A 143213-nucleotide genomic window follows, 5' to 3' on the forward strand; every position below is an offset into this window, starting at 1 on the left:
ATCTTGTTGCCAATGTCTTTGTCACCCATGCTTTAATTATTTTTTTATTTAAATTTTTTAATTAAAAAATTTTAATGAGGTATAGTTGCTTTACACTGTTGTGTTAGTTTCTGCTGTACAGTGAAGTGAATCAGCCATATGTATACGCATATCCCCTCCTTGTTGAGCCTCCCTCCCACCCTCTTACCCCCACCATTTCACCCCTCTAGGTCATCACACAGCACTGAGCTGAGCTCCCTGTCTATACAGCAGGTTCCCACCAGCTATCTGTTTACATAAGGCAGTGCCCACATGTCAATCCCAATCTCCCAATTCATCCGACCTCCCTCCTTGTTCCACATGTCTGTTGTCTATGTCTGTGTTTATATTCCTGCTGTGCAGATAGTTTCATCAGTACCATATTTCTAGTTTCCACATATGTATATTAATATACAATATTTGTTTTTCTCTTTCTGACTTACTTTGCTCTATGTGACAGGCTCTAGGTCCATCCACAACAATCCTATTTAACTTTCAGTCTCGTTACCTTTGTTCAGGTAGAGACACTAGTTCTGGTACCACAACCTCAATTTTGAGAATTCAGAGAGATCTAGCAACACCTCCAAGGAGGGAGCTTTAGCTCTGGGATGTCTTTGCAACATATACTCTTCCACCTGCTGCCCTTGGCCACCTGAGTTCCCTGACACACCAACCTTCAACCTGCCAGGAACACCTAAGCAACGTGGGCATTCCTGCTCTTCCTGGTATTGATGAAAATTCAATTAACTCTCAAGTTAAGAAGGAAAAAAGAGAATTTTATTTGATCCACACTGCTGCTAAGTCGCGTCAGTCATGTCCGACTCTGTGTGACCCCATAGACGGCAGCCCACCAGGCTCCCCTGTCCCTGGGATTCTCCAGGCAAGAACACTGGAGTGGGTTGCCATTTCCTTCTCCAATGCATGAAAGTGAAAAGTGAAAGTGAAGTCGCTCAGTCGTGTCCAACTCCTAGCGACCCCATGGACTGCAGGGCACCAGGCTCCTCCGTCCGTGGGGTTCTTCAGGCAAGAGTACTGGAGTGGGGTGCCATTGCCTTCTCCCACACCGAAGACTATATATATAAACGGTGAGGACTATTCTGCCCCTTAGAAGTCAAGGCACAGTCATATACATTTTGAGACAAAGGATCGTCTGTCAAAATGACATGCTAATATTTTACATCAAGTTTACCAAGGAAACATAGTCCAGGTAAACTCATACCAAGCAAGCAGCAGGTCACCATGACCCGCTGTGGAGCTGGAAAAGAACTGTGTTCTTTCAAGAAGTTATGTTGCTAGTGTCAGAAGAAAGGAAAAAAAATAATGGATCTTTACAGTGGAGCAGCCCTTCCCTCCTTGGAGAAGGTGTGGTCAATGTGTAAGGCAGAGACACCCTGTACTTTAGGGAGGTAGGGAGGAGCCCCAAACAAACACGTGGAGAGAACTGTATGTTTAATTTTCTTGTTCTGCCTTAAAGATAAATTTTATTTCATCACAGGCAATGTTCTCAAAAACATCCACATTTTCCCCAGAGTCATCAAGCCCTTGCCTGTTCCCCTTCATCCTGGGCCCTCTGCCTGCTGCAGAGACCTTGTGATCAGCACCCTTCCCATCACAACTTCTCAGAGCTTCTTGGCTCCTCATAACTTCTCTTAGATGTTTTAATTTGATGTAGTTTTTTTTTATTCCTAACATCAAATAATTGGAAGCAATTTCAATGCCTCCCTTTTTGTAAATTGGACTATAGTTGCTTTGCATTGTTGTGTTAGTTTCTGCTATACAACAATCAGCTCTTTGTATATACACATCCCCTCCTTCTTAGACCTCCCTCTTCCCCCCACCCCCTGGACGACCTCTCTAAGTCGTCACAGAGCACTGAGCTGAGCTCCCTGTGTCATACAGCAACTTCCCACTAGCTGTCTGCTTTGCTTCCCAGGGGGTGTCACTGGTAAATAACTGTACTGCCAAGGCAGGAGACAGAAGAGATGCTGGTTCGATCCCTAGGTTGGGAAGATCCCCTGGAGAAGGGCATGGCAAGCCACTCCAGCATTCTTGCCTGGAGAATCCCATGGAGAGAGGAGCCTGGCGGGCTACACAAATAGCTGGACACGACTGAGTGACTTAGCATGCACGCACAGTGTGTATATGCCAACGCTACTCTCCAAATTCATCCCATCCGCCTTTTCCTCCTGGTGCCCACATGTCTGTTCTCTACACCAACATCTCTATTTCTGCCCTGCAAGTAGGTAATCTGATGTGTTTTCATAAGAAATGACCCCAGTAGTAGTTTTGAAGTTGGCTTTGTAAAGCAGGGATGAACTGCTCTAGATGGTCAAAGCCAGGGACAATATGCCAGGTTGCTTGGTGATCTGACCCAGCGGCTACATCCCTGTGAATTTAACTCCAACACACACCTGACACATTCCCACTTCTTTCTGGAAGACATCCTGCTGCTCCAATTTGTGGCAGTACTTTCTCCTCTGAGCTTCTACAAAACAGTTATGCGTGAGCAAAGGGGGAGTCAGTTCAGTTCAGTTGCTCAGTCGGGTCCGACTCTTTGCAACCCCAGGGACTGCAGCACACCAGGCTTCCCTGTCCATCACCAACTCCCAGAGCTTGCTCAAACTCATATCCATGAAGTCAGAGATGCCATCTAACCATCTCATCCTCTGTCATCTCCTTCTCCTCCTGCCTTCTCTCTTTCCCAGCATCAGGGTCTTTTCCAATGAATCAGTTCTTCACATCAGGTGGCCCAAGGATTGGAGCTTCAGTTTCAGCATCAGTCCTTCCAATGAATATTCAGAACTGATTTCCTTTATGATTGACTGGTTGGATCTCCTTGCAGTCCAAGAGATTCTCAAGAGTCTTCTCCAACACCACAGTTCAAAAGCATCAATTTTTCAGCACTCATCTTTCTTTATAGTCCAACTCTCTCATCCAAACATGACTACTGGAAAAACCATAGCTTTGACTAGATGGACCTTTGTCAGCAAAGTGATGTCTCTGCTTTTTAATATGCTGTCTAGGTTGATCATAGCTTTTCTTCCAAGGAGCAAGCACCCTTTAAAGGGGAAGTAAAGTGTCCCCAACTCAGCACCCTTTCAGCACCTCCCTTGGATAATGACTTACATTAGAGCCTCTGCTCGATAAATGCTTTTAAAACATTTTTTCTAAAACATAAAGTCTTTATTGAATTTGTTACAATGCTTCTTTTGTTTTATGTTTTGTTTTTTTGGCCGCAGGGCATGTGGGATCTCAGCTTCCTGACCGGTGCTGATCAAACCCGTGCCCCCTTCATTGGGAGGCAATATGTTTTTATTATTTATTTACTTTTTGGCTGATCTGGTTCTTTGTGGCTACATGAGGGCTTTCTCTAGTTCTGGTTCGAGGGCCCTAGAGCATGTAGGCTTCAGTAGTCATGGTACACGGGCTTAGTTGCTCTGTGGGATGTGGGATCTTCCTGGATCAGGGATCAAACCCGTGTCCCCTGCATTGTCAGGTGGATTCTTATCCACTGCATCACCAGGGAAGTTCTGGAAGGTGAAGTCTTAATGCGTGACCACCAGGGATAAATGCTTTTAAATGAACTTAAGGGCTTCCCAGGTGGCTCAGTGGTAAAGAATCTGCCTGCCAATGCAGGAGACACAAGAGATGCAGATTTGATCCCTAGGTCAGGAAGATCCTCTGGAGAAGGAAATGACAACCTACTCCAGTAGTCTATGTGGCAGGATCGGGGAACATGACTCCTAAAAGTGGTCCCTTATTTAGATGATTCCCGAAAGTGGTCTAGCCATTCACCCAGAATCTGACTCGGCCTCTTAGAAACATGGATTTCCCCCAGTAAAATAGCCTCGGTTTCCTTTGAGAAAACAGGCCACTTTTGAGTGGTTAAAATGTTCTTGAAAACATTTTCACATGATTGCACTGGATGATCTGTGTTAGCATTAAAGCTAAAAATACACCCACTGTCTTTTTCTCTACTTGCAATTTTGACATCCTTTATATTGACACACTCAAGGGGGTGGCATCTGACGGCTAGATCTTCTATTTGGATTAAACACTTTAGAAGTGTTTTTTTTTTTAAGTTATGAGACACCCTTAGAGTGAACAAAAGCCTTACCTTATCAAAGTGTCCAAGTGCTGTTAGAAATTGATCACCACTCAGGATGAACCCCCTGAGTAGAGAGAGGCAGGCCGATGGACAGAGCCCGGCCCTGTCTTGAGCTGAATGTGTACCTGGAGTGAGTGGTTTGGCTCGGTCGGCCTTAAAAGAGCCACATTGTAGAAGACAGGTGTCTTCAAATTCACCAAAGACTGCCATTCGCTCTGCAAAGTGGTTGTAATATTTTGTCTAAAGATTTAAGCTATTTGCCAGTCTGATGAGCGTGAAATGGTATTTCATTGTTTTACTTTCTAGGTCAGTGTTTCCTGACAAATTTGAGCATCTTTTCATGTGTTTGTTTATTAGACGCTTGAGTTTCTTCTGTGATTTTCTTGCTCATCAACTTTGCACACTTTATTATTATTTTTTTTTTTTGAGAGGTCTTTTGCTTATTTTTATTCAGACCATCTGATAGTAAAACCATCAAAATGCCAAAGAAAAGATGCTCTATAAACTTCTTAAACAGTGGGTGTCAGAGAGACAATTAGGAAACAAAAAGAACTTAACACAGATATAACCCCAGTTTTATCTACAAAGTAGCCCCCCAAATCACAAGAAAGATTCATATAAAATGGAGTAAGCCAGGTAAATACCATACTTATATTTGGCTTTTTTTTTTTTTTTTTTTTTGAGTCAGATCCCTCATTTTCTTTTTTTTTTCTTTTTTGGTATACATGTGTTCCCCATCCTGAACCCTCCTCCCTCCTCCCTCCCCATACCATCCCTATTGGTCGTCCCAGTGCACTAGCCCCAAGCATCCAGTATCGTGTATCGAACCTGGACTGGCAACTCGTTTCTTACATGATATTTTACATGTTTCAATGTCATTCTCCCAAATCTTCACACCCTCTCCCTCTCCCACAGAGTCCATAAAACTGTTCTATACATCAGTGTCTCTTTCGCTGTCTCGTACACCGGGTTATTGTTACCATCTTCCTAAATTCCATATATATGCGTTAGTATACTGTATTTATGTTTTTCCTTCTGGCTTACTTCACTCTGTATAATAGGCTCCAGTTTCATCCACCTCATTAGAACTGATTCAAATGTATTCTTTTTAATGGCTGAGTAATACTCCATTGTGTATATGTACCACTGCTTTCTTATCCATTCATCTGCTGATGGACATCTAGGTTGCTTCCATGTCCTGGCTATTATAAACAGTGCTGCGATGAACATTGGGGTACACGTGTCTCTTTCCCTTCTGGTTTCCTCAGTGTGTATGCCCAGCAGTGGGATTGCTGGATCATAAGGCAGTTCTATTTCCAGCTTTCTAAGGAATCTCCACACCGTTCTCCATAGTGGCTGTACTAGTTTGCATTCCCACCAACAGTGTAAGAGGGTTCCCTTTTCTCCGCACCCTCTCCAGCATCTATTATTCGTAGACTTTTGGATCGCAGCCATTCTGACTGGCGTGAAATGGTACCTCATAGTGGTTTTGATTTGCATTTCTCTGATAATGAGTGATGTTGAGCATCCTTTCATGTGTTTGTTAGCCATCTGTATGTCTTCTTTGCAACGGAAAGAATAAAATACTTAGGAATATATCTACCTAAAGAAACTAAAGACCTATATATAGAAAACTATAAAACACTGGTGAAAGAAATCAAAGAGGACACTAATAGATGGAGAAATATACCATGTTCATGGATTGGAAGAATCAATATAGTGAAAATGAGTATACTACCCAAAGCAATTTATAGATTCAACGCAATCCCTATCAAGCTACCAACAGTATTCTTCACAGAGCTAGAACAAATAATTTCACAATTTGTATGGAAATACAAAAAACCTCGAATAGCCAAAGCGATCTTGAGAAAGAAGAATGGAACTGGAAGAATCAACCTACCTGACTTCAGGCTCTACTACAAAGCCACAGTTATCAAGACAGTATGGTACTGGCACAAAGACAGAAATATAGATCAATGGAATAAAATAGAAAGCCCAGAGATAAATCCACGCACATATGGACACCTTATCTTTGACAAAGGAGGCAAGAATATACAATGGATTAAAGACAATCTCTTTAACAAGTGGTGCTGGGAAAACTGGTCAACCACTTGTAAAAGAATGAAACTAGACCACTTTCTAACACCATACACAAAAATAAACTCAAAATGGATTAAAGACCTAAACGTAAGACCAGAAACTATAAAACTCCTAGAGGAGAACATAGGCAAAACACTCTCTGACACACATCACAGCAGGATCCTCTATGACCCACCTCCCAGAAAATTGGAAATAAAAGCAAAAATAAACAAATGGGACCTAATTAACCTTAAAACCTTCTGCACATCAAAGGAAACTATTAGCAAGGTGAAAAGACAGCCTTCAGAATGGGAGAAAATAATAGCAAATGAAGCAACTGACAAACAACTAATCTCAAAAATATACAAGCAACTCCTACAGCTCAACTCCAGAAAAATAAACGACCCAATCAAAAAATGGGCCAAAGAACTAAATAAACTTTGCACACTTTAAATGTTAGATTGTTCAGATTCTTTTGCTATTAGTTGGTAGAATTTCTTTACCTAGTTCATGTACTCCTTGCGGTTTAGTTGCACATATATAGGGGATTCCCAGGTGGTGCCACGGTAAAGATTCACCTGGCAATGCAGGAGACGCAAGAGACTTGGGTTTAATATATTTTCCTAGTCATAGTTCATTATCAAGCTTGTTGTTGTAGCTGTTGTTTAGTCAATAAAGTCTTGTCTGACTCTTCGACCCCATGGACTATAGCTCACCAGGCTTCCCTGTCCTTCACTGTCTCCCAGAGTTTGCTCAAACTCATGTCCATTGAGTCTGTGATGCCATCCAACCATCTCATCCTCTGTCGTCCCCTTCTCCTCCTGCCCTCAATCTTCCCCAGCATCAGGGTCTTATCCAATGAGTTGGGTCTTTGCATCAGGTGGCCAAAGTATTGGAGTTTCAGCTTCAGCATCAGTCCTTCCAATGAATATTCAGGACTGATCTTTAGGATAGAGTGGTTTGATCTCCTTGCAGTCCAAGGGACCCTCAGGGGTCTTCTCAAGCACCACAGTTCAAAAGCATCAAACTTGTATTGGCAGCTTAAAATGAACTGTAATAGCACTCCCTCTTTTCCTGTTGTTTGAAACAATTTGTATAAAATGAAGATGATCTACTTCTTGAATATTTGGTAAAATTCACCTGAAAATCTGCCTGGGATACCTGGGAAGGTGGGAAACTTTTAACTACTGACTTTATGTAAGAGGTCATAGGTTTACTCAGGCTTTTGTTTTCCTCTCGATTCAATTTTGGTGATTTTTACTTTTCTAAAGATTATCCATTTCATTGCTGTTTTCAGATTCATTGGATAAAGTTATTCATAGTATCTTTTAAATGTGTTTTTAGTTTTCACTGCAGTTAAACCCCACCTTTCATTCCTCTGAGTCATTCTTCTCCCCCTCCTCCTACTCCTCTCTCCTGCCCCTGCCTCTTCTTCTATATCTCTCTGGCTGTAGGTTTGTCTGTTTTCTTAGCTTTTTCTTTTTACAAAGAACTCACTTCTAAGTTTACTGATTTGTTGTTGTTTCTAGCTATATGTGACTATTACTGTCATAGGGAAGAACAGATCAGACTCCATATTAGATCTGTTTCTTATACTTTAACCTTTATTCTATCCTTTTTGCTACAAGTTAAGAATGTTGCCTGTAGCTTGAAACATACAGGGTGGTCCCTTCTCAAGGCTCTGACCTCAATTAAAAGTATAACATTTTCCATTCACAGAAAGATGAAAAGTTTCAGATCAGGGAATAACATTTGTCTTAGAGGTTTATTGGAATATTGTGACCAGAACTCAGGAGACCCCTGCAAGATGGACGGATTCAGACACCAAGAAGCTTGCAACAACCAACCACCCTCCCTCCCCTCCGAGTGTGAAAGATGTCTGAATTCTGACTTGAGTAAGATGGTTCTTTGGGACACTAGTCCACTACCTTCTCAGTCGGCCGGCTTTCTGAATAAAGTTGTTATTTCTTGCCTCTAACAACTCATCTCTCAATTTTTGTGCCTGCTGTGCAGTGAGCAGTACTAGCTTGGACTCAGTAACATTAAGAAATTTTGTGTTCTTGCGCTAATCATCCATTCTGGTGGGACCAGCATCTCACAATTTCTATTGCAATTTCCTAACTTGAGTCATTTATGAGAACACTGAAATTTCCTAAACATCTTTGAAGAGTTTACATTGTTGATTTGTAATTTAATTGCATTGAGGTCTGAGAATGTGCTCTGGATGATGGCAATTTAAAAAGAATGTTGATCAGGATGGGGAACACATGTACACCCGTGGCGGATGCATGTTGATGTATGGCAAAACCAGTACAATATTGTAAAGTAAAAAAATAATAATAATAAAAAAATTTTTTAAGAACTGAAAAAAAAATAAATAATAAAAAATAAATTAAATACAAAAAATAAAAAGAATGTTGAAACTTAAAGAAACCTCATTCATTATTAACCTGTTTCCGCATGGACTTGAAGGAATGCAGGTTTTCTGCTGGCCACTGCTGTGGGTAACTGGGACTTGGCCTGGCTGGGACCTATTCAGATGGGTGTAGAATTCTCCCAGACATTTCTGTCCAAGAAATAAAAGACTGGGACTCCTGCTTCCCATAGGTGGAGATGGGGCAGTTATCCCATTGGGTGGTAACCTCCTGTACTTCTGGGCTGCTCTGGGGTGAGAACTGAGTGGGCTCCTGATCAGAGAAGACTTGAGAGATGTGGGGTGAAGTGAGGGCCGTCAGCTGGAAGCTGAGACCACAGCAGGCAGCAGGCAGAGGCCAAGCTGAATTGAGCTGCACATGGCATCTGGTACAATTTGTCTTTTGATTTATTAATGTCTGCTCTGCATTAATTAGTTCCTTTCTTCTGTTTTCCTTGTGTTTATTTGTTTGTTCTTTTTCTAACCTCTTGTGTTGGAAACATGTTTTTATCATTTTAGTCTCTGCTTTTTTTCCTAACATAAGCTTTGAGGGTTAAAAAAAATTATTTTTAATTGAGATAGAGTTAATACGGACTTCCCTGGTGACTCAGATGGTAAAGAATCCACTTGCAATGGTGGATACCTGGGTTTGATCTCTGGGCTGGGAAGATTCCCCTGGAGAAGGGAATGACTACTCACTCCAGTATTCTTGCCTACAGAATTACAATATTACCTAAGTTTCAGGTATACAACATCAGTTCAGTTCAGTTCAGTCGCTCAGCTATGTCTGACTCTTTGCAACACCATGAACCACAGCATGCCAGGCCTCCCTGTCCATCACCAACTCCCAGAGTCCACCCAAACCCAAGTCCATTGAGTTGGCAATGCCATCCAACCATCTCATCCTCTGTTATCCCCTTCTCCTCCTGCTCTCAATCTTTCCCAGCATCAGGGTCTTTTTCAATGAATCAGCTCTCTGCATCAGGTGGCCAAAGTATTGGAGTTTCAGCTTCAACATCAGTCCTTCCAGTGAATACCCAGGACTTATCTCCTTTAGGATGGACTGGTTGGATCTCCTTGCAGTCCAAGAGACTCTCAAGAGTCTTCGCCAACACCACAATTCAAAAGCATCAATTCTTCGGTGCTTAGCTTTCTTCACAGTCCAACTTTCACATCCATACATGACCACTGGAAAAACCATAGCCTTGTCTAGACAGACCTTTGTTGGCAAAGTAATGACTCTGCTTTTTAATATGCTGTCTAGGTTGGTCATAACTTTCCTTCCAAGGAGTAAGCATCTTTTAATTTCATGGCTGCAATCACCATCTGCAGTGATTTTGGAGCCCAGAAAAATAAAGTAAGCCATTGTTTTCACTGTTTCCCTATCTATTTCCCATGAAGTGATGGGACTGGATGCCATGATCTTCGTTTTCTGAATGTTGAACTTTAAGCCAAATTTTTCACTCTCTTCTTTCACTTTTATCAAGAGGCTCTTTAGTTCTTCTTTACTTTCTGCCATAAGGGTGGTGTCATCTGCATATCTGAGGTTATTGATATTTCTCCTGGCAACCTTGATTCCAGCTTGTGCTTCTTCCAGCCCAGTGTTTCTCATGATGTACTCTGCATATAAGTTAAATAAGCATAGTGATTCACAATTAGTTACAAAATATTGATTCTATTCCCTGTGCTGTACAACATATCCTTGTAGCTTATTTATTTTATACGTTGTAGTTTGTGCCTCTTAATCCCCTTCCCTATCTTGTCCCTCTCCTCTTTCTTCTCCCAGCTGATAACTGCTACCAGCCTGGGAGTCTGTTTCTTTTTTGTTATATTCATAGTTTGTTTTATATTTTTAGATTTCACATATAAGTGGTATTATATAGTATTTGTCTTTCTCTCTCTGACATTTCACTAAGCGTAATAACTTGCAAGTCCATTCATGTTGGAAATGGAAAATCTTCGTTCTTTTTATGGCTAATATTCTGTTGTATATATATTGATAGATATGGACAGATAGATAGATCACCTCTTCCTTATCCATCCGTCTGTTGATGGAAGAATTTAAATATTTATCTAAAAATATTTTAGCTGCATGCCTCTTGATTTAAGAGGTAATGGTTTTAAAAAGTATTTTCTAATTTCAGTTTGGGGTTTCCCAGGTGGCACTAGTGGTAAAGAACCCACCTGTCTATACAGGAGACATAGGAGACGCAAGTTTGATCCCTGGGTCAGGAAGACCCCCTGCAGAAGGAAATGGCAACCCACTCCAGTATTCTTATTTGGAGAATCCCACAGACAGAGGAGCCTGGTGGGCTACACAGTTCCCGGGGTCACAAATGGTCAGACACAACTGAAGCAACTTAGCACATCGCACAATTTCAATTTAGTTTTTTTAAAATCATTAGTTAGAAGTATATTTATTAATTCCCCATCCCCAAGTTATTTTTTTAATGTTATGTATTTGTTTATGCAGGGGCTATTCTTCATTTTGGTGGGCAGGCTTCTCACTGCGGTGACTTCCCTTGTGGGAACTGCTCAGTGCTGTGGCTCAGGCTCAGTGGTTGTGGCACATGGGCTTAATTGCTCTGTGGCATGTGGAATCTTCCCAGATCAGGGATTGAACCCATGTCCCTGGCATTGGCAGGTGGATTCTCATCCACTGGGCCACAGGGAAGTCCCCCCAAGTTATTTTCTGTGGTTAATTTCTTAATTAGGGACAAAGAATGTGATGTGATGAAGCTAAGCTTGAAAAATTTTAAGACTTGCTCTGTGTCCCAGATTGCAGGTGAATTTTCATAGATGTTCTGTATGTGCCTGAAAATGCCTGTTCTTATTGGTCACCAGTCTGTTAGTGCCCATCTGTGTCCCTCAGGGATGTTTTGTCCAACTTCCAACTACCAGTATCTTCATCTCTGCATCTGAAGGCTTATCCAGGACTGCAGAAGGCAGAGCAGGAAGAGATGCCAGGCAAGTTGATGGCCCAGGGGAGCCATTGGACAGTGGGACTGAGAGCTGGGGCCTAGCTAGCTGCTGACACTGAGTGTCCAGTTGTCCTGTGAATACAACCTTAGGCTGGGTACCCACACTCTTGATTTACTGTTATGATTTCTCCTTACATTTTGTCTGATATTAATATATAGCTCTTGGTTAATATTAATATATATCTTATATATGGTTAATATATAGCTCTTGGTTCCTCATTATTTTTCTCTCTTTGTCTTTTTCTCTTTACCTTGTAATAAACATTTCTAAGCATAAAAGTGGAGAGAACAGTGTGACAAAGACTATACCCTTGATCAAGCTTCAAGAACCATCAATAAATCTGTTTTTATTTTCTGTTTTTTTAGATAATTAGGTTAACTCTTAGTTTTTCTATTCTAATAGAGTTTTTTTTTTTTTTAAGAACCAGCCTATTTATTTATTTATTTATTTATTCATTCAACTAATTATCTGATTTATAATGTAACAGAAATGTCTCCCTTTATGTACATTAATTTGTTCTTTTCTGTCAGGTATAAAAGTGTTTTAATTTTTATTTGAATAATTCTATCTTTCCTTTCCAACAGTTTTGAGTGGCTCTTCTGTATACATATTTTGTTTGTCATAAAAGTTTTTCTTTAAAAAAATTTATTTTAATTTGTGTCTGCCAGAATATCTGGTAAAATTAACTTTATTTGGAGTAAATTGATGCTTCGATGTTGGTTTTGTAGGCCGATCATTTGACCTTTAGATTTAGGGTTGCAGGCTCATTGCAGCTGAGAATTTTGTTGGTGTCTATCTGTCCCCCTGGGTCTCCGTCTCACTCACCATTGGTTCTGTGGCTGACTCGCCCCCTCACACCCTCCCAACTCAGGCCAGCCTTCTGTCCTTCTCTGTGGTTGGGGGTCCCCTCATCCTAGAGGACATCAACCCCAGAGCCGTCTGCAGCAGCTGTTTCTCAGCTGCTTGTCACCAGCAAGCCTGGGTTGCCCCTCCCTGGCTTTAAGTGGAGGCTGGCTCAGTTTTGACCTTCACACCTGCTTCTAATACCAGATCCCAGTGAGGCTGTGGCTCTGTACCTCCATGTCCTACTGGAGCCTCAGGAATTTCTAACCTGGCTTTGGCCACAGTTTCTCTATTCAGATCTTACGCTTGGGCAGCATGAGTTTCCTGCACCTTCCTGGCTGGATATGCCCTCTCCCTTTCAGGGGAAGAGGTAGGAGAAAAGACGAGCTTCCCCAGGACCACATGTGGGTGAGCTGAGGGTCAGGAGCAGAGGCTGGCTCTTCCATCTCTCAGAGAGCATGTCACTGGACCACGTGACTCTGAGGCACTAAAAACAGCCTTTAAAATAGTCACAGAAAATGGACTAAAAAAATTTTAGCAAACAGAATTCAGGTACACATCAAAAAGCTCATACACCATGATCAAGTCGGGTTTATTCCAGGGATGCAAGGATTCTTCCAAAGACTCAAGTCAATCAATGTGATACACCATATTAACAAATTGGCTTTTAATCTGATGCAGAAAAAGCCTTTGACAAAATTCATTACCAGTTTATGATTAAAACTCTTTAAAAAATGGGCATAGAAGGAGCATCAACATAGTAAAGGCCATTTATGATAAGCCTCAGCAAACATTATTCTCAATGGTGAAAAACTGAAAGCATTCTCCTAAGATCAGGAACTGCAAGAATTTTTTATCACTATCATTCAACATAGTTCTAATCCTAGTTAAAGCTATCAGAGAAAAAAAAAAAAAAAAGGTCCAGATTAGGAAGTAAAGCTCTACTGTTTGCAGATGACATGAACCATAGAAAGCCTAAAGATGGTATCAGAAAATTACTAGAGCTAATCAGTGAATTTGCAAAGTTGCAGGATGCAAAATGAATACACAGAAATCACTTGCATTTCTATATACTAACAATGAAAAATCAGAAAAAGAAATTAAGAATCAATCCCATTCACCATTGCAACAAAAATAATTAAATATCTGAATAAACTTACCTAAGGAGACAAAAGAATTGTACACAGGTATAAGACACTGATGAAAGAAATAAAAGATGACATAAACAGATGGAGAGATATTCCATGTTCCTGGGTAAGAAGAATCAATATTTTGAAAATGACTATACTACCAAAGACAATCTACAGATTCAACATGATTCCTATAAAATTACCAATTGCATTTTTCACAGAACTAGAACAAAAGATTTCACAGTTCATATATAAACACAAAAGATCCAGAATAGCCAAAGCAGTTTGAGAAAGAAGAATGGAGCTGGAGGAATCAACCTCTAACTTCAGATCTTCAAAAGCTACAGTCATCAAGACAGTATGGTACTGGCAAAAAAAAGAAATATAGACCAATGGAACAATATAGAAAACCAGAGATAAACCCATACACCTTTGGGTACCTTATTTTTGGCAGAATGTCATCTTGCAAAAACTTACTTAAACTATTATGAAACTGTTTAGCAAATAAACTAACCCAGGCCAATGGTTTTTGTTGTTGGAAAAGGTAAATGTGTGTGTGTGTGGAAAAGCAGTGAGGAGCTCCCCGAGTTAACCTATCAGGGGCCTACTGGAAAACTGGGCCTGAGATTTTTTTTTTTTTTTAATCTTAATGGTTAGAAGGTGGGAAGATAGTTTTCTAAAACCATAAGCGCTTTCTGTGTGCAGAAGTGAAGAATTCCCTGGGCAGCCAACCACATTACTTAGGCGAGCCTCCCCTGCATGAGTGATGTGCCTTGGGCTTGAAATTGGTCAATGGTGGGGAGCATTTGCACTTCCTCCAGCCCACGAGAGCCAGTGGCAAATCCAGTCATTCTTCAAAATTAAGGAATTTTAAAACCAACGGTAATAAACACTTGAACCACACCACTTCTTGATCATCTTTAACACATTTTACTTTTACTTATGTTCTTGAGGTTATTGATGTCGGTGGTACCTGTATGGTGGGAATACTCTGTGATGGTCTCTTCCTAACGCTGTAGTCAGTGAAGTTGTGTTGGAGCTTGAAATTGGTCAATGGTGGGAGCATTTGCACTTGGAAGCTGAACTCTCTAAGTCAGAGATATTCCCTCCCTTCCCCACCCTCAACCGTACCCACCAATAGCTAGCTAATAGCCATTCTCAGCACACCGCTTCCTAAAGCTGTAGCTTTTTAGTTTTCCAGTTGATGAACTTCACTCACCCCTCACATCTGTGTCATTTGGTTAAAATAGGAGATTAGCAATGTAGGTAACCGTTCTCTTACTGGAAAGCGAGTGTTTCACAGTCTTAGTTGAGCAAGTGGAAAAGATAGTCCTTCCAAATCAAAGCAAAACACTGTTTCAAATATAAGAGACAAAATTGGAAAAATACATGTTAAAAACAATTTGTCAATTTCTTAGAAACAAACTAAGATAAGGAAAAACCATGGCTCACAGAGAATGCAATGTTATTGTCCATTCTCTGAATCAAGTTAAGATGGAAGTAACATTTAGATCAGCTGGGAAAGAACAAAGGAAAAAAAAGTAGCTAGGGTTGCCTTTATTAACTGAAAAAAAAAATGGCAGACATTCCATATTCATACATAAAGAAGTGGCTGAATAATTTATGGCATTTACAATTCAATGATGTGGTCAATAAAACAATTGGCAAGATATCTATATTTTGTTATGTAATACTTTCATGTGATAAAGTAATGTGTCAAATATAGTTCTATATCTACTTAAAAGAAAACACTTTACATAAATCATACACACAAGTGCACACAAACAATTGTTTATTTTATGACCCACATCCCAGGAACTCCTCACCCCTCCTCTCAGTCCTGAAAAAAACCTGATAGCTGGTCACCCCACATAATACCCCGCCTCTAGGCTGTCCTGAGCTTCCCTGGTGGCTAAGACAGTAAAGAATCTGCCTGCAATGCTGGAGACTGGGGTTCAATCCCTGGGTTCGGAGGATCTCCTAGAGAAGGGCGTGGCAACCCACTGAAGTATTCTTGCCTGGATAATTCCATGGACAGAGGAGCCTGGTGGGCTACAGTCCATGGGGTCACAAAGAGTCAGACATGACTGAGAGACTAACATGACAAGGCAGGCTGTCCAAAGGAGTGAAGTGTGGAAAACATGATAACAGTTCAAGGAAGTGCCAGGCATATGTAAGACACTTGGTAAAAGGAAATTATTGTTTTCATAATAATGGAAACAGTTTGCAAACATTTTCTACTTAGGAGAAAGTGTGAAATAGTAAAATCTAGTGTATTAAACAGACTGCTGCTGCTGCTGCTAAGTTGCTTCAGTTGTGTCCGACTCTGTGTGACCCAACAGATGGCAGCCCACCAGGCTCCCCTGTCCCTGGGATTTTCCAGGCAAGAGTACTGGAGTGGGGTGCCATTGCCTTCTCCATCAAACAGACTAGCTAGGGCTTATAAACAAGCCAGTTGATCAGAAGCCCATGTTTATATGTTTCTATTTTACTTGACTCTGCAGGCCAGTGATGAGCGGAAGGGATGGCCAGGTGCCGGCAGCCTGGACCCGCACCTCCCCCACCTCCAGGGTGAGCACTGCTAGGTCTCTTTTACATGCAGCAGCTGTAGGGAGGATCAGTGCAGCGGTGACCACACTCCAGGAGGGCACACTGCCCAGCCGGCTGCAGTTTGACACCACTAGGCTGGCGGAGGGCTTGGGAGCCTGGCTGCCTGCATCCTTCTCCCCTCAGGCAGACAGGGTCTGCAGGAGGCTTAGCAACAAGCTTAGAAGGAGAAACTAGGCTATTTACCGTGATCAGACATTATGGCTGAGGCCCTGACAACCAGGAACCCACACGGGTAGTCCTTAAGGAGAGGAGCCAGTCCTTAAGGAGCAAGGTGGCCAGTCCTTAAGGAGTGGGCTCTGGAATGCAGAGCAAACCTTCAGCCAGGAAGAGCTTCGTCCTCAGCCCAGAATTTAGACCTCAGAGCAGAAGTCAAATAAAGACTAGCAAAAGGGACCAAGTCAGGCATTTACTCATCTAAAGATTTGTTTTACCTTTCAGCTGTCATATCTCCCTCTGTCTAATTCATTATTTATTCATCCATCCATCTATTTATCCATCCATCTAGCTAGCTAGCTAGCTATCCGTCTATTAATACTATCTATTATCGATCTATTTTCTATCATCTATCTACCTGTTCATCCATCTCGCTATCCATTATCCATCCATTATATATCATTCATCTATTATCTGTCTATCTCTATCTCTATCATCCATCCACATCTATATCTATCATCTATCTACCTTTCATTCATTCATTCATTTAGGAAGATGTCCTAAATGTGGTTGCTTTCTGTGAGTTGCACCCATTTACATTAATAAATAAACCTTTTTTATTAAACAAAAATGAAAGTTTTGCAGTAGATTTCAGTGGAGAACTGACCTCTGCAGGGGTCAGGGAGCTAACCAGCGCTTCCTACCTGAAGCTCCGGACCAGCAGGCACGGCTCTGCTGGAGGGCACGGTTGGGAACCACATAAATGCTTGTAGGTCAACAGGCCTTGGGCTGTTTGTGCTGAAGCTAACTCTCTCAGCGGAGCATCATGAATATTGAAATCTCCCAAGGAGACTGCTGTTCCGGGATTGATGCCATGTTCCCCTCGAGGTCTGGAACACCTACCCAGCATAAACACTACATGAGGGGAGATTCATAAACCTACATGGAAACCTACAGTTTGAGGGGTGATTGCAGATGAAAAATATTTTAAAGCTGCAATAATCAAATTTTAGTAGTAGAGATGTGAAAGTAGGTCAGTCTTGTCCAACTCTTTGTGAACTGTAGCCCTCCAGGCTCTTCCATCCATGGAGATTATTCAGGCAAGAACACTGGAGTGGGTTACTATGCCCTCCTCCAGGGAATCTTCCCCACCCAGGGATTGAACCCAGGCCTCCCTCATTGCAGGTGGATTCTTTATCACCTAAGCCACCAGCAAAGCCCAGAAATACTGGAGTGGGTAGCCTATCCCTTCTCCAGCAGATCTTTCAGACCCAGGAATTGAACTGGGGTTTCCTGCATTGCAGGCGGATTCTTTACCAACTGACCTATTAAGCCTGCATTCTAGAGATAAAGCATCATTTAAATTATGTTGCAAAACAATCAATGAAATAGTAGTTTACTTTCCCCAACAGGGGAAATGCACACAAAGTCTGGTGAGATACAGTCACAGTAAAAGTTCAGGTGCAATAAGTAGCCTGGAGGAGGGCACAGCACCCCACTCCAGTATTCCTGCCTGGAGAACCCTATGGGCAGGGGAGCCTGGCAGGCTACACTCCCTGGGGTCACAAAGAGTCAGACACAACTTAGCAACTATACACACACAGTGGCCACATAACTATGTTTTCCTGGACACTCACAATATTCAACAGGACTGATATCCACTCTCCAGGGTACACTTAGTTCATGTACCCAAAGACAACACCTTTCCCGCAGAACATGGCCACTTTCTTTCTCTGTACATTGTATAGACATCATTTGGTGTAAGATACTTTTAGATTTACATATATGCCCAACTGTATAATCTCTGACAAGTAATGCTTCTATTATGGACTTCTGAAAAAAGATCCAAGTGTCTGTTTGTATATAAGAGCACATCTTTCCTGGAAAAATTCTAAAAATCGGGGAGGTGCTGAAATCCCACGGACAGGGGAGCCTGGTGGGCTACAGTCCACAGGGCTGTAAAGAGTTGGACATGACTGAACAACTTAAACATTTCCCAGGGAGGGTGTATCCCACCAGGTAGACTATCCCTGCCTTTTCCCTTGGCAGATATCTCCAATCAATCAGGACACTGAGTGCTGCTGAGTCTGGACTTGGTATAATAGAGATGAAGGCAGTGACAGCCTTCCTGAGGGATCCAACTCAGCTTGAGGGATGAACCTTAAATTTTTTTCTCCAGATTAAAACCTTTGTCCAGATGGGAACCACTGGCTGGAGTCACTTCATCCACCCTTGCTTGCGTGGGATTTAGCAGGATGTTCAAGGCTTCTCCTGCAGACGTTGCTGGACCAGCTGATATTCTTGCTGTATGAAAGCTTGCCTCAGTCCAGGGATCAGTTGTTCCCGTCTTTTTCCTCCCTGACTTGCATCCCCGCTCGGGATTGACACCATAGCCTTGGACCACCCTCTGGGTAATGCCGACCAGTGACCCATGCACTGACTCCCACCTGGACAGGTGGGCACCCCAGGACCTGCGTCACTGAACCACACCTCCTGGAGGCCTGAACTGGAGGCATTTGCTGACAAGCTCAGTGTTGGAGAGATCTCTATACTGAGAGCTCCACATTGTAGTGCCATGAAGAATGGCAGTAATGCAATTTATCTACAAATGAAACAAAAACAGTCTTTTATAGATGGGCCTGGGAACCTAACCCCTGCATCTATGGGAAAATGCATTCTCAATGCTCAACAATAAGCCAGAGAAAGCCATGGCATGCCCTGCGTGGGACTGCCAACTCTCCGGATGTGGTGTGTCCTCGTGGACTGGAGCTCGATGCCGAGGGCAGCTGACAGTGCATGAGCTGGGAGGGAGCTGAGCTTAGAAATTCTTTCTCCAGGGCTCCAGCAGGATTTTATAAAGAGAGACTAAGATTCAAAGTCTTTAAGCAGGGATTTCTATGATTCCAAAAGGCAAAAAGCCTTTGGAAGTCCACGTCCTGTTAAGCTCAAAACTTCGTTCTGGGTTTGGGGTGACTTAAGGAGCACAGCTGGGAGACAGGCTGACACTGAATCACAGTTACCCCTCTGGTGCTCTTCAGCTCTGTTGGAAGAGGACTGTTCACTGCCTGATGGATTTTCTTAGACACTCAGTGGTCAAGGCTGGTTCTCATAGGTTGTAGACCTTGGATGATCTGGTCCCAAGTTCTAGGCCACTTTGCACAGCCTGCTGCTCCCGGCCAGCTTTCCATGCCCGGACCCCAATGTCATCCCAGAGACCTGACTGTGACATGTTTTTGACCCATCCATGTTTGATGGTGACCTTGTGGGAATTTGCAGCACATTGAAAGCAGTGAGAGACTTTATTTTATTGGGCTCCAAAATCACTGCAGATGGTGACTGCAGCCAAGAAATTAAAAGACACCTGCTCCTTGGAAGAAAAGCTATGGCAAACCTAGAGAGCATATTAAAAAGCAGAGACACCACTTTGCCAGCAAAGGTCTGTCTAATCAAAGGTATGGTTTTGCCAGTAGTCATGTATGGATGTGAGAGTTGGACCATAAAGAAGGCTGAGCACTGAAGGGTTGATGCTTTTGAACAAGGAGATCAAACCAGTCAGTCCTAAAGGAAGTTGACCCTGGATATTCATTGGAAGGACTGATGCTGAAGCTCCAATACTTTGGCCACCTGATGCAAAGAACTAACTCATTGGAAAAGACCCTGATGTTGGGAAAGATTGAAGGCAGGAGGAGAAGGGCATGACGGAGAATGAGATAGTTAATTGGCATCACTGACTCAATGGACATGAGTTTGAGCAAACTGCAGGAAATAGTGAAGGACAGGGAAGCCTGGCACGCTGCAGTCCATGGGGTCACAGACAGTGGGATGTGACTTAGTGACTGAACAACAACAACCCGTGCAGACCCCCAGCTACCTGACATTCCTGCCTTCAAGGTCCCCTGGCCCTGAGAGAGGCACTTGCTAGCTTTGCTTTTGTTTCTCCTCCGGCTTATAGGAACACAAACAGCCTCCCCGCAGGGCCACTGGGACTGTCCCAGCCATGTGGGGAGGACCAAGGCTGTCCCGGTGAGGAGATTTGAGATTTGGCCAACATACTTCTGATTTCTATCAACTCACAGCTCAATCTATCTATTTTTCAATCTCAACTGTCTGAGATATTCTTACGTGGTTTTCCAGTTTCCACATTCTGAAATGGTTCCATGGGTAGAGGCGGCTATAAGAACCTGCAGCTGATGCCTGGGGATGTCCTAGGACCCCTTTTCCTGTGCTGAGGGGCAAAAGTCTCTGCCCTTGACTTCCTATGTCATCTTGCTCTGCTGCCAGGTGTTCTTAAGCTGTTTGACCTTTGGCATCTGGAGAACAGGCTCTAGGACATTTTTCTGGGACTGCAAAGGAGGCAGTTGACTGGGGCTCATGCTTCGCTTTCCATTTCTTATCCTGTGGTTCATCAGGAGAAAACCACCCCCATCCTCATGCCCTCATGGGGCTGCACCCATGCACCACAGTCCTGCCCTGGAATGAGTGACCTCAGACACACGGCCACATGGGACAGGCAGCCGGACAGACTCAGTGCAACAGGCTGGGTGGGGGAAGGAGGGCCACCTCCAGCATGGGGATAAAGCTGCCAGGGGTGGGGGGGAATTGTGAAGGGCTGTGAGAGGGATGGGATATTGGGGCATCTAGCCCTCTGTCCACCTGGGCCTTCCTGTCACTCAGGGTGGGTTCTGAGGTGTGGCTATCAGGGTTCTCTTTCCTGAATCCCACCCAGAGGTCCCGATTCATGAGTCTGCGGTAATCTGGAGGCATGACAGCCCCTCCCCCAGGAGATTCTACTGGGCAGCCTGGTTATGGCAGGACTCATCGTATTGTGAAGCTTCCTTGATGGCTCAGTGGGTAAAGAATCTGCCTGCAAATCAGGAGACACAGGAGATGTGGGTTCAATCCCTGGGTGGGGAGGATCCCCTGGAGAAGGAAACAGCAACCCACTCCAGTATTCTTGCCTGGAGAATCCCACGGACAGAGGAGACTGTCGGGCTACAGTCCATGGTGTGGCAAAGAGTTGGACATGACTGAGTGAGGTCACTGATGACAGGAGTGTAAGTGCTGGGACAGAGGGGAGGGCTGCTTATCAATGACACAACAGGGAGAGGAGTCCTCAAGCTCACCTCCAGGGCGGACTTCATGAGGACGACACCACATTCAGGGAGACAGAAGTGCTGAAGGCACTCTGAGGAGCTGGGTAAAAGCACCAGTTCTCACCCACTGACTGCGTGTGGTACGGTGTGTCTAACAAGGCAAATTCCCAGGAATTTCTCATGCAAATTCACCTTTAGGTCCAGGTCTCTCATTACAGTATTTGAATTCATATTTGCATCACCTGGAAGCTGTTCAGACTCTGGACACCCAGACCTTTGCTGTCAGGGTCTCGGGGGCTCCCTGTTGGGGGGGATTCCAGGTTGCAGGCATTGCTACAGGACAGGCATGGAGTGAGTGCATCAGGAAAGGGGGACCTGGATACCATCCTGGGTCAGTCACCATGGTGGGGACAGGAGGAGAGTGGCTATCACTCACGTGGAGCTGGAGAGACACGCTTCTGTGTCATCTCCGATTCCTGAGATGGTGAAGCAAAGGGGAAGGAAGGTGACATCTGGTGAAATGGGTTCCGGCCCCCAGCCCTGTGGAGCCCCCAGGATCCCATGATTTGGGGCTCACAGGTGGCCACACTCAGCTACCCCACAGGAGGAGCCTTAAGAGCCGTGGCTCTCGGCTGCTCTCAGGAGGGAATCAAGTGTCCCAGATGTATTCACAAGGCTGTCAGCACCAGGCACCCCCCACCCAGGGGCACACTTGTTCCCTGCCTGTTTAAGGTGCTGCTAGAGTCACCAGTGCCCTGCAGCTGCTCAGGAGGGAGAGGTCGTGAGCTGGGAGGGGGTCAGAATCGTAGGAAACGCAGGGGTGAGGGGAGCGGGGGAGGAACCACTGGACAACGAGTTTGGCCAGGATGACTGGGCAAAGCCAGGTTCTACTGAAGTTGTGTTGATGTCAGGTGGCAGGAATGGTATCGGCCTCAGATGCATGTCCTGCTCTCCTCTGTGGACTCAGGCCCTCTAGGGAGGGAGCACAGAGTGGGCACCGCTTCTTGTGAGAGGCCTCGGGACCCACGCACATCCAGAGCCCATATCAGGCGATGGACAGGTGCAAGATGTCCAGACTGGAGACATGAAGGGCAGTGTGAGGCTGATAGGACACCAGTGCCTGACCAGGAGGAGACAGACTGGCATGGTGGGGATGAGGTTGGCTGGGAAAGGTGGGGCCAGAAAGGGTCCAGGGACACTGGACATCAGGGAGCAGGCTCCAGGCTGTTTCCCGGTCCACAGGGCCCTGCGCGTAGTATGCATGGCCTCAGTTCTAGGTCTGCATCCTCGCCTGGTGTGGTTTCCCACTGAATCCCTGCCAGGCATTGCCAGCTGACAGCCCAAATAGCGCTTCTGATCTCTCCTATGGTTAAGAGTTGAAAACTTGGTACAGTTGAAATAACAAGGTATCTGCATTGTGTCAAACACTACTGTGTAGTAATTGAGACGTAAGAAAACCAAAGCACTCCCAAGTTCTTCCACGTGAGGCATTTATCACACAAATCACAGTGCCCACATAGGGGCTCGTTTCCAATCACAAACCTGTACAAAATTCCTCAAAACCCTCCATTGACAGAGGCAGACAAAACCCCAGTGAACCAGTTATGGTAACCACGAGTTACCTTTGTTCTTAAGAGAATAGGGTTTGTACCATGCACCACAGGCTGCTTCAGTTAAATTGTCGTTAACATCAATTTTAGGACTTTTTGAGAAATAAAGAACAATTTACTCAAACTACGGGTTGTGATGCGTGCACTGACAATCCTCAGTGTCGATGACCCATCCAAGGAAAATGGTGAAAATGGTTTCAGCCTCTAGACCCTGCGTCGCCCAAGACAACCAGCTTCCCAAACTGTTGAGGGCAAGTGCCTCCTGATCTCCAGTGACTCAGCACTGTTTGGGTTATTGCACTAGAGTTACTGCTGCAACGTGTACTTCCTGGCCTGGTTGCTGGGGGTGCGGTCACAGACTCTAAGGCAAACCAACCCAGACGTCCCAACTGGTAGGTGAAAGTTGATGAATGAATACCGTAACCAGAGCACAGACGTCAGGAGACACAATTCATCTCTTGTCTGTGGAGACAACTGGTATGTTTAGAGGCCACACTTCTGAGAATGACCCAGAGAATAAACTTAGAAGTCAAGGACTTCAGAATTACTGCGACAAATATGTTATAACAGGGTAAAAGAGAGACAAAGGTGGGTGCAAAGTGGGAGCATTTCAATGAAGGATTGGAATCTGCAAAAATTGTCAAATGGGCTTTCTGGAAGAGCAAATGAATATCTGAAATGAGGGTGTTTCAGATGGCTTTGACAGAAGACTGGATATAACAGGACACAAGATTATTATGTTTAAAGATAGACTAAGAGAAAATATCCAAAATGAATCACAGAGAGGGAAAAAAACTGTGAAAATAGAACAAAGTGTGAGACAGGTAGGGAGGGCGTGATTAATATCAACATGGATGTAACTGGAGTCCTAGGGAAGAAAGAGAAGGAAAGACAGGGGAAATAGAGGGAGAAGCGGGGAGAACAGAGGAGGAGGGTAGACGGAAAAGTGATACTTAAAAAAATAATAGCCAAATATTTTCTAAATCTTATGAAAGGTAACAACCCACAGATTCAAAAATCTAATTCCAGTCAGGATGAATAATTAAGAAAAACAAACAAACATCATTGTTCAACTACCTATAATATATATTATATACTATAAATATAATATATCTAAAATATAAAATCTATAAATGTGTAAATTATTGTCATTAATAAATGATTTCAGAAAATTCACTATGGGCACATCAAACAACACTATTCTAAGCTATCAGATACTCAAAGAAGTAACCACAAGGGAAATTAGAATATACTTCACAATGAATGAAAATAAAAGCGCAATATACCAAAACTTATAGGATACAGCAAAAGCAGTGCCTAGAGGGAAATTTACAGCAGCTGTAAGAGTTAAAAAAGGATCTCAAATCAATAAACTTCCACTTTAAGAACCTAAGACTTCCACTTTAAGAACCTGGAAGAAGCACAAACAAAACCCAAACCCAGCAGAAGGAAGGAAATAATAAATATTAAAGCAAGAATAAATGCTTAGTTATTTAGGAAAAGATTCCTAAATAATATTTTAGGAAGATTATAAGATACAAAGTCAGTCTAGAGAGTCAATTCTATTTCTACATACTGCAAATAATTGGACAATGAGTTTAAAATATAACCTTTACAATAATAAAAAAGAATAAACCTAGCTAAAGATGAACTTAAAACATAGTAATACTGATGAGAGACACTATAGATGATGCACACATGGTGAGATATTCTATACTAGTGGGTTAAGTGGAGAAGGCAATGGCACCCCACTCCAGTACTCTTGCCTGGAAAATCCCATGGACCGGGGAGCCTGGTAGGCTGTAGTCCATGGGGTCGCTAAGAGTCGGACATGACTGAGCGACTTCACTTTCACTTTTCACTTTCATGCACTGGAGAAGGAAATGGCAACCCACTCCAGTGTTCTTGCCTGGAGAATCCCAGGGACGGGGGAGCCTGGTGGGCTGCTGTCTATGGGGTCGAGCAGAGTCGGACACGACTAAAGCGACTTAGCAGCAGCAGCAGCAGCAGTGGGTTAAGATCTTTAAAGGACTTCCCTGGTAGCTCAGCCGGTAAAGAATCTGCCTGCAACACAGAAGACCCTGGTTTGATTCCTGGGTTGGGAAGATCCCCTGGAGAAGGGAAAGGCTACCCACTCCAGTATTCTTGGGCTTCCCTGATGGCTCAGAAGGTAAAGAATCCACCTATAATGTGGGAAACCTGCGTTTGATCCTTGGGTTGGGAAGATTCCCTGGAGGAGGGCATAGCAACCCGCTCCAGTATTATTGCCTGGAGAATCTCCATGGACAGAGGAGCCTGGCAGGCAACAGTCAATGGTGTCACAAAGAGCTGGACACAGCTTAGTGATTAAACAATAGCAAATACACCTAAATACAATCTACAAAATAGAACATAGTCGCTGAGCAACTAAGCACAGCACACCACAGGGCATTTAATGCTCTCAAGATGTGGTCTTCTCTTGGGAGGACCTGTGGTCTTCCCAGCATTCTTGCCTAGAGAATCCCATGGACAGAGGAGCCTGGCAGGCTATAGTCTATGGGGTTACAAGAGTCAGGCGTGACTTAGTGACTAAACCACCAAGATGAGGTCTTAACAAGAAGTAATCTTTAGATGAATTCAATCCCAGTCAAAACTCCGCTAGGTTTGCTTTTTCCTCCCCCCTCCTTTTGGGATGACAATTGATAAACTGATTTTAAAATCTATGTGGAAATCCAAAGGACCCAGGATATTATCCTATTCCAGGACTTACTTTTAAACAATGTAACAAAGATGGTGCAATATTGTTGTAAGACCTATGGACAGCCCTTGGGAAGAATGGATACTCCAGAAATGCACCTCCCTCTCAGATATGGTGGTGTGATGAATTCAAAGTGCTGGTGCAATTCAGGGGAGAAAGGATGGTGTTTTCAGCAAACTGATGCTTGGAGCTATTAAACATACAGAAAAATAAACTTTGGCCTCTGCCTTTTGGCACACACAGAAGTTAATTCAAGGTGGATCACAAACTGAGAAGTGGAAACCAAAACAATGGTACTTTTAGAAGAAAGTATTAAAAATATTTTCATATTCTTGTGGTAGGTAGGTTCTTGTGGTAGATTTCTTAAAGACATACATACAAAGAACCTATAACCACAGAGGAAAATTGGATTTTGTTAAAACTAGGAACTCTAATCATCAGAAATTAAAAAAAAAAAATAATTAAGAAGCTAAATGGCAAGCTGCAGACTGGGAGAACATATTCACAATATATGTGGGCAACAGGGAACGTATATGCAGAACAGATAGACAAATTCTACAAGTCATTAAAAACAAAACAATCCAGTTTTTAAATTTCTTAAATTTATTTAATTGGAATCTAACAATCCAATTTTAAGATGGTGGTGGGGGGAAATTGAACAGACACATCACTACTCAGTAGAGAAAGGCAAATTAAAACCTTGGTGCTGCAAATGCCGAGCACACATGAGAACAGCTACCGTTAAAAAAAAAAAAAGAAAGAAAAGAAAAGAAAAATTGGAAATGCAAAGTGATGGCAAAGATGTGGACCAGCTGGAACTCTTACATGGCTGGTGGGAATAGGTTGGTATAAATTTGGAAAACTGGTTGGTAGTGTCTACTCAAGTTACCCATATTCTTGTCCCATAACCCATCAATTTCACTGCTAGATATATTCTCAAGAGAAATGAATATTTATGTCCACCAAGATACATTTACAAGAATGTTGATAGCATCCTTATTTATAACAGCCTCAAACTGGAGACAACACAAGTGTCATCAATAAGAGAGTGAAAAATAAACTGTGCGTAAAGGAATGAACCATGAGTATGTACCACAACAAGGGTGAATCTCAAAATCATCATGTGGAGTGAGAGAAGGAATACACAAAATAGTACATATGGTATTCCAATTATACAGAGATCAAGAATAAACCACTAATCTATGGTGTTTACTTCTAGAGACTGGAATTGATTGAGCAAGTGCCCAAGAAACATTTTCACAAGGTGAATATGTTCCATTTTGTAGTTGGTATTTGGGTGTATTTGTTGTTTAGTCACTCAGTTCAGTTCAGTTCAGTTGCTCAGTCGTGTTTGACTCTTTGCGACCCCATGAATCGCAGCACGCCAGACCTCCCTGTCCATTACCAACTCCCAGAGTTCACTCAGACTCACGTCCATTTAGTCAGTGATGCCATCCAGCCATCTCATCCTCTGTCGTCCCCTTCTCCTCCTGCCCCCAATCCCTCCCAGCATCAGAGTCTTTTCCAATGAGTCAACTCTTCGCATGAGGTGGCCAAAGTATTGGAGTTTCATTCCCTCCAAAGAAATCCCAGGGCTGATCTCCTTCAGAATGGACTGGTTGGATCTCCTTGCAGTCCAAGGGACTCTCAAGAGTCTTCTCCAATACCACAGTTCAAAAGCATGAATTCTTCAGCACTCAGCTTTCTTTACAGTCCAACTCTCACATCCATACGTGACCACTGGAAAAACCATAGCCTTGACTAGATGGACCTTTGTTGGCAAAGTAATGTCTCTGCTTTTGAATATGCTATCTAGGTTGGTCATAACTTTCCTTCCAAGGAGTAAGCGTCTTTTAATTTCATGGCTGCAGTCACCATCTGCAGTGATTTTGGAGCCCCCCAAAATAAAGTCTGACACTGTTTCCACTGTCTCCCCATCTATTTCCCATCAGGTGATGGGACCAGGTGCCATGATCTTCGTTTTCTGAATGTTGAGCTTTAAGCCAACTTTTTCACTCTCCTCTTTAACTTTCATTAAGAGGCTTTTGAGTTCCTCTTCACTTTCTGCCATAAGGGTGGTGTCATCTGCATATCTGAGGTTACTGATATTTCTCCTGGAAATCTTGATTCCAGCTTGTGCTTCTTCCAGCCCAGCATTTCTCATGATGTACTCTGCATAGAAGTTAAATAAGCAGGGTGACAATATACAGCCTTGACGTACTCCTTTTCCTATTTGGAACCAGTCTGTTGTTCCATGTCCAGTTCTAACTGTTGCTTCCTGACCTGCATACAGATTTCTCAAGAGGCAGGTCAGGTGGTCTGGTATTCCCATCTCTTTCAGAATTTTCCACGGTTTATTGTGATCCACACAGTCAAAGGCTTTGGCATAGTCAATAAAGCAGAAATAGATGTTTTTCTGGAACTCTCTTGCTTTTTCCATGATCCAGCGGATGTTGGCAATTTGATCTCTGGTTCCTCTGCCTTTTCTAAAACCAGCTTGAACATCTGGAAGTTCATGGTTCACATATTGCTGAAGCCTGGCTTGGAGAATTTTGAGCATTACTTTACTAGTGTGTGAGATGAGTGCAATTGTGTGGTAGTTTGAGCATTCTTTGGCATTGCCTTTCTTTGGGATTGGAATGAAAAGTGACCTTTTCCAGTCCTGTGGCCACTGCTGAGTTTTCCAAATTTGCTGGCATATTGAGTGCAGCATGTTCACAGCATCATCTTTTAGGATTTGAAATAGCTCAACTGGATTCCATCACCTCCACTAGCTTTGTTTGTAGTGATGCTTTCTAAGGTCCACTTGACTTCACATTCCAGGATATCTGGCTCTAAGTGAGTGATCACACCATCATGATTATCTGGGTCGTGAAGATCTTTTTTGTACAGTTCTTCTGTGTATTCTGTCCATCTCTTCTTAATATCTTCTGCTTCTGTTAGGTCCATACCATTTCTGTCCTTTATCTAGCCCATCTTTGCATAAAATATTCCCTTGGTATCTCTAATTTTCTTGAAGAGATCTCTAGTCTTTCCCATTCTGTTGTTTTCCTCTATTTCTTTGCACTGATCACTGAGGAAGGCTTTCTTATCTCTTCTTGCTATTCTTTGGAACTCTGCATTCAGATGCTTATATCTTTCCTTTTCTCCTTTGCTTTTCACTCTTCTTTTCACAGCTATTTGTAAGGCCTCCCCAGACAGCCATTTTGCTTTTTTGCATTTCTTTTCCATGGGGATGGTCTTGATCCCTGTCTCCTGTACAATGTCACGAACCTCCACCCATAGTTCATCAGGCACTCTATCTATCAGATCTAGGCCCTTTAATTTATTTCTCACTTCCACTGTATAATCATAAGGGATTTGATTTAGGTCATACCTGAATGGTCTAGTGGTTTTCCCTACTTTCTTCAATTTAAGTCTGAATTTGGCAATAAGGATTTCATGATCTGAGCCACAGTAAGCTCCTGGTCTTGTTTTTGTTGACTGTATAGAGCTTCTCCATCTTTGGCTGCAAAGAATATAATCAATCTGATTTCGGTGTTGACCATCTGATGATGTCCATGTATAGACTCTTCTCTTGTGTTGTTGGAAGAGGGTATTTGCTATGACCAGTGCATTCTCTTGGCAAAACAAAACTCTATTAGTCTTTGCCCTGCTTCATTCCATATTCCAAGTATCTAACTTTTTGCAACCCTATGGCCTATGGCCTGCCAGGCTCCTCTGTCCATGGGATTTCCCAGAACACTGGAGTAGGCTGCCATGCACTCCTCCAAGGGATATTCCCAACTCAGGGATCAAATCTGCATCTTTTGCACTGCAAGCAGATTCTTTAGCACTGAGCCACCTGGGAAGTCCTAAATAAGTGAATAAACATGTAAAATCCATCAAGTTTTAACATTAAAATATTTGTGTTTTACTTTAAATAAAAATATCCTTCTTACACGAAAAAAAAAAAAAGAATCTGCAACTTCTGGAGCCAACCCTGACCATTTTGGATCTGAGGTTGGTACTTTTTTGCTGTGTGACCCCAGGTAAGTTACATAACCTCTCTGTGCCTTATTTCCTCATTGTGAAATATAATAGAGTGAAGAATAATTAGAGACTCTGGTTCATGGGCTTCTCTGTAGCTCAGCTGGTAAAGAATCCACCTGCAATGCAGGAGAACCCGGTTCTATTCCTGGGTTGGGAGGATCCCCTGGAGAAGGGATCGGCTACCCAGTTCAGTATTCTTGGACTTCCCTGGTGGCTCAGTTGGTAAAAAATCTGCCTGCAGTGCGGGAGACCTGGGTTTGATTTCAGAGTTGGGAAGATCCCCTGGAGGAGAATGGCAATCCATTCCAGTATTCTTGCCTGGAGAATCCCACGTATAGAGGAGCCTGGCTGGCTAAAGTCCATGGGGTTGCAAAGAGTTGGACACGACTGAGAGACTAACCACACAGCACTGGCTCAAGGAGCTGTGGTAAGGATTAAGTGAATTAATGGCCCTCAAGTTCAAGGTGCTGGGCACCTAGTACAGTCTCCAAGGCATAGTTCTTGTTATCAGATGATGGCTAAGTTTCCTTCAAGCTCTGAAGTCGCAGAAGCTTCCCCAGCTCACTTTTTCCCACTTTGCAGCAATAATCTTTGGCTAGAGCTATCATGATATGATGTTTACAAGTTATTCTAGATCTCCTACTAAGATGTACTCCATTTACTTTTGTTATTACCCTGTAAACCTTGATGATTTCAATTTTTGCTGTAGTCGTGTTCAAGTCGTGTGCTATTAAAAAATTTCACCATGTTCACAAATGCAAAATATATCATCTGACTACCTATGGAAAATACCTAGATCTCACACTTGGTCAGTCCTTGGACAGACAGACATGCTTTTCTATGCCAGTGACCTGGGAATGAGCAAAACTGACCGTTAGTAACCTCACTCCCTTCCTGTTTTCTACAGAAACAATTACATTGGTCAATATTATTACACAGATGATTACATCATGCCTATTTTAAAATAATTCTCCTTGTGGCATAAAACAGAAACTGAATCACAGTTTGTGGTTTGGGGATTTTCACGTGTCTGCTGGGGTGACAGCTGAAACCTGCCCTACATCAGGCAGGGGCTTCTTCCCTTTATTAATTGCAAAATAAATATACTTCACTCAGGGAGGTCTGTTTTGCAGCAGAAAGGTTTCTTGGGAAGTGTTTATACCTAAGCTGTGGGTAAGTCACTGACAAAATGCATTTTAGTAAAAAAAGTTTTTAATATGAATGTAAGGAGTAAGGGTAACTAGATGTGTATCAGGGAAAATACAAGTCATGTCTCTTAGTATAGGCAGCCAACAACAATTTGTAATTTAAACTCTGATGTAAAGTGTCTGTGACAAATCAACCAGCCTACAGATACTGAAGAGTCTCCTTACAGGCAGACACCTGCTAAATGGTGGGGACCAGTGAGAAGCAGTCAGTGTCTCCATCCTCTGGGTCCAGAGACCAGTGGGGGAAGCAGAACAAATCTGTAAATTCAGATGAACTGAGTGTCAGCAAAAAGTAAGATGCCTTAATATTTTCTCCAGTTGTATTGAGAAATAATTGCTATACAATATTATATTAGTTTAAGGTAAACAAAATAATGGTCTGATATATGGATTGCAAAATGATCACCATAATAAATTTAATTAACATCAATCACCTTCTATAGTTACAGATTTTTTTCTTGTGATGAGAACATTTATGATTTATTTTCTTAGCAATTTAAAAATATACAATATAGTATTAACTCTATTCACCATAGTACATTATGAGCTTGTGTGCTCAGTCGCTCAGTCGTGTCCAATTCTTTGCAACCCCATGGACTGTAGCCTGCCAGATTCCTCTGTCCCTGGGATTTCCCACACAAGATTACTGGAGTGGGTTGCCATTTTGTCCTCCAGGAGATCTTCCAGGCCCAAGGGATTGAACCCGTGTCTCCTGTATTGACAGGTGGATTCTTTACCACTGCGTAACCTGGAAAGCCTGTACATTACATCTGCAGGAATTATCTTTTAACTGGAAGTTTTTACCTTTGCCCACCATATAGATGCTTTAATATTTAATGTCAAAATATGTCATTGTGAGGTTGGTGACAGTTCCTTTGTACATTTATCCACACATTGTTTTCTTTATAGAATATCCTACACAGCAGTTCATCATTGAAGGCAAAGAAGAATAAATTCACTGGACGAGACGAGCAGTGAAAACAATGGAGGAGGGAAATGGGCTGGTCAGGGTCTCAGGATGTGAAAAAAATGTTAGACGCATAGGAAACACCCTCTCTCCTCAGCTCCCAGGCACCTGAACTACCCAATCTTACTCAAGCATCACAATGGTACTCTTTATGCCCATTTTACTGATGAAGATGAAGGCTTTGAGAGGTTAGAAACCAACCTGGCACCGGTGATGGCCAGCGATGGGGCTGCCATCTCGCCCACCACTGTCTGCCTGCAGATGCCTGGACCTGAGCGTGCGTGCGTGGACACTCTCTCTCTCTCTCTCTCTCTCTCTCTCTCTCTCTGAGTTCTAATAAGGAAGAAGAGCATCATTCCTTGTCCTCACCTTCTGAGGTTGACAAAGGATGGTCACAGTCCCTTGGCCTGCAGCCCAGCTGTCTGATTCTGGTGACCTGACACCCTCTCATTCTAGGTCCTCTCACTGTTAATCTCCAGAGCTCCTCTACCCACTTCCTAACCCCCATATTCCATGTAACTGCCCCCAGTGCCATAGTGACCTCACTCAAGACTGTCCTATGACTTAAAAAAATAATGTTTGTATTTTTAAAGGACTATAGTTGTAGGAAAGAACAGAGAGAGAGATCTCATGTACGCCTTTACCTCCTTGCCCCGGTGGCAATACTTGCAAAACTGTAGCACAGTATCACAACCAGAAAGCTGACCTTGATACAACCCAGAGACAGAACATTCCATGCGCACAAGGATGCCTCCAGCGACCCCTTCATAATCACAACCCCTTTCATTCCACCTCACCTGCTTCTTAACCTCTGACGATCACAACGCTCTTCTCCATCTGTATAATTTTGTCATTTCAGAAATGTTGCATCAATGGAATCGCATAATATATAACCTCTTGCGGTTGGCTTTTCCATGAGAATTCTCTGGAGATCCATTTCTGTTGTTTTCTGTATCAGTAGTTCATTCTTTCTTATGGCTAAGTAGTGTTCCACAGTGTGGATGGGCCACATTTGGTTTAACTGTTGACCTGTTGAAAGCCATCTGGGTGGTCTGGAGGTTTTGACTATCACACATAAAGCTGCTGTAAACCTCTGTGGGCAGATTTTTGTGTGAATGTGAGTTTTTGTGTCTCTGAGGTTAATTTCCAGCAGTGCAATGGCTGGGCTGAAGGGTAGTTGCACGTCCAGTTTCTGAAGAAACTACCAGACCGCTTTCCAGAGTGGCTGTGCCTTTTACCTTCCCACCAACAAGGTGCTAGTGACTCAGTCTATCTGCACCCTCAAACCTGGTGATGTCCCAAATTTTTAACTTAACCATTCTTATATAGCTGTAGTGTTATCTAATTGTGATTTTAACTTGCATTTCTTTAATGGTTAGTGATGCAGAACTTCTGTTCATGCACTTATTTGCTTTCTCTTGGGGTAAAACGCCTGTTTGTGTCTTTTGCCCATTTTAAGCTGGATTGTTTGGGCTTTTTCACTGCTGAGTTTTGAGAGTGCTTTATATATTCTAGATACTAGTTCTTTGTTGGACGTGAGTTTTACATCTATTTTCTCCCTTCCATAGCTTGTTTTTTCATCTTTCTAACAGGGTCTTTTTCAGAAGTCAAGATTTTTCATATTGATGTATTAATAGTTCAACGCATTCACATTTCATTTCATGCATTATGCTTTTCGTTTTTTAAATCTCCTGGCCTGGCCCTGGATCCAAGATTTTCTCCCACTTTTTTCCTAAAAGATTTATTGTTTTACATTTAAATCTATGGTCCCTTTTGAATTTGCACTAAGGAGCTAATGACCTGAGCCACAGTCAGCTCCAGATCTTGTTTATGCTGAGTGTATAGAGCTTCTCCATCTTTGGCTGGAAGGAATGTAATCAATCAGATTTCAGTATCGATCATTTGGTGATGTTCTTGCATAGAGTCATCTCTTGCATTGTTGGAAGAGGGTAAGAGTTGGACCATAAAGAAGGCTGAGTGCTGAAGAATTGATGCTTTTGAATTGTGATGCTGGAGAAGACTCTTGAGAGTCGCTTGGAATGCAAGGAGATCAAATCCTAAAGGAAATCAACCGTAAATATTCATTGGAAGGACTGATGCTGAAGCTGAAGCTCCAGTACTTTGGCCACCTGATGTGAAGAGCTGACTCATTGGAAAAGACCCTGATGCAGGAAAAGATTGAGGGTAGGGGAGAAGGGGGTAACACAGGATGAGATGGTTGGATGGCATCACCAACTCAATGGACATGAGTTTGCGCAAGCTCCGGGAGTTGGTGAAGGACAGGGAAGCCTGATGTGCTGCAGTCCATGGGGTCACAAAGAGTTAGACATGACTTAGCAACTGAACAACAGGGCAGCTGAGACGTGTTCAGAAAATCCACAGTCCATTCAGCACCTGCTTGATGGGGCTGTTTGTCTATAAAAACAACTTACCCACTGAAAACATGACTTAGCCACTGAACAACAACAACAATTTTGAGTTAATTTTTACATAAGGCATGAGATTTAGACCCAGTTTCTTTTTCTTTCTGACTATGGATGTCCAATTGCTTCAGCATCATTTGTTGAAAAAGATCTTTCCTGAAGTGAAGTGCTTTGAACCTGCCTTAAAATCACTTGGGCATTGTTGTGTGCATCCAATTCCAGGTTTCCCTTTTGGCTTCCATTGATCTTTGTGTCTCTCCCTTTACCAGAAACAGTCTTAATTCCTGTAGCTAAAATTAGTCTTGAAATCAGGTAGAACAATTTCCCCTACTTTATTCTTCCTTCATAACAATGGTTTAAGTATTCTAATCCCTTTGCCTTTCCAAAAATTTAGACTATACTTATTTTAATCTATAAAAAAATGTTGCTGAGATTTTGATAGGAATTGCATTAAACCTGTATTTGATCCGGGAATAACTGACATCTTTACTTTGCTAAGTCTTCCAATCCATGAACATAGGCTGTCTCTCCAGGTTGCAATGGAGATGCAGACATAGAGAACATACTTGTGGACACAGGGCAGGAAGGAGAGGGTGGGACGAATTGAGAGAGTAGCATGGAAAAATATACATTTCCATGTGTTAAATAGGTAGCCAGTGGGAATTTGCTGTATGCAGGGAGCTCAAATCCAGCCCTCTGTGACAACCTAAACGGGTGTGATGGGGTGGGAAGTGCGAGGGAGGTTCAAGAGGGGCGAGACATATGTATACATAGGACTGATTCATGCTAATGTATGGCAGAAATCAACACAGTACTGTAAAGCAATTACCCTCTATTAAAAATAACTTTAATTAAAAAAAAGGAAAGAAAAAGAGGATTTTCTTTGATTATCTTCCATCATCATTTTGTAGTTTTTAGTAGTAAGTCCTATACATGTGTATGTTAGGTCTGTACCTAAGTATTTGCTTTTGTTTGAACAATTGTAAACTATTTGCTATTTTTAATATCATTGTCCATATGTTGATTGCTAGGATGGCATCTGGTCCCATCACTTCATGGGAAATAGATGGGGAAACAGTGGAAACAGGGTCAGACTTAATTTTTTTGGGCTCCAAAATCACTGCAGATGGTGGCTGCAGCCATGAAATTAAAAGATGCTTACTCTTTGGAAGGAAAGTTATGACCAACCTAGATAGCATATTCAAAAGCAGAGACATTACTTTGCCAACAAAGGTTCGTCTAGTCAAGGCTATGGTTTTTCCTGTGGTCATGTATGGATGTGAGAGTTGGACTGTGAAGAAGGCTGAGCGCCAAAGAATTGATGCTTTTGAACTGGTGTTAGAGAAGACTCTTGAGAGTCACTTGGACTGCAAGGAGATCCAACAAGTCCATTCTGAAGGAGATCAGCCCTGGGTGTTCTTTGGAAGGAATGATGCTAAAGCTGAAACTCTAGTACTTTGGCCACCTCATGGGAAGAGCTGACTCATTGGAAAAGACTCTGATGCTGGGAGGGACTGGGGGCAGGAGGAGAAGGGGACGACAGATGGCATCACTGACTCGATGGACGTGAGTCTGAGTGAACTCCGGGAGTTGGTGATGGACAGGGAGGCCTGGCATGCTGCGGTTCATGGGGTCGCAAAGAGTCAGACACGACTGAGTGACTGAACTGAACTGAACTGAGGATGTAGAAATAAATTTTATTTTTGTGCGTTTATCTTATCTCCTCAACCTTGCTTATCTCACTTAATGTTCTAAGAGCATTTCTGTTGATTTTTGGTGTTGTTTGGTGAAAGGGACAGTTTTATTTCTTCCTTTCCAATCTTTGTGCCTCATTTCCTTTTAATTTACCATAGTGGCTAGAATTTCCAGCGCTGTGTTGAATAAGAGTGGTGAAGGGAAATATCTTTACTTTATTCTTGATCTTAAAATGAAAGCAAAAGACTGTTCTATACATCAGTGTCTCTTTTGCTGTCTCTGTATACAGGGTTATTGTTACCATCTTTCTAAATTCCATATATATGTGTTAGTATACTGTATTGGTATTTTTCTTTCTGGCTGACTTCACTCTGTATAATAGGCTCCAGTTTCATCCATCTCATTAGAACTGATTCAAATGTATTCTTTTTAATGGCTGAGTAATACTCCATTGTGTATATGTACCACAGCTTTCTTATCCATTCATCTGCTGATGGACATCTAGGTTGCTTCCATGTCCTGGCTACTGGATGCTTGGGGCTGGTACACTGCGATGACCCAGAGGGATGGTACAGGGAGGGAGGAGGGAGGAGGGTTCAGGATGGGGACCACATGTATACCTGTGATGGATTCATGTTGATATATGGCAAAACCAATACAATATTGTAAAGTTAAAAAAAAAAAAAGAGAGCATTCAGTCTTTCACTGTTAGCTTAAGTTTTCTAGTAGATGGGCTTTATCAAGTGGAGGAAGTTGTTCTCTATTCCTATTTTACTGAAAGTTTTTTTTTTTTTTTAATCATGAAGCAGTGTAAAATTTTGCCAAGCAGTTTTTTTTCTCTGCATTAAATGGCATGATTGTGTGATTTTTCTTCTTTAATCTGTTAGTATGGTTCACTCCATTAAATAACTTTCAAATATTGAACCAGCCTGGCCTGCCTAGAATAACATCCACTTGAACATAGTATGTAAGGTTTAAAATGTACTGCTGAATTCTATTTGTTACCATTTTGTTAAGGATTTTTGCATCTGTATTCATGAGGGATATTGGTTTGCAGTATCCTTTTTTTCATGCTATCATTATCTGGTGCCAGGATAACACTAGCAAATTAAATGAATTGGGAAGTATTCCTTTAAACCATCTGGACCCAAAGAATTCTTTACTTGGTGTTTTAAAATTATGAATCTAATTCCTTTAATAGCTGTTGTTAGTCGCTAAGTCTTGTCCGACCCTTTTTCAGCCCCAGGGTGCAGTGTTGTTGTGTGTCCTCAGTCATTTGGTTTGTGTCTGACTCTTTGCCACCCTGTCAACTATAGCCCACCAGGTTCCCCTATCCATAGGATTTTTCAGGTAAGAATACTAGAGCGGATTGTCATTTCCTCCTCCAAGGGATCCTCTTGATCCAGGGATCCAACCTGCCTCTCCTGAATTGACGGGCAGATTCTTTACCACTGAGCCTCCAGGGAAGCTCTCTTAATAGTTATAGGGCTACTCAAATAACCTATTTTACATTCAGTGAATTGTAGCTTTTTGAGGAATTGGCCTGTTTCATCTAAGTTGTGAAAATTATGTGTTTAGAGTTATTTGTACTGTTCCCTTATTGTCCTCTGGATGTTTGCAGGGTGTGTAATGGTATCCCTGCTCCATCTTTAATATTGGTAATCTGTGTTCTCTCTCTCTCTCTTTTTCCCTTTACCAGTCTTGCTAGAGTTTTGTCGATTTCATTGATCACTTCTAAGAACCAGCTTTGTGTTTCATTGACTTTCTTTAATGTTCTTCTATTTTTAATTTGATTGATTTCTGCTTTTACGTTTACTGTTTTCTTTTGACTTATTTAGCTCTTTTTCTACATTTCTGAGGTGGGAGGTTAGATTATTGATTTGAAAAGTTTCATTTGGGTCAGAGAAAACACTCAGTATAATTTCAATTCTTTTAAATTTGTTGAGGTTTGTCTGATGGCCCAGGATAGAATCTGTCTTGGTCTATGTTCTATGAACATTTGGAAAGAATGTGTAGTCTCCTGATGTCGGGTGGGGTGTTCTATAAATATTGATTGGATTTCATAGGCCAGTGGTGTTGCTGAGAACATGGATATACTTGCTGATTTTCTATCTAATTGTTCTAGCAATTAAGGAGAGACAGAGAGAGATGCGGAATTGTCCACCTGTAACGGTGGGTTTATCTCTTCTCTTTTCAGCTCTATCAGTTCTTGCTTTACAAACTTTATAGCTCTTCTATTTGGTTCATACATACTTAGAACTGCTATGCTTTCATGCTGGATTGGCCCATTTATCATAGCAATACAATGTTCCCTCACCTTCTTAAAATAATTTAATTAATTAATTTATTTATTTTTGATTGCTTTCAGTCTTTGTTGCTGGCGGGCGCTCTCTAGTTGCGGTGAGCTGGGGCTACTCCTGCTTGCTGTAGTGGCTTCTCTTGTTTCAGAGCGTGGGCTCTAGGTTGAGGGCTTCAGTAGCTGTGGTGTGTGTTCTTAGTTGCTCTGTGAATTGTATGGAATCTCCTTGGACCAGGGATGGAACCAGTGTCCTCTGTATTTGCAGGGGATTCTTAGCCACTGAAAGTGTGAGTTGCTCAGTTGTGTCTGACTCTTTGCGACCCGTGGACTATAGCCCAACAGTCACTTCTGTCCAGGGGATTCTCTAGGCAAGAATACTGGAGTGAGTAGCCATTCCCTTCTCCAGGGGATATTCCAGACCCAGGGATTAAACTCGTGACTCCCGCATTACAGGCAGATTCTTTACCATCTGAGCCAGCAGTGAAGTCCACAGTGGCTCTTAATTTTTGTACAGCTTATTTTCTTTGTGTTGCGCTTCCCTGGTGGCTCAGCAATAAAGAATCTGCCTGCATTGCAGGATATGCAGATTTGATCCCTGTGTTGGGAAGATTCCCTGGAGTAGGGCATGATATCACATTCCAGAATTCTTGCCTAAAGAATCCCATGGATAGAGGAGCCTGGTGGGCTACAGTCCATAGGGTTGCACAGGGTCAAACATGACTAAAGCAACTTATCATACATGCACGTTTTGTCTGCATTGTTCAAATTGGGTGATTTTTATAGTTCTATTTCATTAATTCTTTCTTTTTCCCCTTTATTCTGCTGTTGAGACTGTCCACTGACTATTTCATTTTGGTTATTGCATTTTTTTGTTGTTTTACAATTTCCATTTTATTCTTCTTTACATCTTCTACTTCTCTGTTGAGAGTTTCTATTTTTCAATTTCTTTCAAGTGTGTTCCCAAATGCTCACTAAAGCATTTTTATGATGGCTGCTTTTATATCTTTGTTGGGTAATTGTAACTTTTTATTTATCTTGGTTTTGGCATCTATTGATTGGCCTTTTTTCCCATTTAAATTTTGCTTCTCTTGATTCTTGGATGATGAATGATTTTTTTATGGAAACCTAGATATTTTCAATGTAATGTTACAAGATGCTAGATATTATTTAAGCCTTCTGTTTTAGCTGACTTCTTTTGACATCACTAGGCAGGGAAGGGAAGAGGAGCACTACCTCATTCTGCCTGTGAGGGTAGAATTCTAGGTTCTCTGCTCACTCTTTGTGAGCAGAGAATCCCTCACTCAAGGGTGGGATTTCTCGTTACTGCTGGGAAGGACTGGAATCCTGACCCTCTACTGGTCACTACCCACACCTCCCTGGCTGGGACAGGTGAACTTCATTACTGCTCCCCACACGCTTTCCACGTGTGGTTTGGATCATGTTCTCATTACCACTGATTGGTGCTGCGAGGGCTCATTCCACTGTGTCTCCTCTGCCACCACTCCAGCGAGGAAGGGAAGGAAGAGAAAGGGTCCCAGACTCCCTGTCTGGCCTTCTCTGATACAGTTTTGATGGGGGATGAGGCAGGTTTGGGTGCTTCATGACAGCCTGGGGAGAGTGAAAATCTAGGCTCCCCTTTCATCTTTGCTGGTGTGGGTAGTGTGCGGAGTTTACTGCATGGATTCTGCAGGAACAGAGCGGTAGTTGTCTACAGATTTTCCATCCTGCCAGGCAGCTCTCTTTCCATCCCTGTGGCTAGAGAGAGTAGTCTTTTGTGGGACCTTTTTCATTTGTGCCAATTGCCACTTCTGGTTTGCTGGTTTCTTTAGCAGAGCGTCTGGGATCCACGCAGTGAAAAGAAACCCCGGAGACCTCAGCACCATGTGTTGCTTTGGGTCCCCAGGTCCTGGCCACCCTGCCTTGTCCACTCCACCTTCCACAGTCTCCTCAGGTCTGTTTTGTATTATGTCCAGAGCTTTTAGTTGTACTGGGGCGAGGAATAGAGAAAAGCATGTCTATTCCATTTCCCCTCTAGTCTGCCTGTGACTTTTAAAAGACTGCACTTGGACTTGTAGCTAGTTCTCTGCCATTTAGAAATAGGTTTGACGTAGTCTCAACAAATGTTGTTATAGTTGTTCAGTCGCTCAGTAGTTTCAGACTCTTCACGATCCCATAGACTGCAGCACGCCAGGCTTCCCTGTCCTTCCCTATCTCCTGGAGTTTGCTCAAATTCATGTCCATTGAGTCAGTGATGCTATCTAACCATTTCATCCTCTGCCATCCCCTTCTCCTCTTGCCTTCAATATTTCCCAGCATCGGAGACTTTTCCAATGAATCGGCTCTTTGTATCAAATGCTTAGCAGCTGTAAAAAAGTGGAAAAGGTGCTCATCAGGAGTTAGGAGAGCTGGGTTCTTGCCTCGGCATCTTGGTCTCAGGCAGGTTTCAAACCTCGTGCAGTCTCCATCCCCTTATTTTCTGCAGCAGGAAATAATTTGCTGAGATAATCTCTGACACTAATTTCCCTGCTGGAGCTTTCCCCGCTTCCTTTCCCTTAAAAAGTAGCCAAGATTTAAAAAAAAAAAATTTAGATTGATTCTCTCTTGCCTTAGGGACTTTTGAGTTGCAAGGCTCTGCCCTGAAGGTTTCCAAGTGTACAGAAGATAATCTCCCTAACCAGACTTCTGCTTTCAAAAGCCAGGGTTCAGCAAAGTGACAGTCAGGTCTTCCCAGAGGGGAAGGAATAGAGCTGAGTCTCCAGAGGGGAGAGGCAGGAGGTGGAGGAAACATTTCCCAGGCCTGGGGAGAGGAAAAGTGGTGGGCAGATCCCAGGAGAGTTCAGGTGTCTCCAGGAGGCATGAGGACTTCTGCTGGGTGGCCTGGGTGCTGAGCACAGTGGACTGGAGCTGTGGTCTTCGGAGCCGTGGAAAGTTACTCTGTGTTCCAGCAGGCCTGACTTGTCCTGCTCCTGGGGCTTGGGAATCAAATGCACACATGTTCCTGTGATGGCACCTGCGCTCTGACCCTGCAGGGCTGTTCCGAGCATCTCAGAGGGTAACACATGTTACTGTACTTTTCAAACCATTAGATGGAATGATCTGATGGCTCTGGGTGGAGGTTGTCTTGGATTGAGTACATGGAGTTGGGGAGAGCAGTTTTCCAGAAGAAAAGTGGGTGCCCCGTGGCCTGGGGGTTCCATCTACTCCCCAGCTGGCATCTTTTATGGGGGGACATGCTTCTATATCTGTGGGGGAAGGAGGCCTCCAATAGTTTTCTGATGTCTGCCTCTGAGACGTCTCTCCTAATTTTCAGCTGTGAAGGTCATCTCATTGCCAGATGCTACTTCCTCTTTCTTCATTTGTAGAAATAGCTGGTCTCCTGTATCTTTCCCACCACTCTGTGTTCCATGTTAATGAGAGAAAACAAATATTGTGCTTGCAATGGTTACCTTGCCTCTTGCTAACTTAGCTTATAAAATACTTACCTGCCTTGTTCCTTCTCTCATTCACTCACCTCCACCTTCCCTCTTACCATCTGGGCTCTTTTCTCCCTCTCTCCACCTGCACCACACTCTCAGTGGTGCCCCGCCCCTGCTATCACCTGTGGCAGGCGGGGGATGGCAGGGCCCCTCTCTGGAGCTGGGCTGATGCTCACATGTGATGGGGGGGCATCTGGATCGAGACAGATGCTGGGGAAGTTAGGCTGTTGCTGTTTAGTCGCGTCCAACTCTTTGTGACCCCATGAACTGTAGCCCACAAGGCTCCTCTGTCCATGGGATTCTCCAGGCAAGAATAGTGGAGTGGGTTGCCATTTCTTTCTCCAGGGGATCTTCCTGGCCCAGAGATGGAACCCATATCTCCTGCGTTGGCAGGTGGATTCTTTACCACTGAGCCACTGGGAACCCTGGGGGAGTCAAGACGGCTAGTAAAATAGGAATCAAACAAACCATAGACAGGAAAACAATGTTTCTTAAAAGTACACCAATTATAGAGTTCCCATTTGGTGTGTGGCTTAGCCTGTCATCCTCCCAGGCAGCCTCTGTCTGTGCGTCTGTCTGCTCATCTGCTCCCCTGTCCACCCTTTCCATCAAAGGCTAAGACTCCTATTCTCCCACTCAAGGCTCTTTCTCTCTTCCCCTTTCCACTTCCTTCTTTCCTGTCTTCCTTCTTCCCTCTCACCTCTTCTCGCTGTCTCTTTCTCTCTTTCTCCTCCTTTTTAAAAGTGGAAGCAATGGAGGTGGTGTGAACAGAAGTAGAAGGGGTCCGATGACTCTGCCAACATGAGTGGAAGGACCACAGAGGTCAAGAGGTCAGGGGCCATGACCTGAAAGCAGGTCTCCAGCCCAGCCAAGGGCAAGTCTCCCCTCGGGACGCCTCCAGTGACCAATACCTGCTATATTGTGGGCCTGGGGGTACTACAGGGCAGGGTTCCCCAGACCATCCCTGCCTCCCAAAGGCCCTACTATGTCTCCCATCCCCGCCAGTCTGAGGAAGGGGCAAGCCCCACCCTTCCTAGTGGTTGCTGAGGCACCAGATTCTGCTTTTATTTGTCTGATAACTTTACCTTCAGAGTCAGAGCTTGGGTTGTAAAGAGTAAGCAAGCAAACAAATGCTTTCCTACACCACACCTCCAAAGTCAAGCTCGGTTGAGGCTTTGGGGAAAGAAATCCCATAAGCTTTCACATTGCTGCAAAGCAGGTGTCAACATGATGAGAGGAACTAAGGAGGTGGGGGGTCAGCCTTCTGTCATAGGTTTTTTTGTTTGTTTTACTCCAGTCAATAGTGGTGGTGGTGGTGATTTAGTTGCTCAGTCATGCTCAACCTTGTAACCCCATGGACTGTAGCCCTCCAGGTTCCACTGTCCATGGGATTTCCCAGGCAAGAATACTGGAGTGGGGTGTCATTTCCTTCTCCAGTAGATCTTCCTGACCCAGGGATCAAACCCATATCTCCTGCATTGCAGGCAGATTCATTACCACTGAGCCACCAGGAAAGCCCATCTGGGCAATGGTGGGCACCAAATGGGGGAGAAGCCCCCCTGGTGGAACACTGACAGGCATGCACATTTCCACTCTGGGCACTTCATGCACACTGGGAACAACCAGCGTGGAGGATCCAGAGGGACGGGGGGTGGGAGGTATTGACTGAATAGCTCATGAGCTTGGACACTGCTCCTGGGGCTGATGATCCATAAGTGGGTGGATATTCCTGCCCACATGGGGCTTATATTCTTGAGCAGTGTGGCAGACAGGAAACACAATCAATAGTGAATTAATTAGGTGATGCACGGATTATAAGGGGGCATAGCATCAGGGATGAGATGGTTTGGAAGGGGGTGCAACTGCAGATATATACATAGTCTCCAGGGTGGGACACCTGCAGGACTGATTCTGAAAGGCCAGGGCCAGGAGAGAGACCTGAGGCCTGAGTGGCACCAGTGTGCTTCTGGCAGGGTGTCCCTTAAACTACACAATAAGAGTTCCTCTAACTTAGGCAAAGAATTATTAATTAATATTTACAAAATATGTTAATCTCACAGAGCAAGTATAAAACATACCAAATTTGGATCCCTGGGTTGGGAAGATCCCCTGGAGGAGGGCACGGAGACCCACTCCATTATGAGGAGGGCATGGCAATCCACTCCAGTGTTCTTGCCTGGAAAATCACATGGACAGAGGAGCCTGATGGGCTAGAGTCCATGGGGTTGCAAAGACTGAGTGACTAAGCACAGCACATAGATTCATCATTAATATATGTACCCAGGTTGCTTCTCCAGGGCAAGATATTCTCAGGTCCACGCCCTGAGCCATGGACCACCAGAGACCTCCTACCTCCTGATACCATGACTCAGAGCTGTCACAGATGATAATTAACCCAAGCTTCTTTGTTCTTTCCCTTTAAAAAATCCCAAAATCAAAGAGCCGGTGGAAGTGGATCTGAGGCTTGTCTCCCCATTCCTGGCTTGGTGCCCTGCATTTAAGGCTACACTTTCCTGCCTCACATTCCAGTGTCAGCAGCTTGGCTATGCTTAATGATGGAAGAGTGGACCTGATTTGGTTTTGGTCACAGTGATGGGATGCAGGCTTGTTACTGGGAGGGCAATGTGGTGACAGCCTCCCATAGTGGAAAGCCAGCAGACAGAAAGCAAAGCCATGGACAGAGCTTGGGATCAAGGGCTGAAGCCTGAAACCAGTGCACCCTGAGTCTTCCTGTTACCTAAGACACTGAAATACCCTGAGCCAGTTGGAGAGGGCATTCTGTCACTTACAGCCAAAGAAGTCCCAATAGCCACGTCACAGATCTGACCGACTTTATTCACCATTTGCTTATTCCCAAATTTGGCACAAGAAGGATAACATTAGTAAGGATTAGAATCGCTGGCTATGTGTCCATGAGCAGTGGAGCACACATTATTTCCCACGTGACTGAGATGATTGTTATCCCCATGTACAGATGTGTAAGTGGAGCTCTCCATGGCCTCTAATGGAAAAGCCAGCAAGGACCCACTTTACCACTGTCTTCCCTCTCTGGCTTCATCCTCAGGCTCCACATGTCCCCCTGGCCATTCCCAGGAGCTCGGCGAGCAGAGCCTTACACTTCCAGTACCTGACCAATCACTGGCTGAATCAGCAGGTGTAGAGCTGGGGGCAGGGGCAGTTCCAGAAGGATGTTCTAAGCACATATCCAGCAGTGAGGAGAGTGAGTCTCGGGCAGAGAATACACGCCAGGGCAGCAGGACCACACTGTCACTTGTCCTGGCTGCACAGCACGGTCCAGTGGATTCTCATGGAGAGTTCCTCCATGGTCGCGTTCTGCTGTGTCTTTCGCCCCTGTTTTGTGTTCCATTTGGCCCTGGGGCAAGTGGTGGGCTTCAGGGATGCCCACAAATCCCAGGTCTCAGAGATGGGGCACCTCCATCCCTACCTTTGGGTCTCAGTTCTCATAGACAGGCTTGTGAATCTGAAACCTCTTTCCAGAACATTGGGAGTTCATTGGCCTCCTTGCTCAGCATGTTCAAGGCACCACACAGCCTGGTGGGCCCGGCAAGTAGAGAATGAGTGGCACCTAGAGATACAACACTCAGATTTCTTAACAACAGAATAAAGGTGGTGCATGAACCATTCAAGCGAACGATGCAGACAAAAGCAGGGCCCTCTCGCCCTTGAACTCATACATTACACTGCCTTTCCCTCCATCCTTTGATTCGAGGGGCGATTTTGCCTATGGTCATGAGACCTCAGGTGTGAAGCCCCCCCTGCCTGGTGTGAAAAGCCACGCTCCCTCTCCCCATGAGAAAAGCAGGGGCTTCACCAACCCAAGGAAAAGTGGGGAGGGGTGACCCAGGTGTGCTGGAGGTGAGGAGGGATGCATTCCTACCTGTGGTCCCGACATGCAAACCACTGAATAAAAGTATTAGCTTCTGAGATTGGGAGTAAGAAATGTCTTATCACCATAGTTACCAGGAAATGGTTCCACTTACATATAATAAGGGTCTTAGCAGAAGCCAGGCCATCTGATACTCCCGTCTGGGGCCACATGAGAGGGTGTCTGAGGTTTCTCTCCTTATGCATTTACATGAACACAGCTGTGGGCCAGGTACTGGGAACACTACATCTAAAATCAAAAAAAAAAAAGTTTTTGGTTTTTTGTTAAGGTGGGAGTTGGGGCGCTGGGGAAGGACAGAGGCCTGGGCATCTTCACCTAGCACCCTTTTGTTACCCAGGCCTTAACTCTGCATCTGGCACCCAGCAATGTTGGGTGAATGAGTGAATGTGCTGCCTCAGTATGCAGGGGCCGGTGCCCCAGATACAGAGCTGTAATGGGGGGCGGGTATTGGAGCGGCCATCTCCTCTTCTCTAGTTCTCATGCTCCTACCTGGGAGAGAGGTGCCCAACAACGGGGAAAAAAAAGAGAGAGAGAGAGAAGTTCCTTTACCCTTCCACTCTCCCTCCCAAGACGAACTCTGCCGCTCTTCCTCCCGGCACAGCACTACAGTCTGTGAGGTGGTAGTCCTGACGGGGACCCCCCGCTGACAGTTGGGGGCCCAGGGTCTCTGGCCCAGCCCCCGCGAGTTTTGGAACTGGAAGACTCGGGGTCCGGGGAGGATCCTCGGCACCTGCCGGGCCAGCCGCTCAGGCAGCCAGCGGAGCCGAGACGCGAAGAACTGGGCCACCCGCGCCCCCGCAGAAGCAAAACAAGAGCACGCGCACCTGTCGGCTCCGCCCCGCCCCCGCGCGCCGGCCAATCGCTGGTAGAGGGCGGGGCCGGAGTGGGCGAGTCGTGGGCGGGGCCGGGGCCCCAGAGCTGTAGAGCTGGAGCCCGAGCCCGCGCGGCGCGTAGCAGCCGAGCCGGTGCGAGCGCAGCCTCGTGCCCGCCGCCCGTCCCCGCCGCCCGCAGCCTTGTCCCTGCCGCCGCCGCCGCCGCCGCCCCCGGGGCATGGCCTGTCTGATGGCCACTTTCTCGGTCGGCACCGCCATGGTGAGTGAGCGCATCCTTTGCCCCCGGGGCTGGGTTCTGTTCTCCGGGAGAATAAGAAACGCACAAAGACCCGCACCCTGACACCTGCCCGTGAGCCCCGGGGGGGACGCCCGACTCACCTCTCCCCGGGCCCTGGCCACCTGACGCCTCAGGATGCTGCTTGCAGCCGAGGACGCGGGGAAGGCGGATGGCCAGGGGATGGAGGAAGGGAAGGAGGAGGTCCCATAACTGGACAGATGGCCTTGACCTCGTCCGCCTCAGGGTGTCCGGCCTGGGGACCCATAGCATGGGGCGGGGCGGGGCGGCAGCCTGGGCCAGAGGGAAAGGGGGTCCCATCCGTCTGCCCGCGCGCGTGGCGGGAGCCTGAGGATCCGGCGCTTCTTGCGCTGCTCTCCGGAGCGCCGGCACTGTCTAGGGGAACAAAAGAGAGAGATGGTCGAGAGCCTGGGCTGCCCCTTCGCCCCCGGGGACAGCCTCTCCCGGACCTGCTCCGGATGGGGCGGCGGGCGGAGTTAGGGGGAGGCAGGTGAGGGGCTACCCTGGGTCACATTTCTCTACCCTGGGGAGAGACTGGGGTGGGGACAAAGGCGCTCATCTCACTCTTCCCAAGGGTGCCAGCTCCGTAGAGGGACCACCGAGTGCAGGCGAATTCTTTGCTAGACACTTACAGTAAATGCTGTTTCTATAGATGGTCAGGAGTCTCCTCTTACCCCTTTAAAACATAAACTCACACTAGAAAAAAGAAAAACAAACTAACTGTTGTCTCACCCATCCCAGGGCCTTTGGTTTCTATTCCCAGCACACAGGCAGTGCAGTGAGGTACTTCTGGACTGATTTCAGGTCATCTAAAGTACAGATAGAATAAAGTATTCCGTATTCCAAGCCATCTCGCCCTCCCCCTACCAACCCCCCCATGCATCCCTCTTCTGTCCTTTGTCTGTGTGTTTACTATCCTGCTAGTCACTTCCCATGAGCTGTAACCCCACCGTGCACAGCACGCACGGGTTTCTTCCCCACCCTTTGCCTTTATTTCATTTTTAGCATCCTGTATTTGAAGTCAGCAGGGCTCCGCAGGATTTGACCGACAGTTACCTCTTGCGTTGAGCGAAAGAAAGAAAAAAAAAACGTAGCCGGGTTTCTGCGCATGCTCTGCTCTGACAACTGCATCCTATGATTCCAAACAGGTTACTGTAGAACATACCCACCCTCGCCAGCTCATTATATAATGATTTTGTGTAAACCGAGAGAATGGGGCCGCGGACACATTGAGGAGGTTCGCAGAGCAGGAAAGAGCCAGGGGCAGGGGGATCCACAAGCCGGGTCCCATCTCTGGAAGGACTCCGCCTTTATGACCTAGCTTCTTATATATGAGAGGGATGCCCAAATGAAAAAGGCACCCCCCTCATGACGTTTGCTTTTATCTGGTTGAATGTTTGGGTAACACTTGACTATTTTTCATTTTGCACTTGTTCATTTCTTTGGGATTCCAGAATGATGCTGGGAATGGAAAATGAAGGAGATTATTGTTGTTAGTTGTGGTTAAAGAAAGTTTCAGGTCTTGGAGGTGCCTGCTAACTAACTCCTGAAGCCCTTTCAAAGCTGCAAAAGTGGCTTATTCCTGTGGGACAATAGTGAATCAGAATGTTTTAAGGTAGAGATGTTTTTGTCAAGATTTCCTGAATGTTACCTTACGGTTTGAGGCAGCACCAGAACTTAGGTGTTTCTTTCACATGAGGCTGAACTCACTTTTTTCAGAGAATGTTTTTTAATGTGAAAATCATTCTCCCTGAAAACCCTGTCCTTTTGTAAATTTAAAATTTCAACCCAAGTCATAAACAGAACCCTAGAGACATTCCCAGGGCCCTAAACTTTCCTCTAGGGTCCAGCCCAGGGCTGACTGCCAGGTGTGAGTCTAGAGAAGGTGCCTTGGAGGTGGGAAAATCACCCACCCGTGTTCGCTAGTCCCTGAGCTGGGCTGGGTGGGGTGGGCAGGGCTCCCAATGGGATTGGCATTTGCAGCTGTTGGAAGCCAGGTTTTGGAGACGATGAGGTTGGCACTCTGAGTGACCGTATCAGTGACACCTGGCCTTTGCTTAATTAAGGGCTTGACACTTGGGTTCTTTTCCCTTAGGCAGTGCTCTTGAGGGTGCTGGACCTAGTTTTCCTTCTTTGTGTGTGCTCAAGGTTCCAGTGTGTGTGTGGGGGGTCTGCCCTCCAAATGCAGGGTCCACTCGTCTAGGTGGACACTGTAGCTGGCAGCAGGGAGAGAAGTGCCGAGAGTGCATGCCAGTACCTGGAGCCTGTGACTTCCTCTTTCCTTTCCTTCCCATGATGCTGTGAAAAGATGCTGAAAAGTTTCTATCTCCAACTAGGCTTCCCTGAGTAAAGGGAGTGAACCAGTGTCACTATGGTCCGGGGTAGGGGTGGGGGGTGCTGACTGTTAGAGACCCTCCCCAGCTAAATAGGTATCTCGATGTGCAAGGAAATCAGCGGTCAAGAAAAAATTCTTACCAACAGCAAGCAGAAACAGTCCAAATGGGTCTCCTTGGCATTCAACACCTGTGAATGTACTCGCTATTATTTACCTTTTATTATGCAGCACAAATTGTGTGGAGGGAGAGGGCAAAGACAATGCTTTGGTACGATAGGGAAAGCATACAATGAAAGGGAACGAATAGGGAGGGAAGATATATTTGTTTCATTTTTAATGAGCTCCGAAGGCTAAGGACAAGCTAACTGTAACCTACATCCTCAGAGGATGTGTTTGAAGAGAGCTGGTCTATTTTGGAGTGACAGCCACTACCTCCCATCAGACAGGATTGCAGGATTTTATTAATTGGACACCCGTTGGAAAGATGACGGGTGATGGTATGCATTCCTTTGGTTGCTTTGGAAGGTGGGCTTGTACAGTTTCCCCAGTCTCTTGTGGCTTTGCCTGTGATGGACAGGGGCTAGGATGGCTTAGGGACTACTGCAATTTGCCTATAGAAAGCCAAGCAATATTCCGGCGTGGTTAGGGATGCTGCTTGTGGGAGCACCTTGCAGGAGCTGGCCCCCAGCTCAGCCTCTCCTTAGTCGTGGGGCCTCAGGCTCTGTGAAGTGGAGTGGAAAAGGGTATACCCCCTGTCGAGCTATGGAGACAGAAGGGGACTAATCTATGCAGCCTGGAGTGTAATTGGGCACATTGTCGTGCATTACTGAATGAATAGTCGCTATTGTTCATAATCGTTTACCTACCACGCAGGAGGCATAATAATTCAAAACTTTATATAGAAAGTACGGGCCTCTGGCTTCTCTCTTTCAGTTCCAAATCAGTTTACTCACCCAGCTTTGTCCCACCGGCCCGTCCATCTGTCTCCCTCCCCACTGTCCCCAGCTAGTGGAGGTCACTCACTCCCACCACCTCGCTGCCGCCAGGGCTCCGGCACCCTGCTGAGCTACTCGGCTGCTGGCTACTTCCTCCTTGACATCCCTCTGCGGCCCCGCAGAGACTTTCAGATAGAGTGCAAATCCCTTAGCAAGCTTGGCAAGCCCTCCACCGTGTGAACCCGGTGAGCCTCTCTAGTCCCATCTTGTTCCAGAAGCGCTTTCCCCCACCCCACATCAGCGCTCCAGCCCCTGAATTTCCGGTCTCCAGATGCTCCGCCCTCTCCTGCTGCCCAGCCTTCGCACCTGCTGTTCCCTCGCAGGGACCGTCCTGAAGCAGCACCTCTCCCCCACCTCCCCTTGCTAAGCCCAGCTCACAATTTCCTCAGAAGCACCGTGTGTCCCACATCCCCAGGCCCGCGCTGCACTGGGTGACCCCTGCGGGTCCCAGTAGCGTCTTCCTTCTAGTCCTGGCCCCTTCGTATTGAAATTCTTTGGGGCCCAGTCTTGGCCCTGAGCGTGTCTGGCTGGCTGATCCCCAGGGCTTTATCTGGGCTAAGAGTGAGGGGAGGGAGGGGGAGGGAGTAGATAAGTGTAGAGGGGGAAGTCAGACCCTCCTCATACTCCAGGTTGGCATGTGCTCCAGTTAGGAGGAGGGTGGAGTAATGGCTGCTCATCTCCGTGTCGTGTGGGCTTCATCAGCACTGCGAGACCCGACGTGTCCCTGGGCTTCCTCAGGATGGTCCACGTTGGCAGGAGGGGGAAGGAGGCCACGCTCTGCGGAGGGGCTGCTGGAAACTCCCCGTCCCTAACTGAACACAAAGCGATTGGCCACCCAGACTTTAGAGCCTCAGGACACGATGCAGACATCTCACCTTTCAAGGTGGGGGGTGAGGACAGACTTTGGGGACCAGACCTGGAGCTAACTGCCCTGACCATTGGTCTCTCCACTACCACATGCGTGCGTGCTTAGTCTCGTGGGACCTTTTGCGACAATGACTGTAGCCCGCTAGGCTCCTCTGTCCATGGGATTCTCCAGGCAAGAATACTGGAGTGGGTTGCGAAGCCCTCCTCCAGGGGATCTGCCTGACTCAGAGATAGAACCCCTTTTCCTTCCTCTCCTGCACTGCAGGAGGATTCTTTACCGCTGAGCCCCGCCGCTCCCCTCAAGCCCTTCCACCACCCCACCCCCCTACCCCCGCCCCGAAGGGGTTGCCATTTCCTTCTCCTCCACTACCCTACACCGGGCCAAAGCCAGGACTGGTGCTTCCAGGACTCCTGTGGAGTCAAACTGGGTTATAACCTCGGGAAAGAAGCTCCTGTTCCCGGAAGGGCAAGACAGGTGGCACAGGGATGGCATTTGGGGCTGCTCTGTGTGCTGGAGTTGAAGGTAAGCATCGCGCTGGTGGGTCAAAGTCAAGCTCGTGCAGAACTGGGGCAGGGTCTCTGTTGTTCCTTCAAGGGGGCGCATCACTGAAGGCGCTGGGCCAGCGCGGATGCGGAAGCCCTGCAGCGCCCTCCTGGGCGCAGGAGGGGCTCCTCCACAGCCCACGCTCTGAGCAGGCCCATTGTCAGGCTGACACAAACCCGACTGTGTGGGGGATGCACGAACCCACTCATGTTTGCGTTTGAAGCACTTCACGTGCTCGGTGCCAGCAGCAAAGCAAGATTAATTTTGTCAAGAGTTTTACTCTGCAGTTTAATTTTTATCCACAGAATGTTACAGTCAATGAACTAAGTTCTGATGCAGTTAAGCTTTCAGAGGTGGGAGATGCCTGGGAGGTGTGTGTGTGTATGTGTCTTTTTCTTAAACTGCAAACCAACATTTTCAAGTATCGTAAGAACCAGAAACCGCTGTGGTCACATCTCCCCATCCCCTTACTCCTGCTTTAAAGATTTGAAACCTCCACATCCTCTGATATTGTGGGGGGCCTTAAATCCCATGATGGAAATAATGTCAGCTCATTAAGGATGCAGTCACTGTACACACAAGAGGTCATTCTAATGGGGAGAGGGCTTGTTTGGGTCACTAGAGTTGCTGGGGTTTGTAAGAATGTTTATTGATGGTCCACCCTCTGGTTTTGTTTTAGATTTTTTATTAGAAACAATAACGATCAAAAAGCCATCAACTTTAAAGAAATACCCCACAAACCTATGGAAAAATAACAGTGTGATATTATTCCTGTTTAGAACAAACAGCAGTATGTCAGGGGCTACCCAGGCTTACAGCCATCAGAAGGGCCTGAATTATCAAAGATGGTCATCCAGATCAGACTAGATCAGGAGGACTGCCTTCAACAGTATGGAGGTGTGTCACTGGAGGCCTACGCTTTTGGCATGGGGGAATGTTCTCTCTTGATTCAAGAGACAGCTAGAAAAAGCACAGCACATTATTTGTCCACCCCAGGGTTCTTCTGTGTTTTGGAGGTGCCTGAAGCATATTGATTTGCTCAGCATTGCCAAGCCATTAGAAAGGATATTCCTTTCTCTGCATAAATACTTTTGGTTCTTGGGTCATCTGTTCAGTGGACTCCCAGTGGAAGCCTGAAAGGCCAATGGAGCTACATATTAGGTATCCTGGTGATGCAGTGGAAGAGGCACCTATTTTTATGGATGACTCATATTCTGGGATCCCTTCTGCCCCTCACTTGATCATAGAGTTCCTTAAAATAGTCTGTGCTTCAGTTTCCTTGTCTGTATCACAGAGAAAAAAATCAAGCTTTCTAACACTTCAGAGCTATTATGAAGATACAGTGAGAGAGGAGAGTTGTAGGGTGGTTGGAAAATTTATAAGGAAAACACAAAGACCAACTCCCAGGGGTCCAAGTGATACCATTGCTCTTGAAAAATGTGTATGAGGTTACACCAGGGAGGTACTGAAGGAGATCATCATAAAGTGTTTTCATCTGTGCATTTCTTAGCAGTCTCATGCATTTTTGTTGGGTTTTTTAACAAGTGGACTGTAAGTAGATAATTTTTTAGGGTGGCTGATGTTTCATTCTTTGAGGCAAGTGGTGTATTTATTTTGGTTTTGTGATTAGATGTTATGATTCCTAAATAAGACGGTAGATCAGTTTCATAGTTTATCTTTAGCATACTTATAGTGGTAGAAGAAGTGAAGGCTGGAGAGAGGGAACTCCTCTAGAGGAGCATCCGTCCTGTGCTGCTGAAGGCGCGGTGGAGGGTGAGGAGTGTTGATAGATGACTCTGATGGACGGTTCTGTCCTTGTGGTCCTTGTCGTGATGTAGCTTACACTCGCTGTCGACGCTTCTTTCCTGTCTCTTTAGAACGGCTCTTCAGGGATGACAGAGCCCAAGTCAGTGTGCGTCTCAGTGGACGAGGTAGTTTTCAGCAACAGGGACAGGGACACCGTGGAGAAGGAGCTGCTGAACGGACATCTGAAGAAGGAGGACAACAATCTCACAGAAGCCCAGCGCCTCTCCTCCCTGCCTCGGAGAGCGGCAGTGAACATTGAGTTCAAGGACCTCTCCTACTCTGTCCCAGAAGGCCCCTGGTGGAGGAAGAAAGGTAGGGAGCGGAACTGCTGGGAGCCTTCGGCGGTGGGAGGAGCCTTCGGCGGTGGGAGGAGCCTTCGGCGGTGGGCGGAACCTTGAAGGAATCATCAGGTGGTTTGGAAAAATCTGGGTCTGGAAGGTGGGGGACTGTCTCTTTCCACTCCGGCTCTGCTGTGGCCAATCTGTCTGATTGCTTTATGCCTGATTTTTTTCTTATCTATGATATGAACAGATTAGATTAGATGACTCAAGAGACATCTTGAGTGTTTTTATTTTTCTCTTTTTAATTGAAGTGTAGTTAATTTACAATGTTGTGCTGGTTTCAGGTGTAAAGAAAAGTGATTCAGTTTTATATATATATATATATGCATATTTTTATAGCTTCTTCTCCATTAAAGGTTATCGTAAGATATTGAATAGCATTCTCTGTGCTATACAATAGGTCCTTGTTGTTTATCCATTTCATACATGGTGGTGTCTTATCTGTTAACCCCAAACTCCTAATTTATCCCTCGCCTTCTCCCTCTGGTAACCACAAGATTGCTTTCTGTGTCTGTGAATCACACAGTAGTTCTTAATCTCTGACATGATCACAAAGTTTGACCAACTTTCCTGTGTGCTGGCTTCCAGTCTGAACACGGAGGGTTCTCTTTATTGGATGTTGTTAACGTTAGTCTTTCTAGATGGGACTTTTTTAGTTTCAGAGAAAAATGGAAACCAGGTGTTTCCTCCCATGCTTGAAGTGTTGAAAAGTAACCACTGACCTAGGGTAACCTCTCTGGAAACCAGTTGTATATGTTTATAGATCTTGAAAGGACTGACTCAGGGGGGTGTTGGTGGGCTAGCCATAAACACAGAAGAGCTGATGGAGCGGGTGAGACTTCAGAGATCTTGGGAAACGCGCACACACAGGAGTTTGCCACTGCCCTTTTGCTTGTTGTTGGGAATCGACAACTGATGATATTTTGAGTTTTCTTCACAATGGAGATACTCCTTTGCTAGCTCTGGATTTTCAGAGTGTAGAGTTGATGCCTCCCTGGGTTGGTATTTCTTTTTCAAGCCTGACTGACTTCTTCCCATGGAATTCACTCCTCATTCACCCCAGCTCTGTGTACCCAACCCACGTCCATCTTTGGAGGCAGGGGAGGGAGGTGACTGGGAGAGGACATCTTAGATGTCACCCAGAAACGATGGTCTTTAGTTTCTAATGAACCATTTAAAACAACTGGAAAATCATGAGGAATTTGGAACAAGGTGATTCAGGTACCTTCTAAATGTTTATATTGTTTAAACCTTTTAACTTAATCTAGGCTCTATCCTTCTTCCTTTAAGAAGATCCACCAAGACTCACTTTTTTTTTTTTTTAACTTTTCATCTTTCTGCCCTCTCTTGCCTTCGTTTTGTTTCCTACCACTTTGACACAAATCTGTTGAGATGGTTGGTGTGGCACCCCAGAATTCCTTGGAACCATGGTTTTAGAGCCTTGATTGACAGATCCCTGGGACTTTGGAGCCAACTTGACTGTGGGATGACTGTGTGTCTGCTACCACAACCAGGAACAGATCCCAAACAGATACTATCAACAGCTGATAGTATCTGAGTGATCTGAGACTTATATTTTCAGGGTGTGCCAGCCTGTTTCATTAACAAAGAAATTCTGTGAGAGGCTCAGGAGCCTATTTGTTTGAGCCTCTTGAAATTTCAACATAAATTTCCAGCTTTTTCCTTCTTCACTTGAACAAAGATTTTATTGAAAAAATGCACTAAGTGACTAGGAGGACATTGTGAGGTTTTGACCTGATGTGTCTCTATAGATAAATGGTGGCAAACCTGTGGGAGACACGAACAGATTTCTGTCCACGTGTTATGTGTGGCCTTAGAAATGTGATCATGATATTAGAAGTGCTTAGATGGGTATTTTTCAAATTTCAAATGGAGACAACTTGCAATGAAGAAATGCCAACATTTGAAAACGGAGGCAGAATGTTGGTTTGAAATCCAACCTGGCAGGTGTTCACTTGGGGCTCTGGCAGGTGAAGAATATCACTTCCTGGCCAGATGTGTGGCTTGCCCACACTATAGTCTCTACTTGTGAGAACTGGTCATGCTGATTGTCAACGGAAATGGCCTCTTAATTAGCAAGGGAGAGGCCACCAAGGTCCATGGCCAGTGGCCTACTAGGAAGCCTTGTCCAGGTGGCTTCCGGGTAGACACTTGCCCTGAAGTAACCTCTGTGTAGGCTCAGGATGGGGGCCTGGGTGGAGGAGTAGGGTGTGGGCCCCAGGGACCTGCCTGTGAGTCAGAGATGGTTAGGGCCAGAGTGGAAGACTGGCTGATGTGTCCGGGTTGCTGGTTTCTCAAGCAGCGAGGCCTGACTTCTCCATCTGGCTTCCTCCTTGGCCTCTGAAGCACCTGTGTTCACTTCCCCCAGCCCTGCCCTCCTTCCCTGCACTCCATCATTTCCTTGTCCCCCAGAGGCTGGGGGGTACTTGTCCACCTTCTCACCAAATATAGAGGAAGCAGCATGTGCAGGACTTGCCCTGAGCCTCAGCTTCGGGGATGGCCAGAGGCTGGACAGTGGTTTCAGACTCTGTGGCCCAGCTTGGTGCCCAGGCCACGCCTGGTGCAGGGCTTCGGAGTGCCAGGGTCCCTGTGGCCACAGGGCAGCGGTGCTCTTCTTCAGGCTTAGTGCCCATGAGGCCCTCTCTGCTGCTGCTCATCCAGCTGGCCAGTATCTCCCTTTTCTCTTGATGGCAGCTTTATATTTGGCATCACCTCTGTGTGATGTGTGATGCCAGGCATCATGCCGAGTGCAACTGACTGTTGGGGCAGGAGCTTTTGTGCTTTCTTCTCTTACCATGTTCTGTTTTTCTGTCTGTATTGTTTGTTTTTTAAAATTCAACGTTATGTGCCAAGCTCACTATAAGGATCACAGCGGGGCTGAACGCAGTGCACCGAGGAGGGGAGAGGCGTTTCTGAAAGGAAAATGAGAGTGGTGGGTTGAGAGGGTGACGTGTTTCAGGACTGCCTGGTTGTATAGTGAGTGATGGACACAGGAGCCTGAAGGCTGGGGTGATTGCTCAAAGTCAGAGCCAGCACCTCCACTCGGCCTTGGATTCCTGTCCATGCTTCTTCCCCTCACACAGACACTAGTCCACTCAAGTAAACTCCAGGAAAGCCTCCCCCGACCCCCATCCCAGAGCATGGTGCTATACACTAACTCAACAAAATGCTGTAGCAAAGTCGGTCACCGGCGTTAGAATAATATCACAAGCTCCTACACAGTTATTTTAAAGAAGATGGGAAAAAGAAGCTTCATAACCCTTAGTGGAAAGGATGTGAGTGACGCCATGTTTAAGAAGGCGATGTCAGCACTGGTTCTTTACAATTCTTGAGCTTGATGGTTGCCCCGCACTGACTGTGGCCTTTAAGAAAACATCTTGTATTTTCAATTGTAGTTACACTTGCACTATATGATTAATGATGTCTTTAGAGGAAAATGTGGATCGTGTAATAGATTCCTAGTAGAGAGCATAATTGTGAAAGGAACCATTCCCAGGAGAAAAGAGTGCCCCCCTGGGGAGGATCTCACTGACTTCTCATACAGTAATGACTTTACCTCAAGGAATTCACTCATGGAGCCGGAGTTGATGGGACAGATGACTTGGAACAATTTGGACTTTGGTATCATAACGTTAACTAGTCACGTGAACTATTGTGTTGAGGGAAGTAAGGAACATCTAGTTTAATTGTCCTCACTCACCCCAGTGTGACTTAAATTTGAAAGTAGCTTTTGCTTTGTGGAAGCTAGGCACTGCATTGTTGTTGGTAACATTTAGGACTCCATATATATATATATACATAATTTTTTTTTAATTTTTTAATTGGAGTATAATTGCTTTACAATGTTGTGTTACTTTCTGCAGTACCAGGAAGTGAATCAGCTATATGTATACATATAATCCCCTCCGTCTTGTACCTCCTCCCCACCCCCACTCATCCCAGCCCCCCAGGTTGTCCCAGAGCACTGAGCTGAGCTCCCTGTGCTAGACAGCAGCTCAGCACCCCTGTTAGGAAGAGAATCCACATCATGAAAGGCTGAGGTGGAGCAGAGGCAATTCTACACACAGACAGCACTCTCTGGCTTTCAGAGCTTGTCCATGACATGGAGTAGTGGGTACTCTTGAGTCGTCTGCCTTCCAGAGAGAAGGAAGCCGTTTCCATTTATAAAATTCAAGCAGCACTTTGGTTCAGGTGACTCAGAAGCCAATTCTGTCTTTTTAATACACTGAGTATAGGAGATTCGGAGACATATCCCAGGTCACAGGAGCAGGGGACGTGGGACACAAAAGCACGGGAGCTTTGAGACTAGGACCCGACGAGACACCCAGTAAGCCCCTGGCCCCAACATGGGCACCTGACAACAGGACCACCATGGCATGAATGTGCTTCACCCTTTTTACAAAACCACTAAGGGTTGCCTTGACTGTTACTTCTGATTTATTTTCCCTTTAATAGGCCTGCCTGGATGTCAGTCACCTCCGCCTTTCACAGGGACCCATAAAGAGGTTTTTTAATCTTGTGGAGAGGCTTGGCTGTCCTGTCCTCTCCTGAGGGAGGTGAGGCTGGTGTGCCTGACATGCTTTGCACAAACAGGTGACTTGATTCTTAGAAATGAAATACACCTCCCCAGATTACCTGTGGGTTGAGAACAAAAGTAATCCTAGCTGGGGCTTTAGAGAGTCTTCTTTCCTCTTCCTCAGCCCGGTTGGGGTCTCAACATGCTAACACTCTGATGGAATGGGACAGCACCTCCTACTCTGAAACCAGACCCTCTAGCCTCATCCTTGCCAAACGTCAGGATAGAGTTAAACATTCTGGGCAGCCCCACATCAGATTATCTGTATTGGTTTGCTTCTGAGCCATAAAAATGCATTTGAATGCCCTTCTCAAATTCAGGTTTGCTTTCTCTTAATTTCCACGGCTATTTCACAAGGCCTGCAATGACAGGCTGGCTAAAATGAGTAGAAGGTGCCATTAAAATCCCTTTCAGCAATTCCATTAAGGGGGAGACTGGATTCCATCCCAGCACTGGGTGATTTGATCCAACTGGCGGGGACATGGATGGGGAGGAAGGCCAGTGAAAGGAGGACTGTAGAAATCCCAGAGCAGCGAGGGGGCTCTAGGAGGTGGGCTCCTCAGGTGTGAAGGCAAGTTTATGCTCCTCTAGCATGAATGAATTACTTTTTTAAAATTAATTTTTATTGGAATATAGTTGCTTTACTATGCTGTATTAGTTTCTACTGTATAGAAAAATGAATCGGCCATACATAAATTACTTTCATCTTCTATGGAACTGTCATGCGAAGGGAAGCTTTCTTTGGGGAGCAAAGAAAAGGCTTCTGATACTCTGCCTTTGTTTTTGAGGCTGTGGCTGGTCTTATGGTGCAGTTTAGCAAACCTAGACCTAGCTTACGAGGGCTCCCTGCTTGATGCTGGGGTGTTGACATGGGGAACCCAATCACCCCAGGTCACCTTGGTGAATGGAGACGTCTGGAGCACTCCTCTGCCCCCTCCAGGGCCAGTTTCCAGGTTCTCTGTGGCTCCCTGGGTCAGGCCACTGGCTCAGGCCCTTTTGATGATGAGGTCTTCTGGAATAGTTCTGAATCTCTGCCTTATAGGCTCTGAAAGAGGCTTTGAAAAACTATAGAGGATGGGCCAACTCTCCTGACAAATGGATGTAGTGTGACCATGTAAGAGTTTGCTAGCTTACAGGCAGAACTTGAACATCCAAAGGGTCTAGGCACCCTTTCTGTAGCTCTCTTGGGGCATGCTGCATGGAAGTCAAACCATCACTAACAGGGACCTGGAATCAGGGGTGCATGATTCCTGTGTAGTCTGATCAGGCTCAACAGCCCCCACAGACATAGCACAGGTGACCCTGCTGACGCTGCCTTTGAGGTCTTCTCTTTTCCTTCATGCCCATGTCAGGCCACCCCAGTCACCTTCCAGTTGGCAAGACCCACTAACACACTGCCATTTTTCTAAAGAGTGTGCCTGGTCTGGAGCCATCTGGTCTCTTCAGTGTCACCTTGCAGGACTGTGCTCTGCTCAGTGGGGGGTTGGTGTCACTGTGTCACTTTTTGAGTGCATTCTTGTGACGCTCATCTTCACCTGCTGGGTAGGTACCCTCCTGCCTTCCTTTAACACCCCCAAGTATGCTCATTAAAACTTCATATGCTGGAACTAACGTCTTCTTGTATAAACCAGAACTGAATCCATCAAGGCCAAGATATAACCGAAGGTGACATTCTGCTGAACATGAAACCATTTCTTTTATGTATAAACTGGGAGAATAAAATGTTTAGTAACCACACACCTGCTTGTTTTGAGTTCAGTTCTAGAACGAACAGATTTGCTTATTTAAGGAACAAAGGCAACCACGTGGGTCAGATGAAAAACATTTGGTAAGACTGACCTGAACAAAACGAGGAGCTTTTAGGATGGAGGTACATCTTCTATAAAACCTTCGCTGATGGAGTTCCAAAACCTCTATAGAAAACTTACCTTTGAATAAAGTATCTCTAATACTGGGTGGTTTTGCCCATAATTTGCAAAAAGGCATCAGGAAGAGTTTTCAGAGTCTAGGATGGAAGCGGGTGTGCCTGCCGGGACTTGACCTGACCCACAGCCCTTAGTTTTACTTTTCGTCAGCTGTGTCTGATGTTAGTCTTCTTTGTGCTTGACCTCAAGACTGCAATTATGTCCAATGGAGTCCTATATTTAGAGCCTGAATCTTGGAGCCCAAAGGAGCCTGGGAGCTCCCTCCTCTGACCTCTCACCCATGGAGCAATCTTTCTTGCTCCATCCTGACAGCAACCAAGGCCTGGCACTTCCCAGCTTGACCAGGTCCATGTTTGCGCAACTCTCATTCTTAGAATTCCGTCTGTGGAGCTGAAATCTCAACTCGAGTAATGTTCATTTGTTGATCCAAGTTCTGCTTTTCGAAACTCTGAAAAAAATGTGCATTTATCTTGGTCTTGAAATGAGCTCACATACTGGGAGGAAAAAAGCCTATGTACAAATCAGGTGCCTTAAGCTCCAGGGCTATCTGGAAAGGAGGGAATGAAAAGCATGTGGCTGGTAGAGGAGATGAATGAAGCTGGAGCCCTGCTCTGGGAGAAGGTAGCACAGTGGCACTCCTGGGGGCAGGGCAGTGAGAAGGAGCCCCTGCCCGAATGCTGTCAGTGGTGAACTGATAAGGGTGGCGATAAACTGAAAAAGAGAACCTGAGTCATTCTGTCTGTTTCTTTTACTGTCATTAGACAAGCTGATGTGCTCAGACAAAAAGTCCCTCGCCTTGATATCTCCTCTGCCTATCTTGAAAGCGAACTTTTTAGCAGGAGTTTAATGGGATTTCTCAGTTGCTGTTTCTTCCCTCCCACTTTTGGGGGAGAAGTGTTTATTTTTTAAACAAATGCTTTTCTAAACAAATGCTGTTTGCTTTAGCATATTGTCTCTGTTAAGTGCTCACGGGGAAGCCACAGGGCATCATTGTCAGTGTGGACCTAAGGGTGGGGGTGGGGGTGGGGGAGGAAAGGAGGCTTAGAAGGAGGCAGATGTCAGATTCAGGCGTAGACCTCGAATCTTACTAACCACCAGCTCCGAGCTCCACTGAGAACCCTCCTCCCTCTGTCATTTTGCAGGTCCACAAAGATGAGCTGTTTGTCTCACCTTTCTTTGCCCATGACAAACACAACCCCAGACCCGGTGGCAGCAAAGGTGCCACAGAAAGCCTCCCCACCTCCTGGGGAAGAGACCCCCAGAGTTCCTTCATGGGCTGGGCCGGGGGCGGCTGTGTTCACCACCCTGACTAAGGACTCCGTATCCTGTGCCCTCCAGGATGGGGTTCTCGGGCCACCTGTCCTTCACCTTGACTTTCCTTCCAAGGGTGACCAGACTGGCTTGTCTCCAAGGAGCAAATTCATTGGGGCCAATCCCAACCCCCACAACCCCTTCTCCCTATTCCACACTTCTGCCCAGGGCGGCTCTGGGGAAAGCGAGGCCCTGGCCGGCCCACCAACAGGGCTCTTTCCCGGCTTTTAAAATGGAGTAAAAACCCTTGTCTTTTCCACCGGGGCGGATGCTGACTCTGCAGGCCTGGGGCCCTGGGTGACGTTTGCACTGTCCCTGCCAAGTGGCGGGGACACACCTGCTTTCAGTCGTAGATACGGTTGAGGGTCCGGCGGAGGCTGCCTGGTGGTTTTCGTGCACGTCGGGAACCCTATATTCTGAATGGTTGGAAGAGAAGGGCACTGGCCGGCCTCTCAAGCGCACGCGCACGTAGGTGCGGGTGGGCAGGGGCGCTCCGCTGCGCATGCGCAAAGGCCACCTGCCGCCGCCGCCGCCCGCGCAGGGGTTACTACCGGTCAACGCTCGCGGGTAACCTCGGCGGCGGCGCCGTGCTTGGCTGCCCGCCGGGCGCTGTAGCTAAGCGGTAGCTGTTGCTAAGCGCGAACAGAGGATGCCAAGCTGCTAGGTCCGGATGCTGCGGCCTCTCTGAGCGGACCGGGCCGCCCTCCCCAGACCCTACCCTGTGCACATCGGATGCCGAGCCTGAGTGCCACACGGCTCCAGACCAAATCCGACAAACACCTGGGCCCAGAAAATGAGAGAACCTTTCCATAGCCTAATTTTACCCTGGAGACGTCACTAACATGCATCTGATGAATGGGGTTCCTTTTTACCCATGATTATTACTTTGATGTCTATTTAAGCATAATTGGGAGACTTCACTGGGATAGAAATAGCACATAGATATTTAGAAAGACCATCTTGAGGGAAACTGGCTGGCTTTCTTGTGTAGTGTCTTCCTCCTCGAAGCTTTCCTCAGAATGGGGAAGCTTCATGCGTTTTCCGGACTTCTGTTGAAAGTGGAAGGTAGGGCCATGAGGCCAGGTGCGCGTGTTCCTGTGAGACACCCACATCCGAATCCTTGTGAATCATTCTTGTTTTGCTTTGTTTTAGATTCACCCTGTAGGTGAGACAGTGAGAAGCAGGGCCTCCTGCTTTGGGCCGGGCAGACTGAGCAGTCAGCATTTTAAAATGAGCAGGGTGGTTCTTGGAATCCTGGGGTTCTGCTTAGGAATCCGAGGGGCAGATCGAGTAAGGGGGCTGGAATCCAGAGTGTCAGCTGCCAGGCTGCTGCTCCCCACTCCCTGGTGACTCACTTCCACCCTGGGTGGGTTTGTGAGGAGAAACAGCAGCTGAACTTTATGTGTGCTTCCTGGAGCATACACGTGTACATTGTGTATGAATCCATTCATGTGATCATAAATATAAACATGATCTACAAGTTGGGCTCCATTCCAGAGCCTTGAAGGCCAGAGATGCCTTGGTAGAAGCAGAGGTGCCATGCTTTGCCCCTCCCTGAGGACCAGGGTCTTCCCTGGACACCTGGCCAGTTTGGTTCCTCTGTGCTGAATTTAGGTGAGTTATGAAACATTCAGGGCTTCCTGGGTGGTGATAGTGGTAAAGAATCCCGCTTCAAATGCAGGAGACTAAAGAGATATGGGTTTGATTCCTAGGTTGGGAAGACCTCCTAGAGAAGGGCTTGGCAACTTGCTCCAGTATTCTTGGCTGGAAAACTCCATGGACAGAAGAGCCTGGCAGCTGTAGTCCATGGGTCTGCAAAAAGACTGGGCACACACACACACACACACACAAAACATTCAGCACCATCATTTGTATGGTTCTTCACCAAACACAAGGAAATGGGGAGTTAATAACTGTTCTCATAGCCTTGGGTTTTACTTGGTTGGTTGTTTGATTTTGTGACCGTAGAGTTGACGTTTTTGTAAACCTACCTAGAGAGTGTAATTCTCAAGCACCAGGACTTGCTGACCTGAAGGTGGGATACAGGAATCAGAAATGGTGGTGGGTAGTTGTTATGCAATAAATTCTCTCTTATGGTTTCCTAAGTGCTGTTGGTGAGGTGTGTGGAAAACCTTTGGAAAAAGAAGGAAGTGCACATTTATGATAGCTGAGTTGTTCCCTCATTATAAACAATAATAGGGCTTATTGCCAACACAAGAACAGATTATGTCCAAAAGCTGGTTGAAAAGTGGAAAGCCCTTATATTTAGTTTCACATTTCACTGGAGTCCCCATTAAGACCTGCAAAGAAGCTTGCGGGTTTCCTATTTCTAAAGACCTGCATATTGGCCTGTCCAGAAAATGGTTCTGTCCTAAATGGTATGAGAGGGCAGGCTGTCTAGTCATGGGCTTCTGCTCTGACTGGCAGCCACAGGGGCATTGGTGGTGAGCCCAGTCTCTGTGTGGCCACGCATGACCAGCGCATAAACGCTGTTCTTGGGTTTGCAGATATTTAACATGAAATCCCATTGGCTGTAGTTTTGTGGAAAAGGTATTTTCCTTCCTTTAGAGTAATTTTGAGTTAATGTATAATAAGGAAGTTAAGGTGAACTGAATTATTATTTATTACATAGGGCTTTAGTTCAGTTCAGTTGTTCATTCATGTCTGACTCTTTGCAACCCCATGGACTGAAACACGCCAGGCTATCACCAATTCCTGGAGCTTGCTCAAACTCATGTCCCTCAAGTTAGTGATGCATTCCAACCATCTCATCTTCTGTCGTCCCCTTCTCCTGCCTTCAGTCTTTCCCAGCATCAGGATCTTTTCCAATGAGTCAGTTCTTTGAGTCAAGTGGCCAATGTTTTGGAGCTTCAACTTCAGCATCAGTCCTTCCAATGAATATTCAGGACTGATTTCCTTTAGGATTGATTGGTCTGATCACCTTGTAGTCCAAGGGACTCCCAAGAGTCTTCTCCAACATCACAGTTCAAAAGCATCAATTCTTTGGCGCTCAGCTTTCTTTATGGTCCAATTCTCACATTCATACATGACTACTGAAAAAACCATAGCTTTGACAATATGGACCTTTGTTGGCAAAGTAATGTCTCTGCTTTTTAATATGCTGTCTAGGTTGGTCATAGCTTTTCTTCCAAGGAGCGAGCGTCTTTTAATTTCATGGCTGCAGTCAACATCTGCAGTGATTTTGGATCCCAAGAAAATAAAGTCTGTCACTATTTCCATTGTTTCCCCATCTATTTGCCATGAAGTGATGGGACTAGATGCCGTGATTTTAGTTTTTTGAATGTTGAATTTTAAGCCGTTGTTTTTACTCTTTCACTTTCATCAGGAGGCTGTTTAGTTCCTTTTCGCTTTCTGCCATAAGGGTGTTGTCATCTGCATACCGAGGTTATTGATGTTTCTGCTGGCAGTGTTGATTCCAGCTTGTGCTTAATCCAGCCTGGCATTTTGCATGATATTCTCTGCATACAAGTTAAATAAACAGGGTGACAATATACATCCTTGATGTACTCCTTTCCCAATTTGGAACCAGTCAGTTGCTCCATGTCCGGTTCTAACTGTTGCTTCTTGACCTGCATAAAGATTTCTCAGGAGGCAGGTCAGATGGTCTGGTATTTCCATCTTTTTCAGAAGTTTCCACAGTTTGTTGTGATTCACACAGTCAAAGGCTTTGGCATAGTCATTAAAGCAGAAGTGGGTGTTTTTCTGGAACTCTCTTGCTTTTTCTGTGATCCAACGGACGCTGGCAATTTGATCGCTGGTTCCTCTGCCTTTTTTAAATCCAGTTTGAACATCTGGAAGTTCTCAGTTCATGTACTGTTGAAGTCTCACTTGGAGAATTTTGAGCATTACTTTACTAGTGTGTGAGATGAGTGCAATTGTGCAGTAGTTTGAGCATTCTTTGGCATTGCCTTTCTTTGGGATTGGAATGAAAACTGACCTTTTCCAGTGCTGTGGCCACTGCTGAGTTTTCCAAATTTGCTGGCATATTGAGTGTAGCACTTTCACAGCATCATCTTTTAGGATTTGAAATAGGTCAGCTGGAATTCCATCACCTCCACTAGCTTTGTTCATGGTGATGCTTCCTAAGGCTCAGTTGACTTCACAGTCCTGGATGTCTGGCTCTAGGTGAGTAATGACACCATCGTGGTTATCTGGGTCATTAAGATTTTTTTTGTATAGTTCTTCTGTGTATTCTTTACACCTCTTCTTAATATTTTCTGTTTCTGTTAGGTCCATACTGTTTCTGTCCTTTATTGTCCCCGGCCCTACACTGCATGGCTCATAGTTTCATTGAGTTAGACAAGGTTGTGGTCCGTGGATCAATTTGGTTAGTTTTCTGTGTTACATGCTGCTGTTACTGCTGCTAAGTTGCTTCAGTCATGTCCGACTCTGTGTGACCCCATAGACAGCAGCCCACCAGGCTCCCCCGTCCCTGGGATTCTCCAGGCAAGAACACTGGAGTGGGTTGCCATTTCCCTCTCCGATGCATGAAAGTGAAGTCGCTCAGTCCTGCCTGACTCCCAGTGATCCCGTGGACTGCAGCCTACTAGGCTCCTCCGTCCATGGATTTTCCAGGCAAGAGTACCGGAGTAGGGTGCCATTGGGCTTAGTTAAAATTTTCCTTCTTTCTCTCTTGTTTATTTTAATAAAATGATTCCCAGTCTAGTGCCTTTTAGTAGCTTGTGCTCAGCAGAGAAGGGGTTGAGGGTGGGATGTGGCCTCAAGAGTCAGAGTCTGGGTTCAAAACCTTCCCTACTCCAGCTGGGCATCTGGGTGAGTTACTTAACCTCCCTGTGAAAAGGGATTATAGGTAATAATACCCATGTTATTGAACCAAATAACTTGATATAGGTGAAGCTCTGTGCCCAGTGTGCAGTATTTAATAAACAGTAGCTACAGTCCTTGTGAATGCTACATGTCCTTATGCCTGGAGGAGGGCATGGTAACCCACTCCAGGATTCTTGCCTGGAGAATTCATGGACAGAGGAGCCTGGCAGGCCACAGTCCATGGGGTGGCAAGGAGTCGGATACAACTGAGTGACTTTCACTTTTTTCACAGTAGTTATGAATGGGATTATATGGGATATAATTAAATAATAATAGCCCAGAGGTCATAGGATGGATCAGAGCCTTTGGTTATCATTCTAAAAGTAAGTTGGGGGTAAAATCTGAGACTTTAGAAATAAAAAAGAGTGAAGACAGTGTACAGTTGGTGGACGTCAACTTAGCTGAACGTTTCTTGGGTATGAGGGAGGAGCAGGGAAACACTTGGGGCCTTCCTGAGGTCACGAGGCTGTAAGTCTCGAGTGAGAGGGCGAGTCCAGCCCTGTGTCCCCGTCTTGGGCTGTGAGGGCCCACTAGCAGCCTCCCAGAGGAGGGTGGTAGTGTGACCTGCCTTGCCAAGTGAGTCCCCGTCACTTTGTCAGGCCTGGTCTCCAGGTTATCAACAGGGAAATCCTGGTTGGAGAAACATGAGTGACAAGTTCAGAGTTTCTGGGAGGACCCCAGGATCCTGTCTGGACCCCAGGCTCCTGTTTGTTCTGCGTCCAGTCAAAAGATCCGTTGACTTCCCTGGCCCAGGGGCATTTTTTTCAACTTTATTTATTTTTTTAATTGAAGAATAATTGTTTTACAGAATTTTCTGGTTTTCTGTCATACATCAAGAAGAATCAGCTATTGATGTACCCATGTCCCCTCCCTCCCACATCCCTCCCCATCCCACCCTTCTACATTGTCACAGAGCCCCTGTTTGAGTTCCCTGAATCATATAGCAAGTTCCCATTGGTTATCTATACACTCTAAAGGTTAAATTGTTTACTTCCTGCCTGCTTGTGCCCTGGAGCATTGTTTACACAGAGAATGAGCCAGTGTCATCAGAGAGAAATCCGATGAGCTTGGAGGCTGTGGGAGCAGAGCCTGCAGTAGGATTCAAGCCTGGCCCAGATTAAACCTGCTGCAGGTCTTTGCGGACAGCAGACTGTTGTGACAAATGGACCCCACACTCACTTGGGCAGGGCAATGCAGGATGAATCTGCTGCTCTGGGACTTTGTCAGCATTGCAGGGGTCTGGGGAGCATTGGGGTGGCCACATAGGCAGACTTTCCAGAGGGACTCGGGGGCCCAGGTGTCTGGACCTGCCAGGAAGGAGCACGTGGATCTCCGGGAGTTTCGTGACTCTGACACTTGAGGACTTGTTCTGAGAGGCCTGCCCACATTCAGAAGTGCTGGCCTCTTGGAATATGAGCTGGACCACTGGCCTGGGCCACCGGCTTCATGAAACCCTGTGCGAAGTGGGCCTTCTTGCTGTATGTAACATCAGTGAGCTCACCAGGAACTGAAAGGGGGACACATCAGAGCTGTGTTTGTAGGTGGAACTTGAAAATCCATAGGCTTTGGTGATTTTATGCTGCTGCTGCTGCTGCTGCTGCTAAGTCACTTCAGGTGTGTCCGACTCTGGGCGACCCCATAGACAGCAGCTCACCAGGCTCCTCCGTCCATGGGATTTTCCAGGTAATTTTACACTGTTTGCTAAAAGATTCCATTTTATGGAGGATGTCCCACAGTGCTCAGTCATCTATTCACAGACTTGCCTGCTGGGGAGAGTGCAAAGGAGCCAGATAGGCTTCTAAGAAACCCTCCTGGTGTGGGTGCCTACGTGGGCCTGCCTGAGCCCTTCTCTGGGTATTTTGTTCTTAGTGATACCGGTCACTGCAGAATAAGGTCAACATGTCCACCATCCTCTGCAACAGCTCCAGGGACCAGTCAGGGAACATGGGCGGCCGATGCAGTTACTGATTTGCCCATCAGTCAGCGAATCTGAGAGGCCTGATTGTCTCTCGTGCACCGTGTCGCCACGGTCTAATAGGCGGCACTGTCTTACTTCGCAGTCCCCATTCTTTTTTTGGCAAAGAACTGGAGCCTCTTCCTGGTCTCCCAGATGGCAGATTCTGAATTGCAAGGATCATAGTTTACGAATTTTAAAAATTCTGCTTGGAGCACGCAGGTGTCCTAGTGGTTGGAGTGTGAGCTGAGTGGTGGGAGGCCTTCTTGCCTCTGTGCTGAACAGAGGCCCATTCCCCTGACACAAAACAACTGACTCTGCAACGAACTTGGAAAACACCTGCTGAGTGCTGTGACCTTTACCCCTGGTGAAGCACTTTCTGGTGGTTGGCCAGAGGCAGAGAAAACCCCAAACTTATTGGAGGAACTTGAGACTTGGAGAAAGTCATCCTGGGAGGGGGAGGGGAAGCCAGCAGTGTGGGCTTCATTATCTCAAGACTCACTGGCTGAGGGTGAACCCTGAGGAAGACGACCCCATGCCTGGCAGGTCCCAAATCCCCCTTCACTGGTCCAGCTCTAACCCCAGGTGCCTCCTGCAGTTCAGCCTTATCCCAGGAGCTGAGTGTCAGGAGTGTGTCCCCTGGGACTGTCTCTGGGCCTCTTCCATTGAATTGCGGACATCCTGTGCTTTGTACCAGAAGGTGTAGAATAAAGCCAACTTCAGGATCAAAAAGTCCAGTGGAAGAACCAAAGAAAACAGGATTTATGTAAAGGCTTGACGCCTTCCGTTAGCTTGTGTAGAAGCCTGATTCATAAGGAAGATGTTGGTTTGGGGGTTTTGTAGTCATAAAAATTACAAAGCCACTGGAAACTGCATTCTTCTCCAGTTGACTTTAGGTGTTTGGGCCAGATAAAGGGAAAAGCTGGTGAGGGCAGCAGGATATCTTTATTCTGATTTGCTTCACGAGAGGACTGCTTGGACGGGGTGCTCTCATGGACACTGGGGTCCTGTCTTTTGTGGAGAGGCCCAGCAGGCAGGGCAGAGCTGGACAGGCAGGCGGAGTCCTGTCGAGGCAAGGACGGGAGCGGCTCAGGGGGTAGGAGGCCTGGCAACTGGTGCTGAGCTCACTGGACATCCTCTGGGGGAATCCAGGCAATTTGGCGTTTTCCCTGTTCCTGAGTGCCTGATCTGACGACCAGCAGATGGAGCTCAAGGCGGGGAAAGTGCTGGTCAGACAGACGAGACACCTTGCCTGTGTCTCTCCTCCATGGAATGGCCCAGAATAAGATCCAGGACGTGGCCCTGGGCTGGAGTGTTCCAACACCTGTCACCAGGGGAGGCAGCAGCTCTGGGTGGTGGGGACAGGGACTGAGGGCCAGGAGGCAGACATCACTGCCCCACCCACCTCTGGGCACCTCACGGGCTCTCCTGTCAGCTCCCAGACTTTCAAGGGGGCAGCACTGAATTTGCCATCCAGGCATTTCAGAGAAATAAAGGTGGGGACTTTTACAGGGGCTGTTTCTTGAGGGAAAATAGTCATCAATGGACATAAAATAGCTTTGAAAGGAATTACTGCTATCGAGACAGTTTTCACCTAAGATATTGGCAAAACAATAAAACTGTCCTAATGATTTACCCACGACTGAATATTTTCATAGATGAAGCTCAGTGCAGTTCAAAGACAGTAAACAGAGCTGCTTTGGCTACGAGAAGAATCATCAGTCACAGCTTTTCCTCACTGACATAAAGGGATGAATGCCATTCCTTGAGCTTTTGAGTTTCTTTTTCATCAATTTGCCTTGCAGAGAGAAGAAATGACATTTCAATATACAATAGCAGGTACATATATTAGTGCGTGTATTTACAAATGCATCCTTGTGTGATCATATTTATGCATGAGTATTTTTTCCAAGTTAGGAAAAGCTATTAAAGATTACAATGGTCCAATCTTCTCATTTTATAGATGAGAAAGCCCAGGTTGAAAGACCTTTGGTTTGAGATAAACCAGCTTTTGAGATCTAGTCCTATTACTGCCACGTCTAAATTTGTATCTTATGTGCATGTATTCATTTTGTTCTGACTGAGATACTGATGATTCTGCTGTCAAAATTAAAGCCTCATGTAACCAGATTGCTACTGCTACTGGTAAGTCACTTCAGTCGTGTCCGACTCTGTGCGACCCCATAGACAGCAGCCCACCATGTGCCCCCGTCCCTGGGATTCTCCAGGCAAGAACACTGGAGTGGGTTGCCGTTTCCTTCTCCAATGCATGAAAGTGAAAAGTGAGAGTGAAGTTGCTCAGCTATATCCGACTATTCGCGACCCCATGGACTGCAGCCTACCAGGCTCCTCCATCCATGGGATTTTCCAGGCAAGAGTACTGGAGTGGGGTGCTAAAAAATCGGATAATCAAATGGACCAACTAAGCCCATCCACCACAACTATTGAGCCTGTGCTCTGGGGCCCAGCAGCTGCAATTACTGCAGCCTGACCACCCAGAGCCTGCGTTCCACAGCCAGAGCAGTCACCTCAATGAGAAGCCTGCACACCATAACCAGAGAGTAGCCCCTGCTTGCCGAAACTAGAGAAGAGAGCCCACGCAGAAACGAAGACCCAGCACAGCCAAAAATAAATAAATAATAATAATATAAAAAGTGGAGCTGGAGAAGGGGCAATTCTTGGAATACACACATTATGACACATTTATATAAATTCCAAAACCGTGGAAAACTTACCAAACTTATTTAAGGATAAATACAAATGTCATACAATAGAGACAAAAATAAGGGGATAGTACAATTCCAGATGGTTGAGCTCAGGAGTGGCATGACGTGTGTCTTCATTTATTTTTCTTTCTGAAACCTCACCAACTTGCCATCTCCAGCAGAGCATTAGGCGAGCAGCCCACTGCTTGGTTTACATTCTGGCCTCCCACCTGTTAGTCATGGTGCCTTAGGAAAGTTATTTTAGCTCTCTGTGCCTCAATTTTCTCTTCTGTAAAATGGAAGTTTTAAAGTTTGTACCACACAGGGCTGTGGTGAGAATCAAACTAATTCATATTCATGGGGCTTTCCAGGTGGCGCTAGTGGTAAAGAACTTGCCTGCCGATGCAGGAGACATCAAGGGACGTGGGTTCAATCCCTGAGTTGAGAAGCTCCCCTGGAGGAGGGCATGGCAACCCACTCCAGTATTCTTGCCTGGAGAATCCCATGGACAGAAGAGCCTGGAGGGCTACAGTCCATGGGGCCACAAAGAGTTGGACATGACAGAGCGACTCACACTCACGCTTGGATTTTAACTCACTCCAGGGCCAGGGTTTGGGAAGTCATTGGAGGGAAGGTCAACTTTTGATGTCATCCCAGGCCAGGTGGTGGTGGCAGTGAGTGAGGTTTGGGGGCCACAGTTTGGGGGCGGCAGGGGAAGGGACTTCTGTGCTGGGGCTGCTGCCTGTGTGCTCTGCCTTTTCCAAAGTCCCCACGTGCCTACATGTGACAGTGGCTTTTGGAGACCAATGTAGCCGGGCCTGTGAGAAGCAGCAGAAGACGCCTCTAAACCTAGATCCCAGCCTGGGGGCAGCTCGTCCCCAGGGAGTACGCCTACTCTGCCCTGAATCAAGGGCTGCTCCAGCAGGAGATTCAAGGGTGGGTGAGGGCCTGTCAGCCAGGAACATGGGTGAGGAGCCAAGACCCCAGTGTCTGCCAGGGCAGGTGCTCAGAGCAGGTCATAAGACCAGAGCAGGGATGTGCAGGTGCCCATGTGGGAGAGCAACCCAGCCCCCATGGAGGGTGGAGAGTAAGCCAGAACCATGCTGGACTCAGCTCAGCAAGGCCTGGGACACAGTTCACTACAGTGAGCCCCGCCCCCACTGCAGAGCCCCCTGCCCCCCGACCGCCAGCCATCCACAGTAGGAAGAGAGACTTCCATCTGATGGGACCCATGGGGCAGGTGCAGTCAACACCCCACTGTCCCCAAGCCAGGAGCCCGCGTGGCAGCAGCTGGGCACCACTCTTGGTGCTGTGACTTTTCTCTGGGGAACATGAACAGGATACTGCATTTCAGTGACTCTGTCAAGTGGCCCCTGACTTGTCACTGTCCACCAAGTGGCTGGGCTTTGAAGGACGGGCAAACAGCCCTGTGTTGTGGGAGTGCCTCTTAAGTTGGTGGATTTTCCAACCTTGTGGAGTCGGGGGTGAGAGGAAGCTATGGGCGGCTCTTTGGGATGCTTGTGGACACAGAACAGCATTTTGCATATTTACTCATTCGATAACCGCCCACCAAAATTCAGAACCCATGCAGACAGGAGGGTGAGGGGCCGCTTCTGCTGAGGTTCAGGGCATTGGGATGCTGGGGGTCAGAGCAGGCAGAATGACAGGGACCCCAAAGCAGGAGGGAGATTAGGATGCTGATGCAGGGAGAGGTTCTGAGGAAACAAGGACGAAAAGCATTGCTGAGCTGTGGCCAGGGGACCATTTTAAGCCTTTTAAAGTCATGCCCTGGGGAAACCGTCCAGAAAACTTTCCACCTTGTCTGTTGCTTGGTTGACTTCCAGAGTGGAGCACCTGCTTAAAGCCCAGTGGTCAGTGTTCACAGCCTGACAATTCGACCAGCTGTTCCGAAGGCAGAGTGGACTTCCTGCCATGACATCCACTGGGGGTGGCAGATGAAGATATGCTGTTTGCACAGTTTGGGAATGAACGATAATGTCCTCATTTTACAAGTAGTCCCTTCCCCCAGGCTCAGAAACTCTCACATGTGGTTAGGTCCATTTGGACGTTTTTAGGTCCAGTTTCCCAGGCATGGTTCCTGTTATTGTTGTGAGCAAAAAAAGTCCCCTTTTACTTCAGATGCAAAAAACAAGAAGAAAGAGGTCTGAGTTGTGGGTGTAGCTTTGCCCCTTAATAAGAAAAAGTACTTAATAAGGAAATCAGTCCTGAATATTCATTGGAAGGACTGATGCTGAAGCTGAAGCTCCAATACTTTGGCCACCTGATGTGAAGAATTGACTCATTGGAAAAGACCCTGATGCTGGGAAAGATTGAAGGCAGGAGGAGAAGGGGGTGACAGAGGATGAAATGGTTGGATGGCATCACCAACTCAACGGACATGAGTTTGAGCAAGCTCCAGGAGTTGGTGATGAGCAGGGAAGCCTGGTGTGCTGCAGCCCATGGGGTCACAAGGAATCGGACATGACTGAGCGACTGAACTGAACTGAAGGAAAAGTGAGGCACTGATGAGCTGGCCCTTGGGCATTAGGGTAAGACGCAGGCAGGGTTAAGGAGGAAATGTCATCAGTGTCTGGGAACACGGATCTTGTACTTTTTGCCTTGAGCATACTCTCAAAGAGGGAGGAAGAGGGTCTGGAGAGCAAGGCAGTCTGTTCTCACCATGAGTCCCTTTGAAGCCCAAGACCAGACTGATGGGGAAGGAAAGGGGAGGAGGGGAGGTGGGGAGGGGTGTAGCTGGGCTCCTCTTGTCAACATTGGCATCTAGAGGAAAGTCACGACCTTGGGTGTAGAAATGGTCCTGCGTGTTGATTTCAGTTTGAGGTTGATGTGATACTTGGAGCTTATTTGGCACCCTTATCAGTGCTTTTGGCATAATTTAAGTCATCAGAAGGATTTTTTTCTTCAATGTTCTAGCAGGTTTGGAAGCTTGTGAAAAAGATCAGTTCTGCTTTTAGAGGGATAAAAATACTGCAGTGATGGAGAGCTGCCTCATGCCTGACAGGCAGGTGTGACAGCCATCATCTGCACTGGGGCAGGGGCTCCTCTGCCAGTGAGCTTCTGTACTGACCAACTGTGGAACACGAGAGTGTGTGTACACGGTGTGTGTGTGTATGGTATGTGTGTGTACATAGTGTGCATGCACACAGTGTGTACATAGTGTGTGTGTGTGCATGGTATGTGTGTGCACATGGTGTGTGCATGTACATGGTGGGTGTGGACATGGTATGTGAGTACATGGTTTGTGTGTACATGGGGTGTGTGTACATGCTGTGTGTGTGAATGGTATGTGTGTATATGGTGTGTATATATCCATGGTGTAGTGTATAGTACATGGTATAGTGTATATACATGTGGTATGTGTATATACATGGTGTGTGTGTACATGGCGTGTGTGTACACATGTATATACGTGGGATGTGTGCGTGTGTGTACATGGGATGTGTGTATATGTGTTTTACCTGGTGCATGCACATGATGTGTATACACATGCATGTATGGCATGTGTGTACATGGTGTGTGTACATACGTGTGTACACAGTGTCTTTGCCCTGTGTACATGGTATGTGTGTGCACACGGTGTGTGTACACATGCATGCACGTGGTGTGTGCATGTGTGTGCATGGTGTATATGTGTGTGCATGTTGGAGGTGCATAGTACATTGTTCTCTTGATATCACAGCTGCTCTGAGCACCCAGCCCAGGAGTCCTGGCTCCAGGGGGCTGTCATTCCTAATGACCCATAGAGCCTGGCGACAGGAAATGATGTCACTGCAGTGTGCCAGCTGTGTTGTCTGGGACCCTAACCCACTGAGAATCAGCAGTTCTCACAGTGTAAACAGAGGCAGGCCTGCTCCCAGGGAGGCTGAGGTCAAGGTTCCTCTTCACAGGGGCTGACCGGGCTCTGTACCTAGCAGCCTCTAGAGGCTTTCTGGAACATTCCAACAAGAGTGGGCTCTGGCTCATTGAAAATGATCACAGGCTTGAGCAACCAGGTCCAGAATGTTAACCCTGGGGTGGATGCTCTTTTGGGTGTCCCTTCCCTGCAGATGCACCGGGATGCACACAGGGTCCTCAGTCCACATGAATGAGGATGGTGGCCCAGCTGTCCGTCTTCAGGTGACAAGGTCACTGTCAGGTGGCTTGCAGTTCACCAGGTGCGTTTTGTGCCTGTTGCAGCTGCAGCTCCACGGCTTCTTCCAGCCCCTACCTGCTGGAAGGGCACACCTACCTCCTCTGGATGCCCTTCAAGCACATGATCTTGTTCTGTCTTCACAAACACCCTGAAGGTCAAGGTAAGGAAATGAGTCTAGGAAGCTGAAGCAACTTGTCCTGGTCACACAGCAAACTAGGGGCTGAGCTCCAGGGTGGTGGAGGGGCCACTGGGGCCAGACCGACTCCATCAGAATAGCTTTCAAAGCTCCAGGAAGACCCCACATGCCAGTGATATTGGGGACCACGGGGCTGGCGGCTCTGCAGAAGTATTTTCCAGCGTCTGGTCTGAATTATTCCTTGTTGTTTATGGAGTTATCATTAAAGAGACACAGGGCTGATGAAGAGAGATGCAGAGTTAGCAGGACATGTGCTAGTATTTCCTGGGTGCTGGGGATGGATGAGCTGGGACCCTCCATCCATCCTGCTCCTCTAGGCAGCCTCATCCCAAAGCTTGTGGCAAGGCAGCGTGAGGACAAGATAGTGACCCTGAGAAAGACAATGCAGGGACATCCAGACTCTGACAGACCTCCCACTTGGGCTGCCTGCCCACTGTGCGCACTGCCTCCCACACTGGATCCAGCACTCCAGAAACTGGAATGTGTTTCAGTCTGTGGTCAAGAGGAATCTCACACACTTAAGGGTGTGATTGAACTGGCCACTGAAATGCCTGCAGTCCACAGGTGCCTCCCTGCATGGCAGGAGTGAGTGAAGTCATCACGCCAGCAAAGGAGATTTCGAAGATGATGGAGCTTGTGCTATGGGCTGAATTGCTCCCTGCACTCAGGCACACTGGATAACACTGGCAAGTACAGGGAACCTTTACACTCTCTTCCAGAGGTGACTGACCAATCAGAACATGACTCGTCCTCTCCTGAGCCAACGAGGCAGCCCCTCTAGCCCACACATGCCTTCTCTGTGTCTCCCCCTACCCCACTTCCCTCTCCCATCATTCATCCCATTTCCCCTTCCTGGTTCCCAAGCATGGAGAAGGATCCAGAAGGATTCCATGCTCACCACGTCAGACAGTCCTTTGATTGCTGTAATTTTCACATCCCATGATATTGACATTAATTTTCATTCATTGAGTAGGAATGTCTGCCTATGTCTCTGCCTCTCAGCGGAGAAAATATGCAGTCAATGAGCTCAGTTCTGGGCAGTGGGGGATCACTGATGTGTGTGGCATGAGGCAATGCCCTGGGGTTAGGCAAGTTTTGTTTGGCAGACCTAGAAAATGTGTCACTTGACGATTCTGTGAGTCTGCTGTGCAAAATTTTACCATTAAAAAATAATTGAAGGCACACATCCACTTGAAAATAATGATCTAGGTTTATTGCCTTTATAATCTGCTTGGGCTCCCTTGTTTCTTTTTAGTTGTCAGTGTTCAGAACCAACTGAAAAACATCTCTTTGAAATGAAAGACCTGCTTCAGATTGAGACAAGATTCTGGGCCAGGCTCTGCAGGTCAGTGATCTCAACATCAGTGTTTGCTGGGAGCATTGTGTCTGCAGATGGAATTCCGTGTCTCCGGCCCTGATGTCAGGACCTTTGGTTGTTTGGGTAGGAGCCCGCCCCTTAACCTCAGCTGACATTTGGTTCAGCAGGAGAGCCCCACGTGACTCACATTTGGAGAAGTCTAAGTTTTTCTTTCCTCATGGGAAACTGAGGCCAAGATGGTGGGAAGCCTGTGCATGGCCACTCTCTAGCCATGAGCACAGCCAGTCGTGAGCCCCAGGCTTCCTCCTACCACTGTGCTCCCTCCTTTCCAGAGGTCTCCACTGGAAGCTCCAAGGCCGATTATCTTTCTTTCCGTATTTAATTGCGTGGCACATAACCAGCTCCTTTAAACTTATCATGAAAAAACCTGTACTGGAGATGATGTAACCAGGCTTCGTGCCCACATGAGCTGCACAGGAGAGTCTGAGAAGGACCTTGGACTGGAGAAGGACCCCTGGGAAAGCTGCAAGACAGCAGCTCTCATCACTTCCAGAACATTCCTTCTCAGGACACTGCCTCTTGTGAATGCTTGCCGGCTGAGAAGTGTAGCTTCTCTGTAATGCTCATGTAGGAGTTATTGTCAGAGGGAAGTGGTCCCCTGGGCCTGGCAGGGATGCTGCTGGTGTGGGCAGTGTGAGGGTGGGCGTGTTCATTTCCCGTGGCTGATGGAAATTACTACAAACTCGGTGGCTTAAAAACACACAAATCTGTGGGTCTTCCCTGGAGGTTCAGAGATTAGGGTTCCACACTTTCACTGGAGGGGGTAAGGATCCAGTTCCTGGTTGAGGAACTAAGATCCTGCAGGCCCTTCAGTTCAATCAAAAACATTTTTTAAAACTTTTTTAAAAAACCTCACAAATTTGCTACCTGAAAATTCCAAAGGTCAGAATATAAAATTAAAGTGTTAGCAGGGCTGTGTTCCTTCTTTCCTTCTGGAGGCTTCAGGAAATAATCCTTTCCTTCCTTTTCTCGCTCTAGAGACACCTTGGTTCCTGGTCCCATGGCCTCTTCCTCCACCTTAAAAGTCAACAGAGTAGCATCTTCAAATTTCTTTTTCTATGCATCTGTCTTCATAGCTCCTGCCACTGCCTCTGACTCTCCTGCCTCCTTCTTTCCCTCATAAAGACCCTTGTGATGATTTTGGACCATCATGCACCACCCCTACCCCTACACCCACACCAAGGTAATACTGAATAATCTCTTGATCTAAATATTCTTCATTTAATCCCATCTGCAAAGACAACATACAGATGCCAAGAGCTAGGATGTGGACATCCATGGAGATTATGATTCTACCTCCACAATGAGGCAGAGCGTGAATCCCATCACCCCTCCCTCCACCCACACACCCACCCACCCATCCCTCCAGAGTTCTCTTCACCCCTAGTCTCCAAGATCTGGGCATGAAAACTACTCTGGGGCTTACAGTTGGGGATTGCTCTAAACATGGTTCTGCTGTCAACTGGAAAAAAAAAAAAAGCACAATGTGACAATTATGAGTTAAGTTTTATTTGGGGAAAAATGAGGACTATAGCCTGGGAGCAGCATCTCAGATAGCTCTGAGAAATTGCTCCAAAGAATCAGGGGAGGAGGTCAGTATGTATGTGATTTTGGTGAAAGGTGAGTACATGCAATTAACCACATATTTTTAGCAGAAGGTTTCTGCTAATCATGGGGAACAGTCATCACCAGAAAGGATTTTAACATTTTTCTAGATACAAGGAGATAAAAGAATTAGGCTCAAAAAAATCTTCTCCTGAAAATATCTAACTATGAGAAGACCTGTTCTGCCAGTTTTTCCCAGAGCACTGATGCTGCATTCCTGATCTCCACCCTGAACTCCTTTAGTGGCTGCTGAAGGTCAGCAGCTGTAGCAGCTCCTGATTTGACCCTTGTAGAGATAGATGGCACATGACAACTTGTGGGTGACATTGCTGTTCCTGGTAAGCTTTGGAGACGTGGGCTGGGACGTCCTATTAAAGAAGGGTCATGGGATTAGGCAGCTGCTAGTGCCTGCCCTCAGGGCTTCTGATGAGGGGCCTGCAGGTGGCCCTCAAAGCCATGGCTCCGGTGGTACTCCTGACGGGTGGCATGATGGGAAGTCTGGGAGGGATGGGAGAAGAGCCAACCCAAAGCTGTCCTAGCACCTGGCATACCCACAGGCTGTCACCCCTCTGCTGGCTGAGCTAGCCTGGTTCATTCTAGAATTCTGGAGACCCATGCCCTCCAAAGCAACTTGTGGTTCGGGGCAGTGCTCTTCCTCACTTCTGGGTGTAGAGTGCATGCCTTCCTCCCAGGCACACCCCAGCTCTCCTGATCTCCCCCAGAACTGTGCCCCCTCCTTACCCCACCTTCCTCCAACCTCCCAGAGGGATGACGAGGCCAGAAGTAGCATGGCTGGTACTCCAGGGTCCTAGGGCAGGGCTGGCAACAATGCCCTGGGGACCAGACCCCTCACCCCACCTCCTGGTTCTTTAAGTAGAGCTTCATCCGGATGCTGTCACGTCCGTTCATTTCATCTAGCTGCTTTTGTGGTAAAAACCACAGAGCTGAGTGGTTGTGACAGGCTGTGTGTCCTGCAGAGCCTAAAATATTGATGATCTAGCCCTTAAAGAGATGAGTTGCCAGCTCCTAGTCTGCAGGGTTTGAGCCCTGTCATCGCCGCCATCCAACCAGTCATTCAAGGAGCACTTCCTAGGGTCCTCCCTGGTGGGGGCGTCATGTTGGCCCAGGGAACAATGGAGGTGACCCAAGCTGGTGCGGCTTTTGAGGAGTCAGCCATTGTTTGCTCTTGCTCTCCTAAAGTGAAAGTGAAAGTCACTCAGTTGTGTCCAACTCTTTGCGACCCCATGGACTATACAGTCCATGGAATTCTCCAGACAAGAATACTAGAATGGGTAGCCTTTCCCTTCTCCAGTGGATCTAACCAACCCAGGGATTGAACCCAGGTCTCCCACATCACAGGCAGATTCTTTACCAGCTGAGCCATAGGGGAAGCCCAAGAATACTGAATGGGATAGGCTATCCCTTCTCCAGTGGATCTTCCCGACCCAGGAATCAAACCAGGGTCTCCTGCATTGCAGGCAGATTCTTTACCAACTGAGCTATTAGGGAAGCCCCTTGCTGTCCTAACTGTCACTCATCTTGTGGACTGGCAAGATTGCTGGAACCATGTCTCTGTGCCCATCAGGCAATTGTGCCTGCATTTGGTGCCCACAGTCATGGCCTCCAGAGGTGCTTCCCTCCATGCAGTCAGTCCCACTACATGAGGGTCATGGTATCCTGGGTGTGTTATTCTGTTAACACCAGTCGTGTCAGGGCTCACAGGGCAGGAAGGGCAAAGGATCAGGGTTTCCTGGATGAGCCCGTGGAGGAAGGTGAGGACCCTGTGTCACCTCTCGGGTAAAGCTGATGACCTGGCCACTCATGTTTAGAGTGGACACTTAACCTCTGCCCCAAGGTGGGAACCAGAGACTGGGCTGTGGGCGTTTCTGGGAGCTGGCCCAAGTCCCATAGCTCGATGGTGGCTGAGCTGGAACCCGACTCCTCCCAAAGGGCCTGAGATGTGAGTTGTCAGCACTTGACAAGCCAGGGTCTTGCCACTCGGTGACACATGAACTGTGCTGAAACCAGGAGGTGCCTGCAAGTCCCTATTCTCCCTTCCTTGTGTTCCCTCTGAATGATCTTGCTGTGGTCCTTTTTGGGTTGTGAGCATTAAAAAGAGCTGCCCGAAATATCCAAGAGCTTGCTGTTTGCAGGGGGGCAGGGGGAATGTGGAGATGCACATATGGAGTCCCGGTGATTAAAGACCTGGGTCTGAATCTCCTCCCGCCGACTGGGGGTGTCAGAGGTGACAGCAAGAGGCAGGACAGGTGGTCAGTTTCTGTGCCCACCCTCCCTGTGCCCCCACCTCCACTCTGCCAAGGAGCCGAGGAGCTGATGGCAGGAAAATATCCATTAGCAGAAAGAACAAATAGAAAGACAGCCCAGAAATGGGGATTTGCTCAAAGTCCCCCGGCCCTCATTTCCATGTGAGCTGCCAGCTTGTCACCAGTGTCCTCCTGCCTCCCTTTCTACATGGAATCCCCAGCAGCCATGTTCAGATGGCGCAAGGCACCCCTACCCACCCCACTAGCTCAGGGGCCTCTTTGTAGCTACAGGTGGACTGGATGAGGAGGCATCTGTAGGGATTTTGGATGTCCCTGGTGGTCAGATGGTCAGTGATGACAGTGGTCTGGGTTCTTATTTGGAAAACTGACCTCTTGGGTGTGTGGAGATGGGAGTGGGGTTAGAGTGGGTGGTTGGGTCTGTGTCTTATTGTTCCTGTGTGAGGGGAGGTCTCCCAATGAGGATACGGACTGCAGGATCTGAGACTCTGTCCTGGAGCCTGGCTGATGGGTGTGGGGACCCTGGGGGCTGTTGAGAGGGGACCGGGTTGGGGTGTGGAGGGGAATATGGGCAGTTCTATTCCTCTCTCTCCTGCAGGCAGCATCTCTCTGTCCATCGAGGACCCTTCTCTGTGATGAGACTTACCTTTTTTCTTTCCCCCCAAGATATTTATTTATTTATGGCTGTGGTGGGTCTTCATTGCCGAATGCAGATGTTCCCTAGTTTGATACGTGACCTTCTCATTGCGGTGGCTTCTCTTGTGGTGGAGAATGGGCTCTCGGGTGTGCGGGCTTCAGTAATTATGGCACACGGGCTTAGTTGTCCCGTGACACGTGGTGCTTCCTGAACCAGGGATGGAACCCACGTTCTTCTGCGTCGACAGTCAGACTCCCAACCCCTGGACCACCAGGGAGATCCGAGACTCATGCTAGCTGTGGTCCCTGTGGTTTGAGCACAGTATTTTTACGGCACACTTACCCCCTGGAGGGGTCTGAGTGCCGAGCTGCTGCTGTGGCCTTGGACTTCCAGCCAGCCCACCTACACCACTGACCCTGTGTGGTGAGCTTGAAAACAGACGGACTGACCTTGGGATCTCCCTAGAAAAGCCAGCCCTTGTTAAAAAGCCCGAAGCTTGTTAAATGAAACTTGAGTGAGCAGGCCCCTGGAGCTGGAGATGAAGGACAAGCTGCTTGTCATTTTCTGCAGGTAACAGGGTCGAGGGCCTGATGGTGTTGAGGGGCGGCAGACCCCGATGTGTCAGCAACACTGCTGCTCCGGACCCCCTACACAGGTCTGTGTGTTGCTCTTCCCCAGCAGAGGGTTTTATGACAAGGAGGGGCTGGGAGCATCCACTTGGGTTGGAGGACAGACCCCACTCCCAGCGAGAGGTCCTTTCAGAAGCGGGGCTTGAGTTCCCCCCAGACCAAAGAAGCTTCCCATGTCCTGGCAAGACCTTTTGGTTTTCTTTATTGAAAAAACAAAGCAAAACAAACTCAAGAATGTTTCACAAAGTGAAAAAGAATTTGAAGGATGAGAGGTGATTGGTCAAGTTGGGAGCTCTTTGGAGCCACAGAGGGGCTAGGGGCCTGGCTCCCATAGCATCTTCCCACATCAACACTGGGAGAGGCTGCTAGTACCCGGGTGGCACACGTGGCCTTTGCTGACCAAGGGCATCTCGTGTTTGAGGCGGAAGGTGTATGTTTATTCCTATCCTCTGTTAAATATTTCTTGCAACAGCAGACTGAACGCGCATTCCCGAATTGAGCTGACCTTGGGGTTCATTAGGGCTTCCCAGGTGGTGCTAGTGGTAAAGAAATCGCCTGTTAATGCAGGAGACACAAGAAATGTGAGTTCGATCCTGGGTCAGGAAGATCCCCAGAGAAGGAAATGGCAACCCACTACAGTATTCTAGCCTGGAAAATCCCATGGACGGGGGAACCTGACAGGCTACAGTCCATAGGGTCACAAAGAGTTGGACACAACTGAAGTGACTTAGCGCACACATGCTTGGGATTCATTGGGAGCAAGCCTGCATGTGGAGGGAGAGTGGGGTGGGGGGAGCTGGCTGCCTGAACCCCCCAGCTGCACTTCCCCGCACTGGCAGAGGTTCTTAGCCACTCTGGGGTTGGGCAGAGAAGTGGTTGGAATGTTGGGTTCTCTGCTCAGCCACTGTGTGGCCTCAGGCAGGTCATGAACCCTCTCTGAGCCCTGGGTTCTCCTCTTGTGCGCTATACGGAGAGCATCTGGGACTCAGCCTGCTGTGGGGCATGAAGATGGACACACTGCAGAGCTGGCCCGTACTGACCCAGATGAGGGTGCCCAGGGCTGACGCTTCCTGAGGGGTTGGGGGCTGCTCCCAACCCCTCCTTCAGGGGCAGGTTTCTAGAGTGAAAAAATCCATGCCGGGACCCAGCCGGCCTTACAGAAGCTCGGAGGTGTTGACAAGCACTGTTTATCGCACTGTTAGCTGACATAGAGGATGCAACAGCAGGCAGTCGCTGTTTCTCCCTGCTATCCTGACTTGGGGCTTCCTTTGTGGCTCAGCTGGTAAAGAATCTGCCTGCAATGTGGGAGACCTGGATTTGATCCCTGGGTTGGGGAGATCCCCTGGAGAAGAGAAAGGCTACCCACTCCAGTATCCTTGCCTGGAGAATTGCATCAGTCCATGGAGTCGCAAAGAGTTGGTAACAACTGAGCGACTTTCACTTCACTTCCTGAGGTGCATTCTGGACAAGAGTTAGCTCATCCCAGGGGCTGCTGTCTGGCCAAGTTGGGGGAAGGGTATCCCACCACCAGGCTGGGGTCACAGGCCTTCAAACAGGCACTCCCCATGTGGGGTGGGGGGGGGGACAAAGGAGCAATTTCCTGTCTAAGGTCTAAGGGGTGTTTCTTAATTTTTCCGTAGCAAAGGAGAGCTGTCTGCATTTCCAAGGGAGGAAATTACCGGTTTTTCCCTCTGTTTGGGAAAGGTGTTTCCCTGATTAAAACTCAACAGCCCAGGGGTTCTGCTTAAGATTCAAAAGCAATTCCCACACTGAAGTGATGACAGGGGGCCTGAGGACCCTCCAGAAGCTCTGTGGATCCCATTTCTTGATCTCAGGGCTTGTTCCTTGGGTGGTTCCATCTGCGGGAGGTATATGGAACCATGTGTACACTACCGATGTGTTCCCTTTCCTCTCTGTATTCTATATGTCGGGCTTCCCTGGTGGCTCAGATGGTAAAGAATCCACCTTCAATGTAGGAAACCCAAGTTTGATCCCTGGGTAGGGAAGATCCCCTGGAGAAGGGAATGGCAACCAGTTCTAGTATTTCTGCCTGGAGAATTCCATGGACAGAGGAGCCTAGTAGGCTGCAGTCCATGGAGTCACAAGGAGTCCAACATGACTGAGTGACTAACACACACACACACTTTCTTTATTTTGGTAAAATTTGCATCAAAAGGGATTCCTCGGAAGTGATAGAACATGCACATTTTGACTGCTAGTATGTAAGAGTTTACAGACGACTGGGTGTATAACACAGAGGGATGTGACACAGAGGGGCAACAGTGGCCCATCCCTAAGGCAGTGCCCCCTCGGTGGGTTAATCTTGGAGACCATCCAGGCCGCTGGTCCTCCACAAGCTCCTGGCCATATCCTGCTAGCCCAACACTCACCAGAGGGGTCTGGTCATGTTGGAGGTGGCTTGGAAAGAAGTGACATCCAAATGGCTGTGCCTGAGATACTGGCCATCACTCTGAGCTCACCTGTACAAAGAGCTCACCTTCTGATTATTAATGTCATAGACACTTTCTCAGTGACCACTACACGCCAGGCACCACTGCACACGTAGGACATGGAGCTTCAGAAGATGGCTCTGCTTATGTCTTCCTGGAGCTGAGGGGGTCAGGAGGCAGAAGGAGGGGTGCATTGGGGGGCAGGTATCAGATTTCAGGCTCCCCTTGGGCACTCGGTTTGGTGGATGGGCATTGTCTTTAAAAGTAGCCTGCTCAGAGTGTCCTTCATTCCCCAAATGCAGAATGTCCGGACAGGCTCTTTCCAAATTGCTAACGTTGTAAGAGTAACTCACTGCAGGTATAACAGAGCCTTCAGTTTTCGCTTCATGCAAACTGTTAACAAGCATCTTTATCTCCGCTTTTTATAGATAAATACAGCCCCACCAGGCGGGTGCTGAATGGACTGTGGATGTTCTGAACATATCTCAGTTCCCCTTGGAAAGGATTTGTTTTTGTTGTTCAGTTGCTCCTACTCTTTGTGACTCCATAGACTGCAGCATGCCAGGCTTCCCTGCCCTTCACTGCCTCCTGGAGTTTGCTCAGATTCATGTCCTCTGAGTGGGAGATGCTATCCAACCATCTCATTCGCTGTGCCCTTCTCCTTCTGCCTCCAATCTTTCCTGGCATCAGAGTCTTTTCCAGCCACTTGACTCTGCATCAAGTGGCCAAAGTGTTGGAGCTTCAGCTTCAGCATCGGTCCTTCCAATGAATATTCAGGGTTGATTTCCTTTAGGATTAACTGGTTTGATCTCCTTACAGTCCAAGGGACTCTCAAGAGTCTTCTCCATCACCACAATTCGAAAGCATCAATTCTTCAGCGTCCAGCCTTCTTTATGATCCAAATTTCACATCTGTACAGGACTACTGGAAAAACCATAGCTTTGTCTACACAGACCTTTGTCAGCAAAGTGATAGCTCTGCTTTTGAATATGCTGTCTAGGTGTGTCATAGCTTTTCTTCCAAGGAGCAAGTGTCTTTTAGTTTCACGGCTGCAGTCACCATCCATAGTGATTTTGGAGAAAGGATTAGATTGTGGAAAAGACACCTCCAGTTGGCTTCATTTTCACGTCCTCAGCGGTGTTTATGGAGAAAGCCTTTACGGGTTTACTCTCATGGTTTTCCTTCCTAATACCCGCTGGGCAGGGCACAGGGTCTGTCAACCAATTCTGAGTTTAGTGGAGCCACGGGGTCGCTTGAAATGTTATGGTATGTCTTTATAAAACACAGCATGCTTAGCAAGGGCATTTGTAAAGCAAAACTCTGGAAAATGAATCTTGCTTCTCACAGACTGCTCTTGAACACCAAAGACAAGCCAGGCAAGATGATCCTTGGGTGCCCTTGGGCCTGTGGGCCTGTGGGGGCTGTGGGGATTCTCAATCAGGTCTGCTCCTCCTCTGTATTGGGCTTCTCTTCTCCCACAGATGCTCTGTCCTCCCGTGCCCTGGGCACCTGCTCTAGCCACCCTTCCAACAATAGTATTTCCTCTAACTGCTGGGGCATAACTAGGCTTTCAGCCAGGACCAGACATCACATTGTACTTTTGTCCTTTTCCCCATGAAGACCCCCTGAACATCCCCTCGATGTAAAGCATCCAGGGCTGTGAGACAGACTGGCCCAGGCTGGCTGGAAACTATGGGTTTCCATCTGCTGCCCCCCAGTGTCACCCCGCCCCCCCACTCACCAGCACATCTGCTCCAGCGCTCCTGGAGTTGGAGGTCAAGGAGGTCAAGGTCAACACTCCCACTGTTGGTCCCCAGCTTCTCGTTTCAGGCCGTGTCCTTCCCGTCTGAGAGGATGCTAGCAAAGCTGCCCCGCTGAACCCAGGGTCTAAGCAGAGTTTCCTTCCCTGTGATGGGTGCCCAAGGCACTATCATCTCTCTGTCTTGTCTGTCTTTCTGTTTCTGTCTCTCCATCCCTCCTGTCATCCCAGGTCTGGGTTTTGACCTGCCTTCGGGGCTGGACCTTTTAAGGACAGAGCACTCATGCCCTGTGTGGGGCTGATGGGCACTGGGTGGCTCTTCCTCTCAGGAGGTGTATGTGCTTACAATCCCCTGAGTGCTCACCGGCCAGATCCAAAGAGCAGCCCAGGATCTGCACCTGTGTAGACAAGTGACCTCTAGACTCGGAGGAGGCGGTTTATCCATTATACCAAAAGCTGGGCCAAGCAGAGCTTCCTCTGGGAAGTAGGGCAGGGGGGTGGAGTGGGGTGGGGTAGAGCATCTCAATTTCATGTTTCTATATGGGGATCAGACACCAGACTCTGCAGTGAAGGACGAGCTCGTTACATAAATACCGGGATGCACCTGGAGAAGGAAATGGCAACCCACTCCAGTATTCTTGCCTGGAGAATCCCATGGACAGAGGAGCCTGGCAGGCCACAGTCCATTGAGTCGCAAAGAGTCAGGCACAACTGAGTGACTAAGCACAGGGATGCATTTGTGTTCACCAACTCGCTCACACACTCGACTCTAACAGGAGTGCCCCCCATTGGCTCCCCAGCCCTCGGCCAGTGCAGAGCACGCCCTGTCCTCCCATCCTGGCCCATCCAGGGTGGGTGCAGGGGGATGCCTCCTGGACTTCTGAGTCCAGTGTCACCTTCAATCCCAAATACAGGTCTGTCGTTTTAAAAGAAAAGCAGGCTTCTGATATAAACGCGGTGCCCAAGAGGGTGGAGCACACACAGGGACACTTCTTGGCCAGCCAGCTCTGCGTCATGTCCCTCCCCGTCCCCCTGGGAGCCCACGCCCCCTCCTAGGAATGGGCTGGGAGGCAGATAACTCCTTCGGCTCCAGGTGTGTTGGTTTAGCCCGGGGTCCACAGTCAGACCCCCAGTTCTAAGCTGGTGGCTGTGAATGACAAGACCACAGTCTATACCCCGTATGTCTGCCTTTTCCCCTGAAAGGCTGATGCTTCCCCCAGGTCCCAGACTCGGGTCTGTTCCTGGCATCCTGGCCATGGGCATCACAGCCTGTGTGAGGTCCCTGGAAGTGTTACTATTATCCAGTGCCCTCGTGTGGACCCCATCATCAAGGGTCCCAAAGAGAGCAGCTCCCATGGTCCCCTGCCCGAGGGAAGGGGCCTCACAGACCCCCATGGCAAGACTGCCCTCAGGCATCATGATCCAGAATGTACATGACCTCCAAGTGGCTGGTGGTCAACTTAGCCACCCCATACCTCCTCGGGCAGCCCCGGTTTTCAGGGGACCAGCTGGGGGTTGGCTAGTTCTGAACTCAGGGAAGCACAGAGCTGAAGGAAGGTTTGCACTGGAGTAACCCCAAGGCTGCCTGCACCCCCCAGGAGACCAGTAATGAGCAGATGCCTGGCATTAGTGCTCTCTCGGTGACGTCACACCAGTCCCCTGGGGTCCCCCTCCACAGAGCTCCCTCCCATGTGGACAGAGCCCAGTCTGGGGCTCTACCCGCCGTGGGGGGTCCCTGCTGTCCCCCAGCTCTTCCATCTGTGCCCACGGCTGGGCAGGTGTAACCTTTCAGGGTCGCTGACCCCTACCCTTGTGTTCTTTGGCCTCCCTGCTGTGTGTCTGTCCACCTGCCATCACTGACATCCCAGTGGCAAGAATCTGACTTGCCTGCGGACCTAAGCGGCTCTCCCAGATACCCTTCAACCTGTCCATCTGCCACTCGGTCCCTTCCCCCCAGGATGACTGTCTCAGGTCTCCCTGGTGACCGCCACTCCCCATAATGAGTCAAGTCGCAAGGCTGCAAGCTTCCTGCCCTTTGCTTCTCTCGGCCTGATTAAAAAGTCCTCAGGGACTGACTCCCCATTCAAATCAGGGAGGCACCTGGTGACAAGTGGGGGTTTGGGGTTCCCATCTGTGAAAGAAGAGAGGCCACTGGGAGAAGATGCCGAGACCTAGACCCAGGCTGGGGTTTGAGTAAACATGGGTTTGGGGCCTGGGGAGTCACTAGGGGCTCGTCAGGTACCCAAAAGGCCCTGTCCTCATCAGGCCCCTTTCAGCTCTGCGTGGGGAACCAGAATGCTGAATTTGCCCAATTCTGATCATTTAAGGGCATGTCCTGGCAATGTTTCTCTGAGAAACATTGTTTCTCAATGTTTCAATGAGAACTGTCTCTGAATTAGGAATCTTCAGATGAATCTAGTTGCCTCTATTTGATTCCTTTTTAAAAAACAAAATTTATTTATTTGACTGTGTTAGGTCCCACTGCGGCACGTGGGATCTTTTAAGATCTTCAACCGTCTGCTTGAAAAGAAGTAACTGACTGTCTGGCATGTGTAGTTCTTTTTTTGCCCTTTCACAAGGCTCTTTGATGGAGATTTGGCAGAAAGTCCAGAGCAATGTGGTATAACTGCAAAATGATAAACTTTCAATTAGTAATGAATTATTAGCATGTGAAACATTTAATTACAAATGTGGATAAATTCTATATAAATAATTTATACCAATATAGATTTTAAATAGGTAAGTCATATGGATTCCTCATACCTGAGATCAGGGGTCCCCAGCCTCTGGGATCTAACGCCTGATGATCTGAGGTGGGGCTGATGTAATAATAATATCAATAGCAGGAAAGTGCACAATTAATGTGCTTGAATCATCCCCAAACCATCCCCTACCCCATGGTTCGTGGAAAAAATTGTCCTCCACCGAACTGGTCCCTGGTTCCAAAAAGGTTAGGGACGGCTGCCCTAGGTGATGTCCAGGAAAGGGCTTTGTAAATGCTACAGCCATTGTACACCCACTGGTACTTATCACTAATATAACCCATGAAATGCAACTGAGAAAGTAGGCAGAGGCATCTAAAGGACAGGAGGTCCATTTTCGTGCCCAGAACTCAGCGTTTTTATAAATACTGTGGGGTGAAAACCCTGGCCTGTGGCCTTGGGTCTGCAATTACATGCTCTGTGTTTGCCTCTGTAGCGCTGGGGACAGAGCCACTATGTCCTGGGATGGCTGGAAATGAACGTGATCCTTTTTTCACAGGATACAAGACCCTTTTGAAGGGCATTTCTGGAAAGTTCAACAGTGGAGAGCTGGTGGCCATCATGGGTCCTTCTGGGGCCGGGAAGTCCACACTCATGAACATCCTGGCTGGATACAGGTGAGCAGACCCTCAGCCAGTGGTCGGCCAGGGGCCAGCGGCATTGATGGGACACCCCATCACTTTCTAAGGCTCTGAGGAAGCCTCAGGGGAGCAGCTTCTGTTTGGTGAATGCAGTCATTTTTCAGCTCACCCCACACCCACACTCCTGCCCAGACTGCCCAGCACCATCCTGGAGCCACATGTGGCAACCTGGAGACAGGTCTCCCAGCCTAGTGCCCTGGGAAGCCAGTTGATCCAACCCATTCCTTGGAGGAAAGAAGGGACCCACCCCAGGGCCCATGGTCGTAGTAGTGGGCTGGACGAAGTTGGAGAGCAGGTGTAATCTCACTGGTCTCCATAGACTCTCTGTGTTTCTGTTCTCCGTGGCATCAACAAGGCAGCACAGGATAAGGTGGATCCTAGTAGGATGCCTGCGGCTCCCTCTACCTCCCTGGGCTGCGATGATGCACCAGAGCCGTACTGGACAGTAGAGATGCCCAGTGCGTCTGAGTGGGAGAGTGAGTGTGGCTGGTGGGGCCATGCCCCTCCGTCTCCACAGTATACCCAGGATGCCGCACTTCCACTGTGGTCTGAGAGAACAACTCCCCGTCTGCTCAATCTAGTGGGTCCAGGGCCCAGACTCCCTCTTCTTTTCTGAGCCACCTGGGCCTGGGGAGCCTGTACTGGTCCCTCCCAGTCAGCATCAGATTCATGCTGCCCTCAGAAACTGGTTCTGACCTACCTAGCGGTCCCACCCTGGGCTGCAGAGTCTTGGCCTTTCGGGGAGTTGATATAACCGAGGCTACACACAGGATTGTTAATATGCTCATCTTATAAACCCTGCAAAGCCAGGGGCATGCATGGGGCCTCATGTCCACAGGTAGGAGCATCCATGTATTGGTTTGGTCCGTAGGCACCTGCAATGAACGTGAGATCCCAGAGAGGCCCACACTTGTTCTCCCCTCCCTTTTCACACTGGGCCTTTTCTTCTTGGGGTTCCTTCCTCTGAGCATTGATCTGGGTGTCCTGGCCATGCCCAGCTTGGTGTCCCTACTGGTCCAGCTGGATGATGCTGGAAGGGGCTGTGGTCTCCCCCCTCCCTCAGCCTTGGAGGAGGGGGAGGCGGTGCAGGAGGGGCCGGGGGTCTCCCCCCTCCCTCAGCCTTGGAGGAGGGGGAGACCGGCATGAAGGGTGAGGTCCTCATCAACGGGCTCCCTCGGGACCTGCGCTGCTTCCGGAAGGTGTCCTGTTACATCATGCAGGACGACCTGCTGCCTGCCTGCTTCCGAAGGTGGCCTGTTACATCAGCGCAGGGCGACCTGCTGCCCCGCACCTGGCCCGCAAGAGGCCATGATGGCGGAGCGCGCCTGGTACCCGCCAGCCCCACACCTGGCCACCCCCATCCCCTACATGAGGCGGAGCGGCGCCTGTACCCCGCCCTCCCCTGCATCTACCCCCCATCCCCTACATGAGGCGGAGCGGCGCCTGTACCCCGCCCTCCCCTGCATCTACCCCCCATCCCCTACATGAGGCTGAGCGGCGCCTGTACCCCGCCCTCACCTGCATCTACCACCCACCCTCCACATGAGGCGGAGCGGCGCCTGTACCCCGCCCTCACCTGCATCCACCCCCCATCCCCTACATGAGGCAGAGCGGCACCTGTACCCCGCCCTCACCTGCATCTACCCTCCACCCTCCACATGAGGCGGAGTGGCACTGGCACCCCACTTTAACACAGAGTTCTGACCCCACGTGCTGTGTGGACAGCTTCACCCAAGGCAGCCTCCCAAGGCCCTGTAGACCCCAGATGGCAAGATTGAGGCCAGGTTTCTGAGAACGTGATTAACCTGGCTGATGTGGGGGACCACTGCCAGGGTGACCTCAGTCTCAGGCCCATGGGTCAAGGGTCTTTTCTTCCCATTGGTGTTATATGGCTTTGGCCAAAGTTCCAGGCAGTCTGGTGCCTGGATTAGGGCCCTGAGGGTCTTGTCCTCTGACTCATCTGCCTGCCAGGTGGGTATAAAACACGTGTTTGCTGCTCACTTGCTGGGTCTCAGGCCCACACACACGTTGTCCAGCAAGGTCATCAGACATGTAATCCTACACAACCACACGAGAAAGGGTGCCTTGGAGAGTTTAGCGGTTAGTCCAGGCATCTTGTACAGCGGGGTCTAGGATGGCCTGGCGTGGTCTGTACTCTTTGGGCAGACTGTGACCTAGCCCTGTGCCAGGTGGACAGGGACCACACTGACCCGCTGTGGGCTGTGGAAGCTGCTAGGGAGCCTCCCAGCCAGGAAGTCAGTGGGCAGCCCTTTCCATGATGGAGCATGGGTCCGTGGGGCTGCCTGCTTCTCTGCCATCTCATCTGCGGTGCAAGGCAGTGCCTGGTCTCCAGGCCTCTCCTGGCACACTGGGGACCTTCCCAGATAGTCTACCTCGTGCTTGGGCAGTAGACGAGCATTCACCATGGATTTCCACAAGAGAGGTCTTGTCTTGCACTCCTGACACACACGGGGCCAGGCTTCCTCTCTGGGGGGTTGCAGAGAGGTAGATGCCCAGCATTTTGGCTGAAGGGCAATTCCAAGGGATCCTCAGCTCAGCACAGAGAAGCAGAGAAGGTGTTGGGTAGGTGGTCTGCCTTCTAACCTGCTGCCCCAGCAGCCCTAAGTGCCCAGCAGCCTGACCATGTAGCCCCTCAGGCCTCCAAGTGGCTGTTCTCATGGGGGCATGGGCTGCTCAGGAGGAGTTTGCAAATAGGATTGTGAGGTTGGGAAATACATGATTTTTACTTACCCTCATTGTGGATCCTGAGGATTCCCGCATTGTCGCTTCACCTTTATCTGGGGCGACCAAAGCTTCATTCCCTGGTTACTTGTTTGAAAAACTTCACTTCGATTTCTAGCTCTGTCACCGCTTTCTTTTGAAAACGAGATCTTCGACTCCTGTTGTCACCTCTGTCTTCCCCCTAACGTGTCTCCAGGTTCTGCTGGGAAATCCATTTATTTTTCAGAATTGAACTCAATTACATTTTGATTTTGAGAACTTCATGATCCCTTTGATAAATACTGTGAAGTTAATGAGAAAAGATTAACTGAGTAAATGAGTTATTCTCAGTTAATGAGAAAGGATGGGCTTCCCAGGTGGCGCTGGTGGCAAAGAACCTGCCTGCCAATGTAGGAGACATAAGACACTTGGGTTTGATCCCTGGGTCGGGAAGATCCCCTGAAGGAGGAAATGGCAACCCACTCCCAGTATTCTCGCCTGGAGAATCCCATGGACAGAGGAGCCTGGCGGGCTACAGTCCATAGTGTCGCAAAGAGTCAGACACAGCTGAGGTGACTTAACACGCTGGCACACAATGAGAAAGGATCCCTTGTACTCTGCAGGGTCCTGTCCCACACGTGGGGATGATGCTGGCCACGAGCCCTTGGTGGTGCCTTTCCGTGCGCTGCTTCTGACCCTCCGCCCCCAGGCAGCCTGAGACATGACACTCGGAGTCACATGGCTGGCAGCTGCTCCAGCCTGATTCTGGGAGCTCAGCCTCTCAGCCCCTCACCCCTGCATCACAGTTTCTTGAGGGGCCACTGGGCAGCCTCCAGTAGCTCACCAGGTGGGCAGGTTCTGACCTCAGTGCTGTGCCAAGGAGGAGACTGAAGCCCTTGCTTCCCGAGGTCCCAGGAATCGGCAGAATGCTGGCCATGGTGATGGCTATTCAGGCCTTCGCCAGACAGGGTCAGGGGCCCCATGTGTGCTAGCAGGTGGGATATCAAACCAAACAACAGAAATAACAAAACTAGACCCTTTGTATGTTGTTGTTGTTCAGTCACTAAGTTGTGTCCGATTCTTTGCGACCCCGTGGACTGCAGCACACCAGGCTTACTTGTCCTCCACCATCTCCTGGAGTTTGCTCAAACTCATGTCCATTGAGTCGGTGATTCCATCCAACCATCTCATCCTCTGCCCCCCGTCTTCTGTTGTCTTCAGTCTTTCCCAGCATCAGGGTCTTTCCCAATTAACTCCTTTTGTGTACCACTTGCCAATTTCTGTGGTGTAAATACTCCCACTGTGGAGAATGGTAAGCTGTCAGTGGTTTCACAGGTGGCTTTGTGAAATTCCTGACAGTGATCTTGAAGCCTCCAAAGCCTGGGGAGTCCACGTCGCTCAGTTACCCACATCTAACTTCCCTCAGGGACCAGCAGAGAATCCACGGAAATGACTGGAAGCATCCCAGACCTCACTGCTCTCCAGGACCTTCCTTAGTGAAGCCGAGGGAGGTGGAGAGCCCGGACCTCTGTGGATTTCCTCTGTCATCCAGCAGCTGAGCCCCTGGGGCCACTGCTTTCTGGGACTTTCCTTAGTGAAGCTGAGGGAGGTGGAGAGCCTGGACCTCTGTGGATTTCCTCTGTCATCCAGCAGCTCAGCCCCTGGGGCTCTGGGGCCGCCGTCGCTGAGTTAGGTTGTCTTGCTGCTGGCCATCTGTTCTGACCCATACTGCTGCTCTTGTCCCCTACAGGTATCTGCACACCTCAAACTCCAAGAGAAGGACGAAGGAAGAAGGGAGATGGTAAGTGTATGCTTGGGTCACATGAAATCCACTTGGCAGTCACATGTGGAGGGGCCTCTGGGGACTGACTTGGCTTGTGGCTTGGCACCTGGCTGTTTTTGTTGGGGGGTCAGTGGCATAGCAATGTGCCCTTGGACTGGCACACGCCTTGAATGACCATGCTGCCACCAGACAGATGCAGCTCACAGATGTAGCAAGGACACGGGCTTGAGGAACCAAGCTCAGGCTTAGACCCAGCCCTCTGCCCCTTTTAGTTTCTGATACACTTTATACTCCATTGTTTTTGATAAAACACTAACAGTGAAGATGGTTAGTCATCCATTTAAAAATAACCAGCCTCCACTCCTACACACTTGCAAGAAGAAATTTGGTTCTTACCTGTTATTAACCAGCCTTTTAAAAATAACACAAGCAAGTTTCTGAGATGACAGAGATCTTGTGATCCTTTTCCTTGCTTTTTTGCCTCCCTGAAACCCCAGGGAGCCAAAGGGTGTTGGGTAAACAGACCCAGCGGGGAGCACCAGAAGCCCCCACTTAGTGGGGAGGCCTGGTTTATATTTATACACTGTCTAAGACAAACCCAACTCCCCTCCTCTCCACCCCATGGCTGGCACTGGTAGAGTTCCAGTGTAAGATGGGATTTGGTGAAATTCTACTTTTATTATATTATCCTGTCTTCCTGTGCCTGTAGGGCCACAGGCCAGCAGCAGAGAGAGCAAGATCTGTGGGGTTGGTGCCAGCAATGCAACTCGGCTCTTTATGTGACCATGCAAAATGGAATGAGTTCAGTTCAGTCGCTCAGTCATGTCCAAGTTTTTGTGGCCCCTAGACTGCAGCACACCAGGCTTCCCTGTCCATGACCAACTCCCGGAGCCTGCTCAAACTCATGTCCATCGAGTTGGTGATGCCATCCAACCATCTCATCCTCTGTCGTAGAAAACAGTCACAGTGTCAGCAGCAACATGACAGTTGATAGGATGTGATGTAAACTGCCTTGGGTTTCCCAGGTGGCGCTAGTGGTAAAGAACCCGCCTGCCAATGCAGGAAGCATAAGAAACCCGGTTCAATCCCTGGGTTGGGAAGATCCCCTGGAGGAGGAATGGCAACCTTCTCCACTATTCTTGCCTGGAGAACCCCATGAACAGAGGAGCCTGGCGGGCTACAGTCCATGGGGTCACAAAGAGTTAGACATGACTGAATGACCGAACATGCACACATCACAAATGACCTTGGAGCATGGTGTGTCTTTAGGGGCCCTCCTGTCCCTCCCTGTGCCCTCCTCTCCCAACCTCACTCTTCAGAAACCTGAGGATTCAGGTGGAAATTTGAGAGGATGAGGAAATGGCACATCCAGGGTAGGGAAGCCCGATTTCTGTGAGGAGTGAAAACCCCTCCTTGTAGATGCTTCACATGGACTCTGGTTCTGTAGCTGAAAGGAATAAAATGGATGAACAGACCCCAAAACACAGATGTGGGGAAAAAGCATGGGAGGCATGGGTGTTTCCACCACCACTCTGTTCTGAAGGGCGAGCCTCAGACACAGGCCAGCGCCCTGGGAGGATGGGTGAGCAGATGTGGGGGATCAGAGGGTGAACCTGCCCTGAAGTGAAGCAGAACTAAGCCCATTGAGGGGACCCTTCAGGCCAGGCCTCCTGGAAACCACTGGACAACCTGAGGCCAGATTGTCCAGCGCCTGGGACTTTTGTCCGTAGCTGCCTCCTGGAGGTGGGAAGCTGAGTGCAATGCTCTCATTAATGTCTGAGCTCCCAGAACAGATGCAATCCATGAGTAAGTGGGTGTGGGATGGTTTGCCTGCAGCGTGGTCCGGGAGACCAGCCCTTCCAGGTGGGAGGGGCAGCCGGGAGGGAGCGTTTGCTAAAGGGCGGGGGCGAGGGGCACGTGTGTGCCTCTCAGCTGACTCCACAGAGGAGCACCCACAGCCAGTCCTTCAGCCCTGCACCCGCTCTGTCTGTCAAGTGTCGACCGGTCCTCCTCGCCCTCAGCAGGGTCCAGCCCCCCTCCCCCCTCAGAACCATCGGCAGGGCTGCGTGATTGTCAAAGGAGAGGACAGGCCCTGACTCATTTCCCTCCAGCCCCGTTGTGTCCCTGGGTCCTGGTTGTTTACTTCTCGAGGAAACATAAAAGGCTGGAATGTTCCAGCAGGTAGTGGAATGTTGCCCAGTCCACCTCGTTTCCCAGAAAAGTGGCCCCAGCCTCGAGAACCCCCCAGTGAGGGGTCTTCCTCAGGAGTGAGGTCTCCCAGGAGGGGACATTGTTCTTTCTGATTCACTTTAAAACAAAACCAGCCTTCAGGGCGTCACTCCTGAGAGCATCCTAGACAAGATGCCTGCACGCAAGGGAAACAGGAGGTGCTGACCTTGGCGTCCGCCTCCAGCATCCTTCCAGTGGGGCAAAGGGCAAGAAGGGAGTGGGTGGTCTTCCTCCTGAACCTTTGGACTGGATTCCTGGAGACTGCCGGAGCCATGTCATCCTGGGAAGGCCAGTGGACTGTCCACACGAGGGAAAGCGTTCCTGAAAGATGGCCTTTTCTGGGCAACCTTGCTGCGAGCTTCCGGGATGGCATGCCTCAGTGGCTGTATGTTCTAGAAGAGGTGGTGGAGCTGGGTTTAGGGCTCAGCAGGGGAAAGGCCAAGCAGGATTCAAATGCAGATCTATCTGACCTGCCTGCTTCCAGTGCGTGGAGCAGTAGCACCCCGGTCCTTCCCATCACCGAGGCCACATTGTGTCCTGACCGCGCAGAAGTGATTCAAGAGCCAGAGTGGAAATTTTTCTCCTTGAGTTCCTTCTCCTTGAGGATGACCTCAGCTCCCTAGAGAAGTTGCTGGACTAGGGTCCACCTGCTGCCACCATGGGCTAGGACAATGGCCCAGGGAATTCTCGCAGGACCTCTGTGGCAGGTTGTCTCGCACCCCACTGGGAGGTGAACCTGACAAGGAGGCCAGAAGGGCGGCACCTGACCTCTGCCTTCTTGTGGCCACCTCCAGGAGACACCAGGATGGACCCGAACACTGACCGCTGTGGATGAACTGATGAACGGTTTACACTGAACTCTTCTGACCTTCCTGCTCCTGAGTCCAGCCCGGATCAGGGATGGGGCAGCCAGGGAGGGCTGAGCACACAGTGGGCTGTTTATACCTTGGTTCCCAGGCAGCTCCCAGGGCAGTGTTGGCAGGGTCTCTAAGAGAAGCAGTGATAGCTTTAAGCAGTGTCATTGCCTTGCTGCTGAATCAGAGGCCTTCTTTTCCCATTTACAAGCGTGGATGGAGCTCTGTCTTTCTGGGAGACCTGGCCTGTGTGGTTGAGTCCACGGGAGCTATGTGCACTAGCAATAGTGTGACTAACAGTTGTTGCCGAGTGAATGCTTACCATGTGCCAAGCGTTTTATCTGTTATAGCATTAAACTATCAGGGTGGCCCTCCCCTTGGTGCTGGTCAGAAACCCAGTCACTCGTCCACTTATGTGTCCATGGATCCACCCTTTCTGCAGTGTTTATCCAACACCTTCTCGGCCCTGGCCCTGAGTGAGGCTCACACATGAACGGACTTGCTAGGTTGCCAGCCAGAGGCAGGACCAGGACTCCAGCCCAGGCTGGCCTGGCCCCAGCCCCGCCTCTCAGTCTCCTGAGTCTCAGCCTCCTTAATCAGGACATCAGGCCTGGCAACGCTGGGGTGGGCCGGATGTGCGGTCCCAGGTGTGTCTGGGAGTTGGGTGGAGAAGGAGATCGGAGTTCCACGTGGGCCCTGTAGGTGGCGAGGAGCGGCTGTGATCTCTGATGCCACTCTGCTTCTGCTGTCCCCCAGGTCAAGGAGATCCTGACGGCCCTGGGCCTGCTGTCCTGTGCCAACACGCGGACCGGCAGCCTCTCTGGCGGTCAGCGAAAGCGACTGGCCATCGCGCTGGAGCTGGTGAACAACCCTCCCGTCATGTTCTTCGATGAGCCCACCAGGTAATCAGGCCCTGCCCTCCCCGCCAGCAGAAGGGGCCACCTCTCCGCCCGCTGAGGGGCTCAGGCCAGCCTGCACAGACACAACCAGGGCGCTCTGAATGAGGGGTCTGGTTGGGGCTCACAGACGTCTCACGGTGTCCCTTGACTTGCAGTGGCCTGGACAGCGCCTCCTGCTTCCAAGTTGTCTCCCTGATGAAGGGGTTGGCCCAGGGCGGCCGGTCCATCATCTGCACCATCCACCAACCCAGTGCCAAGCTCTTTGAGCTGTTCGACCAGGTACGTTGGCCCACTGTCATTGGCCTGGGTGAAACCAAATCTAGGTACTCGCAGCTTAGTTCATGAGGGTGTCTTCATTTTTGAGTGGCCTTAGGTGTTATGTTTCTTAAGACGTTGATGCCATAAGCACTTCAGGTGGCAGGGCCAGAGGGGATAGGAAGAGCTGGCCAGTGTCCTCTCTCTAGGGTCTTGGATGAGTCACTGACATTACTGAGGCTTCATTAATGGCCCCCTGATGACAGGACGGGGACACTTGCCATACAGAATTAGATGGCAGGTTGTGATATTTGTACGGTATCATCTCTTTTATAAATCTTATGCTTTTATATCATCCTGAGCAAAAAAATGTCCCAAGGAATGCAGTGTGTATAGCTCCAAAATCTGGCCTAAGCAAGTGGTTAGCATGAGGGGAAGAAAGGCAACAAAGTGAATAATTCCTGGTCATATGATAGCTTCTGTCTTTCCTGACTTATCATGGATTTCCCTTTGAACTTTGAGTCCTTGGGAGGTAACATAAAGCTGTCCTGAGAGAGGAATTGATGGATTGATGGATGAATGGATGGATAGATAGATGGGTGGATGGTTAGATGGATGGGGTGAATGGATGGGTGGATGGATGGATGAGTGGATATATAGATGGATGGACAGGTGAGTGGATGATGGGGTGAATGGGTGGATTGATGGATAGATAGATGAATAGATGGATGGATGGTTGGGTGAGTGGATGGGTGAGTGGTTAGGTGAATGGATGGATGGATAAGTGGATGGATAGATGGATGGATGGTTGGGTGAGTGGGTGAGTGGATCATTGGATGGATGGATTGAGAGTTTCTCTCCCTTTACAGAGTAAGGCAGAGTTGATGTTTTCCTTCTTACTCTTTTTCAGCTTTATGTCCTCAGTCAAGGACAGTGTGTGTACCGAGGGAAAGTCTCAAACCTTGTACCATATTTGAGGGACTTAGGTCTGAATTGCCCAACCTACCACAACCCGGCCGATTTCGGTGAGTTGAGCCTTGACCAGCCAAAAGAGGGTCTTTTTTATTCCTGGTGGGTTTCCACTCTTACCTTTAGCCTTCAAATCAAGAATTACTTTAATATTCCACAGATAGTTCAAGTGCCGTCCTGAGGCAGAACTTTCAAGACCAAGTCAAAAGAGGTTTTCTTTCCTCCAGATGAAATACCTGGGACTAGAAACAAGGGATCTGTTGTTAGGTCAAATATTTCCCAATACTTGACTGTGTGATGCTTTCGGTCTAAAGGAAGTTATTTCTAAAAAGAAATAACCTTTAACAAATTCCCCTTTGCATTGATTAATGCAGATGTTAAAATTCAGCTTAAATTTTGACCAAACACAACAAATTTTGACCAAAGCAGTTTTGAACAAGACCCTGGGATCCAGGGCTTCCCTTGTACTTCAGCTGGTAAAGAATCTGCCTGCAATGCAGAAGACCTAGGTTCGATCCCTAGGTTGGGAAGATCCCTGGAGAAGGGAAAGGCTACCCACTCCAGTATTCTGGCCTGGAGAATTCCATGGGCTCTATAGTCCATGGGGTCGCAAAGAGTCGGACATGACTGAGTGACTTTCACATCACTTCACTGGGAACCCAGGACTTTCCTAGTAGCTCAGACAGTAAAGCATCCGCCTGAAATGCAGGAGACCCAGGTTCAATCTCTGGGTCCGAAGATCTCCTGCAGAAGGAAATGGCAACCCACTCTAGTATTCTCACCTGGAAAATTCCGTGGACAGAGAAGCCTGGCGGGCTATAGTCAGTGAGGTCGCACAGTCAGACACGACTTAGCCACTAACACCCTGGGAGCCTAGAGCCCAGGTTAATGACAGGAGTCGCTCCTCCTGATCCAGAGGCTGCAGCTTCTGTGCTTTGCAGCTCATGCTTTATGAGCTCCATGCTCAGTGCCCCCAGGGCTCCCGCTTTGGCCTTTCCTCTTGGCCGGAACCCTCCAGGGCACTGACACCAACGTCCCAAGTCACTTCCCCACCAGATCTGCCCATTGTGCAGCCTGCACGTTTGTCTGCAGATGGCAGCCCCTTTGTGTCCAGTGCCTCTGGAACCATCTCCCTGTCCTCCTGTCAGATCCACCACTTCTGTTCCCTGCTGTCCAAGTGCAAGAACTTGCAACCCCCCTTGCTTGCCTTCTTTTCCTTTTGAGCTTCGTAGTCACTAGACCACCAAGTGCTTGTACACCCCGATCCCGTCCCATTCTCCCCCTCGACCATGGTGCATGGGGTCCTGTCCTGGCCATCGTGTCCTGCTTCCCTGGGGCCCCACAAGCTGGGTGGTCTGAAACAAGAGGAAGTCATGTTTCAGACTCTGGAGGCCAGAAGTCAAGGTGTCTGCAGGGCCGGGCTCCCTCCTGAAGCTCTGGGGGAAGGTCCTTCCTGCCTCATCCAGCTTCTGGAGGCTCCAATGGTCCTTAGCCTGTGACCCAACATGGCTTTTTTCTCTGTGTTTCTCTGTGTGTGTCTGTATGTCACCTCCTCTTCTAATAAGGACACCAGTCATTTGATTTAGTTGTTGTTCAGTCGCTAAGTCATGTCCGACTCTCTGTGACCCCATGGACTGCAGCACCGCCAGGCTTCCCTGTCCTTTACCATCTCCTGGAGTTTGCTCAGATTCATGTCTATTGAGTTGGTGATGCCATCCAACCATCTCATCCTCTGCAGCCCCCTTCTCCATTTGCCTTCAGTTGGATTCAGGGCTCATCCTAAATCCAGGATAATTTCATCTCAAGATCCAAAACCAATTACATCTGCAAATAACCTTTTCCAAAGAAGGCCACATTCTGAGATTCCAGGTGGACATGAGTCTTTTGGGGGGGCACACTTCAACCCATTCCATTCCTCCTTCTTGGTCTCCTGGTCATCAGCCTTCCTCACTCAGTTGTTTTACTTTCAAGCATCCAGCCCCAGCAGTTCCCCAGACCCCACCTTTCCTACACATCCTCTCCCAAGTTGTGTTCCATGAGATGCTATTGCTGGGAAATGCCTCTGTCTTACAAGAAGGGCGCTCTGACGAAGCCGGGCCAGAGTGGGGTGAGCGGGAAGGAGATGCGGGCCGAGGGAGAGGAGGAGGAGTCTTAAGCATCCTTGATGGTGGGGATGGTCAGGTTGGCTGCATAGTCGTTCAGGAGCAAGGACAGTGGGGGACAGGTGCTGCTGAACAGGAAGGGCGGTGAGGTCCATGGCCAGCAGAGAGATGAGGACCTATAGGGAAGGACAGATGGGAGGAGAAAGGACCAGGGCACTGGGGAGAGCCCAGGGAGGGGCTCCTCAATATCATGCCTGAGGAGAGGGAGAGACGTGGGGAGAGAGGGGCTGTTTGGAGGGTGGTGGGTGTGAATGACCAGCAGAGCAGGCAGTTCTGGCTGGGTTGGTGTTGATCGTGACATTCTGGTGGGGCCAGGCTCTCCTGGTTTGTGATCCGATGCAGAGAGAGTTAGCTGTCCTGGCCTGGGCTCTGGAAACAGCTGGTTTTGCCAGAAAGGGTCCCTGGGGGCATTGCATTAGCAAGAATCTTACTGAGATGAAGGATCCGGTCCTACATCAGGAGGAATGGGGGAGGGTGGAGGGAGAGCACAGGTGGGAGGAGAGGAAGGAGCAGCAGGTGCCAGGGGAGGGTGGACCCCAGAGAGAAAGAGCAAGGTGGGACCTTGGACAGTCTGGGGTACAGAGGAGGCATGATACCAGGGTCAAGGAGGGTCGGTGGAGGGATCTGAGAGGTGGAGCTTGTAGTCCAAAACCTCAGCAAACCCCTCTCAGGACCCCCAGCACTTCTTCTTGGTCCCAAAGAGCTGCCTCAGTGCTCATCGCTCACCCTCATCCTGGGAATTGCCTTCCCAACAGGAATCTTGCTTCCTTCTGCCCTCCTCTCAGCTCCATCTCTGATGCATGCATGCCCATGACCAGCACTCAATAAATACTAGACAGATGAGTAAGTTAATAGATGCATGAGCTCATGACTTCTCGGGCTGTCCAACATCACAATCTGTATTTGCATTTCCAGCCTCCTGATATGATCAACGGCCTTGCTGGGCATTGAGAAAGGAAACATTGGCTGCTAAATGATTTTTATCACACCATTAGCATCCTCACGCGGCATCTATATAATCAGTTAAAAGATATTCCCACCGGATTACTGACTTTGTTGCAAAGGAAGAGGCCCATATGAGCAATGCTGGGCTGAACGCTCTGTCTCTCTCCTCTGTGCAGTCATGGAAGTCGCGTCCGGCGAGTACGGCGACCAGAACGGCCGCCTGGTGAGAGCGGTCTGGGAGGGCAAGTGCGACTCTGACTGCAGGAGAGAGCCTGGGGGCGATGCCGAGGTGAATCCTTTTATTTGGCACCGGCCCTCTGAAGAGGTAAAGCAGACAAAACGATGGAAGGGGTGGAGAAAGGTAATGCACACCCCCAGCCCCCGGGAGCACTGCACGCAGCCCTGCACGCCTGCTGCACGAGCACTTTCCTCAGCTCAGAGGAGGGGGCGTCCGGGGGCCGGGGGGCTCACCCCTCCTCTCCCCCTTGGTGTGTCCCCAGGACTCCACTTCCATGGAAGGCTGTCACAGCTTCTCTGCCAGCTGCCTCACCCAGTTCTGCATCCTCTTCAAAAGGACTTTCCTCAGCATCATGAGGGACTCGGTAAGGCGGTGTGCAGTGGTCTCCATGGCAACAGAAGCTGAGGGGTCACCTTTGGGTCTGTTCATCTGCTTGCGCTTTCCTTTTTCTGCATCAGTCAGTTTTCTGTGATGCCGCAGTAACAAACACTCCCTGGCTGCTAGTGGTTATGACAGTAGTCATGTCTGGTTCGTGTAACCTGTGGGTGGCTGTCAGTTGTGGTCCTGCCCCATGTGTCTTCTCGTCTGGGGACCCAGAATGGAGGACCGGCTCCGGTTCTAGAAAAGAACGTGGCAGGGGAAAGTGTCGGAGAAACCCAATGGCAGCCCTTATAGCTTCCTGCTCCTGGCGGGGTGGCGGAACCTGCCACTGGTGCTCACGTTCCATTGGCCAAGGCTGGCATCAGGGAGGGGATTCCTCCCTCTGGGAAGCCCCACCCAGCAGAGGAAGGAGTTGGTGAAGGATTGGGAATCAGAACAAGATCCAGCCTTTCGAGTGGACAATCTGACAGCCTGTGTAGGGGGTCCCTGAGTGCCCAGGAGCCTCTGGAACCCAGTTTGAAAGATAGAGGGGCTGGGAGCCATCCAGCCCCTGCTCTGCAAGGGTGGGTCTGTCCTGCGGCCGTTCTTTGTCCGCTTCACCACCGTTCTTGTCACTTGTCCCCTCCTCCGAAGGGACACAGTCCTGCTTTGCTATGTTGAAGGGGATTTAATGCAGGATAGAAGTTCCTTCTGCTTGAACAGCAGTGAAATGCTGCCCTGTGAGTTTGTGTGTGTATGTGTGTGCGTGTATGCACACACACACTCACATGAGCTGGTGTAGGGTCCTGGGCTTGGTATAATGGAAGCTTAAACTAAGGGTAGTGAATGAATGGGCTTCCTGGGTGACTCAGTCGTAAAGAATCCGTCTGCAATGCACAGGCCTCAGGAGAAGCGGGTTGACTGCCACCTTTCTGGAGGGAAGGGGCAGAAGCCTTGACCGCCCCCTCTGGGGCCCCTGGTCTCCTTGTCCTCTCACTGCCCACCTCCGAGCTTGCACACCTGAGTGTGGACCTCGTCTGCCCAGGTCCTCACGCACCTGCGGATCACGTCCCACATCGGCATCGGCCTCCTCATTGGCCTGCTGTACCTGGGGATTGGCAACGAAGCCAAGAAGGTCCTGAGCAACTCCGGCTTCCTCTTCTTCTCCATGCTCTTCCTCATGTTCGCGGCCCTCATGCCCACCGTCCTCACATGTGAGTGCCTGGTCCAGCCTGCGCCCACCCCTCCTTCCTTGTCTGCCACTAAGTCGTGGCTTTCTTGGCCACAAACATAGAGTGTTTTATTTTATTTTTTAAAATACCGTTTTCTTTGTTGACAGATGTAGGTATGATTGTATGTTCTGTTAGATGAGAAAATGCATACCATGTTTAAGCCAAAGGAGTGAATCACTAATAGAAGATCTGTAAGCCTTGTGGAAGGCTGAGAGATTTTAAAAGGTTTTCTAATTGGGAACCCCTCAAATGCTACTGTGTGAGCATTACCTCATTCAGTTAAGATAGCCCTGGTGCAGCCAAATTTGTGAGCGGGTAAAGCTATTCTGGGTTGGAAAGATTCCCTGGAATAGGACACGGCAACCCGCTCCAGTATTGTTGCCTGGAGAATTCCATGGACAGAAGAATAGGGCGGGCTACAGTCCATGGGGTCGCAAAGAATTGAACACGACTGAAGTGACTTAGCATGCAGCAATGCTGTTCTAGGTGGATTTCTGTGCAATTCTAGGCTGCTTGCAGAGCAGGCTGCCCTCAGCCGCTTCAGGGGGACAGTGTGGAAAACTGGCTTCACCAGGCTCCCAGCCTAGACAGCTCCTCCAGCAGTTCCTCCTCCTTAAGTTGCCCTGAGTTTACAAGGGCAGCTTCTGAGGACTTGCCCAGGGAAAGGCATTGCATTGTCAGTTACTCAGTGAAAACAGGTTCAGCAGGAGATACTTGGACCAGTCACTACAGTGATGCCAGCGTACTAGGCAGTTTCTCCAGGCAGGTGAATCATTTCATACCTTTCCATTCAAACTCCAGATATTAATACTTGAAGCACTTCAGATTCACAGGAAGGCAGCCCAAGTTGGGGCTGCAGAGGGCCTTGCAGGAGACCCCTTGTCTGAGTTCTTGGAGTGCTGTAATGTCCAAGTGACCCTTTTCACTTTCCTGCCCCCTAGTTCCTCTGGAGATGAGCGTGTTTCTCCGAGAACACCTGAATTACTGGTACAGCCTGAAGGCCTACTACCTGGCCAAGACCATGGCGGACGTGCCCTTTCAGGTGCGCATGCGCCCTGGCGTGGCATGACGGGGCGGGGCTCTCCAGCATCCCTGGGGGGCGGGAGGCGCGGCTTGCAGGTGAGGGTGACGGGTGCTGTGTTTCCAGATCATGTTCCCCGTGGCCTACTGCAGCATCGTGTACTGGATGACGTCGCAGCCGTCTGACGCTGTGCGCTTCGTCCTGTTCGCGGCACTGGGCACCATGACCTCCCTGGTGGCGCAGTCCCTGGGCCTGCTGATCGGAGCTGCATCCACATCACTGCAGGTACCAGCCAAGGATGTACCATGGGGCGGACCTCGCTTCCCCACCTCCACCCATGTGGCTGGGGCTGCGGGCCCTGTGGGCTCAGTACCCCGCCCCTGAGACCCCTCCTCCTGATTCTGTCCTGACTTCCCAGCCTGGCTTCAGCAGGTCGGTCAGTCGGTCGCTGGGGAAGGGATCAAGGTGTCCTGGCTGCTCAGGATTGGCAAATTGACAGCAGCAGGTGGCCTTACGGGTCACGGGGCACACCAGTGCTGTTCTCACCAAGCACCTGTTTGGGGAGGAGCGGCTGGTCTCTGGCACAAGGACGGGCTGAGTTTGTGCCCAGAGGCCAGCTGGACCTGTGATTGAACATGAGCTCATTGAGTCTAAGCACCCCCACAAGTTAGGTGCAGTCCTCCCATTTCACAGATGGGGAGACTGAGGCCCAGAGAGGCAAGGTGATTTTGTCACAGTCACGCAGCCAGCTCTCAGGCCAAGCTCTCAATTCCTATGTTTTGTTGCCTCTGTGGGATCCACACAGCTGTTCCCCAGACAACCCCATCACAGCTCACACTCCCACCTGCCCAAGCCCCTCCACATGCCCCTTCTGGATGTCTGGTGCCACCTACTCCCAGCCTGCCAAACCCACTGTGTGCACAGTTTTTGCATCTCCAGGGCTTCATGTGTTCAGGCCAGTCTGAGCCTTAGGAAACAAAGCCAGAAGCCTGGGGAGTCAGCACCCCACGGCTTTCTGCTGCCCCCTCCCCTGCTGCGTGGCCTCGTGTTCCATGTCCACGGCCTCTGGGCAGCACCCGCATCCATGGGCGGGAATGGCAGTGGTGTCCATCTCACAGCCAACAGCCGTAGAAAGTGCTGGGCCCATGCCAGCTGCTCTCGGCACCCAGGGAGTCTCACTCCTGACCCTTCCTTGCTGGGACACAGGATGTCAACTCCTCAGGCGTGTGCCTCCCACCCCACAAGCGCCCTCATGGCCCCACCAGCATCTCTCTGTCCCTGCTTTTCAGGGCCTCCATGCTCTTTCAGCCTCCGTCCCCTCTGCTGGGTTCTGCTGGGTCCTGCTGGGCACCAACCTGGCTCCTCCTTGTGCAGGAGACCAGACTGCTCCTCCCCAAAGGGGTGCGTCTGTGCCATCCTGGTCCTGGATGACCTGGATGACCTGGACGACCTGTCCTGACAGCTCTGGCCCTTTCCTGGAAGCGTGGGCTGTGGGCTCCAGGCCCCCTTAGGAGGAGGGGGTGGGTAGGAGTAAGGTCCTTCTGTGTCCCCTCCCAGGTGGCGACCTTCGTGGGACCCGTCACGGCCATCCCTGTGCTCCTCTTCTCAGGGTTCTTCGTCAGCTTTGACACGATCCCCACCTACTTGCAGTGGATGTCCTATGTCTCTTACGTCAGGTAGCCTGCGGGGCCCCTTAGAACTAGGGGCCTTTAGGACAACAAAGGGAAGGGAACTGGGGACAGGCAGAGGCTCACGAAAGCCCCTCCTTGGCCGTCAGCTAGATGCCGGGTGGATTCTCAGGTCATGAACCTAGAAAGTATCAGTGCCTTTTTCTTCCCAGTTGTGTGTGCCTCACCTTCACACACAGACACACAGACACACACACACACACACTCGTGGATAAAATAAACCCTAGCTACTGGTGCCCTGGAAATGGCAACTCACCCCAGTATTCTTGCCTGGAGAATCCCATGGCCAGAGGAGCCTGGTGCATTATGGCCCATGGGATCGCAAAGAGTTGGACATGACTGGGCGACCAAGCAAGCATTCACTGGTGCCCTGGACAAGCCATGGCAACCCCATGTCCTACGTGCTTTAGAGAGCTGCCTTGAAGAATTTCATTCTTCTCTGGAATAAACACTGCTTATAACAAGGTTCTTATTGTTGTTCAGTCGCTAAGTCATGTCTGACTCTTTGCACCCCCATGAACTGCAGCACACTAGGCTTCCCTGTCCTTCACCATCTCCCAGAGGTAGCTCAAATTCATGTCCACTGAGTCAGTGATGCCATCCAACCATCTCATCCTCTGCCACTCCCTTCTCCTCCTGCCTTCAATTTTTCCCAGCATCAGGGTCTTTTCCAATGAGTTGGCTCTTCACATCAGGTGGCCAAAGTATTGGAGCTTCAGCTTTAGCATCAGTCCTTAATGAATATTCAGGACTGATTTCCTTTAGGATTGACTAGTTTGATCTCACTGAAGTCTAAGGGACTCTCAGGAGTCTTCTCCAACACCACAGTACAAGGTTCTGAGTAAGAAATCCAGTGGAAAACAAGACATGTCTCAAGCGTCCTCATATTCTTGAACAAGACTGCTCTGGTGCCTTAGCGCTTCAGCATCAGATTTCACGCTCTTGGCTCACAGGCGCTTTGGCACCTTGGCCCTCAGCAGGCAGGGCCGGTCATTAGAGCTTGTGCCCCCAGCCACAGCCATTCCACATGACACCTAGGGTCCCAAGCTGTGAACAAGCTTGTGTTTTCTAGAATGTCAATTCAGAGCCAGGTACATTGTTCCCGAGAACAAAATCGAAACAAAGCCCTTGTGCAGAGTTTCAGCAATGGTGCACCTTTCAAGACCGAGAAATCAGAGACCCGTGTCTTTCTTCTCGGAATTAGCATTTTTGTTCTGATAATGCAGAGCTGGAACAGAATGAAAGGTGGTGCAGAAATGTTTTATTCAAATGCTCTGCAGGCCTTGAAAAGCTCTCAGACCTTTTATTCTATTTAACTGTTAAAAAAAAAAAAAAGGTGTGATATCAGAAGTGATCAATGTGTTTTTCCATTCGTGTCACCTCTGAACAATACCCACTCTTGGTTAAATTTGGGTTGTTTTTTTGTGTGTGTGTGGAGACTTTGGAGGCAAGGAAATTGGAAGACACTCGATCAAGCTGTTGAGTGAGTTTATGCTAGGAAGCTGCAGAGTGGTTAAGAAGTATTCCAGGAAAAAAGACCTCCAGGGAGGGAGGGAGCCAGGCTGAGGATGGGGTGGGGGGGTCAGTGTACATTCCACAGACATGGGCAGAGGTAGGGATGGGGGGGTCCTGAGCCCTCCTCACTCTGGCGTCCCCCCCTCAGGTATGGGTTTGAGGGGGTCATCCTCTCCATCTACGGCCTTGACCGGGAGGACCTGCACTGTAACACCAACGAGACCTGCCATTTCCAGAAGTCAGAGGCTATCCTGCGAGAACTGGACGTGGAGAACGCCAAGCTCTACTTGGACTTCATTGTCCTGGGGATTTTCTTTATCTCCCTGCGTCTCATCGCCTACCTCGTGCTGAGATACAAAATCCGGGCCGAGAGGTAAAGTGCTGCAAAGCCAGAGAGAGGAACGTTGGACACCGTGGCCATGGGCCACTTCCAGAACCCTTGCGGGCTCAAGGACACAGACCCGCCTGTGGACCCTGGGGACTACGTCGGGTTGTCAGGCAGCGAACCTGTGCTGGACTTCGCCGCCCCACTGAGTTGGGTCTTCTCTCCATTACCCTTTCTAGCTATAACTAGGAAGAAGATGTAGAATGGTCTTTCTTTTTCACATGCAGAAATTTTTAAAATACAACCCCTGAGGCAGAATTTAAAACTGCCACATAGTGGGTGGCAAGAGGCTTCCTCAGCAGAATTCTTCCTTCTCACCAGGGAGCTCTGGTTCTGCACGAGGAATGTGGGTGGTTTCCCGGGGCCCCTGGGCAGTCAGATGTCCAGGGGTGGAAAGGCGAAGCCAAGAGGGACTCCATCCTGTGACTGGTATTTTCATAGTTGCATCTTTCTACAGTTTGTCTCTTTTTCCAACGAGAAGTCGTTTTCCAAGTCAAAAGTCGATCAATTTCATTCATTTCCAGAAGCTATACCTTTTTAGTACTTGGTGAAGAAAATTATTCAGGGTAAACCTACTTCGTGGAGAGATGTGAGGGGTTTGGCTTGATCGCTGAGCTGGTCTCATTTGCAGACAGAACCTGGGAAAGACACAGCTGCTGGTTGCAGGTTGGAGGAAAACCTTGGAACCAACCATGCGCACTAAGCCATGCAGGAATTTTGTAAAGTTGTACAGAAAGTTGTAAGGCAAATTCGGCTATCTCTTTCAAAATCTTTTATTTCCCCCGTGCTTCTTATTTTCACTTAAGCAAAATATATTGGGGTTTTTTTTTCTCCTAACTTTCTGAGCACCTTAATTTTGCCTAAAAATTCTAGAAGCTCAATCCTGCTGATTTTTTACAAACATTTTCTCTTCCCTCACTTATCACATCAACTACCTCCACTGAACCTGGGCTCAGAGAAACCCAGATGTGAATGTGCAGGATCTGCAGGTGTAGCCCATGAAAGATGTACTAACTGCATAGGAGGGAAGATGCTGAGATTTCCTGAGAATCCAAGGCCTTTGTAAAAAACTGGCAAAAGCTTAGTGTGGCCAAGACTCTGGAGCTCCATCAAACTGTGTACTGAGAGCCATGGGAGATGCTGTCTCCCACATCTGGTTTCCATGGCAACTCAGCGGCACCATCATCTTTTCAGTCTTTCCGGATTGGAAACTTCTTTCCAATGATGCGATCACCTAAGCAAAATCCCTCTAGGGCAAGAATCATGGGCACTTCTGTAGGGTTAATGGCCTTTGAATTCCTGGCAGGAGCCTGTGTGCTTGTCAGAATCAGTGTGGCCACAGGGTAGAAGGGGGTTCAGGCCAAAGAAGGTTTCTGAAGGAAACAGAACTATTTCCCCTTCTAGGATGCTGTAACCTGGAATCAGGGTCTCCGAGTGAATCTGCTTTTTTGTTGTATGGAAGTTTGATTAAAAAAAAAAAAACCCTTACTGCAATGGCCTGAGATAATATCCGGGCTTCCCAAAGTGGCTCAGTAGTAAATAAACCGCCTGCCAAGCAGGAAATGTGGGTTCGATCCCAGGATCGGGAAGATACCCTGGAGAAGGAAACGGCAACCCACTCCAGTATTCTTACCTGGAGAATCCCATGGACATAGGAGCCTGGCAGGCTATAGTCCATGAGGTCACAAAGAGTCAACACGACTGAGCAACTAAGCAACAACAAAAGATAATATCCAAGTAACTTGTTGATTTTATTTTCCTAAATGGGCTTAGTTAAGAGGTGGGGGGGGAGGGTGACGTGCCATCTTTCACACATTGAAATTTAAACCAGGGCCACTTGCCAAGTCTAATTCTTTTAAGTAATTTCTGAATGTAATGACTTGGATCTTCCTTCATCTGTGATTTCATTTCTTCATTTAAAAGGAAGGAGGAAACTTCAGATGAGTGATGTGCTGCCTTTCTGGTTGTCAGTATAGGTGAGAATGTAAGTCCAGAGAATCTCTGATCCATGGGGTTGAGGAGAGGAAGGAGCTCCACTGTGTTCTAACCCCCGTGGCTCCTCAGAAGCGTCAGGTCCTGGCTTTGCTGACCAGCCCATCTTGGGAGCCTTTCGCCTCTGTCTGCAGTACCTCAGACCTCCCTTTCACCTACTCTTACTGAACATCAGCTTGAGAATTAAATGCTTCCAAAGCTTCGTATGGGTGACATGGGAAGGAAAGACACCAGGTAAACATTTTACAAAGGTGCTGGAATCTGATTAAGTCACCTTGGGAGAGGGCCCTTCTGGACCAAGAAACAGGACTTAAGCTTTTAGGTAAAAACTCATCCTAGAGATCCACAGAAAGGTCATTTTCCCACCTGAGAAAGGTCAGGGGCAGGCCAGTGCGTGAGGTAGAAAGGCCTCCGGTGGGTTCACAGCTGAACATCCCCCCGTGTGCCTAGCATCCATCATTCCTCACTGGGCGGCCCGGCTGTGTGCCTAACCAGCTCCTCTGCTTGGGTCCTCATTCGCTAACGTGTATTGATTCCCCCTCACCGCCTCCCCGCCCCCCGCATGCTTGGTGCAGCCAGAGCACCGAGGCTGGGGAGGCTCAGTGAGGCCCTGGGTGCTAGGACCAGGAGAGAGCCAGGTCTGACCCCAAATGCTCTATTACTTTGCTCTGCCCTCTTGCCTCCTATTCTCAGTGTGTGAATGGACTCGAAAGTGCTTTTCAAGGTGTAAAGTGCGAAACGAGGATAGTTCTGGACTTGCTGTCACCGTGCAGACCATGGGGATGGGGGGCAGCCTGCTCGTCTTTCCTCAGTTGCCTTTTGTAGGGGGGTCCCGAGCTGGCCTGGGGACCCAGCTTCTTACCCCTACTCCACCCACCCACCCACCCTGTCTCAGTGGAGAGGTGCCTTCCTCTGCCCGTGCCTGGCTGTAGCTTCCTAACGCAGCCTGCCTGTGGGCTGGCTGGGGTCCGAGAGGGTCCAGTGTGTGTGTGCCTACGAGTGTGTGCACACATGCGCAAAGGCATGCGCCAGCTGGCTCCGGGTGTGTATCTCACAGTATTATCTGTGGCGTCTGTAAATCTTTACTTGTCCTTTACTCCAAGAAGGAAAGAGAAAATTCACCGACTTCACACCTGCCGAGCAGATGGTGAAGCATAGTCAGAACCAACTCAGTCTTTCAGCAAATGCCGGCTTGATCAGCGTGTGGCAGAAAGCAAACCCAAACGACCCAGCTGGGCGGAGGGAGGTGCAGTGTGTATGGCCATCAAGTTAGAGGCTCTGAAGAAATAAGACCGCTAATAAAATATTTTATAACTTTTCACTTGTGTTCAGTGTTAAATGCTTCAGACTCAAAATACTGGGCTTGGATCTGACTCGGTAAAGGGGAGGGGTCTTTGTTTGTATTTGAAATTATCCTTGCTGACGTCCAGCAGAGGTTCTGGTTCATTCCTCAGTGGCCCCGTCTAACGCCTGATTGTAAATAGTCTCCTTTCTCTCAGTAACTTTCGTGTCTCATGTTGAACTGTCTTAAAGTTCTGTTTTTCTCCTCTGTGTTCCAGCCTCCTCACCCATCTCTTCCCCGCCCCCTTGTTAATGTGAGCCAGGGCTTTAGAAAGTGCCGACAGCCCAGATTCACAGGGACCATGTGTGCCTCCCTTGCGATAGTCCTAGGGGACAGGGACCGTGGAAGCTGGTGTAGGGTGTTGCTCGGCTCCCTGGTTTTGGTCAGGAAATACACCCAGAGCCACACTTTCCAGGGAAGTGTGTTTAGGGCTCGTTGTCATCATGGGCTTGCCTCTCTCCTTGGGGACACAGAGGATGGAGCCAGGCAAGTCCCAGGATGGGCGGCCCCTGCGTTTCTGCTAAGTGCCCGGAGAGTGTGTGCAGACACTGAAGAGCTCCCTGGAGTGGGGCAGGCTTGAGAGCCTCCCTCTGCTTCCTCTCTGCACCACCGCTGCCCTGCGGATCCCACCCTTCTCTGCAGCTTCCATTTAAGGTCTGGTCCTTCCGGTCCCTGCACTTGACCTCCTGCCTCAGGGAAATGCCCCGGAGACAATCGCCTTCTGCAAAAACAGGTGTTTCTGATGTCCCTATTGGGGGTCCCCCTGGGACCAGAAATGGGGGAGCCCCACACCCTGCCTGTGGAGTCCACTTTTCCCACCTGCAGGCTCCATGCAGCCTGGGCTGAAAATCCCACTTTCTGGGCAGGAAGTCGGCATGCAGTTGAAGCATTCAGGCATGTCCTTCTGAGGCTCAGCCCAGGTTTTCTGACAGCTGTTACATGTCCTCCCCCACTTCTTCTTCCCATCTTTGAGGAAATGAAGGTTTAGCATTAGCTTCATTTTTGTTATCTCTGAACGCATCAGCGTGGAATCAGTCCTCAAACAGGCATTCACTGTGGCCTATAACAGTGGCCCTGAGGCCAGCCAAGGAAGCCAGGTTTCTACAGACGACTCAAGTGAATTCAGGCCAGAATTAGAGCCCCTGACACCTCCCTGTTCTTAAAATAGACCTTTAACATCAGAGGAGAAAGTGCACTGGCTACCACCTTCCAGCCAGCCAAGTGGTCATCATTGGAGGGGCACAGCCTCAGGGCTTTTCCACCATGTAAAGCTGCAGAGAAAGGACAGAAGCACAGAAGTGTGTCCTCGTTTGCTCACAGGCCAGACAGAGCCTGTCAGCTGGGTCTGGGCCCCACTTTGGGAGGGAAGATGGGCTGTGAGTATACAGTGGGAAGGCCAGACCCAACCAGTCTGCTCCCCATTCCCACGGAGACACCCCCAAACCGAGGATAGGGCCACAAGTATGTGTGAATTTCTCCCTGGGGCTCATGGTTTTAACCAGATGTTGGAAACAGCCCGAGCCCAAGCCACAAAAGTGGAAAAGAGCAAAGCAGAAAACGGCTACAGTCAGCCGAAGTTCTGTCTCCATGGCCCGCACCCTCTGCTTGAGGTGTCTATAAATATGAGCGAGAACCCTGCACAAGCGTTTAACTGTGGCCCCGATTTTGTGTACAGTTAAATGGTACTTCCTATGTTCACTGATGCTAGTACATCTGGTCCTGGGGAACTTGGAAGCCATCTGCTGGTACCTCTGCAGGATGGAGGTCATCCCTCACCTGCAGCAGGGCCAAGGTGAGCTGGGGTGGAGATGCTGAGGCATGGCCAGGCGGTGAGGTGTGACAGTCCCTGACCTGCTTGGGGGCAACTTCTCAAGCCCCCCAGGGCGTCTCCTTGAAGGAGTGTTCAGGAAGCCTTGCTTTCATTTCACCTGCCACGAGGCAGTGGTCCAGTCAGCACAGCCCTGGATCAGCACTGTGGCGCTTTCAAGAAAACAGTATTTTCCAAGCAGGTCTTTGCTGGGGCAGAGGAAACAGCAGGCTCACTCATTCCAAGGGGAGAAGTTACCAAACTCACCTGCCCTCCTGGGGATCCCAGAACATGCCCTCTCGAGCTGGGTGGAATGGGTCAGATCTCGAAGAGATAGACTGAGAGTCGTGGGCACCTGGGTCAAGGTTGAGAGCCCTACATTCATGGGTTCCTGGACATCCCAGGCACAACCCCATCTGAAAGGCACCACGGTTGGTTTCATCGAGAGTATTCCAGTGGCTGTGGTAGATACTTTGTTTTTATATCTCTACTTTTTCCCCCCACAATTCTGGCATCGTGTACCTTAGGGGACACTTTTCTATGACCTTTGGAACACAGGCTACCCAAGAATCATCACAAATACCTCATTCCAAGTCCTCGGCCAGTGAAAAATGATAGCAAAAGGTTCTATCACCCAAATTGCTAACAATATGAACCACTCTCCCCACACTAGAAGTTTTCTGTTTCTATCATCAAATGCTCCCTGGGGAGGGGGATGACCAGAGATGGGTTTCTTGGTAGAATGTGTATGTTTAAAAAATTAGCACACGTAGCTGACCCCACTCCCCAAGTTTGTATTTTCTTTGCAGACAGAGTGGCTTAATACCTGCTCAGAGCTGAATCTGAACTGCTGCCTTTTACTCGATGAGTAGCTACTTTACCTTTTTTCCTTTGTTCTTCCTTCCAAAGCAAGAGTCAATGCAAATAACACTTTTAATCATTGTGTAAAGATGTGCATATATCTGTATATCTAACCTGTAATTATGTAATCTCTGGTTTTTATAATGCTGTGTGGATAACCTTGCCTTGATATAGCCGCGTAGCTTTAGGAAATTCTGGCAGAGGTGTGCACTCTTGTAGATGAGAATGACATCTATACATACGTACATATATATATATATATTTTTTTTTTTAAGTGACAGTGGCTCCCTTGGGTACCTGACTCCTTGGCTGTTTCCCTCTGTTGGAACAGGGACCTGAGCAGACCCTAGGGTGTGAGCTTTCTGACTCAATCTTATAGACCCTGGTCCTACTTTGTATATCTCTGTAGAATTATCTCCTTAGATGATTTGTACGTGCATTTTTTGCAGACTTGAGTTTTGTTTTCTGAAATTAGATGCCATTTATGAAAATGTGACATAAATGAAAATAAATCATCATTATTTTCAGATTTTCCTGTTTCTCACTTCTCTTTCCTTTTGACAGCAGCAGCTCACAGCCTGCGGGGAGACTCGGGCCTGGGGCCTGGTGGAGGCTGTGGGGAATTTTGTCCACCTTGCACTGTGCTCTCTCTTAATGAAACAGTTCCTCTGAAGGTGTTATGATGGATGAAGTTGGGAAGGAAAGTGAGAGTGCGGGAGGAGATACGCCAGCCCCACTCGATAGGCAAAGTGGTAACGCAGGGTCAGGCGGCTTTCATGTGTGATCTCGTTTTTCAGGCATCCTTGGGGATAGAACACTATGGCCAGCACGTTTCACAGGCCAGGGAACTGAGTTTGAGAGATGAGACAAGTGTCCCAAGACAAATGGTGGAGGCGGAATTCAGACGGTGACAGTCTAGCGGGGGACCAGGACTCCTGACCCCTGCATCACACTCCCGCCTTCAGAAGAAGGCATTGAGGAGGCTGATGGCAAAGAGTCGGTCCAGTCACAGGAAGCGGCCTGGAGGAGTCTGCCCCCACACCCACACTTCTCCCAGTCTCTGCTAGGAGATGCAGGTTCAAACCCTGGGTTGGGAAGATCCCCTAGAGAAGGAAATGGCAACCCACTCCAATATTCTTGCCTGGGAAATCCCATGGACAGAGGAGCCTGAAGGGCTACAGTCCATGGAGTCAAAAAGAACTGGACACAGCGACTAAACAACCACAACCAGACGATGGGTGAACATCACCAGGAGTCAGTGTTGTGGGTCTTTACATTGTCAGGGCCCCACAGGGCTCAGCACTGGGGTTCAGGCTGGTCCTGGGTCCAGGTGTCTCTGGGATCCTCACCTGATAGAGGCCGTGAGAGGAGGACTAGGTTTCCCTTGCAGGTGTGTGTGAGGGGACAGGACACAGGGAGAAGCCCCGCTGAGGCTTGGCGCCCCCACGGTTTCTCCCTGTGCAGGTTTCTCTGTCTCTAGACGCCGTCCTCTGCTCCAAGCCACCCGCACTTCCCCACCAGCATCCCCGCCACTGTCCACTCCTTCCAAAAAGATCTTTATTAGACATCTCATTCACCAATATTCTACACACGCCTTTAAACAAATAAGACGAAAGTTAGTCATCTCACCCCCAAACCGTCCCAAGCACAGCCCCTCAAAGAAACCAGAGCTGCCCACCAGATGGCTGGTGATCACCCTGCCCCTCATGACTCTCAGAATGACCCTCCTCACACCAGCTTCCCACCCCCCACTCCAAATCAGACCAGAAGGTACGTCATTCATGCCATCCTCGGAATGTTCCAGAATCCACGCAGCCATGTCCCTTCTGATCCCCACTGTGGTTGTTTTTACCGTAGCATCCATGCTTCAATAAATCTGAGAAGTAGGAAAACAACCTTATACTTATATCCTTACAACCTCCAATCTAAACCACAGAAGCTTTTCTGGAAATTCAAGCAGAAGGAAATGTGCGACGTGAAACAGGTGCACAGAGAAGCTGTCCCCCTGGAGGTGGGGCTGCAGACCCCACGCGTGACCCCCACTCTCATGGTACGTCCAAGGCAGCCCCTCCCAGCACCCACACCCTGCCTCTAGCCCCAGGGCACCGGCACCAGGACACCTCCCCCAGGCCCCTCCCAACCTGGCCATTCCTCCCCATGCAGTTTTCTGCTAAGGGGCAGCTTGGTTTAGGGATCCACCTGTTGGAAACCTTGTCTGAAGTTAGCCGTGGCCCGAGGCTCTGCCCCCTACCCCAAGTCCTTCCTTCCCTGCTCCACTTGTTGGTGTCAGACCCACAGTGAGACCTGGGACTTCCGGCATCACCCACTCGCCTCCCTGCAGGCTTCCCTGGTGAATGCATTGATCACCTGACCCTGCAAAACCCTTCCTCTCTATGCCTCTGAGCATTTAAGAATTCTTAGAGTGATGAATTCCAGTGAGTAGTCGACATATTTTGGAACAATACGGAAGGAGTCATTGCCAAATAAGAAATGTCAGAGCAACGTTCTCACAGACCAACCGCACTGACACAAGAGGAGGAGAAAAGCCTGTGAACATCACAAGTAATGTTAATAATAAGTAGGTTTAATGGCCCACTGTGTATGCTGGGGGTGGAGTAAGCCTGATGTTTGTTTTCCCTTTCCACCAGCAGCAAGGCAGCGGGTCTGGCTTCTCCTGGGCAAGCCAAAGCGCTCATCCCATGGTTTCTGGAAGGTTCCACAATGTGCATCATTAATCAGTGAGGAAGGTATTTGATATCAGAGTGATCCCTGGATCCTATGGGACCCGATTCATTTTTTGAACCTACCGTGACCACTGGTAGATTCAAATTTTAGATGTGCACTGACCAGGAGGTAGGAAGGTTTAATGGGTGGTGTATAGGCCATTTGGAACCTGGACAGTCAGTGTCAGTCGAGTGCCCGGGGGGCGTGAAATCCACCAGTGATGATCAAATTGCACGCAGCCCAGGAAAATGCCAGCACACTTTGAGTTTGAGTCTTAGCAAAGCTGTGTCCTTAAGCGAATTTCTCTCTTGTTTCTTCACTGGTAAAGTAAGGATAAATCAAAGAAAAAAGTGCCCAGTCCACATTGTAGTACCTCTCCTCCCAGAATTTTAAAATTGGTTAGCACTCTCTGTACTTAATTGACATCTAGGGTCCAGAGCCAAGGAAGACCACCCACCCCTGGGAGACCCCCCACCAGGTCACACAGAACTCAAGGACTGAGCAGGGCTCAGTGGGATGTTCTCCTGGGTCATGGCAAGTCAGTAATTAGGATAATTATTCATGTTTTTCAGCATTTCAATGTTTCCTTTTTCTTTTTTTTTTTTGCCTGCACTGTACCCCCTGCAGTGGAAGCTCTGAGCCCTAACCACTGGACCTCCAGGAAATTCCCCATCAGTGTTTCCTTTTTAAACCTAGCCAATTGTTATAGACCTTTCTTTACACAAGCTTGTAAACATATTAACAATTTAATTTCTTTGTGCTTAGTTGCTTCAGTGGTGTCTGACTCTTTGCAACCCTATGGACTAGACTGCCAGGCTCCTCTGTCCACAGAGTTCTCCAGGCAAGAATATTGGAGGGGGTAGCCATGCCCTCCTCCAGGGGACCTTAATCTTCCTGACCCAGGGTTCGAACCCACATCTCTCTCCTCTCCTGCATCAGAAGCCTGGTTGTTTACCGCTAGCGCCATCTGTCAGAAATCTATTGCTGTTTATAAAATGGATTAGATGGGAGGTGCTATGATTCCGCCACAGTGCATCCTCACAGGCTGCCTCCTGGCTGTGGATGCCTGATCAAATTACTAAAGGGCTCTGCGAAAGCTTCCTCTTCAGAAAAAATGAAAAACAGGATGGCGGTACCCACCCCCCACGCCACATGGGCTTTCAAGGACTTAGCAAATCTCAAGTACCTGATGGGTGTCTGCCGCATGCCAAGTGCTTGATCATCTTATTAGCTTTGATTATCTTTACAGATCCATCTGGGTGTCAGCCAGCGACTTCCGGCTGGCCTCAGCGTGAGATGTCCACACCTGGGGGAAGGATAAAGGCGGAACCACCCTGCCGCCAACACAGAGCATGCTGGGAGCCAGACCCGCCCAGCTCCTCCCACCCCAGGCGTTACTGTGAGATGCTGGGCTTCACACAGACCCTCTGAGTGTCTGTCCAGAGGATGAAACGAGGGGCAGCCACACGCTTCGGGCAGACACACGAAACGTGGTGCACACATCTGCACTGTGCACACCAGTGACTTGAGTTTTCTCTACGGCTGAACTTAAGGCTCCCCCTCAGGCACTTTGGAGTGAATTCCACCCAGTTCCTGCTGAGTAAGCTGGGGCTTGCTGGGGTCTGGGCTTCCACACTGGGCAGGGTGATGTGGACTTCTGTAAGCCTCCCCCTCTCACCCTGGCCTGGCACTCATGGAGGCAGGGTCCCAGAGGGACACCCTCCAAGACCCTTCTGGAAACTGCAGGTTCAGTGGGGCTACTTCTAGCTCTCTTTGGCAGGACATGCAGCAGCCACCCAGCCATTGCTACTTACTGACCTGGACAGGGAAGCCCCTCTTCTACCCATCGCCCAGAAGCTGCCCCACCCAGCTCCTGGCCTGATAACTAAGAAGGAGCCCTCTCTACTCTGAGAGCTCAGAGCTGCTGGGGTGGGGAAGTGCCTGCAGACCCTGGAGATCTCCCTCCACTGCTGTGTAACCCTGGGCTCCTGACCTAATCTCTCTGTGCCTCTGCTTGTTCACTTGTAAAAACGGAGATAACGATTGTACTCCACAGGCTGCTGTAGGGGCTGAATGAAGTAAAGTGTGTGAAGCCCCACAGCGCTGCAGCTGTGTGCACTAAAGGAGGCTGAGCCGCCTTTTCAATGTTTATTTTCAGGGAGACGGGGCACTAGATGCTTTCATGAGACCCCCACCTCCTCTGCTCCCCCACCCCCTGGGACTAGAGGACATCTCAGGAAGCGGGAAATGGAGCACCACGGCCAGGGTTAAACTTAACCGCAAGGAAAAGGAGAATGAGAAAAAAATTCCAAGTTTCCTGAGAAGATGAAGTTTTTGCTTAATTGGTGGAAACTGGGGATCAGCTCTGCTCAAGATCCCATGCTGTCTGGAGGCAACGTGGTCAGGTGACCAGGCCTGTTAGTAAATCCCATTTAGAAAGTGAGTGACTTGGAGACAGGCTTAAGCTAGGATTGCAGGAAGCTGCAGGCACTCAGGTCAGCCAGCAGAGGGGGCTCTGTGGTTTGGACCAGGTTGGAAGGATGGGGAACTGGGCTTCCCTGTGTCCTGCTCCATTGCGGTCAGAGCGGTCTGGCCTGATGTCGGTGGTCTTCGAACACACTTATGAGACTACTACAGCCACAGCCCCCGACCTGTGTGGCTAGGGTGAGGCATGGGATTGAAGTGTGTGCCCTAACTCAGTAATGATATGAAATTATTTAAGAAGTGGCCTGTCCAGGTCCCCACAAGTCTGCGGTTATCTTGGCTTGGAGGACAAGTGAGCCACTGGCTCTGCTTGTGTATTTCATTTTGACTGGAGAGTTTCGGTTTTAAAGACGATCCGAGTCTGCCTGGTCAGGCCCCTCTCTGTGGGTCTTGTCCTTCCTGGTGTCACAGACCCTCACAACACACTTGGCTTCCATTATCAGATGTTGACCCTGCACAGAAGGACGTGCCCAGCTTCTCTCTGCCTGACTGGATATCACTGAGGTTGTGAGCTGCCCTGGAGACCCCAATTTCATCACCAGACTCTGAGACTCTTGGAAACTCCTTGGGTGATTCTGATCCACACCTGTTGTTTGAGCCACTTGAGAAGTGTTGGCTTTGGGGAGGGGCTAGTGTTTACGCCAACTGGGACCCCAGATGCCCAACTTGTGTGATGACCCCTCTGACCTTTGCAGGAACAACAGAGATGTGTTAAGGCTCCATCTCCCCATCCTCCCACCTGTGGCCAGGTCTTCTGGTAGGGACGAATGTTGCTCCAGCATCTAACTCTGGCCTGGAGTCTCCTCCAAGTTTCCCAGGAAACACATTCTCCAGACAGGACCTGCTGGAAGCGAGCTCCACCCGTGGCAAAGGTCATGAAGAAGGAGGCTTGGCATACGCAAAGGCAGGATTGAGCCTCAGGAGTCCCCCTGGAAATTCTCGAGCATCTACCCCCCAAAACCAGAGTCTGCCTACTTTCTGCTTTGTGCTTTCACCTACACCTCTGACTTTACGGGGGGCTGTCCCCCACTACCTCTCTCTGAAAAAAGAGTTAGCTTACAGCTCCAGTTAATAATTCCTGGGTGTGACAGTGTTTCAACCTACAAACTCCTTTGGAAGTCCTCTAGCCTGCCTGAATCGGTTTTTCCGGCCACATGTGATTGTTCAGAGCCTCCCAACTGTGAGAGGCAGGAGATGTTCTAAACTGTCTAAACACAGATTCCTTTGAGTAGTTAAAAGATTGATTAGAAATTGTATTGGTGAAGGGTTTTTCACTTATTGGGCCAATGTTTGCTGCTAAGTCTCCATATCCCTTACCTACTGTGTCCTTGGCAGTGTACTGATTGATATAATGGGTGTATAGAAATGTAAGTAGTAGCTTTAATGTTTGTAACCTTGGACCCTTGAGTTAATTCTTTTCTTGATTGAGCCCACCTCACCTTTGCCCTATAGGAATGCAACTTTATCCAATGCTTTTTGGAGGCTGGCGCCTGACTTTGGAATAATCACCTTTAGAGAAAAATAAGTTTCTTAAAATGTTAACAGGCTTCCTGGCCAGAAGATGATGTAAATCACCTAAACTTTTGCATATGATAAGTTTGAAAGCCTGGCCTGGCTTCGATTAGGATCAGGAACTGCTGTCCTTGCATGACTCCACCCCCTCCCCCATTATCCTCTATGCACAACTTAAGGTATAAAACTACTTTGGAAAATAAAGTACGTCCCTTTCTTGTTCACCGAAACTTGGTCTCCCCATGTCGTTCTTTCTTTCACCTTCTGGCTGAATTTTTCCTCTGAGGCGGGGAAGCTTGTCAAGCCTACTAATTTTGCCTGGGCTTCTAAGATCTGACCAGGGAGGCCTTAGCGTCTCCTCTCCTTCGGGAGAACGGGAGGACACCTGTGGCCTTCGTAGGTGACGTAAATTCCCTGCTTTGGAATCTTATTCAGCCTCTTTTCTTCACTAAATTTTCCTACTGAGCTATCCTTATTTCAGCCTCTCTTCTCCACTCAATTTCCTCACTGAGCTATCCTTATTTCAGCTGCTTTTCTCCACTGAATTTCCTCACTGAGCTATCCTCATTCTATTACTCTATATCTTTGATGAATATTTAAATAAATAGGTCGCCTACGCCGTCTGTCCTTCGAATACCCTGGATCAGCTGGGGCTGGACCCCGGCAAGGACCCTGAACAACCAGTGAGCAAGTAGAAGCTGCCGTCTGGGGGCTGAGGTGGGGGCAAGGACCCCTCCCCTTGATGGTGTTGGAGGCCTTGACACAGAAGCAGTGGCTCTGAGCTGACGACAGGAGTGCCAGGTGGGCAGTGGCATCAGTGGCGTGGGGAGACGGTGACTCCAGTGGGCTCCATCCAGGAGGGCGCGTGCAGGGGCCTGGCTGCCTCCAAGGTGGGGGAAGGGAATCGTCCCCTGTGGTCCCAGCCTTGTCTCCCTCCTTACCCTGCAAGGCTGTACGCTGAGTGCCCTGTCCTCTTGGGGGTGGGGGATGAGTAGGGACCTATGGGGGAGATGCTGTTGGGAATCTGTGGACAAATTGAGCGGGGGGAGTGGTTGGTGCCAGGAAGAGATGCTGACTCAGGGCCATCGGGGATGATGGATGGGACAGAGTCCTTTTCTTGGGGTGGAGGGTGTGAGAGGGCTGGAGACCAGGTTGGGGGCTCCCACGTGGGGAATCACGTGCCGCGTCAGGGCAGCTCTTGGTCCTCCAACCAGACCTCACTTGACACATCTCAGTGTAACAGGCAGGCCGCTCCTGGGTGGGCTCTGGCTGGTGCCCCCTCAAAGGGCTTTGGGATGAGTTGCTTATCCTACAACAAGGGTATTAACCTCTCCCTTCTAGGACACACACAGGCTCTCACTCTACAGACCTGGCCCCAAGTGCAAGGCTAAAAAGGAAGCCTTTTGTTTTGAAAAGGAGCCAGTGTCTATTTTCCAGCAGGAAGGGTGGCTCAGGCCCAGAAGCCCTGCCTTCGGGGGCCGCATTACTTCCTGGCCTCCGAGCAGCAGAAACAGCCCTCAGTAGCATCAGAGGAGTCGGCCATGTGGCCTGGAGAGCAGGAGCTTAGGTCTGACGGTGTGGACATGTTCCTGGTGTCCCGGGAGAGCCGAGTGTCTCCAAGAGTGGGGGAGATGACTCTCCATCTGGGGATGGCTAAGACTTCAAGAGCTCTCATGGTGACACTTTGTTTATGGATTAAAACCGCATCCATTTTCAGAGGAAAAATAGCAAAAGAAGGCCAAGGTGTCACAGATGCTACACTTGACTTGCAAAGAAATACCCAAAAAAGTGCCAATTGGTAAAATGGATTTATTGGCTCTCTCTTTACCATGAAAGTCATGAATAACCTTTTGGGGGGAACTTACATTTGAAATGGTGTTTCTCAACACCATTCTAAGTGATGCTTAGAAGGTGAGAAACCTTCTAAGTGTCCAAGTGGCACTCTCTGTCCGGCCACACTAGGTCTCAGGTTTGCAGCATCCTCACCTCTAGGGAGCTACTTTGGGGTCCTTCCCTGCTCCCCAGGCCTAGGGCAGACCCTCTGCTGGGTGATGCTAAGACACTGCCCTCTGCCCCCATTGGTGGAAGGCTGAGAAGGAAGAGAGTGACTTGGCAGAAATAAAGCACAGCGGCGTCAAGTCTTAGGAATGAAGACCTGTCCTCATGCTGAGCACGGGAGCTTTATTCTTTAAGACATCAGGCCCCAGGCATTTGGTTCAGGCCTGGCCAGGAGCAGTTTGAGAGAAGCAGAGGGATGAGCACTGGGTGGGCGGGCAGGGTACCCAAGTACGGAGATCCCCTCCCTGGGTGTCGGGCGGCCACGTGGCTTCAGAAGGTGCATTCTGGAAATGAAGCACAGACAAGAGTTACCCTCAGCTACGTGGTCCCCAGCCACCGCTGCCTGGCTTCTCCAGGTTGGTGGTGTGTGTTGTCTCCCTGCCAAGTCCCTGGGGAAGGGTCGAGTCCCCACTCCCTGGGAGAACAGCCGCATATCCCAGGGGTACCCAAGGGGTCAGGACAAATGGAGCCTGAGATGTGCCAGGCCAGACAGGGCCGCTGCTAGAGTTCAAAGAAGTATCCTCTCGGGCTGAAGAGCAGGTGGAGGCGGGGCTGATCAGCACAGGGGTGACTCCCCACTGGGCCCAGAGGCTGATCTGGACCTCTGCTGGGGTTTGCGGGAAGGGGAGGAGCTCTGGGCTATGGGTAGGCCCCCACCCCCGTAACTGATTAGGGAGGCAGACCGGCTGGCTGGAATGCAGGCGCCTTTGTCATTCCCCAGGGACAAAGGGCAAGGGTGCCCCTATCCCCCCCACCCCCCACCCCCGCCACTGTGCCAATTCCAGGAAAGGGCCTCACATAGTAGTACGTGCCTCTTAGAAGGTGAGCTGGCACCTGGGCTCCAGATGGCTCACGGCAACCTCCATGGGGGTGGAGATGGGGGACAGGCGGGGAGGGGGGCGGAATACAGCCAGGAAAGCACAGCACCCAGTGCGCTGCTGTCTGCTCCTGGGCAGGGTCCCCCAGGGCCACCCTGCACCCCACTGCCCCAGCGAGGGAGGGGGCAGCCCCTCGTGGTACGGGCAGGAGGTGGGTGGCGGGGTGGGGAGACATGCCAGGACTCCACGTCCAGACAGAGAGCACGTCACAGATCACAAATGACCAAGACTCTGAGTGGGGTGCTTGCTGAAAATGGCCTTGAAAGTCAGCCCGGTTTTCCAAACCCATGTAATATCCACTTTTCTCCAGGGTAGCTTTTAAGCTATTTCCCTCTACATAAGGCCTTGACTCTGAACACCTTTCTCAAAGGATGAAAAACTAAGTGCATGAGTGATCAGTTGTGTCCGACTCGTGATCCCCTGGGCTGCAGCCTGCCAGGCTCCTCTGTCCATGGGACTCTCCAGGCAAGCAAACTGGAGTGGGTTGCCCTGCCCTCCTCCAGGGGATCTTCCCAACCCGGGGACTGAACCCACGTCTCTTGTGTCTCTTGCATGAGCAGGTGGGTTCTTTACCACTGGTGCCACCTGGGAAGCCCCGCCTTGCCCAGCAGACAGATGTGGCATAGGGGGCCCACCCAGGGCCCAAGTGTGTGTGGCTTCCCGGGGCCTGAAAGACCTTGTGCGTTCGATCTGGCTCACCTGCTTCCTGCAGGGGCTTGAAGCACCAGGGCACCCCGTGGATGCTGGAGTCGAAGCAGCAGCCGCGGTTGTTGCACTGCTCGGGGGTGACCTCGGGGTAGCCGCAGTCCACCCTGTCCTTGGCCGGCACTGCACACTGGTTCGCCGCTGGTCCACACAAAGCCAGGTCAGACAGACCTCTCTGGCTTGGGGTTGGTCCACCGGCCGCATTTACAAGTCCGCACCCTCCCCGCAGCTCCCAGTTCATAGGATACAACCCCACCCCTCCCCCAACATGCTGCTCCAGGGCCCTCTTTCCCCATAAGTATTTAAGGAGAAATGTTTTGTGAAAGATCTGGCCGGCTGCCCGGGGTCTCTCACTTGGGTGCTCCTAGCACCTGTAGAGCCTGGGTTCCTGCCAGTTGGCAGGTACCCACAGGAATCCAGGGTCCCCTGAACCCGGAAACAAAGTTCCCCTTCAGTGTTTAATCAACAGAACTTCCCCCTTAAAAATGAATAGGATAATAGAAGATAGGCATTCAAGTAAGAAAACCGCAATGTGAGCTCCTTTCTGCCTCTCCCTCCTTCCCTTGACACACCGTGCCTGTGTATCTGTGGGTCTCTATGATTCACTTTTCAGATAAGTCTTTATGTCAGAAGCTCAGCAAAAGTCCACTGTGCCTCATTCCTTAACCGGATTTTTCCTTAGGCAAATAGAATTCACAGGGAACCTAGAATCCTCTTCTATGGCTGCCAATTCATAATTCCTTATTCCACTGGTTCCCAAACATTGCTCACGGTGGGGTCAGGACCAGCGACACCTGCTCCCACCCAGAGACCTTCTGATGTAGTTGGCACATCCTACTGGGCTTTGAGGTTTAAAAGCTTCCAGGTGATTCTGATGGCTCCCAAGTTTGAGACCACTCAGAACCTGATAAAAGCCACACTTGAATTTCTACAAAATCCAGTTAATGGAACAGTCATGCCCCACCTGGAATCACAATTCAATGGCTAAATGAAAACTGTAGGTATTGAAAATGTTCTGGAAGCGGCTGTTTTCATTTGTCTTTTCTTTGTGTTTTGCGAATGTGCCAGAATAATGTAGAAAGACCTATACTGTTGATTCAGAAGTCTCCAGCAAGGAAGGCAGTGGGAGGGTAGGCTTTGTGTGGCTACCAAAGTTCCCATCCTGCTTTCCACACTGACCAGTAGAGTCAGTTATTAACTCTCTGAAGCTCAGTTTCCTTGTCTGCAAAATATGGACAGCAAGACCCAGTTCGTAGGGCTGCTGAGAGAAAATGTATGTGTCTGGTAAGTCTGCCGTTGTTGCTCAGTCCCGAAGTTGTGTCTGACTCTTTGCGACCCCATGGACTGTAGCCCACCAGGCTCCTCTGCTCTCCACTATCCCCTGGAGTTTGCACAAACTCATGTCCATTGAGTTATCTAGTCCATTGAGTTGGTGATGCTCTCTAACCATTTCATCCTCTGCCACCCCCCTTTCCTTTGCCTTCAGTCATTCCCAGCATCAGGATCTTTTCCAATGAGTCAGGTGGCTAAAGTAGTTGATCAGTAACAGAGACGAGCAAACCCAACTCCATACTGCAGCTGATCCTTCAGCTCTAACCTTCATGCTCTTAATGTAAAGTACATTGCATCAGGTGGCTAAAGTAGCAATCATTAAATTATTAAGGAGCTTGGCCACTTTCCTCTAGCCCACAGAAAGCCCCCAGCCTGGCTCTTCCATGTCCTGTCCCCTAGTCCTGTGTTCCCACTCTCCACTCAGCCCCTCCTCCTCCCTGCCGCCCAGTGGGAGGGGGTCAGAGCGGTACTCACACAGGCCCACATACTGCCCGGTTGAACTGGAGGACCCCAAGGCCAGGACCACCACCACCAGCAGCCAGAATGTTCTGGCCTCCATGGTCACAGGCTGGCTCTGGGGACCTGACTGCTCAGAAAACATGTTGAGTTGGCCAAGAAGACTTATTTATACCCCTGTGTTTACACAGGCACTCCAGGTTCTGTTTGTTTGGGAGCCCTTCCCTCCAGCCCCGCCCACTCAAAGTCCCCAGAGGCTCGACCATCCCAAAGGGTAGAGGTGCTTCCCACCCCACTGTTTTGCAGTAGCAAGTGAGGGGCAATGGCAGCTGCAGCTGCCTGTGAACACCTCTCTATCTGGGAGAACACCTGGGAGCCAGAGCAGGGTCAATGCCCATTGTAGCCTGGCCAGGAAGAAAGAACAAAGGCTCAGTGTGAGGCTCAAGGAAGCACCATCAGGCCTGGGCACCACCCAACAACCCACCCAGGAGCAGGTCAGGAGGGTCCCTGCTCAGTGACATGAGTTTCCAGGCCACTTAATCCCAGGCCAACCTCGAGTACTTGAAAAGACAGGCGACAACCACAAGTCAGGGAAAACAGGTGTGCTGATTTCATTTCTGTGTCACAGCTCTTGAAAGGTAGAGGTGCTTTTTCTTTATTTTTTGCTGTTTCTCCAGCAAAAAGTTATTTTTATCAACTACATTTTAACAAATGTATTGAGTATGTTTTAATAAGGATACAATACCTACAGTTGGTTGTTAAAGTCAGACAGTACAGAAGACTCTGCCCCTTCTGAGTGCCACTGTCCACGTTTCACAGTTCTTAGGCATTTTCCCAGAATGTCCTCTGCGCACTTAAGCACATTTGTTCACACGAAAGGGAACTCACTCTACCTTGCCCAGCTTCCTTTCCATTTTCTTTTAATGCGAAAGCTAAAGCTTGGAAATTATTTTGTAACAACACATCTAGGGGCTTCCCTGGTGGTCCAGTGGTTAAGAATCTGTTCTGCCAACGGAGGGGACACGGGTTCAGTCCCTGCTTCAGGAAGATCCCACATGCTATGAAGCAACAAAGGGCATCTGCCATAGCTACTGAAGCCCTCGCGCTCTAGAATCCTCGAGCCACAGCTATGGAGCCCGTATGCTGCAACGACTGAGCCCTTGAGCCGAGAGCTTGTGTTCTGCAACGAGAAAAGCTACCACGATGAGGTGCACACACCATAGCTAGACGGTAACCCCTGCTCTCCACAACTAGAGAAAGCCCTTGTGCATCAAGGAAGACCCAGCACAGCCAAAAAAACAAAATGAATTAATTAAAAAGCATGTCTAAATGAAATGGGAATAATTATACCCACTTTGCAGAGGAACAAACTAAGGCTCAAAATGTTATCAAATTCATACTGCTGGTGGTACAACAGGCTGATAAATCGAGAGATGGGTGTTGGAGCAACAGTAGCGATTTCATTTGGAAAGCCAGGAATCCAGGAAGATGGTGGACTCGTCGTGTCCCAAAGAACCGTCTTAGCTGAATTAGAATTCAGGTTTCTTTCCACTAAAAGGGGAGGGGCGTGGCTGGTTGCTGCAAACTTCTTGGTAATTGACCCCGGGCTAGATCTGGGGCTAGACTTCTCAGGCTAGACCCCGGACCTTTGTTCTTGCAGCAGTCCACACAGGTCTAGGCACCATGTTCTTGTAAACTTCCAACAGAACAAACATTCTCTGCTCTGCAACTTTTTATCTCTATGTGAATGAAACGTGTTTTACCTTTAAAAGTTAAGGCTGGGAGGCAGAGCCTTGAGAAGGGGCTATTGTATATTTCAGGCTATAGGTGACCTACTTGTACCAAGATGAAAGGGCATCATGATTAAGTTCCAGCCACAGAGCACAAGAGGGCTTCCCAGGTGGCACCAGCAGTAAAGAACCCACCTGCCAATGCAGGAGACATAAGAGATGCGGGTTCAATCCCTGGGTCAGGAAGATCCCCTGGAGGAGGGCATGGCAGCCCATTCCAGTATTCTTGCCTGGAGAATTCCATGGGCAGAGGAACCTGGAGGGCTACAGTCCAGTGGGTTGCAAAGAGTCAGACGCGACTGAGCACGCATGCCATTCATTCATCCATCTGTCCATCCATCCATTTCTCCATCCATCTGTCCACAGAGAATGAAGGTTAGAGCTGAAGGATCAGCTGCAGTATGGAGTTGGGTTTGCTCGTCTCTGTTACTGGACATCCGCCAAAGGTCACCAAGGAGGCCTGGCAGAGCTGTGATGCGACCTGCCTCTGTGGGACCCTGCGGTCTCCTCCTCCATCAAGGACGCCAGCCCCACCTGCACCTGACTGGCGGGGAGAGTGGGGTAGCGTGGGGTCTAGTTGTGGTGTGTTCTCCAGGCTTCCTTCCTAATGGGGTATTCTTCTCTCTCTGTTGAACTCTGATCCAGGAACTGTGGGGTGGGAGTTGTCCACCATCCCAGGGCAGACACACCTGCTGGCTGCACTTAACCCCCAGGTGGAGGTATGTTTTAGGAGGGGTCCCCAAACCACCCAGGGGTTCATCTCTAGCACTGCCCTTCCCCAAGGGACTGATGGGGCTAGACTGCGTGTGCTCTGGAACCGGGCACTGTGTCCCACCTCATGACTCCCCAGGCCCTGCTCTGCTACCCAGGGAGCCCTGGGTGAACCCATGTGCAGAGACACCCATGTCTGAATTTCCCCTCCCCACAAGGCTTACAGACAGAGCAGTTTCTGCATTGTTTTCAGGGCATTTGCTCTGTTCCCAGAGAGGGGAGTAACCCAAGCTAACAGATGGCTTGATTTTTATGTAATTAACAAAAACATCATATCAAATTCCTCACAGCATTTGCTGGCCTGACCCCTGCCTTCCCACTCCTCACAATATCCCCAGGCCAGGCCAGGCAGGGGAACTGGGTCAGGTTCCAGGAAGTCACAGATGCCCAGAAACAGGCTTAGAAGTGACAGTTATCTGAAGGCTGTCCTGGCAGGGAGATCACCCGGCTGCCCCTGGAATTGCCTGGAGAGCAGGACCTGCATGGACCCCCGGCCCGCCCACCCAGGCAAGTAACTGGGAAGCCACTGAGTTCTCCTGCAGCCAGCACCAGCTGCTGCCTGGTAACTTGCTCGGCATCCCTCAGTGAATGTAGATTGAGCCCCACTGCAGGAGTCTGGGGCTTGGGGCCGAGGCAGGAATAACATGGAACATGTCCCCAACCTGGAAAATCCCCCACAGGGAGACAGGGCTGTAATTACAGTGATGAAGCCGAGAGACATGGTCCCAGTCTGGGGCCGAGTAACCTTGGGCTTGTCCCTTCCTATCTCTGGGGCCCCGGCTTCCTCGCCTGTCACGTGGAGCCTGGCCCGCAGGCATCCATGAGCTGGTGACCCCGAGCTGGATGCCAGGGTCACAGTCTGATCACCTGCCAGGCATGGGGCAGCAGCTACGGTGCAGAGGGTCCAGTGTCCCAGAGCCCGGTCCCATAGAAGCCTTGGCTGTGCAAGGGGTTGGAGATGGGTGGGCAGGACACAGGCTTCTTGGAGAAAATGGGGCGGGGCTGGCCTTGGAGCCCCGGGAACTGAGGCTGTGGGAGAAGTCCAGTGTGTGTGTTCTCTTTGTTCTGTTCCCACCAGGGGCAGAGGATGGGGACGGGGAGCCCACCCTGCCTCCCAGAGCACACAGGCCCATAGCCGTAGCTGTCAGCAATCCAATGGGGCACTTCAGTTCCAGGAATGAAGTAAACCCAGTGCCAGAGCGGCAGGCCCCCGGCTCACCTGTCTTGGCCCCGCCCCAACAGGTGGCTGCCTGGTGCCTAGAGCCTGGTCTGAGCAGCTGGTTGGGCTGTCCCGGGAGCCTGCCCAGCAACCCCACCTGGACTGTGTGTGCAGGTGCCCAGGGCAAGCTAGGGCCAAGAAGCAGGCCATCTGGCCCTGGGTGCTGCAACCTCCCACTGCAGGATGCCTGGCCACTGGCACGTATGTAAGAAGCATGGGCTAAGCATGATCATGGGATGGATACTTGGCCTGTGATGCTGGGCCCTCAGGACACCAGGCAGAAGCCTGCCCTCAGAACCCAGAGAATTGGCCTTGAAGTGCGAACTGCAGTGAGATACCTGACAGGGTGCTAGCTATCCAGCAGGCTTCTCCTCGGGGGTGAAATCGCACTGGGTCTTGAGGGATGAGTAGGAGTTCAGACGGGTGATGGTCAGAAGGACATTCTGGGCAGGCACCGTGAGCTCACCACCTCATAGAAAATACAGTCAGTGTGGCCTGCACAGGGTGATATACTCCACTTTACCACTCAGCTTTCTGATACTGTCCCTCTTGGTTACTCAAGCCCACAGAGAGTCACACAGAGAAAGAAGTTTCAAAGTCCAGTAATTGACACCCTCTGGGTGGCTCTGGGGTCACGCCCTTCTCTAAGAAGCTCCCTGAGGACCAGCTGTCGCTTTGCCCTGCAGCTGTCTTGGGTGCGGCCCCACCTTCTGTGCTGAGTTCTCTGCAGCCAGACCCTCCCTGAGGAGCAGGACTGAGTGTCCATGTTCAGGGGACACAGGCATGGACTGATTCAGGGGGGACTGGTTTATACTGAGGGCAAATGGGGGGCTTGGAGCTGTACAAATGAATCGCCCACCAAACATGGGGAGAGGGGGAGAGGAGAGCAGGCCCTGAGTCGGGATGGAGGCCATGGGCCTGAGGACAACCCCCATGGACCCTGGGTCTCCTGCCCCCAATACTGGGCCAGCAGCGGTCCTATCGCAACAGGGCTTGTGATGTCCCCTGGGGGTTCCGGGGAAGTGATGTCCAGCTCAGGGTACACTTCTGGCGGTGTGGCCACAGTGACTTCTATGTCCAGGGTGCCTTTGGGATTGGAGCTCTTGCGTCAGCAGCAGGTGCTGTTACAATGTTACAACAAAGAAAGTTTCCCAGGAACAAGTCAGCTAAGGACCAGGAAGCCCACAGGATCAAGGCAGAAATAAACAGAGTTAGAGCCTGGAGCAGGCCTGCCCAGGGCACCAGGCCCCTCCTGGATAGCCCTGACTTTTGGACACAGAAAGCCTTTTTGTGCAGCTGGATGGGCTCCAGCAGGAAGCCGAAGCCTGCCAACCTCTGAAGCGGCACCTGGGTGTGCCCTCCACTTGAGCCTGACCAGTGCCAGCTCCTGGCCCTGCACTGCATCCTAGGGGGATAGCCCGGGAAGGCAGAGATCATCCCCGAGAGCCCCCAGTGCAGGCAGGACAGGACAAAGGCCCAGCAGCAGCAGGAGACCCCCCAGGGAACTCCATCCTCAGCCAGTTCAGGTCAAGTCACCTTGCTCTTCTTCCCGTGAATCAAGCCACCCAAGTGACCTGCAGGTATGCTGGGTGCAGTCACGTCCTTCCCAGAGTCGTGTCCTTCCTGGAACCCCAGGGCATGGCCTTATTTGGAACAAGGTTGTCTGAGTGTAAGTGCTTCAGTTAAGGTGAGGTCGGGCTGGGGTAGGGTGGGTCCCTGGTCCAATCTGACTGGTGTGCATATAAGAGAGGAGAAAATACAGCGCTAGACACACAGAGAGGAGACGACGTGAATATGGACAGGCATGGAGATGTCCTTGACTACAGGGACCAAGACCCAGAGATGCCTCTCAGAGCTGAGGACGCGGGCAGCCCCCAGTAGCTGGGAGATGGGGGAGGCGGCTCCTCTAGAGCCTCAGAGGGAGCCGGGCCCACAGAGACTTCCAGCCTCCAGGCTGGCGGAGGAGAGATGTCTGGGGTTTAAACCACTCAGTCTGTGGTGCTCTGTTATGGCAGCCCCAGGGGACACCCAGCTCTGAGGGTCTATTTAATTTATACTTTCTCCAGGGAGGGGAGGGGTTGTTGTTGTTGTTCAGTCGCTAAGTGTTGTCTGACTCTTCATGACCCCACAGACTGTAGCACGCCAGGCTTCCCTGTCCTTCACCAACTCCTGGAGTTTGCTCAGATTCATGTCCATTGAGTCAATGATGCCATCCAACCATCTCGTCCTCTGTTGCCCCCTTCTCCTCCTGAGGGGAGGGAGGATTTGGTCAAAGATCTGGATAGATGTCTCCAAGAAAGCCTCTCCTGCCCTGCCTCCCACCAGCCCCTTGGTCAACTGGACAAGCTCTGCCCAGGGCCCATGTCCTCTCACCCAGGACCCTGGTGCTCCTGCTGTGCAGACTGACACCCCACGCTCTCAGCATCCTTACCTGTGTCCTCATTGTGCTCAAATGATTAGTAGTCTCAGTGAACCACGGGCCACAGCCAATCACCACGTGTCTGCTGAATCCCTTCCACACTTCCACATGAGACCAAAATAATCCCCACCGGGCCCTCCATTCAAACGTCCTTGCTTAGGGAGGCTGGACCACACTGGCCAGGGGGGAAGAACAAGGCTCTCACCTTCCAATCAGGGCCTGGAGGACCAGGGCAGGAGCAACCATGCCAGGGGAGGCCCAAGGGAGGTGACCGTGTGGTGAGTCGTCCATGTGGGGACACGTTCAGAACACATGGGATGCTATTAGCGATTATGCCAGGGCAGCAGGCGTGGGGTCCCAGGCCACCTGGCAAGAGGACATCCCTCCAGCCCTGAACCTGGTGGCAGTCACTTCTGATAGGAACTGCACAGTGTGTGACTTTGATGGAGCACAGGCAAGGTGCTTTCTAAAGCTCTGGAAACAGACACAAGCCAAGTAGTGCAAGCATGAGTGTGTCATGGTCCGTCACTCTCTGACATACATGTGCACTGGTGGGCAATGTGTGTGTGTATAAGCATGCACATCCAGCCCTGTCCTAGTGTGTTCAGGCTGCTACAACAGCACCACAGACCAGGGGACTTATAAACAACAGTTATTTCTCATAGCTCTGGCAAAAAGAGTCCAAAATGCAATATTTGGATGCAATCTCAAAAACAACAGAATGATCTCTATTCGTTTCCAAGGCAAGCCATTCAATATAACAGTAATCCAGGTCTCTGTCCCAACCACTAATGCCAAAGAAGATGAAATTGAACAGTTCTATGAGGACCTACAAGACCTTCTAGAACTAACACCAAAAAAGGATATCCTTTTCATCACAGGGGATTGGAGTGAAAAAGTAGGAAGTTAAGAGATAACTGGAGTAACAGGTAAGTTTGGCCTTAGAGTACAAAATGAAGCAGGGCAAAGGCTAACAGAGTTTTGCCAAGAGAACGCACTGGTCATAGTAAACACCCTCTTTCAACACCACAAGAGAAGACTCTACACATGGACATCGCCAGATGTACCAGAATCAGATTGATTATATTTTTTGCAGCCAAAGATGGAAAAGCTATATACAGTCAGAAAAATAAGACCAGGAGCTTACTGTGGCTCAGATCATGAACTCCTTATAGCCAAATTCAGACTGAAATTGAAGAAAGTAGGGAAAACCACTAGGCCATTCAGGTATGACCTAAATCAAATCCTTACAATTATACAGTGCAAGTGACAAATAGATTCAAAGGATTAGATCTGATGGACAGAGTGCCTGAAGAACTATGGATGAAGTTTCTTAACACTGTGCAGAAGGTGATGATCAAAATCATTCCAAGAAAAAGAAATGCGAAAAGGCAAAATGGTTGTCCAAGGAGGCCTTACAAATACTGAGAAGAGAAGAGAAGCAAAAGGTAAAGGAGAAAAGGAAAGATATACCCATCTGAATGCAGTTCCAAAGAATAGCAAGGAGAGATAAGAAAGTCTTTTTAAGTAATCAGTGCAAGGAAATAGAGGAAAACAATGGAATGGGAAAGACTAGAGATCTCTTTGAGGAAATCAGAGATACCAAGGGAACATTTCATGCAAAGATGGGTACAATAAAGGACAGAAATGGTATGGATCTAACAGAAGCAGAAGATAGTAAGAAGAGGTGACAAGAATATACAGAAGAACTATATTAAAAAGATCTTGCTGCTGCTGCTACTAAGTCGCTTCAGTCATGTCCGACTCTGTGCAACGCCATAGATGGCAGCCCACCAGGCTCCCCCATCCCTGGTATTCTCCAGGCAAGAACACTGGAGTGGGTTGCCATTTCATGACCCAAAAAACTATGAGGGCATGATAACTCACCTAGAGCCAGATATCTTGGAGTGCAAAGTCAAGCAGGTGTTAGGAAGCATCACTATGAACAAAGCTCATAGAGGTGATGGAATTCCAGCTGAGCTATTTCAAATCCTGAAAGATGATGCTGTGAAAGTGCTGCACTCAATATGCCAGCAAATTTGGAAAACTCAGCAGTGGCCACAGGACTGGAAAAGGTCAGTTTTCATTCCAATATCAAAGAAGGACAATGCCAAAAAATGTTCAAACCACTGCACAATTGCACTCATTTCAGATGCTAGCAAAGTAATACTCAAAATTCTCCATGCCAGGCTTCAATAGTACGTGAACCAAGAACTTCCAGATGTTCAAGCTGGATTTAGAAAAGGCAGAAGAACCAGAGATCAAATTGCCAACATCCACTGGATCATAGAAAAAGCAAGAGAATTCCAGAAAAACATCTGCTTCGTTGACCACACTAAAGCTTTTGACTGTGTGGATCACAACAAACTGTGGAAAATTATTCAAGAGATGGGAATACTGAGGGAGTCAATTCCCAGGCAGGTTGATAAGTCTGGGGTCCCCGAGGAGAAGAGACGGGTCTGGGATTCTCAAGGAGGAGATGGGGGTCTGGAATTCTCGAGGAGGAGGAAAGGAAAAATGTCTTTTTTTTTTTTTTTTCCTCTCTCCGCATTCTTTAGTCTTAGTCATATAAAACGGTTTTTTTCTTTAAGCCCGGAACTGATGATAACACAACAAACAAGTCATTTTAAACTCTGTCCTAGGGATTATATAACAGCAATGTATCCTGCCTGAGGACAGTTTCTCCTTCCTGAAAGCCTTCTGACTAATCCTGATATCGTAAAAAGTATATTGTGGGAGTGGGTCTGGTAGGATCTTTCTACTGTTAGGTTCTAATCCTGTTATCCTAAAGTGTAAATTGTGGGAGTGGGTCTGGTAGAATTTTTACAACCTTGAGACATTCTTTTGATTTACTGTAATAACTAATTTTAAAAGTGTATAATTCCCTTGCTAAAGACTAGCTAGGGGAGCAATCTCCACCCCCTTCTGATGTCTATGCCAGAAGTTTCTCTGTCCCTTTTCACTGTAATGAAACTTCGGCCCCACAAGAGCCCTGAGTGGTCAAGCCTCGTTTCTGGTCCTGAAGCTAAATCTTCCTCAGAGATCGTGAATCCGACCTCGTTCACCGTAAGCTATCATCTCAGGGGCTCGTCTGGAACCTTCAGGACAAGGCAAGAACACTCAGAGCTCTAGCCTCTCTGCTTTCTCAGTATACACGTTTTCTGCTTTACTTTACTCTTTGGGGTGCTTGTGTGAATGAATAACAGGCCCTGTGTGAAGCAACTGATGAGCCTTCCTCTGAGGTTTTGTGGTACCACGTAGTGATTGAAGGCAGCCCCGAAAAGGAGAGCCTTGTCGGGGGTTTATACCGACCTGCCCATGCCAAGAGACACCCAAGGTCCCTGCAAGGGGAGCAACCAAAATGGGCAAAGCGTGTGGGTTGAACTTTCCTTTCTTGGTCAGCTTTTCCTAGTCTCTTTGACCATTTCATAACTGCATGTGTCGACTACAAATTGGCACTTACCAAGAGCATTGCCAACGACTAACCAACAAAGGCATTTGCCATCTGCCTCTACGGAGATCTGACGTCCCTGGTGGCTCAGACGGTAAAGCGTCTGCCTACAATGTGGGAGACCCGGGTTTGATCCCTGCGTCGGGAAGATCCTCTGGAGAAGGAAATGGCAACCCAGTCCAGTAGTCTTGCCTGGAAAATCCCGTGGATGGAGGAGCCTGGTAGGCTACAGTCCATGCGATCCCAAAGAGTTGGACACCACTGAGTGACTAAACTTTTCTATTCTGTACTGTTGATGGACAAAAGTCAATTTCTATTTGCCTTTCAAGACCCTATTCAGCCAGCTTCTCAGTTAACCTGGACAGTTTTGCCCCAGGGATTTGACAGCCCCCATCTATTTGGGCAAAGTTTGTCATGCTGCTGCTGCTGCTGCTGAGTCGCTTCAGTCGTGTCCGACTCTGTGCGACCCCATAGACGGAAGCCCATCAGGCTCCCCCGTCCCTGGGATTCTCCAGGCAAGAACACTGGAGTGGCTTAAGTTTGTCATGGGATCTACAAAATTGTAATTGCTCCGAGGCAGTGGTACTACAATATGTCAATTATATTCTGCTCTGTGCTGAGACACAGGAAGCTTGCTCACAAGCCTCAGAAGATTTCTTAAAACTTTCTGGTAGGCTGCAGTTATAAGGCATCAAGGAAAAAATCTCAGCTTTGCAACAATATGTTAAATATCTGGGCCTAATCATATCAGAAGGGACTAGGGCCATAGGCCAGGAGAGAATTAAACCTCTACTAAATCATCCCTTACCTGTGACTTTAAGACAATTGAGAGGCTTTGGGGGAAGCACAGGCTAGTGCTGCATTTGGATTCCGGGTTATGGGGAACTTGCCTGGCCTTTATATAAACTTATAACTGAAACTCAGCAGGCCCAAACTGACAAGCTGGTTTGGTCTCCAGATACTCAAAAGGCTTTTAAGGCTCTTCAGCCCACTCTCCAGCAAGCTCCTGCTTTGACCTTGCCCGAATTGTCAGAATTTAATTTGTTTGTCATGAAAAGAAAACTTCAGAGAAGGCAATGGCACCCCACTCCAGTGCTCTTGCCTGGAAAATCCCATGGACAGAGGAGCCTGGTAGGCTGCAGTCCATGAGGTTGCTAAGAGTCGGGCATGACTGAGTGACTTCACTTTCACTTTTCACTTTCATGCATTGGAGAAGGAAATGGCAACCCACTCCAGTGTTCTTGCCTGGAGAATCCCAGGGATGGGGGAGCCTGGTGGGCTGTCATCTATGGGGTCACACAGAGTCGGACACGACTGAAGCGACTTAGCAGCAGTAGCAGCAAAAGAAAACTTGAGAGTTTTGACACAACGCTGAGGGCCTCACCAGCAATCTATAGCTTATCTGAGCAGAGAGTTAGATGTAATCTCAGGTGGGTGGCCACACTGTCTAAGAGTAATTGTGGCAGCGGCTTTATTAACACCCGAAGCCCTCAAAATAATTAATGGGTGAAATCTTACTGTGCTGACTTCTCATGATGTGAGTGGAATCTTAAACTCTAAGGTTAATACTTGGATGACAGACAGTCAGCTTCTTAAATATCATCATTGTTGTTAGAAGGATCAATAACTAAGCTTAATGTTTGTGGAAACTTAAATCCTGCCACTTTCCTTTCCAAGAAGGAAGATGAAACACCTTATCATGATTGTTCGCTATTTCTAACTTTAAACTATGCAGCTCAGGAAGATCTAATGGATACCCCACTAGACAATTCTGACATGGATGTATTTACAGATGGCAGTCCTTTTGTTTGGAATGGGAATCAGAGAGCAGGTTACTCTGTGGTTACCTCTGAACAGATTTTAGAGGCAAAGTTTCTTCCCCCTGGTACAAGTGCCCAATTGGCAGAGCTTGTTGCTTTGACCCAAGTCCTAGAGTTAAGCAGAGGGCTGCTGCTGCTGCTGCTAAATCCCTTCAGTTGTGTCTGCCTCTGTGGGACCCCAGAGACGGCAGCCCACCAGGCTCCCCCGTCCCTGGGATTCTCCAGGCAAGAACACTGGAGTGGGTTGCCATTTCTTTCTCTAATGCATGAAAGTGAAAAGTGAAAGGGAAGTCCTTCAGTCGTGTCCGACTCTTCGTGACCCCATGGACTGCAGCCTACCAGGCTCCTCCGTCCATGGGATTTTCCAGGCAAGAGTACTGAAGTGGAGTGCCATCGCCTTCTCCATAAGCAGAGGGCAGTTCAGTTCAGTTCAGTCGCTCAGTCATGTCCGACTCTTCGCGACCCCATGAATCGCAGCACGCCAGGCCTCCCTGTCCATCACCAACTCCCGGAGTTCACTCAGACTCACGTCCATCGAGTCAGTGATGCCATCCAGCCATCTCATCCTCTGTCGTCCCCTTCTCCTCCTGCCCCCAATCCCTCCCAGCATCAGAGTCTTTTCCAATGAGTCAACTCTTCTCATGAGGTGGCCAAAGTACTGGAGTTTCAGCTTTAGCATCATTCCCTCCAAAGAAATCCCAGAGCTGATCTCCTTCAGAATGGACTGGTTGGATCTCCTTGCAGTCCAAGGGACCCTCAAGAGTCTTCTCCAACACCACAGTTCAAAAGCATCAATTCTTCGGCGCTCAGCCTTCTTCACAGTCCAACTCTCACATCCATACATGACCACAGGAAAAAACCATAGCCTTGACTAGACGGACCTTATCTAAATATCTACACTGATTCTAAGTATACTTTTTTGACTTTACATGCCCATGCTGCAATATGGAAGAGAGACAATTTAAAACTGCAACAGGAGAACCTATTAAATATTTCAAAAAGATTGAGAGACTTTTAACTGCTGTATATTGTCCTAAAAAGTAGCTGATAAACATTGCAAGGGGCACGGCAGGGATGGGAGTAAAGTAGAGGAAAATCAGGTGGGGATTCTCAAACCAGAAAAGTGGCACTTCAGGAACTCCCTCTCCTACAAGCACCCCTAGTCTGGACAGGTCCTGCTGAACAGGAAAAACTACAATCTACTGAAGAAGAATTAGAAAGACATGAGAAAAGAGGAGCAAAAATGACTGATATAGGTTGGTTACAGTCTGAAGTTGGACGATTCATAATTCCTGAAAATGCTCAATGGAAAATTCCAAAGGGTTTACACCAGAGTTTTCATTTAGGTGTTGAAAGCACTTACCAGATGGCTTCTCACCTATGTGAGGGTAAAAATGTAATGAAAACTTCAAAAAACATTATCAAGAGATGTGAGGTTTGTCAGAAAAATAGCCCAAAGACTGAACAGTTAGCAAGAACTGGGTTCCAATGAAGTGGAAAGTATCCCGGAGAGGATTGGGAAATTGATTTCACTCATATGCCAAAGACAGATTTTCTTACTTATAAGTCTGGGAGACACTTTAACTGGATGGATGGAGGCCTTTCCCTGCCATAGTGAACAGGGTAAGGAAGTTATAAAAATTTTAGTCCGTAAAATTATTCCCAGGTTTGGGCTGCTGCAGAGCCTTCAGAGCGACAATGGCTCTGCCTTTAAAGCTGCTGTATCTCAAGGGGTGTCAAAAGCTCTAGGAATTGAATATCACTTACACTGTTCCTGGAGACCCCGATCTTCAGGAAAGGTAGAAAAGGCTAATGACATTATTGCGTAAATTAACTCAAGAGACTCAGGACAGTTGGCTTAAAGTTCTACCCATAGCTTTAATGAGGGCTCAGACTACCCTTAAAAAGGAAGGACTGTCCCCCTTTGAATGTATCTGTGGAAGACCCTTATGCACAGACACTGTTAGAGACCCTGAAGCCTTAGAATTAACTAACTATGTGACTCAGCTTTCAGTCTTTCAAGAGCTATTACGGAAAATCGGGGAGGTGACTCCTCACCCAGCCTCTGAGTCAAACAAGCCACTGAGCTAAGCACGAGGTCCTGATAAAGACTTTGGTATTTGAAGGCCAATCTCTCGAGCCCCTCTAGGAAGGCCTTTACCAGGTTATTCTTTCTTCTCCCACAGCTGTCAAGGTGCCAGGAATTGATTCCTGGGTGTACCACACTTGAGTTAAAAAGTGGCACCCTGACCAAAACTAAACAATGTCATTTTATGTCTTTACCCTCTATGCTTTTGCCTTTTACTTTTCAGATGGGCCTGATGATCTATGCGGGTCTGCTTCTGCTGACTCCAAAAGTCCTGAGTCTTCCCTTTGACCCTCAAGACAACACTTTCCTGTCCTGGGCTCATTCTTACGCTGCATTCCATGGTCGGTCTAATTGCTGCGTCTGCAGAGCACTCCCCTCTTCACCAGTTGAAGGCTTCCCATGGTGGGTTTCTCCACTTCAAGGAAAAGACTTTCTTCAACTCTGTGAATATCTCCACCAATAACAATCGTGTGTGATGCCTCTCCTTAATCTGATGATACCTAGCAATCCTAAAATGGACTGGTGTAACACTTTGTACCTTAACTAGGGACCTAATGGGACTTTCAACTTTGATTATACATTATCTTGGTTTAATGACTATTTTGCTGCATGTAAGAAGATAAATCGGTCTAGATCTGGTGGTTTCCTACCTGATGTTTATAAAATATGGGATGAGATCACATGGCTAACTCCTGAAAAGAGACACCTACTATCTAATGCTCCCATATGCTGGCAATAAATACAGCCATCTCCAGAAGTTAGACGACAACTTAATTATAATGATTGGAAACAACTGGGATTTTTGCCTTCAGAAATATGCAATGTAACCATTCCTGTGTTTTCCAATCCCAGTTCAGGTCCTGGCTGGGCACTGACTGGGTCTGGATCCCTCAGTCATGCTGGTTTGCTCCAAACGGGACCTGCTGGATATATGGCTCTTACCTGTAGGCATGGCTTCCCCCGGCTGGATGGGGAGATGCACCCTAGTTTACCTTTTACTTGTGGCTTCACATTTTCAGAGCTTCCAGAGAAGCCTGCTAATCTGCCACACCTTAAAACTTGCTGGGCAAGGTCTGTATTTCACTGGTATGATTATCTGGCTGCAATATTCCTTCCCTCTCTGGGAACTACAGATGTTATGCTATGAGTTGATGCTCTAACTTTACTCAACAGGCTTTACAAGATCCTCAAAAAGCTATTTCAGCCCTTCATGTTGAACAAATACAAATTAGAAAGGTGGTTTTACAAAACAGATTGGCCTTAGATATTCTAACAGATGCACACGGAGGAGCTTGTGCTATTATTCATACCCAGTGTTGTACCTGTATACCAGATATGAGTACTAATGTCACTCACTTTACTAAACACATGAACAAAATGATTCAGGCTGTGGATTCTCCTGAAGCTTCAGTCACCGCACTTTGGGAAACCTTAAGTAGCTCCCCATGGTGGAAAACTATCTTAATCATAATAATTCTAATTGTTTTCTTTTTACTGTTTGCTCCTCACACCTGTAACTGTGTAACTGGATTTGTTTCTAACCATTTGAAAGCTTTTAAGTTACAAATGGTTGTCCAGGCTCCTAGGAGTGCCACAGACTCTTCCAGCTGTTATTTGGGGCCCCAGATCAGAGACCCTCAATATGAGGTTTAGGGTAATATGTTGCCTCAATAATTTAGAGATGATGTCCTTTAATAGCAGGAAGTAGTTAGGGAATGAAAACGACACCCCTTTCCCTTGGCAACATAATTCTCCTAAAAGAAAAGTTGGGGGGTGGGCGGGGAATGAGTGAGAGAGTTAATTCTTAGGCAGGTTGATAAGAAGTCCAGGGTCCCAAAGGAGGAGAGAGGGGTCTAGGATTCTTGAGGAGGTGATAGGGGTCTGGAATTCTGAAGGAGGAGGAAAGGACAAACTTTTTTTTTTCCTTAGTCTTAGTCACATAAAATGTTTTTTTTTCTTTAAGACTGGAACTGATAATTACACAACAAACAACTCAGTTTAAACTCTGTACTAGGCATTATATAATAACAATGTATCCTGCTTGAGGACAGTTTCTCCTTCCTGAAAACCTTCTGACAAATTCTGATACCTTAAAATGTATATTGTGGGAGTGAATCTTTCTGTTGTTAAATTCTAATCCTGTTATCCTAAAATGTAAATTGTGGGAGTAGGTCTGGTAAAGCCTTTACAACCATGAGACATTCTTTTGATTTGTTGTAATAGCTAACTTAAAAGTATATAATTCCCTTGCTGAAGACTAGCTGAGTGGGGCACTCTCTGGCCCCTTCTGATGTCTGTGTCAGAAGTTTCTCTGTCCCTCTTCACTGTAATAAAACCAGCCACACAAGAGCCCCGAGCAATCAAGCCTGGTCTCTGGTCCCGAAGCTAAATCTTCCTCACAGAGCATGAATCCAACATGGTTCACCACCTTACCTGCCTCCTGAGAAACCTGTTTGCAGATAAAGAAGCGACGGTTAGAACTGGACATGGAGTAATGGACTGGTTCCAAATAGGAAAAGGAGTACGTCAAAGCTGTATATTGTCACCCTGCTTATTTAACTTCTATGCAGAGCACATTATGCAAAATGCTGGGCTGGAAGAAGCACAAACTGGAAT

General features: G+C 48.6%; 2 protein-coding genes across 2 annotated transcripts; one reads left to right on the forward strand and one right to left on the reverse strand.

The window, feature by feature from the left end:
* Positions 1 to 46719: 46719 nt before the first annotated feature.
* On the forward strand, positions 46720 to 112200 carry ABCG1 (ATP binding cassette subfamily G member 1). The gene is made up of 16 exons (XM_070363621.1): positions 46720 to 46875; positions 53530 to 53770; positions 89490 to 89607; positions 90695 to 90830; positions 90898 to 90945; positions 94103 to 94153; positions 97975 to 98120; positions 98273 to 98396; positions 99283 to 99397; positions 102625 to 102773; positions 102949 to 103050; positions 104092 to 104260; positions 105220 to 105320; positions 105426 to 105584; positions 106857 to 106975; positions 108651 to 112200. Exons 1-16 carry the CDS (start codon positions 46834 to 46836, stop codon positions 108877 to 108879), a joined length of 2049 nt encoding a protein of 682 aa, XP_070219722.1. The 5' UTR covers positions 46720 to 46833; the 3' UTR covers positions 108880 to 112200.
* An 11550-nt stretch (positions 112201 to 123750) lies between these two features.
* Positions 123751 to 127205, reverse strand: LOC102275698 (trefoil factor 3). The gene is made up of 3 exons (XM_005893026.3): positions 127057 to 127205; positions 125245 to 125391; positions 123751 to 123951 (listed from the first exon to the last, which is right to left on the reverse strand). The coding sequence occupies exons 1-3, from the start codon at positions 127181 to 127183 to the stop codon at positions 123938 to 123940; spliced, it is 288 nt and encodes a 95-aa protein (XP_005893088.2). The 5' UTR covers positions 127184 to 127205; the 3' UTR covers positions 123751 to 123937.
* Positions 127206 to 143213: the final 16008 nt, after the last annotated feature.

Source organism: Bos mutus, chromosome 1 (assembly GCF_027580195.1).
Source record: "Bos mutus isolate GX-2022 chromosome 1, NWIPB_WYAK_1.1, whole genome shotgun sequence".
Lineage (NCBI taxonomy): Eukaryota > Metazoa > Chordata > Mammalia > Artiodactyla > Bovidae > Bos > Bos mutus.

What these genes read in the sequence shown, in the direction of transcription:
- ABCG1 (XM_070363621.1), top strand. Translation starts at nt 46,834, where the DNA reads ATGGCCTGTCTGATGGCCACTTTCTCGGTCGGCACCGCCATG. An exon ending in GCCCGCAAGAGGCCATGATG is followed by an intron (nt 90,946 to 94,102) that starts GCGGAGCGCGCC and finishes TGTCCCCTACAG; the next exon opens with GTATCTGCACACCTCAAACT. An exon ending in TCTTTGAGCTGTTCGACCAG is followed by an intron (nt 98,397 to 99,282) that starts GTACGTTGGCCC and finishes ACTCTTTTTCAG; the next exon opens with CTTTATGTCCTCAGTCAAGG.
- LOC102275698 (XM_005893026.3), bottom strand. Translation starts at nt 127,183, where the DNA reads ATGTTTTCTGAGCAGTCAGGTCCCCAGAGCCAGCCTGTGACCATGGAG. An exon ending in CGGGCAGTATGTGGGCCTGT is followed by an intron (nt 125,392 to 127,056) that starts GTGAGTACCGCT and finishes TGTGTGGACCAG; the next exon opens with CGGCGAACCAGTGTGCAGTG.